Source organism: Nycticebus coucang, chromosome 1 (assembly GCF_027406575.1).
Source record: "Nycticebus coucang isolate mNycCou1 chromosome 1, mNycCou1.pri, whole genome shotgun sequence".
In the NCBI taxonomy this organism is placed as follows: Eukaryota; Metazoa; Chordata; class Mammalia; order Primates; family Lorisidae; genus Nycticebus; species Nycticebus coucang.
In genome coordinates this window covers 76,093,932-76,238,110 of record NC_069780.1, presented here as the reverse complement: position 1 = coordinate 76,238,110, position 144,179 = coordinate 76,093,932, and the positions used below count along the sequence as shown (strand labels likewise).

General features: G+C 38.9%; 1 long non-coding RNA gene across 1 annotated transcript; it reads left to right on the top strand.

Annotated features, from left to right (window-relative positions):
- Window positions 1-48,867: 48,867 nt before the first annotated feature.
- LOC128589637 (uncharacterized) lies at window positions 48,868-126,191 on the top strand. The gene is made up of 3 exons (XR_008381114.1): window positions 48,868-48,919; window positions 57,907-58,046; window positions 125,696-126,191. It is a non-coding gene; the product is annotated as an uncharacterized LOC128589637 (long non-coding RNA).
- Window positions 126,192-144,179: the final 17,988 nt, after the last annotated feature.

Sequence of the window (144,179 nt, the reverse complement as noted above, 5' to 3'; positions counted from 1 at the left end):
AGCTAAGAGATTCTGCATTTCTAATGAGCACCCAGGTGATGCCCATGCTGCTGTTGTTACAACTCTTTGAGAAACAAAAGACTAAATGGCAAATTTTTTGAGATAAGGCTCCATCTAAGTTCCAGTAACTTTAAAGCCTGTTAACTTTTTAAGTGGTTTAAGATGGATATGTTTATTTGAATTGTTATTAGTATTTCTTGGGGAGGGCAGATTTTGTCACCTACTGCTGTAGTAACAAATTATCCCACGGGCCTGCGTGTGTTAGTAATTTACAACAACAAACATGTATTATCTCAACAGTTTTGGCAGATTAGGAATCTAGAAAGAGTTTGCATCAAAGTCTCATAAGATTGCAGTCTAGTTGTTAATGGAAGGTCACCTTCACCTGAAGCAGTGATCCTCAACCTTGCTAATGCTGCGACCCTTTAATATAGTTCCTGTGGGTCTCAACACACAGGTTGAGAACCACTGACCTAAAGGTTTGACTAGAGCTAGTAAATCCACTTCCAAGATGGCTCCCTCACACGGATGTTCCTGGAGTCCTCAATTCCTTGTCATGAGCAACTTTCCATAGGGTTGCTTCAGTTTCACTATGACCTGTCAGCTGGCTTCCTCCAGTGCGAGCAACCAAGAGAGAATAAAGTGGAAACCACAGTGTCTTTTATGATATAGCCTTGGAAGTCACATATGGTCATCCCACAATATCATATAGGTTGCATGAGTCAGCCCTGTTCAGTGTGGGAGGAGACTACACAAGGGTGTGACTACCAGGAGGCAGGAATCACTGGGGTCATCTCGAAGACTGGTACCACAGGCTTCAGCCTTTCAATCTCAGGATGCTAGCATACACATTTTCTTATTCAAAGGTCCTTGATAGGGCTGGATGCAGTGGCTCACACCTATAATCCTAGCACTCTGGGAGGTCAAGGCAGATGGATTGCTTGAGCCCAGGAGTTCGAAACCAGCCTTAGTGAGAGCAAAACCTGTCTCTAAAAAATAGCTGGTGTGATGGTGGGTGCCTGTTGTCTCAGCTACTGGGGCCAGAGGATCATGTGAGTCTAAGAGTTTGAGGTTGCTCTGAGGTGTGATGCCAAGGCACTCTACTAAGAGTGACAAGGTGAGACACTGTCTCAAAACGAAAAAAAAAAAGGTTCTTGATAAATGATTTGTCCTTTCTTAAGTAATAAATACAATTATATAATATTTCGCTATCTTACCATTATCCCCTGACATTATATCCCTAAGTTACACAAAGGTTACTGCTTTTCAGCAGAGTTGGGGAAGAAAACAAAAGCACTGAGAAGCACATCTGATCGCTGATCATTCATCTTCCCAGAGTTGGTCTAACTCTTGGAGGCAATTGCAAGGTCCACCAACTCTCTCTGCCAGGTTCTCATTTAGAGGAGCTTCATTAGGAGGGGCTGGCCACAGAATGCTCCTAACTACCTGGAAGCTTGCTTTGACCTTGGCTGGCTCTTGGTTTTGAATTCTCTACACCTTTTCTTAACCTCCCTTAAATTATTAGTAACACTCGTTTGAATAAATTTTTATGCAGAATACTTTATTTTATTTATTTATTTATTAAATCATAGCTGTGTACATTAGTGCAATCAAGGTGTATAATGTGCTGGTTTCATATACAATCTGAAATATCTTCATCAAACTGTTTAATATAGCCTTCATGGCATTTTCTTAGTTGTTGTATGAAGACATTTATATTCTGCATTTAGTAAGTTTCACCTGTACCCATTCTAAGATGCACCGTAGGTGTGGCCACACCAATTACACTCCCTCCACCCCACTCTCCCCTTCCCTGCCCTCCCTTGGCCTTTTCCCCATATTCTTGTGCTATAGTTGGGTTATAGCCTTCATATGAAAGCTATAAATTAGCTTCATAGTAGGGCTGAGTACATTGGATACTTTTTCTTCCATTCTTGAGATACTTTACTAAGACGAATATGTTCCAGTTCCGTCCATGTAAACATGAAAGAGGTAAAGTCTCCACCTTTCTTTAAGGCTGCATAATATTCCATGGTATACATGTACCAAAATTTATTAATCCATTCATGGGTCGATGGGCACTTGGGCTTCTTCCATGACTTAGCAATTATGAATTGGGCTGCAATAAACATTGTGGTACAGATGTCTTTGTTATATTGTGATTTTTGGTCTTCTGGGTATATACCTAATAAAGGAATTATAGGATCAAATGGCAGGTCTATTTTTAGATCTCTAAGTGTTCTCCAAACATCCTTCCAAAAGGAACGTATTAGTGTGCGTTCCGACCAGCAGTGTAGAAGTGTTCCCTTTTCTCCACATCCACGCCAACATCTCTGGTTTTGGGATTTTGTTATGTGGGCTAATCTTACTGGAGTTAGGATGTCTCAAAGTAGTTTTGATTTGCATTTCTCTGATGATTAAGGATAATGAGCATTTTTTCATGTGTCTGTAGGCTGTGTGTCTGTCTTCTTTGTCCACCCTGAGATGGCATCACCTGTTCTTTTCTTGCTTATACGTTTGAGTTCTCTGTGGATTCTGGTTATTAAACCTTTGTCGGAGGTATAACCTGCAAATACCTTCTCCCATTCTGAGGGCTGTCTGCTTGCTATACGTACTGTTCTTGGCTGTGCAAAAGCTTTTTAGTTTGATCAGGTCCCAGTAGTGTATTTTTGAAGCTGCTTCAATTGCCTGGGGGGTCCTCCTCATAAAATATTCACCCAGGCCGATACCTTCAAGAGTTTTCCCTGCAGTTTCTTCTAGTATTTTTATAGTTTCATGTCTTAAGTTTAAATCTTTAATCCAGTGAGAGTCTATCTTAGTTAATGGTGAAAGGTGTGGGTCCAATTTCAGTCTTCTGCAGGTTGCCAGCCAGTTCACCCAGCACCATTTGTTAAATAGGGAATCATTTCCCCACTGAATGTTTTTAATTGGCTTCTCAAAGAACAAGTAAAGGTAAGTAGCTGGATTCATCTCTTGGTTCTCTATTCTATTCCAGACATCTATCTCTCTGTTTTTGTGCCAGTACCATGCTGTTTTGATCACTATTGATTTATAGTACAGTCTCACGTCTGGTAGTCTGATTCCTCCTGCTTTGTTTTTGTTTCTGAGTAATGTCTTGGTTATTCAAGGTTTTTTTCTGATTCCATATAAAATGAAGTATTATTTTTTTGAGATCTTTAAAATATGACAGGGGAGCTTTAATAGGAATTGCATTAAAATTATATATTGCTTTGAGTAGAATAGACATATAAACAATGTTGATTCTTCCCAGCTATGAGCATGGTATGTTTTTCCATTTGTTAACATCTTCAGCTATTTCTTTTCTTAAAGTTTCACAGTTCTCTTTATAGAGATCTTTCACGTCCTTTGTTAAATAAACCCCCAAATATTTCATCTTCTTTGGCACTACTGTGAAAGGAATAGAATCCTTGACTGTTTTTTTGGCTTGGCTATTGTTGGTATATATAAAGGCTACAAATTTATGGGTGTTGATTTTGTAGCCTGAGACATTGCTGTATTCCTTGATCACTTCTAAAAGTTTTGTAGTAGAATCCCTTGTGTTTTCCAGATATACAATCATATCATCTGCGAAGAGTGAAAGTTTGATCTCTTCTGACCTTATGTGATATCCTTGATCACCTTTTCTTCCCTAATTGCAATGGCTAAAGCTGCCATTACAATGTTAAAGAGCAATGGAGACAATGGGCAACCTTGCCTAGTTCCTGGTCTAAGTGGAAATGATTTCACTTTATATGCAGAATACTTTAAATGGCTTTTTTTTTTTTGCTACAGAAAATTCAAAAATTTCAATCCACCAGGACTTAGATATCATTCAGCCTTAGCAAAAGTGTATCGCTATCTCTAAAATAGAAAAATTAGCTTGGCGCAGTGGCACACATCTGTAGTCCCAACTACTCAGGAGCCTGAGGCAGGAGAATCCCTTGAGCGCACAAGTTGGGAGGTTGCTGTGAGCTACGCTGACTAAGGTGATACCACTGCGCTCTGTACTCTCTGTAAGCAACAGAGTGAGACTCTGTCTCTGACCCAAAGGAAAAAAAAGAAAGAAAGAATTTCAATACAAAAACTCTTCTCTTCTCCCTTTTGCATGATTATTAACAATCCCTTTATGCTCTTCATATACAATAATTTAAAATCATGGAATATCTACTGGATATGACTCTTTTTGTTTGGTAATATGTAAGAAGGGTCTTCTAAAAACCACTTGGGGCAGAAAAGGAAAAACGATAGTTCTGTAAGCTTCTGTTAGGATTGCACAGGTTAGCAGTAGTTTTAGAGCTGACTTTAGTGAAGTAGTAACTCCTCCTTCTGCTCCATCACAGCCCCCATTTCACCTTGACTAACAAATACAATGCAAATGTTTCTTTAGCATAATTTGTTTAAACGAGACGGCATCAAATATATCAGTAAGGGTCTTTATGTAAGAAAATTGCTTTAATACTTTCTGGTTTTGCTTCATCCTACTTTATCTCTGAGATTCCCAGCTCTTTATTTCTTCATCCTACTTTTGGCCAGAAACTTCTGCTGGTAATGGCAATTTTCCAGCTACTCCATTACCTATTATATAAAGGATGCCTACGAACCTTTTAGTTTGTACTGTGTGGAGACTTTCTGCTGCCTCATGTTTTCATTCCTGTTCACTGTGTGCCAGGAATTTCTCCCGGATGTAAAAACGATGAAACAACTATTTTCATTGAAAGCACCTGGTGACTAAAGACTTGAATTTTTGAAACTAAGCATGATTTTTATTTCATAATCTTTAGCGATTATACATTTTAATGCTTTCTGTTAATTTTTAACGCTTAAGGGTATAAAGTAAGATAGTTCAGAAAGAAATTCTCCATCTGCACCACGTTCTCTGTACCCAGACTGGAAAAAAAAATCTCAAACTGTTTCCTTTCACCTTGGAAGCTTTGCTATCTTTTTCACCCCGATTCTTACAACATTTTCATATATACAAATGACTTCTTCACAAATATATCAGGGAATAATTAAAACTACTTTCTCAGGTACAAGAAAATTAAACTTTAGTTCATTGGTTGAGTCTTTCAAAAATTCTAAGTTTAATTTTTTGGTGGGAATATCAGGTAAATGGAAGAAAAATGCAAACATCTAGGCTTTAAATATAGTATATAGCACACAAATAAATATTTTTTTCCATGAGAAAATTGTAATTCTTTCTATGGTATATTTAACTTCTACTGAGTGTCTGGGACAAAGACTCACACGGGTCATGTAAATATCACATTTTCACAATTATGTTGTTATTTCGTCATTGGCTAGTTTAGCTGCAAAAACTGTTAAAATAAAAATAAAAATATTTATATAGCAATATTTTTCTCAGGAATTTGAATTTATTCCTCTTAAATCTTCCTGAGAAGAAAGTCTGATAGCTCACAGTAAATCTACTTTCTGGATGAGGCATCAGCCATAGCCAAGATTTTCCACAATTATTTTAATAATACCAAAATGAAAGATCATGGAAAAGTACGATAGTATTATCATTTTTCTGTAGAACCAAATTCCCCAAACCCAACATAAAATTTTCTCTTAAACCTAAGGTTTTTGCTTCATTTAAAATTCAAAAAAATATTTATGTTAAAATTGATTATGGTTTTTGTGATTTCCTTATCTTGGTAGCACAATGTTTGTACAAATACTGAATGTCGCAAAGTATGTTTATAGTACTCTATTTGTTAGACTAAAATAATGATGGTCAGGAGCACTTCAAGGATAATAAATATTTTATGATGATTAATAAGTAGTTATGACCTAGTTAAAGAAACAGATTATAGACAAGGAAGTAAAAAAGGAAAGATTAAGCATCAGAGATAGAAATTGCCTCCAGGGTATGCTAACTCCAGAAAATGTTCATTTCAAGCTTTCAAAGTTCATTAATCACAAAGAGATCTGTCTCTTCAGGAATTTATAGCTTAAAATTAATGATTTTTATATTTGCAATAGACTTATCATGCAAATTAACCAGTTATTTTAGGATAAATGTTCTGTGCCCCACATACATATTCAAAATACCTAAATGTTAAAATAATATACATATCTTATTTATGGGACTAATGATACTACTCAGACTTTGGTCAGTCCCATTTAGCAAATCTATACTCATTTGGCTATGTATTTATATATTTTTTTAAAAATTGTTTATTAGTACTTCCAGAGTCCTATTATCCTACCTGAATGACCAATACTGTTTGTATGCAGTATTTGACACAAAGGTCTTACTTGGTTCAAAAACATAGTTCAATATCCTTATGAAGAGAATCCTGTAAAACAAATTAGCCTCTTGAGCCAGCCCTTTAGGGGCCTCTGTCTCGGCCGCCATTGCTATGTCAGTGCCCTGCCCTGTCTGACACCCTCTGATAACCAACACAAAGGCTAGAAATCTGAGCAGAAGGTATAGAGAAGAAGGGTTTCTCCCCATCCCTGCCAAAACAAAGAACTTGGTGCCAACTTACCATACAACTACTAACTGGCAACAAAGATCTGTTCCAAGGTGACCTATCTTCTTTACCGGTTAGACATAGAATGTTGAAATTCTGGCATTTAGGTTATTATATAACCATCTTAGGTAATTACAAATAGGTAGAAAATGTGATATGTTGAAGTAATTACAGAAAACTCTCCTTTAAATTCTTACCTGTCAAAAAGGACTATCTTAATCACTTCAGCCATCTCAGATGCCTTTAATTGCTCTGGCATAGCCAGAATATATAAACAATAGGTCTTGTAGCAGTACGGAAACACTACAAACCACTATTATTAGCCCGGCTGTTTTTCTTGGGCTGGTTCTCAAATTGCTTGCCCCATTTCATGTAATTTACCAGCTTGGTCATGTCAATTCAGTAGGAAATTCTTAAAGTAACTTAGAATGATAAGGGAAAGCTAGGAGAGAAATGCAATATGGTGGCCCCGGTGTGTCTTTACACACAACTGCTTTATATTTTAATTAATCTTAATTCAAATGCTGTCTAAGCTTTTAATGTTAGGCCTATTGTTAAAGTGGGCAGATAAAATCAGTCATCTTTTCTTAATTACTGATATAGTCAAAGACTTTCCCTGATGCAAAAGTTTTAGCCCAATATAGGTTTTGTTAAGAGTGAAATAAAGTTACTGAAATCCTGCAATAAGAAACTGTGATCAATCCCCAGATGTCTTTTGGTCTGTGATCCAATGTCAGGATTTTCAGAGATGATGTATAAAGAAATTTGTCAACATGCCCTATCAGATAAATCTATTGTAATAGCTGAAGAAAGGCTTACCATTAAGGTTTCTGATGATAAATATATAAAACAATCTCACATTGACAGGAAAGAAACAAGTTCTGTACAAGGATTTTTTTTTTTTTTTTTTTTTGCTGAATCATTTGAGAATAAGCTGCCAACAACAAGATGTCTCATCATCTCTAAATAATTTATTGTATATTTTCTGCAAATAAGAACATTCTCCTACACCATGATACAACTATCAAAGTCAGGAAATTAATACTGACAAACTACTGCCAGCTTCAGTACCCATTCCAATTAGCCACATGTCCCAACAACATCCTTTTCAGCAAAAGAATCTAGTCCAGAACCACACTTTGTACTCACTTGTCATATCTCTTTAGTCTCCTTTATCCTTGATTCCAGAACATTTCTTCAGTCTTTCCCTGGCTTTCCTGACCTTGACACTTTTGAACATTATAGACCAGTTATTTTGTAGAATCCTTCAATTTTGGGATTTGTCTGATTTTTCCTCAGATTTAGATTTACATTAAGCATCTTTAGTAGCAAAGTCATAGAAGTGATGCTGCTGCTGCCCAGCCGCCTTTATCTACCTGCTGCCCAAGAAAAAGCCAATAACCAGAGACACCAGGTTTTATGGCAGAGAGTTTATTTTGCAGAGTGCTATGAAAAGTCACAGAATTCTCTCAAATCCACCTCTCTGAGAATTGGGAGGATGGATTTTTGAAGGCAGTTTTGTAGGAAAAGGATTAGACATTCAGGGTCTGCTAATTGGCTGGTTTCAGGGGAGAACCACCAGTCCTTTGGTATGAGCCGCAGTCTGGTGAGTCAGTTACTAGATGAAGGACCTCACTGTGGAGTGTCCAAAACCAGCTTAGTCAGTTCCTAGGTCTGGGCGAGCCCTGTCCTGGAATACAGGACCTGAAAGATATCTTAAGAACTACCTCTGGGTTCCAAACAGGTTGTCTTCTGTGGACAACTATGCATGACTCCAGGGTAAGGGAGCCAACAGAGAAAACAGTGATCCACATCAGTCAAATGAGGAGACAATGGCGAATTATCATCATTATTTTATCAAAGCCTGCTCTTTCACAAAGTTCTGGGAGGCCTTACTCCAGTGTTCGCCTTGCACTCGTTCATCAGTTTGTAAGAGTGGTTTTTTTTTTTTTTAATTTCAGATTAATCTGTGGGTACAAGTGATTAGGATATATTATTTGGATTTCTAAGGTAAAGTTCAAGTTGCAGTTGAGCTCCTCATCCAGGGGATATGCTGCATACCCTTACATTGAGCACACTGTGGGGCTCAATTTCATTTTGTCTCAACACTGATGTTCCCTTTGATCACTTGGGTTAAGTGGCATCTATCACACTTCTTCACTAAGAAGTTATTCTTTTTCTCTTTGTAATTAAAACCTATTTTGTAGGAAGGCACTTTGAAACTTACGTAAATATCTTATCCTTCCTCAAATTCTCAATGTATTCATTTTGTCAGTTTGGACTCACAGTACCCTATGTTATGCAATTACTATCATTATTTATTTTGATTCTCAGGTTATCCCCAATTTGCACAGTACAGTCAAGATGACTTCTGTATGCTATTTTGTTGTCCCCATCATTTTTGCATGCTTCCTTATTTTTAGTTATATGTTCTGAATTCATGTTGTATTTCTTCTGCCCAAGCCTTGAAATCTGTTATTTCTCGGCTTTGGAGTAAGAATGATTTTTTTTTTTTTTTTTAGTTAGATCTTAAATCAGTGATTCTTTTTGTTTAATTTCAGGTTAATGTGAGGGTACAAACAACTAGGTTACAATGTTTGCTTTTGTAAGGTAGAGTCCCTCTTGTTTTGTCCACTCTCAAAGGTGCGCCATGCACCTCTACACTGTGCCCATTAAGTGGGACCACACAAATCCCCTCCCCACATCCCCTCTCCCTGAGCCCTTATTCCCCCTCCTGCCAACTTGAATTGAATAGAGTTTTTCTCTTGTGTGGGTGTGTATAAGATCATCTACTGGCATCATATTAGTATTGAGTACATTGGACATTTGGTTTTCCATGGTCATGATATCTTACTAAAGAGAATGTGTTTCAGCTCCATCCAGGTTAATACAGAAGATGTAAAGTCAACATCTTTTCTATGGCTGAATAGTATTCCATGGTATACATATACTACATCTTGTTAATCCATTCCTAGGTTGGTGGGCATTTGGGTTGTTTCTACATAGTGGTGATTGTAAATTGAGCTGTGATGAACAATCTTGTGCAAAAGTCTTTATGACGGAATGATTTTTTTACTTCTGGGTAGATGCCTAGTAATGGGATTGCAAGATCAAATAGGAGGTCTAATTTGAGTCTTTTGAGGATTTTTCATACTTATTTCCATAGAGGCTGTATTAGTTTGCAGTCCCACCACCAGTGTAAAAGTGTTCCCCTCTCTCCACATCTACATCAGCATCTGAAGCTTTGGGACTTTGTGATGTGGGCTATTCTCACTGGGTTTAGGTGATCTGTCAGGGCGGTTTTGATTTGACTTTCTCTGATAATTAAAAATGATGAGCATTTTTTTTCATGTTTATAAGCTATTTATTTGTTTGTCTTCCTCAGAGGAGATTTTGCTCATATCTCTTGCCCAGTGATAGATGGGACTGTTTGCTCACTTTTTGTTGATTAGTTTGAGTTCTTTATAGATACTAGTTATCAAGCCTTTGTCATATTTATAACATACAAGTATCTTTTCCCATACTGAAAGTTGTCTATTTGCTCTAGCTTTTGTGTCCTTAGCTGGGCATAAGCTTTTCAGTTTAATTAAGTCCTGTTTGTTTATTTTTGTTGTTATTGCAATTGCTGCTGAAGTCTTCTTCATAAAATCTTTCCCCAGGCTGACATCCTTAAGAGTTTTTCCCCACACTTTCTTCTATGAAACTTTTATTGTTTCATGCCTTAGGTTTAAATCTTTTATCCATCTTGAATCAATTTTGTAAGTGGTAAAATGTGCAGGTCCAAGTCTTTTACATATGGTTATCCAGTTCTGCCAGCACTATTTATTCAATAGAGATTCTTTTCCCCAGTATATGCTTTTGTTTGTTTTATCAAAGATCAGATAGCTATAAGAGGCTGGCTTTGTCTCTTGGTTTTCTATTTGGCTCAATATGTCTATTTCTCTATTTTTGTACCAATACCATGCTGTTTTGATCACTGTGGACTTGTAATATAACCGTAAGTCTGGTAGGGTGATGCTTCCAGCTTTGTTTTTATTACTAAAATTTGCCTTGGCTACACAGGGTTTTTTTCTGGTTTCATAGAAAAGAAAGAACTATTTTTTTCCAGTTCTTCAAAGTATGATGTTAGTACTTTGATGGGGATTGCATTGAATCTGCAGATTCTTTTGGTAAGTTTAGATATTTTAACAATGTTGATTCTTCCCAGCCAAGAGCATGATGTGTTCTTCCATTTGTTAATGTCTTCTGCTATTTATTTTCTTAGGGATTCATAACTCTCTTTGTAGAGGTCTTTCACCTCTTTTGTTAGGTATATTCCTAGGTATTTCATTTTCTTTGAAGCTACTGTGAATGGATTATGTCTTTGATTAGTTTCTTGACTTGTCTGTTATTGGCTTATACAAAGGGTACTGATCTGTGGACATTGAATTTATACCCTGAGGCATTACTGCATTTTTTGATCACTTCCAGGAGTGTGTGGTTGAATCTCTGGGGTTCTTTAAGTATAAGATCATATTGTTGGTAAAGAGGGAGAGTTTGACCTCCTCTGCCCCTATTCGGATGCCCTTTATATCCTTCTCTTGCCTCGTTGCATTGGCTAGAACTTCCAAAACTATGTTGAATAGTAGTTGTGATAGAGGATATTCTTGTCTGCTTCCAGTTCTAAGTGGAAAAGCTTTCAGTTTACTCCATTCAGTATGATATTAACTGTGGGTTTGTCATGGATAACTTCGATCAGTTAAAGAAATGTGCCACCTATGCCCATTTTCTTAAGTGTGGCATTTTCTTAGTTATTGTGTTAAGACCAAACTCTTCTTTGAAGGTTTGATAGAATTCTAGTGTGAGGCCATCAGGTCTAGGGCTTTTTTTTTTTTGTTGGAAGCATTTTTATGGTTTCTTCAATCTCAGTGCTTGATATTGGTCTGTTCAAGACATCTATTTCTTCCTGGTTAACTCTAAGGAGATGGTATGATTCCAGGTATTGGTCCATTTCCTCTACATTGTCAAATTTCTTGGCATAGAGTTTCTTATAGTAGTCAGAGATAATCTCTTGTATCTCAGTGGTATCAGTTGTTATTTCCACTTTTTCATTTCCAATTGAGGTCATTACAGATTTTACTTTTCTGTTTCTATTTAATCTGGCCAATGGTTTATCAATTTTATTTATTTTTTTGAAGAACCAACTTTTTGTTTCATCAATTTTCTGAATGATTCTTTTGTTTTCAATTTCATTTATTTCTGATTTAATTTTTTTTCTTTTTTTGAGACAGAGTCTCACTATGTCACCCTGGCATACCAGCCATGGTAGAGTACCGTGGCATCACAACTCACAGCAACCTCAAGCTCTTGGGCTTAAGCAATTCTCTTGCCTCAGCCTCCCAAGTAGCTGGGACTACAGGCGCCCATCACAAAGCCCAGCTATTTTTTGGTTTGAGTTGTCATTGTTGTTTGGCAGGCCTAGGCTAGATTTGAACCCCCCAGCTCCGTTGTATGTGGCTGGCACCCTAGACACTGAGCTACAGGCACCGAGCATATTTCTGATTTAATTTTTATTATTTCTTTTTTTCTGCTGGGTTTGTGATTTGGATTGCTCTTCCTTCTCCATTTCCTTGAGATAATTCATTAGATTGTTGATGTTTTCTCTTTCTGTGTTTTGGATGTGGATGTCTAATGCAATTATTTCCTTCTCGGGACTGCTTTTGCAGTATCCCACAGGTTTTGGTAACTTGTAGCTTCACTGTTGTTATGTTCAAGGAATTTAATAAATTCCTTCTTTATCTTGTCCTTGACCCAACTGTCATTCACTATAAGGTTGTTGAGTTTCCACTCCTTTGTGTGGGGATGAAAACTTTTGTTGGAGTTAATTCCACCTTTATTGCCTTGTGGTCTGAGAAGATGCAAGATATAATTGCAATTCTTTTAATTTTGTTGAAGTTCGATTTGTGTTCTGGAATATGATCTATTTTGGAGTATGTTCCATGGGTTAGTGAGAAGAATGTATATTACTTAGCTTTGGGATGATGTGTTCTGTATATGTCTATTAAGCACATTTGTTCTAGGGTCGTAAATTTAAGTCCCTTATATCTTTGTTTAGTTCCATTTAATGTACTTGTCCAGTTCTGCCAGAGGGGTGGTAAAGTCCTTAGGTATTATGGTAATATAGGATATCATATTGCTCAAACCAATTAAGGTCTGTTTCATAAATCTGGAAGCATTTAAGTCGGGCACATAAATATTTAGAATTGAAATGTCCTCTTGTTATATTGGTTCCTTGACCAATATGAAGTGACCATTTTTGTCTTCCTTTAGTAGCTTTAAATCCATTTGTATCTGAAAATAAGATTGTAACCCCTCCTTTTTTGTGGTTTCCATTTGCCTGTAATATTGTTTTCCAATCCTCACCCGGAGTCTTTTTTATCATTTAAAAAGATAGGGGTGTCTCCCAGAGATAGCATATAGATGGCTTGTGCTTTTTTATACAATCAGTCAGCCTGTGCCTCTTCAGTGGGGAATTAAAGCCATTTACATTTATTAAGAGAATTGATCAGTGTGGTGGAGCTCTATTCATCTTATTTCGTGAAAATCCATTGATTAGTTTATCCTTTGCACCATTGTGGAAGCTAGATTTTGTCCTTTGGTTTCTGGGTGTTTACTTTGCTGGTGGTTGCCCCAGCCCGCAGGAAATTCAATGGGGACCTGGGAAACAAAGGGGGTCAGTCGAATGAGAGGACAAGAGACACAAAAGAATGAGAGCAAGTCAAGAGTCTGATCAAGCTCCGAAGAGTTTATTTTTTCAGCTGGGCTTATAAGCATTCAAACAAGGAAGTAACTAAGGGCTATTCCTAACAGGGCGGGGAGGGGGCTAGTTTCTGGAAAATTACTAGGAGAAGATCCCTAAGGCGGGGGGTGCATTTTTGAAGAGATACGCAAGCGGAAAGTACCATTGCTGTTATGGTTGAATTCCTGAGAGTAGTTTGCTCATAAAACCGCAAATCAAGCAGGCTAGTAAGGGGCATTTTTGTGAGATGTTTTGGCTCCCGGCAGGTGGTCCATTGTGATGTTCAGAGGAAAGAATACATCTAAGTATTTCCTGTAGAGTTGGTCTAGTTTTGGCAAATTTCCTCAGTGTATGCATATTAGTAGAAGATTTGATTTCTCTGTTGATGTTTGAAGCTTAGTTTAACAGGACATAGAGTTCTGGAGTCAAGAATGATGTTTAGCAGCCAAGATTTGGACACTAGCCATTCTCGTTGGTGTTAGGTTATAGCTGCTCCTTGGCCTAACAATTGACAGAGTTAGGGAATATCTGTATGTGTACACACACACACACACACACACACACACACACTCACACACATTGGAAGCCATCATTTCACACTTCAGTCCCCGCCCTTATATTGATGTCCTCCTTAGAACTACTCAGCCCTGTGTTAGGCTGCCTCCTGGCATGGATGCTCTCCTATCCTCCTTGGACTTGGTTGTTCCCCACTGGATACCCCATTTGTGCATTGCTCCCCACCCTGTTTAGGCTGCAAGACCCCTCACAGGGCAGCCCTCCTATGTGTGGCCCTTCTCAGCCCATACAACTCCAACATATGGTGCCAGGCTGCCGCTGCTTCCTCCTTACCTGAATGCCTTCCTTGCCCAGCTCATGGACTGATACCTTATTGTAGTCCACCAGGGCTCCTGTCCCCCACTGGAGCAAATGCTTATGTCAACATGAAAGGGAGAGATTGAGACACAAAATATAATTTAAAGTGTTTACTTGAGCCAAAGTGAGGACAGCCACCCAAAAGACTCAGATCCAAGTAACTTTGGAGATGAGCTCTTTTAGACATATGTTATAAATAGGTTTATCAAAGAAAAAAAAAAGCTGAGAGGAGTAGACTGACACAAAGTTGTTTTTCTGGAATAGGTTTATAGAAATAACATTGGTTTGTGATTGGCTATTCATTGTTGAGCTATAGGGTATGGGTTATAGAGTCCTTGTAGCATTATTAGGTTAATTTACAACCATTTGTGACAATGGCTAGCATTTTTAAGAGATGAATACATACCTTAAAGGAATGAATAGGAAGTGAGCTATCTTATTTTAATGTCTCTCTGGACCTTATAATTCCTGAGATAAAAGTTCTTTTCATTTTTCTATGCTTTACTGGGCCAAATATAATGTCTTTAGGACTCAATTGTTTAGAAAAAGGAAGAGGAAGACCTAAATTTTTGTTTCATTCTCAATGTGTCATCTAGTATAGTGGTCCCCAACCTTTTTGGCACCAGTTTCACAGAAGGCAGTTTTTTCATGGAGGGTGTCAGGGGGAGGGCATTAGATCGTCATAAAGAGTGCACAACTGAGATCCCTCACATACCCAGTTCACACTTCTATGAGAATCTAATTCCACTGCTGATGTGACAGAAGGCAGAGCTCAGTGGTGCCAACATTGGGAGCAGCTGTAAATACAGATGAAGCTGTGCTCCCTCACTCACCACCCACCTGGACTGGGCAGCAGTCCTAACAGGGCACAGACCAATATTGGTCTTGTTATGGCCCAGTATTTGGGAACCACAGCTGCAGAACATAACCAACAAACCTCCAGTGAGCTATTGTTCTTGATTGCTCCAGCACCATTTCCTCTGTCCTCTGCCACTCTTGGTGCACATGTTTTTGATGAGACTGACTTCACCCTTTGCTCCAGGTGTGGGCATGTGACTCAGTCCTGCTGGTTGAACACATTCGCCTGGAAACAGTGAGTTTTGTTGTTGTTTTTGTTTTTTTTTAACTTCTGGCTAAGATAAAAATCATGTTTTCATTTATGACTTTTTCTCTCATATCCTACATCCGATTCATCTGAAAATTCTCTCCCTTCAAGACATACTCCAGATATAATCATTTCTCTCTTCTGCCACTTTTGTTGTGAAACCCCAAATTCCATCTTGTTTAGCTGAAGCCAAATGTTCTGATACCAGTGCTTGGAGATAGAGATAGGTTTAGTTGATTTGGCCAAAGTGAGAAGACAGAAGATCAAATCTCTTGGATCTGTTTTGTCACAGACGTGAAGTAGGGAGGTTTTATGCAGTGGATAAGTAACAGGGTTCCAGTGATATCAGACCTCATGTTCTTGTTCCCAAGCCAATAGCAATTGGCAGGAGACCAGAAAGACTTATACAGGCAAGGCTTTTACTGGGGGTTGTTATTTGAACAAAAAAGGAGATAGGATTGGTTAAGGGGGCAACCAGACTGGCTTTCTGAGCAAAGGGTTGGGGAACTTTTATGGAATTGTAAAGAGCGAGGTAGATGTCAGGCTTGAGGTCATCATATGTAGAGCCAGGATTATGTTGGTAGCTACATACTTGGTGGTCATGTTTCTTCATGCATTGCATACATTGTTAGCATATTAAATCTCCACCCCCAGACATGACTTTCAGCATTAAAATGAGGTTATATAGGCTCAGCACCTATAGCTTAGCAGCTAGGGTGCCAAGCCACATACACCAGAGCTGGGGGATGTGGATCTAGCCTGGGTCTGCCAAACAACAATGACAACTGCAACCAAAAAATAGCCGGGTGCTATGGTGGGTGCCTGTAATCCCAGCTACTTGGGAGGCTGAGGCAAGAGGATTGTTTAAGCCCAAGAGTTTGAGGTTGCTGTGAGCTGTGACACCATGGCACTTTACTGAGGGTGACTAAGTCAGATTCTGTCTCAAAAATAAATAAATAATAAATAAATAAAATGAGGTTATAATGGGGAAAAAGTCAGAATAAGAACAGTATGGGGGCCTTTTCTGGCCTGAGGAGGTTAGATCTGGATAGGTCTGATTTCTCTGTAGTCAAGTTCCTTATCAGTTGTCAGCATCTTGCTTCAGCAGTCCTGGAAGACATTATTCAAGAGAAATCTAGTTGGCCTCCCCCTTACACACGTATGGGCTCAATTCCAGCAGCTGGGAGGTCTTTTCTTTTTTTCTCTTTCTACGGTTAATTAGTCTGGGTCATGCTGCCCCTTGTTGCCTCCCCTAATCAGAAGTGGGGCCCAAGTTCTGTCCCTATGCTGTCTCAGCAGGGGACCGAGGGTGAAGTCTGTGTTTCTTCAATCTCATAGAGTATCTTCAGCAACTAGACTTCTGAGCCTAAGCAGCTCATTTCCTCAAAGGCATTCATTCCTTTTGCAAAACAAACTCATAAAATTTTCTTGTGACCTGGGAGTTCTCACCTACTGCTTGACAGAAAAACAGTATTCCTGCAGTTAATGATTATAGTGATAAGAAAGGGCATTGGGCAGGAAGCAAGTAGTTAACATGTTTAAACAACCAAGAGCCTAGTCCAATTTTAAATTATTTCAGTCACTAGAAATGCTAGGGTGCTAAAATCTCAAGGGTCCTGGCTACAGCCCCTCTGTACTTACGTAAAACTGTCCTCTATTCCAAGCTACCTTCATTGCTATCTCATCTCCTCCTCTTCACACAGCAGCCACAGTGAGCCTTTTAAAACTTTAAGATAGGCTCGGTGCCTGTAGCTCAAGCGGCTAGGGCGCCAGCCACATACACCAGAACTGGCGGATTCGAATCCAGCCCGTGCCTGCCAAAAGAACAATGACAACTACAACCAAAAACTAGCTGGGCATTGTGGCAGGCGCCTGTAGTCCTAGCTACTTGGGAGGCTGAGGCAAGAGAATTGCTTAAGCCAAGAAGTTGGAGGTTGCTGTGAGCTGTAATGCCACGGCACTCTAACCAGGGCGACAGCTTGAGGCTCTGTCTCAAAAAAAACCCAAAAAACTTTAAGACAGATTTTGTCATTCCTCTGCTCAACATGCTTCATCAACTTCTTCTTATGCTCAGAACAAAATCTAATGTCTTCACTTTATGGCCAACTGGTGCCTATATCATGACCTACATTACCTGAAGAGCTTATAAAACTACAGATGCCTCTGCCCTCTTCAAGAGATTCTGATTTTATTGACCTAGGCTGTGGCCTAGACATTGGGTTCTTTTAAAAGCTCCCCAGTGATTCTAAAATACAGAGAACTAGTGCCTGCATGATTTTGCCCTGGCTCCCTGTCATACCTCATGTGTTCTTACCACCACTCACGCTGCCATGCAGGCCTTCATACGGTTCCTTGAGCATGCAACGCATGCTCTCAGCATCTCGTATCGCTGAACGATGACTTCTGATGCTAACTACCCAGAGTTAGGCCAGATTTCACAGGTGAACAGCACAATCCTCCATTAGACTGCCTTCACTTCAAACAAGAGCAGCAAGCTCAGGCGTTCTCAGGCCACCCATGTTTCTGAACAAATGGGTACAAATTCAGGAGTTCACACTACCCCTTCAGGTTTGGTAACTTATTAGAACCCACAGAACTCAGGAAGGTGCCATGCCTATGGTTATAGTTTTATTATAGCAAAACAGATGCAAATGAGGACCAGCCCAAAGAAGAGACACATGGGGTGAAGTCTGGGAGGGGCTCTGGATTTTACATCTGGAGCCAGGACAGATCACCCTCCAGCACATTCATGTCTAGCACATGTACAGATATTGTTAACTGGGGATGCACAATTGATCTTCATTGTCCTGAGTTTTTATTTGGTTTCATTATACAGGGTGGCCATAGATTGCACACGAACTTTATAGCCACCCTATATATTCATGACTGATTGAATCATTAGCCATTTGATTGAATTCAACCTTCGGCCCAACTTCCTTCCCTGGATGTTAAAATGATATTGTGTGACCCAAATCCCCAGCCCTCTAATCACAGGATGGCCCTTCTGGCATGGTCAACCCCCATCGTGAGTTATCTCCTAAGCATAAACTATCAGGGCCCACCATAAATAACAAAAACACTCTTATTACCAGGAAATTCCAAAGATTTAGAGGTTATATCCCAAGAGCCATGGATAAAGGTCAGCCAAATTATTTTTTATACAACCCTGGATAAAGGCATATCTGACTAGCTCTATCCTGAACATTTTGATTACGATCTAATAAAATTCTTATTTGCTCAAGCCAGGCTGAGTTACATTTTCTGTCACCATGAGGAATTCTCTGTGATACACAAATCAATTGATTTTCCTGACTCCTGTGTCTGTCTTTCACTCTAGTTCATTTTGTATGTAATTGTAGGTTGGATCAATCTTCCTAAATGACAGTTCTAATCTTGTCACCCCATTGTTAAAAACTCTCCAGCACTTGAGATGTTGTACTTTATCTAATAGTCAAGAATATTTAGTGTGACATTCAAGGCCTGCATGATCAGGTTCTAATTTTCTCAATCAATTAATCCTTGTATACATGTGAACCAAATGGACTATTTGCTTTTCCTCAAATATCTCCTGTATTTTCTCTGTGCCTTTGTTAGATTATCCTGTTTATGAGGAATTGTACTCATTTATCAAAATGTACTCATTTATTTCTTCCATGAATTCTTCTCTAATAATCCAAGTTGGCAGTAATTTCTCACTATAAATTCTTGAGTAGTGAGCACTTTCTTTTTTTTTTTTTTTTATGAGACAGGGTGCCAAGCTGTTGCCCTGAGTAGAGTGCTATGACATCATAGCTCACAGCAGCCTCCAACTCCTGGACTCAAGTGATCCTCTTGCCTCAGTTTTTCTATTTTTAATAGAGACAGGGTATTGCTCTGGCTCAGGCTGGTCTTGAATTTGTGAGCTCAAGCTATTCATCCTCCTCAGCCTCCCAGAATGCTAGGATTACAGGTGTGAGCCACCACACCTGGCCTTTCTTTCTACTGCTTTAATGACAGTAGTTACATCTTGCTTATTATGAAGATTTGTCCCTTATTGATCCTTGTATACTTATATTGATTAAATTAATATTTAAAAAGATCTTATAATGTTCTGAGAATATCTGAATAAATAGTTTGTGCCCCCCCCAAATCAGCCAATTATTTAGTAAAACAGGAAAATACATCTTTTACCAATTCATTCAGTCTATCTGCCTTTCTCTCCAAATATTTTTGTCTCCCATATTCTGTCTATCCTCTCTTTCTGAAATTCCCATTAGAGGTAATTTGGAACTTTGAGTCTATTTTCTATTCATATGTTCTATTTATTTATCTCTGTCCTACATTGAGGAATAATCCATCTTCAAGTTTGCTAGTTTCTTCTTTAGCTGAGCCTAGTTTGTGGCTAGACTCAGTTGCTAACCCAGTTATCCAGTGGTAAATTTAAATAACTATTCATTTCTACAAGTTCTAATTAGTTATTTTAAATTTTTTGTCTTTTTTCATAGTGGGCTTCCATTTATTTTTTTCAATGCCTTTTATATTTTCAAAATTTAAAATGTATAGATTATGGTCTTTCAGGTAATTTTTTTCTTCATATCAAGTTTTGAGATGGGAAGACCTCCTGTTTATATTCCTGACTCTTTCTTATGCATCGTTTGTGAATTTTTATTATGATTTCCCTTTAGTGAGGCTTGTTTTCGTCTGTGGTCATCCCATGCTGTGGGAATGATGAAGTGTGTGCTAGCATCTTCCAGGTGCCTAGAGGCACCTGTGGTTCAGGACCACAATAATCTCTAGGCTTGAGGTTTCCTGTAGGAACAGGTTGAGTAAATTCAGACTATACATCAAGGAAGGCATTAAGCTTGGAATTTTTATTTCTTCACAGACTACTTATTTTTCCTCAAAGTTAATTGCCATCTTTTAATCTTACTGGTTGAGATTTTTAGTATTCTGGCTGGGATTAAAGCTTTTAGGGGCCTGGCTTTATGCAAGCATCTCAGTTCCTGCTGTCCTCCTCAGGTGGGTGCACAAAGGCTTCTGTTTCGGATGGACATTAAAACCCTGGTCCTTACCAAATCAATATGACTGTTTCTATCCACAACCCAAGGTCATTGCAGCCCCAATTCTCATATTTATCAGTCTGGTTTTCAGTTACCTGTGTATTTCTACCACTTGTGGACTCCCTGTCTGTCTGGAAAGATCAGCTAAAAATTAACTTTTTTGTTGTTATTGTTTTAGCCAGTGTTCCTAAGGACTTATAGTTTCCACATGTTGCTTAGTCTACCATGTTGTTGAAACTAGAAGAAAAAATGGATATGTATTCAATTACAAAATATCTACCCCACCCAGAAGACGTTTGCTACACGCCATAATAGAGAACTGAAAGAAATCCCACGGAAATGCAGAAAAGGTAGTAATTAATTGTGATTGCAGGGTTTGAGAAAATTTTGACTGAGTAACTAACAACTGAGTTGGGCTTTGAAGAATGGATAAGATTTAGACATAAAGAGGTAGAGGGGTTGAGTCTGGTGGAGGAAATCCCAAACAAGGAATGAGCAATCATGAAAATGCCTGTCATTTTGTGAAATGGGTTATAGCCCTGTGTGGCTGGACTTGGGTGTGGCTGGCAAGTCTTGGGACATGCAGCTTGAAAACACTCCAGTGTTTGCATACAAGATCTCTCACCGTGCCTTGTGTGCCAGACACGGTAGATACTGACGGGGTGAACAAATATGTGTGCAAGATTGTCACCAAAGTAAGGAGTAGAGGCTAAATGTACAGAATCATACTCCATCTCACTCTATGTCAGGGTAAAAAGAGTCCTAAACTTCCTTTTGGTTTTAATATTTGAAGATAATGATGTGTGTAACTTAATGCCAATCTTAGTTAATACCCAGATGAATAAGAAAAACATATGGATAACTTTTATTAAAGATAAAGGAATCTGGTTGTCTGCCATAGAGAAAGAGAGTTAAATGTACTCTTGAAAAATGCTGTTTCATGTATTGGTCAGAGCAAAGAGGATCAGAGGTTGAACCATTACAGAGCTGGATGTTTTTATAACATACTCAACGTTGCTGCTATTCTGGCCTAAAAAAAAGTGGCCTTGCTTAGAATTTCCTTTTTAAGATTCCAGTTTTCAAGAGCTTTCTCTGTATGCAGCCTTTAATTTCTAAAAATAAAGAAAATAGGAAGACTTCTTCCTGGAGGAAACATTTAGTAACAGCAACCACAAAAGTTTGAAAGGGAAATTCAATGTCCAACAAAAGGAAGGAGAAAAATGTAGCTTCCTTCTCTTTCTTAAAAATGTATTATACTTGCTGAGTTTTTAAAAAAGTTTCTTAGATAAAAGGGAACAGGAAAGTCAAGAAATTTTTAGTTTTAGTTTGTCTTTGAAATAATTGAATACTCAGTCATCACTGCATCTTTTAAAAATATATATTTTTTAAGAATAAAAGAAAAAGGGGGCAGTGCCTGTGGCTCAAAGGAGTAGGGCGCTGGCCCCATATGCTAGAGGTGGCAGGTTCAAACCCAGCCCTGGTCAAAAACTGCAAAATAAAAATAAATAAATAAAAAAAAAAAGAAAAGAAAAATGGCCAGATGCAGTGGTTCGCACATATAATCCCAGCACTTTGGGAGACCAAAGCCAGAGGATTATTTGAGGCCAGGAGTTTGAAACCAGCCTGAGAAAGAGTGAAACCCTCATCTCTACCAAATTAGCTATGCATGGTGCCACATGCCTGTAATCCCAGCTGCTTAGGAGGCTGAGGCAAAAAGATTGCTTAAGCCCAAGAGTTTGAGGTTGTTCTGAGCTATGATCATGTCATTACACTCCACCCTGGGCTGGGGAGAGTGAGATCTACCTCAAAAATAAATAAATAAATAAATAAGGGAACGAATGAATGAATAAATAAAACAAAAAGGAAAAAGAAAACAAGAAAAAAATTACTGTCATTAATTTTTATGATCTCTGCAATGCATTTGTTCACTGGTTCATTCTTTTATGTATTAAAATTTGTTCCACAGCTAATACATGTCCAACGTTGTACCAAACACTAGGCTGGAGATGTGACTGGCCTCGTAGCTCCATGGTGACCAAGCAACACGAGGACCTCCTTCTTTCCTTCTGTCTAGTGGACATTATGGACCGGCTAGTTCAATTTTTGTTTTATCATTCTTCTAGTAGGTTTTTCTCTACTGCAGAGTTTGAAAAGCTAAATATTTCATTTCCCAAAATAGGTTTCTCCAGTTTGGTATCCTTGCATGAAACTTTTGAGGTGAAGTGAAGGCCATTTTCCTGACTTTTGCCTTGTTTCATTAGCAAACAAAGTCATGAAATGTGATTCTTTCTGGTAGAGATGTTATCCTCTCAGCTTTCTTTGTATTGAAGGGAGTTGTATTGAAGGGAGCAAAGCACATGGATTGCCATGTTCACTTCCCAGTTTCTTGACCACAGCTGTGAATACACTCTTGAACTCAATTGCTCGAGTGATACCCTCAGAGGAATAGCTTCCAGGGAGTTGGTTCTAAGGAGTGGTTCTAGCATTCATTTCTAGCTCTGTCGGGATTTTATTAGCAACTAATTCTATGTATTAAATCCTATTCTGTTTAAAATATAAAGAGTACTTTTTGCTTCCTGCACTAAATCATGCCCCATACATTGTCCAGTGTTATTTAGGGATAGTGCACGTATTAGAGTCATAGAGATGCAGTGTTCTCCTCCCTTTCTCTCTGGGGAGCTCTAATCATTCGCCAAAGTTCACCTCATTGCTTTGTGCTGAATGTCATTCAGATGGGATTCTCCTGCCTCTTTCATCCAGCACCTACTATTGCAAAATATTGTGACAGAAGCTATGGAGGACACAAGATGTACAATAGATAATTATGTATGATACAGTAATAGATAAATACAGTAATAGTTGAATTATATAAAATTACTGTTTTGTAGGTTAAAAGTGGCCTAATTGTTCCTATATCACATAGTCCAACTTAGCTACACTTGGTGTGCTCCCAATCCAGCGATACAGATGTAACTATCATAAGCAGTGCTACAACAGGATTGTACGTGGCTATGGTTTGCATGTCTCCTACAAAACTCACGTTGAAATTTAATTGAAATTGTGATAGTATTAATGAGGTGGGACCTTTAAGAGATGATTAGGCCATAAGGGGTCGCAGGAGTGGTTTGATTATTTAGGGAGTGGGCTCCTGATAAAAGGATGAGTTCAGATGGATTTCCTCTGTCTCCCTGGCTTGGCTCCCTTGTCCTTCCATGCCTGACTTCTGCCGTGGGGTGATACAGCAGGGAAGTCCTTGTCAGATGCCAGTGCTGTGCTCTTGGACTTCCCAGAACCCAGAAGTGAAAGCCAAGTAAATTTCTATTATTTATAAATCACCCAGCCTCTGGTTTTTCATTATAGCAGCAAAAAAATGAACACACACCAAAAAATTTATGGGCAGAAGAGAAGGAAAAACCACTTTTGACTGGGAAGATATGGGAAGAATTTATGGAATAGGTGGGGTTTACTTGGGCCTAAAACTTACAGAAAAGGGGTCTGTTCATTTTACAAGGTAGAAGCCTGAAGAGGACATCACATTGTGCTCTAGCTTACTGAACTAGTGCGCAACTCACTTAGAAAAACAGCTGCCTTTGACAAGCCAATTAAAAACATTCAGTGAGGGAAAAGATTCCCTATTTAACAAATGGTGCTGGGTGAACTGGCTGGCAACCTGTAGAAGACTGAAACTGGACCAACATCTTTCACCATTAACTAAGATAGACTCTCACTGGATTAAAGATTTAAACTTAAGACATGAAACTATAAAAATAGAAGAAGAGAGTGCAGGGAAAACCCTTGAAGAAATCGGTCTGGGCGAATATTTTATGAGGAGGACCCCCCGGGGAATTGAAGCAGCCTCAAAAATACACTACTGGGACCTGATCAAACTAAAAAGCTTCTGCACAGCCAAGAACACAGTAAGTAAAGCAAGCAGACAGCCCACCGAATGGGAGAAGATATTTGCAGGTTATGTCTCCGACCAAGGTTTAACAACAAGAATCCACAGAGAACTCAAACTTATAAGCAAGAAAGAACAAGTGATCCCATCGCAGGCTGGGCAAGGGACTTGAAGAGAAACTTCTCTGAAGAAGACAGGCACATGGCCTACAGACATATGAAAAAATGCTCATCATCCTTAATCATCAGAGAAATGCAAATCAAAACTACTTTGAGATATCATCTAACTCCAGTAAGATTAGTCCATATCACAAAATTCCAAGACCAGAGATGTTGGCATGGATGTGGAGAAAAGGGAACACTTCTACACTGCTGGTGGGGATGCAAATTAATATGTTCCTTTTGGAAAGATGTTTGGAGAACACTTAGAGATCTAAAAATAGACCTGCCGTTCGATCCTACAATTCCTCTACTAGGTATATACCCAGAAGACCAAAAATCACACTATAACAAAGATATTTGTACCAGAATGTTTATTGCAGCCCAATTCATAATTGCTAAGTCATGGAAAAAGCCTAAATGCCCATCGATCCACGAATGGATTAATAAATTGTGGTATATGTACACCATGGAATATTATGCAGTCTTCAAGAAAGATGGAGACTTTACCTCTTTCATGTTTACATGGATGGAGCTGGAACATACTCTCCTTAGTAAAGGAGAGGACTAAGAACATACTCTTCTTCCATCTCAAGAATGGAAGAAAAAGTATCCAATGTACTCAGCCTTACTATGAAACTAATTTATGGCTTTCATATGAAAGCTATAACCCAGTTATATCCTAAGAATATGGGGAAGGGGGAGAGAGGGAGGGGAGGAAGCGAGGAGGATAGGCAGAGGGAGGCTGATTGGTGGAATCACACCTACGGTGCATCTTACAAGGGTACATGTGAAACTTACTAAATGTAGAATATAAATGTCTTAACAAAATAACTAAGAAAATGCCAGGAAGGCTATGTTAACCAGTGTGATCAAAATATGTCAAATGGTATGTAAAACCAGTATATGGTGCCCCATGATCGCATTAATGTACACAGCTATGATTTAATAAAAAAAAAAAAAAGAAAGAAAGAACAATAAAAAGAAAAAAAAAAACAGCTGCCACAAGAGAACTTGGTGGGTTTATTTTAGGAAGGATAAAGGCTTTTCAATTGTGTTAAGGAGACAAAGGGACCATTTTTATATAAGGGGGCTTAAGAATGTGTCTCTTTGGTGAAAATGGCAAGTTCTCTCAAAAAATTCTTAAATCTCATGATTTCATGATTCATTAGTATTTTGCTTTGAATAAAAAGTTTCTTGGAGACAGGATCTCAAGCTGTCACCCTGGGTAGAGTGACATGGGGTCATCATAGCTCCCAACCTCCAACTCTTGGGTTCAAGTGATCCTCTTGCCTCGGTTTTTCTATTTGTAGTAGAGATGGAGTCTCACTCTTGCTCAGGCTGGTCTTGAACTCCTGAGCTCAAGCAGTCTGCCTGCCTCAGCCTCCCAGAGTGCTGGGATTACAGGCATGAGCCACTGTGCCAGGGCAAAAGTTTGACATGTTGACGAGAAAATGTGGAGATGGATCTCACTTCAAACTTAGCAAGTACAGCCTATAAATAATAAACACCACTTTAAAAAACTGCAGTAAATTATAGACAACATAAAATTAATCATTTTAACCATTTTAGAGTGTTCAGTTCAGTGGCATCAAATACATTCACGTTGTTGTGCAACCATCTCCACCATCCATCTCCAGAACCTTTGTCATCATTTCCCACTGAACTCCATACCCATTAACAATAATTCCCCATTTTTCCCTCTGCTCAGTCCTTGGCAACCAACCTTCTACTATTTGTCTCTATAAATGTGACTTCTGTAGGCATCCCATGTAAGTGGAGTCATATCGCATTTCCTTTCATGACCAGCTAATTTCACCTCGCATGTCTTCAAGATACATTCATGTCGTTGGAGCATGTGTCAGAATTTCACTTCTTCTTAAGATTGAATAATATTCCATTGTATGTATATGCCACATTTTGTTTATCCATTCATCTGGTGATGGCTATTTGGGTTAATCCCACCTTTTAGCAGGAGCTACTTTTAAACCAGTTTAGGGCAGCAAAAGCTAGGCCAGCTTCAGAGAGCCGGACACCTGCCAGCCCTTGCTAAGAGGATAAGATATTAAGTGCCTATCATCTTCTAGCTGCCCTGGGAAACTGGGGTAGAGCTTACCATGTATGTGTTTTCCCAGGCTGGGATAGAGTCAGTGAGGGCCTGAGCCTCTTGGCCCCAAGCCATGTCCTTAAGTCCTTGGAGGATAAGGTGGGGAGACAGACTGACAATAGTCCACCAACTGCATCACATCCTTCCGCCCACAGCAGACCTGAAAATTCCAGCTTTTCTATAGGTTCTTTGGGCAAAGGCTTCACTCCCTGAGAGTCCACTCAAAAATTCTTTTAAAATAGGGCCTCACAGGGCAGCGCCTGTGGCTCAAAGGAGTAGGGCGCCAGCCCCATATGCCGGAGGTGGCGGGTTCAAACCCAGCCCCAGCCAAAAACTGCAAAAAAAAAAAAAAAAATAGGGCCTCATGAACAATACCTCTTTCCAGCAGTAGTAACGGCAGCTCACTGACTTCTGTTGATCTCAAACCTGTTGCATCTTTTTGCTGGTGGTGTCAGGCAGTCCCAGGGAGGGATAGACCACAGACGCACACTCCAGGAGCACATGAAGTGAACCACAGAGTTGCTTTTTCTATTCCAACACTTCATTTTGTAAATTATAGGTAAAATCCTCTCACTTTTTTTTTCTCTAGAGAAAGGAGAAGGATACAATATTTCTTCTTTGTTTTGCAAAAATGTGTTGGTATGACAAATCCTCTAATTACAGTTTCACCATCGTGGTGTCATAATGGTTGCTTCAAAGACCAACCAATAATAGATTTTCAAGAGTATAGTACCCATGTTCTGTTAATACAGGTACATCTGTAATTAGTGTACATGCTCTAATTGAAATGTCTCTTAACTAGGTAATCTTGCTCAAAGAAAAAACAACGTGCTTCTGTTTTTCATGTATTTATACTCTTAGGCCTAACCCGGCCTAGTTATACCAGGGCTCATGGAAGTCACTTCTAGCAGCCACTCAGAGGTGAGAAGGCTAAGGAAACTGGCAACCCAGCGCAACTGCAATAAATTATTTAGGATTTTTCATGCAAAATCTCAGGATCTTAAACCCTATTCTCTAGCAAAGCTCCCCCTCTTCGTCTGGGGAAGCATGATCATTTTTACCCTCAGTGGCGAGCTTGCTTCTGTGGAGTGTGAGTGGGTGGAGAGTAAGGAAAAGGCTCCCAGGCATCAGAATAAAGTCACCACAATTGGAACCTATTTAATTAGAATTAATTTATTAACATCTGTAGGTAGTTTTTCAAAGATTTGGGAGTAAAATCATGTGCTATTTTAAAAATAAATCTCTTCTGTATTTTAATGTCTGCCTCATGAAAAGTATATAATTTACCCAAAAAAGCCTCGTCAAAACTGGCAACAGCCACATTCCCCAATGTTTCTGACACTTTCAGTACTGTTTCAGAGTGTGGGATCGATTAACTATAAGAAGTGATAAAACATTTACAGTCGGGCGGCGCCTGTGGCTCAGTGAGTAGGGCGCCGGCCCCATATGCCGAGGGTGGGGGGTTCAAACCCAGCCCCGGCCAAACTGCAACCAAAAAATAGCCGGGCGTTGTGGCGGGCGCCTGTAGTCCCGGCTGCTGGGGAGGCTGAGGCAAGAGAATTGCGTAAGCCCAGGAGTTAGAGGTTGCTGTGAGCTGTGTGACGCCATGGCACTCTACCGAGGGCGGTACAGTGAGACTCTGTCTCTACAAAAAAAAAAAAAAAATATATATATATATATATATATATATATATATTTACAGTCATTATTTTGTTCCACACCTTGATGAAACAGAAGGAGGAGTCAGAAGAGACTTGTCATTACAAGTCTCTAAAGCAAATAATTTAAGCCACTTCTAACTGGAGTTTTTTCATTTAAAAAGATATAGATGATTGTTTTCTCAGTGGTATGGTTCTGCAGTTCTCAAACAATTTTCTATGCCTTCTAGGCATGAACAAATAGTAAAATAAATTGAGGATAATGGGGGCCAATTTTTTCATTGTAAGAAAAGGGATTTGTAAATATGGAAAGGGAGAAATAAGAATGAACCCCACAATAATAGACTTTATGTTGGAGAAACCAGAATAAACTCATCGATTTAAGGAGAGAGAGGGAGAGGAGCATTGAGTAGAAGGTGGGGCGGGAAAGAGGAAGAGAAGAAGGAAGAAAGCAAGCTAGGTAAGCCTGATCCTAGGGTTGGCTTAGGAAAAGTAGAAGACGTACCTGGAATAATTTCATGTGCCAGGGTGACCAAACAAACTGAAGTCCCTGGGAATCTGCAGAAATCCTAGGAGGAGCTTGACTTACATGGGACAGTGGCTGGAGTTAATTGTATCTGAATTTCAAAGGACTGTGTACAAATTTGGCTCAAACCCAAGTTTAAGCCAAACCAAAGGCCAAACCAAAACACGCTGATGGATGTTATTTTCCTTAGATTATAGTCTGATGGGAATAGGACCTTTTGATCCCCCTCTGTTTTATACCTAATGTCAATGAATGTAATATAAAGCAAAGAAAAAAGGATTAGATATGTTGTGAATAACTAACTTGGTACCCAGTGGTGCTAACTTGACCCAGTTTCCATTGCAATTCTTAGCAATTCTAACATTTAGTGGTGAAGGCTCATTATTCTTAGCGTAACGTCCAAGCCCTACCATTGTCTATAAGGTCCTGTACAATTTTGTTCCAGTCTGCTCCTGCTCACACCCAGCCCTAATCTTCCACCCACCTGTAACACTGACTTACAGGTTAAGGTTTGCTCTGCCCAGGCCTTTGCAGAAGCTGCTCCCTCTGCTTGGAATGCTCTTTTGTAATCTCAGTTTGCAAGTCTCTTCCTACAATATGCCCATCTTACTGTGCTCCTGGTCCAGGTTCTCTGTTCTTTTATAAAATTTAACAAAATTGACATTTAAATATTTGGTTACATAGTTGTTTCATTTCTTTTTTTAATTTCAAAGTATTAAGGGGGTGTAAACGTTTTTGTTACATGGATACTTTGTATAAAGCTTAAGTTGGGGCTTTTCATGTGCCTATCACCAGAACAGTGTTCATTGCACCCCACAGTTAAGTATTTGCCCTCATTCCATCCCTTCTTGGATACCAAAGACTGTCACATCTCTTTCTGCCTGTGGGTGCCCATCATTTAGTTCCTGACTATTAGAGAGTAGAGGTGGTGTTTATTTTTCCATTCTTCAGAGACTTTGCTTGGGATAATGGTCTCCAGTTTGATCCAAGTTGATGCAAAAAACATTATTTCATTCCTTTTTGTGGCTGAGCAGTGCTGCATGTATGTGTACCACATGCCATGGTACCACATTTTCTTAGTCCACTTACAAGTTGATGAGCAGTTTTACTGATTGCTTATCTTTGCAATTGTGGCCTGTGCTGCAATGAACATTCAAGTTCAGGCACTTTTGGTAAAAGGACTTCTTTTCCTTTGGGTATATACCCAGTAGTGGGATTGCTGGGTTGAATGATATATTTATTCCTTTGAGAAAATAATTTTGATTTAATTAAGTGCCATTCATTTATTTTTGTTATTGCTGTATTTACCAGTAGGGCCTTAGTTATAAATTCTTTGCTTAGGCTGATGTCTAGAAGAATTTTTCCTGTATTTTCTTCTAGAATTTTTGTAGTTCCATGCCTTACATTTAAGTCTTTTATCCACTTTGAATTAGTTTTTATATCTGGTGAGAGACACAAGGGCTCCTGTTTCACTCTTCTGCATATGGCACTTCAGTTTTCCCAGCACTATTGATTGAAAAGGGTTTCCTTTCCCTTTCCATGCCTTCTAGGCATGAACAAATAGGAAAATAAATTGAGGATAATGGGGGCCAATTTTTTCATCGTAAGAAAAGGGATTTGTAAATATGGAAAGGGAGAAATAAGAACAAACCCTGCAATAATAGTTGTCTGTTGTCTGCTATGTCAAAGATAAGTTGGTCATAGCTATGTGGTTTTATTTCTGAATTTTCTATTCTGGTCTCTCTCTACTTTTATATCAGTACCATATTGTTTTGTTTAGTATACCCTTATAATATAATCTGAAGTCTGACAATGTGATGCCTCTAGATTTTTTCTTTCTTTCTTTTTTTTTTTCTTCTCGAGACAGAGTCTCACTCTGTACCCCTCAGTAGAGTGCTGTGGCATCATAGCTAACAGCAACCACAGACACTTGGGCTCAAGCAATCCTCTTGCCTCAGTCTCCCAGGTAGCTGGAACTATAGGTGCCCCCATAATACCCGGATATTTTTTAGAGATGGGGTCTTGCTCTTGCTCAGGCTGGTCTTGAACTCATGAGTTCAAGCAATCCACCCTCCTAGGCCTCCTGGAGTGTTAGGGTTACAGAGATGAGCCACCATGCCTGGCCAGATATTTTTCTTTTACTTAAGATTGCTTTGGCTATTCAGTTTAGTTTATAAAGTCTGTATTAAACATATTTGTACATTTTTATTTTTTTCTCTGTGGAAATATTTACCAAATATACATTTCCATGAGTGGGATTATAGATAAAAATATTTTTATGCTCTGCTACATGATTCTTTTGCTCATTTAATGACTTGGAAAGATTCACATTTTATTTAGTTCATATATGAAAATAAATATATATAGAAATGTTTCCTAGTGCCCCTGTAGTCAGGGAGAATTAGTAAATTTGCAGTCCAGTGGCCATGTAGCACTACACTGATCATTGATATCCAACTTGCACTGGTGACAAGTTCTGCTGTGTTCTTGCTTGTTTTGGGGAAAGAGACAGAGCGTTACTATCTTCGGGGTGTGGGGCAGGCCTCTCACACACTGGCAGCAATAGGGAGGGATCACTCATCAGTTTTGTTGCATCCATTGTCACAGGGCATAGTGGCTAAATGGTATCATCTGCCCAATGTACAAACATTTCCTCTGTCTTGGAATTGTTTCTCCCTCATTCCTGTAGGGTGTTAGCCCTGATCCTGCCCCATGGCCCAGATTTCACAGTACAGCTGACTTTAGTGCACTCGGGCTGTACATGGCTCTATTCTTTGCCCCACGGCTTGATTTTTAACCACTTGCCACAATCTATCTTTCCTCCAGAACCTACTCTTTGTGGTTCTACACCTGCTTGGCTTTGGAGTTAACTGCTCATGTTTCCATTTTCAGCCTTTCTTGATGCCTAGAACTGTATTGTGGATCCCCCTGGATGTGATTTGGTTTCCCCTTTACCTGTATCCCTGTGGAGTAGCTTGGGTAAAAGTCACTTCAATACGACCAATGTGAGGACTCTATGATTCAGTCTCTGTCTCTGTCTCCTGCTCTTTCACAGTGTTCGTGCCCAGGTCTTTACGCAAATATGCCTGTGTTCAGCTAATAATTATATACCCTAGACACAGCTGGGGTGATAGTGAAAACAAGACAGGTAATCTCCATGCTATAATGGAGCGTATTCTAACATGTAGAAAAATAGTAAACAAGCAAATGCACAAACACCTAAGACTTTCAGGTAGGGTAAGGGCTGTTTACAACAACAGCCATGATGGCAGTGGTGTGAGGGAGCGGAACACCACATCAGATGAGGTGTGAGGTGGTAAGGAAGGCTCTTAGGCCAGTAACATCTGACAGACAAAACTGGCAAAAATGGGCCGCCCAGGTGACGCTCTGGAGAGAACAGTGTTACAGATGGACAGAACAGAAAACAAACAAACAAAAACAACAACAGCAACGAAACAGGCCTCATGCCTGTAATCCCAGCACTCTGGGAGGCCACAGCAGGCGGATTGAGCTCAGGAGTTCCAGATCAGTCTGAGCAAGAGTGAGACCCCACCTCTACTAAAAATAGAAAAATTGGCTGGATGTTATGGCAGGCTCCTGTAGTCCTAGCTACCCAGGAGGCTGAGCCAAGAGAATTGCTCGGACTCAGGAGTTTGAGGTTGCTGTGAGCTGTGATGTCATGACCCTCTACCCAGGGCCCAGAATGAGACTCTGTCTCAAATAAGCAAGCAAGCAAACAAACAAACACCAAGTCTGATGTGTTAAAGGAAGAGAAAGAAGCCCTGTGGAGCTGAGCTGAAATGCAGGCAGAGCTGGGGCAAGAGGTATGAGCTGAGCACACGGAGGTAATGGAGTCCACATTACAAAGGGTACAGCCTTTTCATTTGATTCTTATTAACAGTGGAAGCCACTGAAGGGTTTTCTGTTGCTTAAATTTTAAAAAGTGGGCTAGGGAAGTGTGGAAGCAGGCAAATCAGTTAGGTGGTGTTGTGATTTCCTTGAGCTGCTATAATGAAGTATCACAGACTAAGAGGCTTATAAACAACAGAAACTCATTTTTCATAGTGCTGGAGGCTGGGAAGTCCAAGATCAAGGTGCCAGAAAGCTTGGTGCCTGGTGAGGGCTCCCGCTGGCACTTCTTGCTGTGTCCTCACATGGCAGAAGGGGCAATGTACTCTCTGAGGCCTCTCTGATAAGGGCGCTAATCTCATCCATGAGGGCTCTGCTCCTATAACCTGACCACCTCCCAGGGCCCACCCCCTAATGCCATTATCTTGTGCTTCAGGAAAACCACACAATGGTGTTGAAAAACCATCCTCTAAACTGAGGTGGTGCCGAGAGACCAACAAAATGGCCCAGATCAATCCAGCTGGGAAACCAGGAAGATGTGGGGAGTGGAGGTCTGGCCAGACTGGTCTTCAGGAAAAGACCCAAACAAAAAGGAGAATTTCAGACCAATCTCACTAATGAATATAGATGGAAAAATTCTCAACAAAATCCTAGCCAATAGATTACAGCTTATCATCAAAAAAGTCATTCATCATGATCAAGTAGGCTTCATCCCAGGGATGCAAGGCTGGTTTAACATACGCAAGTCCATAAACGTTATCCACCATATTAACGGAAGCAAATATAAAGATCATATGATCCTCTCAATAGATGCAGAAAAAGCATTTGATAAAATCCAGCATCCTTTTCTAATTAGAACACTGAAGAGTATAGGCATAGGTGGCACATTTCTAAAATTGATTGAAGCTATCTATGACAAATCCACAGCTAATATTTTACTGAATGGAGTAAAACTGAAAGCTTTTCCTCTTAGAACTGGAACCAGACAAGGTTGTCCTCTGTCACCTTTACTATTCAACATAGTGCTGGAAGTTCTAGCCAATACAATTAGGCAAGACAAGGAAATAAAGGGAATCCAAATGGGAGCAGAGGAGGTCAAACTCTCCCTCTTTGCTGAAGACATGATCTTATACTTAGAGAACCCCCAAAGACTCAACCACAAGACTCCTAGAAGTCATCAAAAAATACAGTAATGTTTCAGGATATAAAATCAATGTCCACGAGTCAGTAGCCTTTGTATACGCTAATAACAGTCAAGATGAGAAGCTAATTAAGGACACAACTCCCTTCACCATAGTTTCAAAGAAAATGAAATACCTAGGAATATACCTAATGAAGGAGGTGAAGGACCTCTATAAAGAAAATTATGAAATCCTCAGAAAGGAAATAGCAGAGGATATTAACAAATGGAAGAACATACCATGCTCATGGATGGGAAGAATCAACATTGTTAAAATCTCTATACTTCCCAAAGCAATCTACCTATTCAATGCCATTCCTATCAAAATACCAACATCGTACTTTCAAGATTTGGAGAAAATGATTCTGCATTTTGTATGGAACCGGAAAAAACCCCGTATAGCTAAGGCAGTTCTTAGTAATAAAAATAAAGCTGGGGGCATCAGCATACCAGATTTTAGTCTGTACTACAAGTCTGTCAAGACAGCATGATACTGGCACAAAAATAGAGACATAGACACTTGGAATCGAATTGAAAACCAAGAAATGAAACTAACATCTTATAACCACCTAATCTTTGATAAACCAAACAAGAACATACCTTGGGGGAAAGACTCCCTATTCAATAAATGGTGTTGGGAGAACTGGATGTCTACATGTAAAAGACTGAAACTGGACCCACACCTTTCCCCACTCACAAAAATTGATTCAAGATGGATAAAGGACTTAATTTTAAGGCATGAAACAATAAAAATCCTCAAAGAAAGCATAGGAAAAACACTAGATTATATTGGCCTGGGGAAAGACTTCATGAAGAAGACTGCCATGGCAATTGCAACAACAACAAAAATAAACAAATGGGACTTCATTAAACTGAAAAGTTTCTGTACAGCTAAGGAGACAATAACCAAAGCAAAGAGACAACCTACACAATGGGAAAGGATATTTGCATATTTTCAATCAGACAAAAGCTTGATAACTAGGATCTATAGAGAACTCAAATTAATCCACATGAAAAAAGCCAACAATCCCATAAATCAATGGGCAAGAGACATGAATAGAACCTTCTCTAAAGATGACAGACAAATGGCTAACAAACACATGAAAAAATGTTCATCTCTATATATTAGAGAAATGCAAATCAAAACAACCCTGAGATATCATCTAACCCCAGTGAGAATGGCCCACAGGCGTGGATGTGGAGAGAAGGGAACACTTTTACACTGCTGGTGGGACTGCAAACTAGTACAACTTTTCTGGAAGGAAGTATGGAGAAACCTCAAAGCACTCAAGCTAGACCTCCCGTTTGATCCTGCAATCCCATTACTGGGCATCTACCCAGAAGGAAAAAAATCGTTTTATCATAAGGACACTTGCACTAGACTGTTTATTGCAGCTCAATTTACAATCGCCAAAATGTGGAAACAGGCTAAATGCCCACCAACCCAGGAATGGATTAACAAGCTGTGGTATATGTATACCATGGAATACTATTCAGCTATTAAAAAAAATGGAGACTTTACATTCTTCGTATTAACCTGGATAGAAGTGGAAGACATTATTCTTAGCAAAGCATCACAAGAATGGAGAAGCATGAATCCTATGTACTCGATTTTGATATGAGGACAATTAATGACAATTAAGGTTATGGGGGGGGAGGAAAAGCAGAAAGAGGAGGGGATGGGGCCTTGGTGTGTGTCACACTTTAGGGGTCAAGACATGATTGCAAGAGGGACTTTACCTAACAATTGCAATCAGTGTAACCTGGCTTATTGTACCCGCAATGAATCCCCAATAATAAAAAACAAAAAAAAGAGTTATGAGCATCTCTTTGCTAAAGGAGCTATTTCAGAACACCCTTTGCGCTTCTTGCAGCTTTTTTTTTGTTTTCATCTACACCTCTAAATTCAAAAGAAACCTGTATGGGTTCTGTTAAACACTAAAAGCCAGTAAGCCAGTGGTGGGGAACCTGTATTGTTCCTCACCTTGGGGGTAGGATTTCAATGTACTAACTCTGGGAGAACATAAACATTCCACCCGTGGCAAGTGGATCCTTCTGCGGTCCAGGAGAGAAGGGATGTTGGTTTGGAACTTTGCACGGTGGCAGTGGCAGTGGAGGCGGGGAAGTGTAGGCAGACTGGGAGTATGTTCTGGATGTGGAACAAACAGCACTGCACTTGTGAATCTCACGTGTGGGGATGAAAGGAGAACCAGAGCTATAGGTACGTGGGCTTGAGCAATTCTGTGTGGATGGCTGTTCATTTACACAGTTAGAGAAATATGAATAGCAGTTACTTATTGTTATTATTTTATGTAGAAATCAAAGTGTCATTTTGGACAGCTTTCACTTGAGATGCAAAGCATAGATGCTGAGTAGATATTTGTTTGTTTATTTATTTATTTGAGACAGAGTCTCACTCTGTCACCCTGGGTAGAGTGCTGCGGCATCATAGCTCACAACAACTTCAAACTCTTGGGCTCAAGCAATTTTCTTACCTCAGCCTCCCCACTTGCTGGAAGTACAGGCATCCACCACACTACCTGGCTATTTTTAGAGATGAGGTCTCGCTCTTGCTCAGGCTGGTCTTGAACTCCTGAGCTTAAGCAATCCACCTGCCTCAACCTCCCAGTGTGCTAGGATTACAGGCGTGAGCCACCGTGTCTGGCCTGAGTACGTATTTATAAACCCAGCTGTAAAACTTACAGAAGCAGTCAGGGATGCTGATATAATTTAGGAGTCACTGGAATACATATGATATTTAATGCTGTGGATTGTATATATTTACATGAGGGAGGTGTAATCAAAGAAGAGAGCAGAGGAGGGGCAGCCAGCAAGATTGTGGGGAAACCAGGGGGTGTGGGGAATGGGGACCAAGAGAAGGAAGTGTCTCCAGAGGGGAGGGCTGGTAAAAGGTGCCACATGCTGTTCAGAAGTTAAGAAATACGAAGATGGAAATATTTCATTAGCAATTTGGAAGTTGGTGACTTTGACAAGAATAGTTTCAGGGGAGTGGAGGTGGTGGAATGCTGAGTGAGGAACAAGACTATAAACTCCTCTCCCTTTTGACAAGTTCTGCTGTGTGTGGAGGTGTGGCACAGGCACAAGCTGCCTCCCTAACATCCATCTTCCCCTTGTACTTTAGAAACAGAGCCTCACATTTCACCTAGACTTTGCCGCCTGCAATACAGACTTCATTTTCCAGCTTCCTTTGTGGCCATATAACGAGATGCTTTGCATAATGTTTCTGGGGGCAGGCTTCTTAAAAGGAAGCAGTTCAGCTGGGAGGAGCACTATGTTTAACCTTCTCACCTTTCTTTTGCCTGTTGCTTGGAATGTGGGATGTGATGACTGGCACCCCAAGAGCAGCCATCCTGGGCCATGAGGTAACTTAGATCACGACACCCAAATGCAATGCAGTGGGAAAATGATAGAACGAGGCTGGTCTCTGATGACTCCATGGGGTGCCTACCTTTGGATCTCTTTAAAGTGAGAGAAGAAACACCTTCACATTTAAATCATTATTTCCTCCCAACCCCTGTTATGTTAACCATGTCTATTCCTAATTAAAGCAGAATTAAAGCAGGAAAATGGACAGTGGGTTGGAGATAAATATGAGGTCAAAAACAGACCTCCAGTCTATTTTTAAGTTGGATGAGTCACTGAGTAGGAATTCAATACTGTGATCTTTTCTTTGGAAAAAAAATTCCATAGTTCTTCAACATACTTGTTATAAAATGCCATTCAGGTTTTTGCTTCCAAATTTAGTATATCTGTCAGGGCCCTCATTTGCAAGAAATAGAAACTGACTCTGGCTGATTTCAGCAGAGAAGAAATTGATTAAAGGCAATTAATGCCTAATGGAACTGTGATGGCTGGAAAGTCAGGCTGGAGCAGTAGGCAGCACTCAGCGCTACAGACAAAATTCTGCCACAGAATCAGTCTGGTAGGGACACCACTGTTGTCAGATGAACTCTGGATGACTCTTCTGCCTGTTCCATGCCTGGAGGCTGCACGCTGCTGACAGGCAGATTCTCCCTCTACCTCTTTGTGCCACAAATTCCTGATTCAAAATCTGCAGTAGGGTATCGGATTGACTGGATCGTCTCCCTGTGCTCATCTCCTAGCTGCAAGGAAGTTTGGCCTAGTCTTCTAGAATGAGAAGTGCCTCCACCAACCTATTTGAAGGTCCACTTGACAGCTGGATAATGACAGTAATTTAAAATGCTAGCAAGTTTCCATTATGTTTAGTTTCTTGACTATAATTTCTAGTGTTCATTAAAAAACCAGACAGGCAGGTGGCCCAGACCATGGTAATTTCAAGGTGGATTTTTAAGTATAATTTGGCTTACATACAAAAAGATAAAAAGTATTTGAAACTGTAATACATTGCTAAAATGTATAGAAAAAAATTGAAGAAGATATATTTCGGGTAATAAAATCGAATTCTGAGTCATAAAAGCTACTGGTAAGTTGAGCTAGGAAAGTGTAAAGTCTAATATCTTTTTTTCAACATCGTATTTAACTACTTTTAAATTTTAAAATTAATTTTTTAATTTTACAAAGCTGAATATCCTGTGTAGTTGTCTTTTGAGTGCAGGAGAACATCCACAGCATGGGAGAACAATTGGCAAATTTATCTGTTATCCTTTGTAAACATCTTTAGCATCAATACTTTAACATTTATTGAGTACTGAGGTGGAGCAAGATGGCAGCCGAGTAACAGCTTCCTTGCATCTGGGCACCGTGAATCTGGGGAGATAGGACTCCAGGCATCTCTGGCTGGTGGGAACTGCCTAGCATCACTCCTATGAGGATACAGGGAGTCAGCGAGAGACTTCTGGACCCCAAGAGGAAGACTAAAACAGTGGAAAACTGGCAAGTGGTCGCATGTGTTCAATCCGTCTAAATCTGCCCACAACTGTAAGTTCAGTAGCAGCGAGACTGCAAACCAGAAAGGCCTTATCTGTGAACTGTTTTGATGTCCTTGGACTTGGCACTGAGTTGCACTGCCATGGGGAAGACCTGAGCGGGAGTGCGGAGAACTTTGGCCGTTGTCTAGGGCCCCAGTCTGAGCCGCTGAGCCAGACGGAGCTAATAGTGTTTGGCGGTGGGTCACACGGAACCATTGCCAGTGATCTGCCCCGGTAAGCTCCGCCCTCAGGGTCGCAGAGCTAGAAACGGGTGGGAGCTTGTAACCCAGCAACCAAGTAGCCTAAGGGTGGGGTCTGAGCCGCCTTGCAGCCCTAACCCTCAGGGGCAGAGTGAGACTGGTTTTGGCACACTGGGTAAGTGGATAGCCACTTCAGCAGTGATTCCAGCGAGAAAGCTGGGAAAGCTTCTGCTCAGCAAGTTTACAAGTTCAAAGTGCCTTTTAAGTGGGCTGAAGAGAGATTTAGGGTGTCTACCTGCTGGGGTTTGAGAAATCAGCAGCCTCCAGTCGTATCAGAACTGTGACTAACATCTCATACCCCAGAAGACCACGTGTTGCCCAGACAATATTCAATAACATATACAAACTGCTTTGTTTTTGGTTGTGTATTTTTTTCTTTTTTTTTGTTTGGTTGTTGTTTTTTGTTTGTTTGTTTATTCTGACGTTGTTGATGTTCTTTTGTTTTTTAATTTCAATCTTTTCCAGATCCCTTTTTCTTTCTCAACTTTTCTAGTTTAATTATAATTTCCCATTGCTGCCTTTTTTAATAACTACAACTTCATTTTTGCTAGTGTTTCTACCGCTATCATTTGGTTTTTCACCCAATTGTATCCCCGTAAAGTTTTCTGTTTGCTTGTTTTGGTTTGATTTATAGCATTTTTGTCTTTCCTCTCTACTTGGTAGAGGTGGGGTACTGTGTCTGATCAGGTTAGCAAAGAGCTGCTGACCTCAAGGGAACCACCCAACTGGGCACCCCCAGAAGGTGAGGTTTTTTAAGGTTGTGTCAAAGTACCCTACTGTACACCTATATTGCCCTGTCTCCCAATTTCTGTACCTCTCTTCTTTTTGTCAATATTCCTTATACCCACCCCCTCTCCTTTCTCTATCTTTCTTTTTTTTCTTATCACTTGGTCCTCCTTTCTTTCATCCCTTTTTTGCTCCTCAACCTTCTCACCCTTCTGGTCCTGTAACCCTTAGTCCACAGGCACAAGAACTTAAAGAGCAAGAGGAAGTGAAAGGAAAATTAGGGCAAGGAAACAGATAAAAGAAATCACTCATGAGGAAGAATCAGCAGAAAACTCCAGGCAACATGAAGAACCAGTCCAGAATAACCCCGCCAAGGGACCATGAGGTAGCTACTGCAGAGGATTGCACCTATGCAGAAATGTTAGGAATGACAGAAAGGGAATTTAGAATACACATGTTGAAAACAATGAAAGAAATGATGGAAACAATGAAGGAAACTGCTAATAAAGTGGAAAATAAGCAAAAGGAAATCCAAAAACAGAATCAAATCAGAGATGAATGATATGAAGAATATAAAAAGGATATAGCAGAGCTGAAGGAAATGAAACAGTCAATCAGGGAACTTAAAGATGCAATGGAAAGTATCAGCAACGGGTTAGACCATGCAGAAGAAAGAATTTCAGAGGTAGAAGACAAAGTTTTTGAGATAACTCAGATAGTAAAAGAGGCAGAAAAGAAGAGAGAGAAAGCAGAACGTTCACTGTCAGAATTATGGGATTTTATGAAGCGTTCCAACATACGAGTTATAGGAATTCCAGAAGGGGAAGAAGAATGCCCCAGAGGAATGGAAGCCATACTAGAGAATACTATAAAAGAAAATTTCCCAAACATCACCAAAGATTCTGACACACTCCTTTCAGAAGGATATCGGACCCCAGGTCGCCTCAACTCTAACCGAGCTTCTCCAAGACACATTGTGATGAACCTGTCCAAAGTCAAGACAAAAGAAAAGATTCTGCAAGCTGCCAGGAGTAAGCGCCAGTTGACCTACAGGGGCAAATCCATCAGAGTGACCACAGACTTCTCTAAAGAAACTTTCCAAGCAAGAAGACAATGGTCATCTACCTTTAATCTACTTAAACAGAACAATTTTCAGCCCAGAATTCTGTACCCTGCTAAGCTAAGCTTCAAAATTGATGGAGAAATCAAATCATTTACGGATATACAAACATTGAGGAAATTCGCCACAACAAGACCGACTCTACAGGAAATACTTCAACCTGTTCTGCACACTGACCACCACAATGGATCAGCAGCAAAGTATGAACTCAGAAATCAAAGGACAGAATCTAACCTCCACACTGATGCAAAAGATAAAACTAAGCAATGGACTCTCACCAAATAAGACGAATAGAATACTACCACACTTATCAATTATCTCCATAAATGTTAATGGCTTGAATTCCCCACTGAAGAGACATAGATTGGCTGACTGGATTAAAAAACACAAGCCATCCATTTGCTGTCTGCAAGAAACACACCTGGCTTCAAAAGACAAATTAGAGCTCCGAGTCAAAGGTTGGAAGACAAATTTTCAGGCAAATGGAATTCAGAAGAAAAGAGGAGTTGCAATCTTATTTTCAGATACATGTGGATTTAAAGCAACTAAAGTCAAAAGAGACAAAGATGGTCATTTTATATTGGTCGAGGGAAAACTACAACAAGAAGACATTTCAATTCTAAATATTTATGCACCCAATTTAAATGCTCCCAGATTCTTGAAGCAGACCTTACTCAGTCTGAGCAATATGATATCTGATAATACCATCATAACAGGGGACTTTAACACACCTCTTACAGAGCTGGACAGATCCTCTAAACAGAAATTAAACAAAGATATAAGAGATTTAAATGAGACCCTAGAACAACTATGCTTGATAGATGCATATAGAACACTCCACCCCAAAGACAAAGAATATACATTCTTCTCATCACCCCATGGAACAGTCTCCAAAATTGATCATATCCTGGGACACAAAACAAATATCAACAGAATCAAAAGAATTGAAATTTTACCTTGTATCTTTTCAGACCATAAGGCACTAAAGGTGGAACTCAACTCTAACAAAAATGCTCGACCCCACCCAAAGGCATGGAAACTAAACAATCTTCTGTTGAATAACAGATGGGTGCAGGAAGAAATAAAACAGGAAATAATTAACTTCCTTGAGCATAACAACAATGAAGACACAAGCTACTAAAACCTGTGGGATACTGCAAAAGCAGTTTTGAGAGGAAAATTCATCGCTTTAGATGCCTACATTCGAAAAACAGAAAGAGAGCACATCAACAATCTCACAAGAGATCTTATGGAATTGGAAAAAGAAGAACAATCTAAGCCTAAACTCAGTAGAAGAAAAGAAATATCCAAAATCAAATCAGAGATCAATGAAATTGAAAACAAAAGAATCATTCAGAAAATTAATGAAACAAGGAGTTGGTTTTTTGAAAAAATAAATAAAATAGATAAACCATTGGCCAGACTAACTAGAAATAGAAAAGTAAAATCTCTAGTAACCTCAATTAGAAACGATAAAGGGGAAATAACAACTGATCCCACAGAGATACAAGAGATCATCTCTGAATACCACCAGAAACTGTATGCCCAGAAATTTGACAATGTGAAGGAAATGGATCAATATTTGGAATCACACCCTCTCCCTAGACTTAGCCAGGAAGAAATAGACCTCCTACACAGACCAATTTCAAGCACTGAGATCAAAGAAACAATAAAAAAGCTTCCAACTAAAAAATGCCCTGGTCCAGATGGCTTCACTCCAGATTTCTATCAAACCTTCAAGGAAGAGCTTATTCCTGTACTGCAGAAATTATTCCAAAAAACTGAGGAAGAAGGAATCTTCCCCAACACATTCTATGAAGCAAACATCACCCTGATACCAAAACCAGGAAAAGACCCAAACAAAAAGGAGAATTTCAGACCAATCTCACTAATGAATATAGATGGAAAAATTCTCAACAAAATCCTAGCCAATAGATTTCAGCTTATCATCAAAAAAGTCATTCATCATGATCAAGTAGGCTTCATCCCAGGGATGCAAGGCTGGTTTAACATACGCAAGTCCATAAACGTTATCCACCATATTAACAGAGGCAAAAATAAAGATCACATGATCCTCTCAATAGATGCAGAAAAAGCATTTGATAAAATCCAGCATCCTTTTCTAATTAGAACACTGAAGAGTATAGGCATAGGTGGCACATTTCTAAAACTGATTGAAGCTATCTATGACAAACCCACAGCCAATATTTTACTGAATGGAGTAAAACTGAAAGCTTTTCCTCTTAGAACTGGAACCAGACAAGGTTGTCCTCTGTCACCTTTACTATTCAACATAGTGCTGGAAGTTCTAGCCAATACAATTAGGCAAGACAAGGAAATAAAGGGAATCCAAATGGGAGCAGAGGAGGTCAAACTCTCCCTCTTTGCTGACGACATGATCTTATACTTAGAGAACCCCAAAGACTCAACCACAAGACTCCTAGAAGTCATCAAAAAATACAGTAATGTTTCAGGATATAAAATCAATGTCCACAAGTCAGTAGCCTTTGTATACACCAATAACAGTCAAGATGAGAAGCTGATTAAGGACACAACTCCCTTCACCATAGTCTCAAAGAAAATGAAATACCTAGGAATATACCTAACGAAGGAGGTGAAGGACCTCTATAAAGAAAACTATGAAATCCTCAGAAAGGAAATAGCAGAGGATATTAACAAATGGAAGAACATACCATGCTCATGGATGGGAAGAATCAACATTGTTAAAATGTCTCTACTTCCCAAAGCAATCTACCTATTCAATGCCATTCCTATCAAAGTACCTACATCGTACTTTCAAGATTTGGAAAAAATGATTCTGTGTTTTGTATGGAACCGGAAAAAACCCGTATAGCTAAGGCAGTTCTTAGTAACAAAAATAAAGCTGGGGGCATCAGCATACCAGATTTTAGTCTGTACTACAAAGCCATAGTGCTCAGGACAGCATGGTACTGGCACAAAAATAGAGACATAGACACTTGGAATCGAATTGAACACCAAGAAATGAAACTAACATCTTACAACCACCTAATCTTCGATAAACCAAACAAGAACTTACCTTGGGGGAAAGACTCCCTATTCAATAAATGGTGTTGGGAGAACTGGATGTCTACATGTAAAAGACTGAAACTGGACCCACACCTTTCCCCACTCACAAAAATTGACTCAAGATGGATAAAGGACTTAAATTTAAGGCATGAAACAATAAAAATCCTCAAAGAAAGCATAGGAAAAACACTGGAAGATATTGGCCTGGGGGAAGACTTCATGAAGAAGACTGACATGGCAATTGCAACAACAACAAAAATAAACAAATGGGACTTCATTAAACTGAAAAGCTTCTGTACAGCTAAGGAGACAATAACCAAAGCAAAGAGACAACCCACACAATGGGAAAGTATATTTGCATATTTTCAATCAGACAAAAGCTTGATAACCAGCATCTATAGAGAACTCAAATTAATCCACATGAAAAAAGCCAACAATCCCTTATATCAATGGGCAAGAGACATGAATAGAACTTTCTCTAAAGACGACAGATGAATGGCTAACAAACACATGAAAAAATGTTCATCATCTCTATATATTAGAGAAATGCAAATCAAAACATCCCTGAGATATCATCTAACCCCAGTGAGAATGGCCCACATCACAAAATCTCAAAACTGCAGATGCTGGCGTGGATGTGGAGAGAAGGGAACACTTTTACACTGCTGGTGGGACTGCAAACTAGTACAACCCTTCTGGAAGGAAGTATGGAGAAACCTCAAAGCACTCAAGCTAGAGCTCCCATTCGATCCTGCAATCCCATTACTGGGCATCTACCCAGAAGGAAAAAAATCCTTTTATCATAAGGACACTTGTACTAGACTGTTTATTGCAGCTCAATTTACAATCGCCAAAATGTGGAAACAGCCTAAATGCCCACCAACCCAGGAATGGATTAACAAGCTGTGGTATATGTATACCATGGAATACTATTCAGCCATTTAAAAAAATGGAGACTTTACATCCTTCGTATTAACCTGGATGGAAGTGGAAGACATTATTCTTAGTAAAGCATCACAAGAATGGAGAAGCATGAATCCTATGTACTCAATCTTGATATGAGGACAATTAATGACAATTAAGGTTATGGGGGGGGAAGCAGAAAGAGGGATGGAGGGAGGGGGGTGGGGCCTTAGTGTGTGTCACACTTTATGGGGGCAAGACATGATTGCAAGAGGGACTTTACCTAACAATTGTAATCAGTGTAACTGGCTTATTGTACCCTCAATGAATCCCCAACAATAAAAAAAAAAAAAAAACATTTATCGAGTACTTAGTATGTGGTTGGTATTGCTTAGGAGTACACACATTTTCTTATCTTGTCTTCACAATGACCCATCAAAGTCATCCTTACGTTGAAGAAAATCAAAGCCCAGAGAAACCAAAGTAATTTTTTTTTTTCTTTGAGACAGAGTCTTACTTTGTCACCCTTGGTAGAGTGCCATGGCATCATAGCTCACAGCAACCTCAAACTCCTGGGCTAAAGCTAGCTTCTTGCCTCAGCCTCCCATGTAACTGGGACTATTCACACCTGCCACAATGCCTGGCTATTTTTAGAGATGGGGTCTTGCTCTTGCTTAGACTGGTCTCAAACTTGTGAGCTCAAGCAATCCACCCACTTTGGCCTCCCAGAGTGCTAGGATTACAGGTGTGTGCCACCATGCCCGGTCCCCAGGTAACTTTCTAAAGTTCATGCAATTAGAAAAAGCCATAATTAGGATTTTAATGAGAGTAAATAGGTATAATTTAGCAAATAGCTGCCTTAGGGCACTCAAGAAACTCCAAAGCCTTATGCAAGTTAATTCACTTTAATAATAATACCAATTTATACATTATATAGGGAGACTAGAGTACACTCATCATAGCTCACAGCAACTTCAAACTCCTGGGCTGTCAAGTGATCCTCCAGCCTCAGCCTCCCAAGTAGCTGAGACCTCTGAGACATATATTGGTGATGCCAGCCAATTTCTCTATTTTTAGTAGAAATGGGGTCTCACTGTTGTTCAGGCTGGTCTTGATCCCGTAAGCTCAAGCAATCCTCCCACCTTGGCCTCCCAGAGCACTAGGATTATGGGCATGAGTTACCACGCCCACCAAGATTTCAACACGATTTAGGTAAATGTCCATGTTGACCTAATGATCAACAACAAATATAATTTGACAATTCATGTTTACCTATTGAAATATTTGCAGTTCTGTTTGGTAAATGTGACAATTTCCATGTAATTCAAGCTGAATATCTATTTATAAAAATTGATTTGGCCCAAATTTTCTAGATTGCATGTTTTGTCAATCAGTTTTATCCATTTACTTTGTTAATGGGTCAAACAATTCGTAGAATAATCAGCTTTCTAGTTTAATACTATCTAAACGGACTAAAAATTACTCATATTTAAATACAAATGATATCTCTGATTATAAATATTATATAACTTTTATATTCAGATTTTTTTTTTCCAATGCAAAAGCAAAAGAAGCCGTTTTATTGCAAGTTTGAACTTGGACTCCCAGGGTCTCTGTTACAACGGATCCAAGCCAGGAGCCTTATATTCAGATTTTTGTTGTCTCACAGTAGAAACCGATAATGAGCGAATCATCATATTGGATAGTATTGCCATCATGAATTAAAAAAAAAGTACTAAAGGAAAAAACAAGAAAGAAGTAAATTAATTCTTATTTCATATGCTACAAGGAAGAATGCTTACTGTTTCATAAACTGAAAAGGAAATGGTCTTTGGAGAGATAAATATGAAGTGTGTAACCTTCTAAAAAGATGTAGTCCTTTTCCTTTTTCTTTCCTTCTTTACTTGTGCCTCTGACTTTCTGATCTTATTCATTTGCAGCAGGGAACTCTATTAAACATTACTTTTCTATTTTCTCTCTAATGGAGAAAAGAGTTGGAGGTCACTAGGCCTTCTGTGTCTTGAGCTAGAGAAGAGATTCCTTACTTATCACTTGTGGGGATGTCAGTGGGTCTATGGGGCCAGAATGTTGCAGGAATGTATGAGTGCTTTTGTGAGAAGAGCTTCATGTGGCTCCAAAAAAAATAACAAACACCGCTCTGAGAAAGAGAACATAACCTTTTTGAGTCCTGATCCAATCACTTGAGGACCAAAAAGCACTCACATTGGTTATAAATCAAAAGGGTTGTTTGAAAGAAGGTGAAGATGGAGTCAGTGTCACGTTACTAATTCTGATAAATAACAAATGTGTTGCTTTTGTTCTCTGCACTTAAAGAGAACTTTACTACTTCCAATTTACTTTTATCTGTATTTACTCATTTAAATATTTCGATCAGCTTATGCTAAGGCTGATTAATTACTGTCATCATCATTTTATAGCTAGCCAAATAAAAACACAGAGAATAAAAGCAACAAGTTGCTAGATGATTGAAAGATTCAAAGGGATAAACTCCTTTCCTATAAATAATTGCAGTAGGAGTGAATATTTTACCCAACCTGGGTCAGCCAGGGGTCCTTCCATGAGAATGGGGGTGGGGGAGGGGAGAGAGAGAAGCCAGAGAGGGAAGAGAACTCTTGAGGAGTCCTAAGTTCAGGACTCTGACTTTGGGTCCCTAAGATGGACTAACGTCTGTGATAGAGCTTGGGGCACATGTTGGATTTTTTTTTATTGAAATGCAGTGCTTGAAAACGAATAAAGAATTTATTCAATATAACTCTGATGAAAATAGGGCTCCCGCTTGATCCAGAGTTTGTAAGAACCATAAAGAAACATATAAAAGGCAATCTAAAAGGAATTCTAATCTTATCCTTGGTTTCTTAAGTATCAATTCATAGCCCGTAGGAACTATTTTTAAAAACCCACTTTCATCTGCTTCCTAATTCCCCATTCCTATTTTGGAAGAACTCACATGACGAATTAAAAAATTCTCTCTTACACTCTAACATGCATGGATTTATGTCTCATTGTTCTCCCTGTTTTATTCCTTCTTATCATTACCTTCATTGCCCATCACAAACATCTGGGAACTTGGGAAAGCAGTGTAGAGGAAATACAAGTTTTAAGAGAACCTAGGAATATTTACATCTTAAATATGACACCAAACATATATGTTAATAAACTTTTCTTTTTTGCCTAAACTTGTTTGAGTTGGTTTCTATCATTTCTAACAAAGGGCTCTAAGTGAGATGTTAATGGAGATAAATGGTGGAAGTGAGGTGAGAACTCTGGCCTTTTAACTTAAAATCCATTGTTTGTTTTTTACACGCTGTGGCTATGTCTATGTTGACTTCTACTGATAAGAGAGTTGAAGATCAAACTCTGGGTACTTCAAGAACATTTTTGTATTTCTTATTAGTTTGTGAGCTCCATGATGGAGGGCATGTGTCTTACTCATGTCTATATTTTTTGTGCCTAGAACATTACTGACATTTAGAAAACTATTAATGCTAAAAAAATTGGTTAATCAAGGGAAGAATGAATGAAGCCTCCATCTTCAGTTATTTAAGAAAATAAGGAAATGTAATCTTATTTACATTTGTGAAGTATCTTTACAGAAAAATAATAGATAAATATAAACCGCATAATTACCATTGTCACACATTAAATCTATGGTGCCTTTTAGGATAAAATATTAAATTTCTGATAATTTTTTCATTGTAGCACATGTTCCCCTTCCCCTTTTGGTTGGCTTATATCTCAAGGGAAACTTTTCCAATTAACCATGATTTCTGTCGAAAGCTCTTTACTCAAAAAGGGCAATAAGTCTTATCTTCTAGTTAAGGCTTTTGTGTTACATGTTAATCCAAAGGGAGGGGAGCTAATTTTGCTAATCAGAAACAGCTCTCGTTACAGAAATGTGGGATGGAATATGGACATGGGGAAGAACTGATGAAACAATATTTTAAGCATATGTTTTCTACACATGTTGCAATGAATCTACAATTTGTGTTATGATGAGTACAAATCATCTCGTGATACTCATGTAGGGTGAAAACCTGACGAGTGTGTTGCATCATAGTGAGAATAGCATTGGGCTGTGGAAAAGCCTCGACCCTTAGCTCTTATAACCCAGTAACATTTGTAACAGAGTCTATTTAACCTTAATGCCCCTGTCTTAGATTCCCAAAGGACTTGAGTATTTTTTTCCCCAAGGACTCAAGCCTCCTTACTTCTCTTCCTTACTGTCTTTAGATCTTGGATTCAGAAGGAGGTGTACGTGTTATTCCCAGGGAAGAGTGGGTCATGGTAAGTGTCCCTTCCTCCTTGATTTCTCAAACTGGGCGGAGCTGTCAGTCTGCAGCAGAGAGTGCACTGCAATGAAACTCAGCTCTGCTGCTTCCTGGTTTTGTGACCTTCTGCAAGTTAATCAATTCTTCTGATCCTAAACTTCAACTGTAAAGGAAGAATAACAGCCGCTTTACAGTTTTATTATTAAATCCTGTCATATGTTAACATTGGTACACAGTAGACTTACAAAAACAGTGCTTTCCTCTTTTCCTCCTTGGTATCTCTCCTTTGCTCAAGTTTTCCTCTCCATGACTATGACTTTATGATGCCTTCTGAGATTCCTTTGGCTCTCGTGAAGAATTGCAGAGGCTGCAGAGGCTTATCTCTGGCCTGCACCTGTGCCTCTAGGAGGACCAGGACCCTACATTTTGGTGAGCTTGCAGGGGAAATTGTCAAACTCAGAAAATCTCTAGCTACATGGCTAACTGAAGCTCTTTAACACCGAGTTATAAGCAAATGGCTGCCATTTTCATGCCTATCCTACTTTTCTTGTATACGGAACTCATACAGCACTCATCATAAAATCATGAATTACAATAGGAGATGATACAGTAATTGAGTAAAAAAAATCATTTTTAAAATACTTTAAAAATTTAGACTTGCATGCTAAGATAATTTGCTCAAACCCAGATAAATTTGCAATAGCAAGTGCATTTTGAACAAATGCAAATTTTGCATTCTGTCAAAAAACTTTAGATCATTTACATGTAGGAGAAAATTGTTTTATTTTTGGCTATGGCTTGTTACATCTGCTAAAATATAAGTAGAAAGTTCTAAACCAGGCACAATGGCTCATGCTTGTAATCCTAGCACTCTGGGAGGCCAATTGGTGGACTGCTTGAGCTCAGGAGTTTGAGACCAGCCTGAGTGTGGGTTAAACTGTCCCACATAAGCCACGCAAGGCAAGTTTGTAGAGGGTTAAAAATGGCTTTTGCTAACACAGAGGCAAAAGGAGAGCTGGGCTCCCCCTGAGGCATATGCAGAGCCTGTTTGTTCGGAGGTAAAAATCTGGACAGTTTCTCTGATGTCGTGCTCCCGTTAAGCCCAGGTGGTCAGGGACTAACAATCTCTCCGGTCATGCAACACCTGAGCAAGCTCAATGCTCTAAGAACAGCTGGGCATTGTGGTAGCAGCCTATAGTCCCAGTACTCGGGAGGCTAAGGCAAGAGGATCACTTAAGCCCAAGAATTTGAGGTTGCTGTAAGCTTTGATGCCACGGCATAGCACTCTACCCTGGGCAACCAAAAACTACGTTAACTAGTGTGATGAAAATGTGTCAAACGATCTATGAACCAAGTGTATGGTGCCCCATGATCATACTAATGTACACAGCTATGATTTAATAAAAAAAAAAAAGAAAAGTTCTAAACATTAATTTGAATTTGAATTACTATCCATTCTGTGATTCTTTGTAAAAGAGGATGGTTGTCAAAATAAAGCCACTCTTGACTGCTGTGGTATATATTTTTTCCTTTGTTATCTTCTTTCAGCCTTGGACAACAAAGTCAAATGTCTCAGTTTTCCCAGAATGATCCCATTCAGAGCACATTTTTCTGTGTAATTATTAATTCAGCTCCTTTCATTCCTAAAGGTAGTTTAGATAATGAAATTGTTTGGATACATTAACCTTGGGAGCATTACATTTGATATTTTACCTTTGGAATTTCAAAAGTTAACTTGTCTCAGTTTTACCCTTAGCATATGGCTTCTGTGGATAGAAGTCAGAAATCAGAGGGTTCATGACTGGGTGCGGCAGCTCACACCTACAATCTGAGTACTATGGGAGGCTGAGGCAGGTGAATCCCTTGAGCTCAGGAGTTCAGAGACCACTCTGAGCAAGAGACTATCTCTACTAAAAATAGAAAAACTATCTGGGTGTTGTGATGGGTGCCTATAGTCCCAGCTACTTGGGAGGCTGAGGCAGGAGGATTGCTCAAGCTCAAGAGTTTGAGGCTGCTGTAAGCTATGATGACACCATGGCCATGGCAGTCTACCCAGGATGACTGAGTGAGACTGTTTCAAACAAAAAAAAAAAAAAAGAAAGAAAAAGGAAGGAAGAAAAGAAGGAAGGAAGAAAATTTGGAGGGTTCATGAACTTAGAAAAAAATTATGCTTTTATGATATCTAGCTCTAACTATCCTTCAATTATGAATGTAGGTAACAAGCAACAGTATGCCTGTGACTTTGATATAAAAAAAAAGACATAGATATTTTCATATTACATTACAGATGTTCTGTATAATGCAAAAATATCATTCCTATTTATTGTTACTCCTAAAGCAGAAACATCACTTGAAATCACAAACTTTATGACTAGATATGGTAGTGTTGCTGGGCAGCTATTCATCAACTCTGCTTTTACCAGATACGAAGTCACATATTCTCACAGTGGCATCCCAGCCACTTATGCTGCTTTACAATATTTCCTACCTACAATTATTTATTGATCAATATGAGTCATTTTTATTGTGTCTTAAAATTTTGCAGAACTAGATAGTTTAAATAAGAGTTCTTAACTGCTGTCTGTAAGGCAAGGAGGGCCTTTTGAACACAGCACACAGGTTTTAATGTCACCAGATAGATTCTCTTGGAAATATACAATCTTTCTTGCCTACGCTGCTAATATGGAACATCCTTGTTAACTATCAACGCTGGAGGGATGCTTTACTCCATGACCATGAGATACAAAATTCTCTGTCAATTTCTAGAAGAAATTTGCAAACATCTGGAAACATTCCAAAAGGCTTTACAAGTTATTTTACTCAATGGCATCAAAGTTGAACCATGAACCATTGTTTCTTTTTCTTTTTGATATAAAGTGCATTAAGATAATGATCGTCCTAAAGAGGCACTTATTAGTCTAAGGCAGAAAAACTACATAATTGGAGTTTAACTTAAAAAAAAGGAGAATTCAGACATTTCTTGACAAAAGCTGTTCCTGTGTTTTAAAGTAGGTATGAAAGCTTTAATCCATTTGCATAAATTTATCTTTGCAAATCAAGATTTTCAACATCTGTAACAAATACTACATAATAACAAAAAACTGAAATCAGTTTTTATCCAACATAGTATACATTTAGCTTTTTCAAAGATCTTAAACAACATCCTCCCCACTGAAAAGTCTTTAAAAAATAAAAGTATCTTAAATTTGCCTATTTTTTAAATGTACTTTCTTATTTAACACACTAATAAGAAATCACATTGTATTATTGTACACATTTGTTTTCAAAACTATTATGATAACTATATTTTGTTCTAAGTAGTTTCTTCTGTAAAACTATATATTTTTATTTTATATATATTTAAGAACATTGTTCTGAAAGGGATCTGTAAACTTTACCATATTGCCAACAGGGCCTATGACACACACACAAGTTAAAGACACTGGCTTTGAACCTACATCTCAGAGTAGAAACTTCCAAGAGGCATAATGGGTATAAGTTTTCATTTATTTACCAAACAGAATTTTATGTCTTAGATGTGGAAAAGATTTTGATGGAGCACTTACCATACAGCTTCATATATGCATCATTTCAGCAAATGGTTAGAAACAGTAAGTACTACAGAGAAATGTCGGTAAAGATCTCTGGATAGTGAGAAGAAAGAGATCTTCGGAACAGCTTTGGATCTATTTGGAACAGCCAGAAATGTGGAAGAAGTGTGTTTCTACTGGTTTTGATAGAATGGGGTATTATTGTTTTCCAGAGAAACAGAACCAATAGGATACAAACATACATACACACACACACACACACACACATTGTGAGGAGTTGGCTCATATGATTGTGGAGACTGAGAAATCTCATGATCTACCATATTTAAGCTGGAAACCTAAGAAAGCCAGTGATATAAATTCTAGTCCAAAGGAAGGAGAAAATAGATGTCCCAGCTCAAACACATGGTAGGAAGTAAAAAGGGCAAATATCTCCTTTTTCCACTTTTTCTTCCATATGCAGAACCTCAAGGAATTGGATGATGGCCCCCAACACACACACACACACACACACACACACACAAACGAAGATAATCTGTTTTACTGAGTACATGGATTCAAATGATAGTCTCATCTGGAAACACCCTGCTTGTGTCTGCCTTTCCCCCTCAATTCCTATGTTGAAATCTAACCCTTAGGTGATGATATTAAGAGCTGGGGGACTTTTGGGAGGTGATTGGGTCACAAGGGCAGAGTCCTCATGAATGAGCTTTGTGCCCTTATAAAGGAGGTCCTAGCAGCTCATTAATTTCTCCTGTCACATGAGGACATGGCAAGAAGGTGATGTTGATGGTGAAGTGTGCACTTACCAGATGCTGAATCTGCCAGTGCTTTGATGTTGGACTTCCCAGCCTCCAGAGTGGTGAGGAATAAATTTCTGTTGGTTATACATTACCCACTCTGTGGTATTTTGTTATAGCACCCCACATGGACTAATACGCACCCTCACAGACATACAGAAATATAATGTTTAATCTGGGCACTCCTTGGCCCTAGTTAATTTGACACATAAAATTAACCATGACAAATGCATAAGATCTGAATATTTTTTTTTATTTTTATTTTTTTCCTTCTTTAGTCTTTTTATTTTTTATTTTTTCTTTCTTTTTTTTTATTGTTGGGGATTCATCGAGGGTACAATAAGCTAGGTTACACTGATTGCAATTGTTAGGTAAAGTTCCTCTTGCAATCATGTCTTGCCCCCATAAAGTGTGACACACGCCAAGGCCCCACCCCCCTCCCTCCATCCCTCTTTCTGCTCCCCCCCATAACCTTAATTGTCATTAATTGTCCTCATATCAAAATTGAGTACATGGGATTCATGCTTCTCCATTCTTGTGATGCTTTACTAAGAATAATGTCATGGATGTGGTGAGAAGGGAACACTTTTACACTGCTGGTGGGACTGAAAACTAGTACAACCTTTCTGGAAGGAAGTATGGAGAAACCTCAAAGAACTCAAGCTAGACCTCCCATAAGATCTGAATATTTTTAGGGAGGAAAATTTACACTCAGTTTGTCATTCGAACCACCTCTGAGCTACCCTTAATTTCCCCTTCTTCTTGCATCTGTGATCAATCTTGTCACGTATGCCTTCCTTCCATTGTCTTACGACCATCTCCTCACATTCATGCCCCACGAGGCTGCCTAGCTTTAGATTTATAACCAGGACTACTGGAGCAGTGCTGTACCTGACCCTCCATCTCCTTTCTCACAGCCACATCTCTTCCACACAGGCTATGCCAATTACAATGACAATAATTGTTTGCATGAGTGCAGTGGTAATGATAAGAAATTTTGCTTGAGTTATAATATTATATACATAACCCCCCACATCAAAATGTTGACTATTCATATGTTAATATAATATGCATGTTAAATCAAAAAGGATGCTGTGGAGCAATAGTTATCAATCTTGGCAACACATACCATTGAGCTATTATGATCTACAGATCTATTTTGAAGTCCTCAATACATACTATTGAGCTATTATGACTTACAGAGCTATTTGAAGTCCTCAACACATACTATTGAGCTATTACGACCTACAGAGCTATTTGAAGCCTTGCCCACAGTGATTCTCATTTCATTTCCAATCAGACCCAGCTCCTGAACTACCATCCTCTATTCCTGTCCACCTTGCTAATGTTGACATTTATCACATTGATCTTGTAACCTTTCAAACTACTGTTAGCTCCTCTAATAACCATGATAGTCCCTTTGCATTGGATGCACTTTTCCACAACTCCTATCTATATTTTTAAGATTCAGTTCACTGCTTCTAGGAAGAATTTTTGGTCAACTCCAGGTAACCCTGTCTACTCTCCCCTTTCAAGCTATATGTTCTTGTATCCTAGCAATGATTGTGCATCTTTCTTTTCATGTGGTTTTCTCTTTCCCACGTTAGTGATGATGTTGGAAAGGAAGACATTTTCCTCATGTCATTTTCATAAAGATATTTTCAACAGCCTTAATAGCTTGCAGGCACAGCTACTATTTTGTGGAAATATAACACTTAAACTGGAGTAAACATTAGCCTTTTTTTTTTCTGAGTTTGCTTATATAGTACCTTATTTATCGATCCCATTTTATATTAGTATAAGTCTTTAAAAATAAGGTCTTGTTTCTCTGTTACAGATATATTTGTAATAAAATGTCTAAGAACTCAAATGGGAATTTTGAAAAATGCATTCTTCTCATTAATTATTTTAACCCCTCCCCCACCTTGGAATCATTACAAATATGGCATGAGAAAGTTTTTATCAAAGTAGAATGAAGCCCAGAATGAAGCCCAATCTTTTATTTCGCTTGAGAGTTTCACATCAACATAAACTGGAGAAGTGGCAGCTGTTATTTTTACAGAAGTGGTAGAATTCCCTGGCAGATGGGACTGGCTCAGCCACAGACCCCTTGGAGGCTGAGGGAGTAGTACATTCTGAGCTCACATTTGCAATTCTGGGCAAAATTTGCAAAATGGCTTCTCAGCAAGGAGTCTATATTTGCATACTCAAATTAGATCAGTACAAATATGAATGCCACCAACCTGGTTTCCATGTCAAATCATTACCCTCCGGCAACACCGATCTATCCATCTTGATTATTTATTATAACCTCTAGCTTTGAAAATTTAACCTTAAATTTTATACTATGCTATTCTTCCTATTTCTTCATGACTTTCAAATCATCAATCATAGTCTAGAGAAAATTAAGTTCCCACTGCATTCTTTTATATACCCTGAAGGATATAGATCCCCTCAAATAATTAGGCTCTAAAGAAAGACTAAACTCAAAAATAAAGAAAACATTTTAAAATGGATTTATTTCCCAAATAAAATATCTTGCTGAACCTTTCTTTATCTCGGTCTTATCACTATAAGGTTTTGTAGTAAAGTAATAACAACAAATCACGATTATGTAAGAATTCCTCCCTTTCTATGTGCTACTTTAAAAATATAGTCAAAAGGCGACTTGCATTAGAATCAAATGCATATTCTTGTTTCATCCTTAATGAGAAAACTTACACTTCTAATAAGCACCCCAGGTGATTTCTGGGAAACATAAAGTTTGAGGACTACCAAACCACTCTATATTGTTTTGAAATTACACACTCCAGATAAAATGGCTCTGTGAATTCTCCTTTCCATAGTCTGCTGGGTGCAACTGTAGCACTGCTGGCATTTGTACTTTTCATGCTGGGCTGGCCATATTTGTCCCTCAGGGTCTAATACTGATAGACAAGAAATTTAGCTTCCTGTGCCCATAGAACAGAATCCAATTATTGTAAACCCCATAACTGACTGTTTTTCTTTGTGTTATTTCTTTTGCATTTTATGTTTTAAACTTCAAATCTTAGGCTCTTAAAATGGAGTTATGCTCTTGCTTACTTGGCAATAAGGATTTTTTTAGAAACAGCATGAACTTAAAAAAAAAAAAGCCCATATAAGCCTCTGCTTAGCATTTTTTTTTTTTGTTTGGTTGGTTTTTTTTATGAGACAGGGTCTCCTTCTGTTGTCCTGGCTACAGTGCAGTGGCATCATCATGACTCATCATTGTAACCTCCAACTCCTGGGCTCAAACAATACTCTTGTCTCAGCCTCCTGAGTGACTGGGACTACAGGTGCCCACGACCATGCCCAGCTAATTTTTCTACTTTTTTGTAGAGATGGTGTCTTGCTCTTGCTCAGGCTGTTTTTGAACTCCTGAGCTTAAACAATCCACCCATCTCCGTGTCCCACAGTGCTAGGATTATAGCATGAGCCACCTCCCCGGCCAGCTTAGTGTTTCAGTATCTGTTCAGTCCCTACCCTAGATTCAGTTAGATGACTTTCAGATAATAATGGCAAATGCTTATAAAAATTATGATGATTGTCTTGTATATAAATCATTATTCTCATTTTGATCATTTTAATTAACTCCTCTCTTTAATCCCAAATATATGCTCATTATATATTTATCAAAAGTTTAATTTATCATCATTGCCAAGTAGTTTGTAAGAACTGCCAAAAGCCTATGGAGTGTTTAGATAACCACAACTTTATAAATATTTCTCTCTTCCTTTTACATATTCTCATAAGAAAAGACTCTTTATAGTTTTAGGATTACATACATTCTCTGAAGAGAAACCAGAGCACAGTTACCCTGCAAAAAGACCACTCAATAACAATTTTAACATTTCCTGCCACAACCCTGAGCCTGTGGTAATTTTTAAACATTGTATAAAATGACACACATTCCATATATGAGGTGTGATTAAAACATAAGACAAGTCGCACATGAAAATGGTTCTCATTACTTTATAATCACACCTCATACATAATCTCAGGCAATCAGTCATGGAATATAATTTTTAAAACCCTCACCCTCTTGCCCACCTACCTCTAATCCACTTCCCCTCTGGCCACCCCAAGGTGAGAGAAAGTAGATTGCCATCTAAAGACATCTGGTTTGGAATACAGGGGAGCAATCCAACATCCTCAGGCGGGGTGTCAGCAGGGATCTGCCACCACTGAAAACTCAGCACTTATGTGATCTTGAAATTACTTCTGGCTGCTCCACATAGGGCTGCTCTAGGCAAAATCGTGCAGGGAGCAAGGTCTGGTTTCTGCACTTCATCTGCCCATGGTTTCCAGAGCTGTTCTGCGTTTCCTATGCCTGAGAGTCTTCTTCTGTGGCTTGTGTTCACAGGCAGTTCTGAATTAGTCTTTCTTTTCTCAGTTCCTACTGATCAGCTGTATCTATCACATGTCCTCTCCCACCGTTTGATTCGTTTCAACTCATAAGCACTTATGCTGAGGATGTTTGTGCTCCCGGCTTCTGTCTGAGACTGTTGCTTCAGAAGCAACAGACCACCCTACAGACCACCCTTCCCAGCAACAGACCACCCTACAGGGTGTAGTTCTCTATGAGAAAGAACGCCCTCCTTTCCAAATTTATGAACTTTGTCATTCTTCAGGTGACATGATCAGTGACAAGGCTGGGATCCATGGAGAATGCCAGTTTCTCCCAGTGTGACTGGAAGTCGATCTGATCACTGATGGCTGCACCAGCCCATTGACAACTCAGCTGATTCTCTGCTTGCTGGGAGGAATTCTGGTAAGTTCCCTTGGAGGTAAGAACTCCTGCTTTAAGGATGAAAATCTTGGGAGACCATTTCTTTTTACCCCTCCCCTTCATTTCTTCCTGGTTTCTTCCCAGTCTCTGTCCCAGTTCCCTCCATCTGAACCCCAGAAGGAATGTCTTTGCCAATCCTGAATTTAGGGTGAGGGCTTCCCAGTCTTCTCAGTTCCCTCCATCCAGACCCCAGAAAGGACCATCCCTTTTGACCCCAGGTTTAGGAGGAGCCTTCCTAGTCCAGCTGGACTCATCTGATCCATAGAGCTTTGCGAGGACCCTCATGCTAATGGCACTCAACACAACACTTTCATAAGGGGCATGCAGTTATAGGAAAGCTTACTTCTAAGAGGTCTGATAGACCTCTGTCTTAGGTCTATTAGACAATCTCTGATGCTGCCTTAGTGACTCCCGCAGCTCACATGTTTAAGAACTATGGAAAAATTGTAAATGTTTGAGATCCTAGATAAAGCTAACCTGGGATGATTCAAAACTTTGCTAGTCACAGTGAGGTTTTTTTTGTTTTTTTTTTTTTTTTTTTTACCTATTTAGATTGATTTATCTGTAAGCTCAATAAAAAAAATGTTATTAAACTCCCCCAAAGCAATGTAGATCATTCTATAATTAGTATTTCAAGTCCTCTAAAAGAAGAGTCTCTTCTAGCCTCCCTTAAGGGGAATAATTTCAAATTAAACAAAGAAATTTCATAAACTAGAAAAACCTGGAGAAAAACAGCACATGTGAAAAATTTAGAGTTGACTCTTCTTCCTTGTTCCCCTCTTACTCTTCCTGCTATCTCAAGCCCTCCTCTTCCCACAGCCCCTAGGACCCCCTCCCCAGACCCTCTCAGCAGGTGTGTCCCTGCCAGCCCCTTTCAGGATTATGGGAGATGATGATGAAGCCACCAGCTCAGAGTTTGTTTCCTGGGAAAAATGTGAATTTCTGACTCTCACAAAGGACTTTCTCAGTCCCAGATAAACTCCTTAGATTTCGGTCAATTTAACTTGCTAGTTACCACCTACGAGCCTGGATATCCAGATCTCTACCATTCGGGATTCCACGGAGCTGCTGGGCCCCATGGCCTTGAGTGGCCCTCATCAGCTTGCTGGTTTGGCCAGCCTCTTGGAAGGAGGGCTGGGGGTGAAGCAGGCCTGTATGCGTGGTGGCGCCCCGAGTGCAGCAGCTTCAGGCAGGCATCTAGACCCCTTGATGCCCAGGTCAGACCAGTGTGTCTGCTTCTTTAGTGAGCACCTTAGGCATACTGAAAGGGGTGCCAGGAATAGGATTAAACTCTGGCAAGGCCTGTCCACGGGCACCTTTGGAGAAGCTGTTGGGGGGCTGCTCCAGGGAAATTTGAGGGACATTTCTTGTACTGGGGCTGGGCCTCTGGGAGAGCTGGAAGTTGCTGTCCCTGACGAGACTGTGAAGTATGGGGAATGCTTGCTTCTTTGCACATTTGCATAGAGAAGAAGCATGTTGAACATCAGAGAGGTGTCTTTGTAACAGGGTGCTTTACAGAGGCTTTGCACGGTGGTCCCATGGTGTTTCTCTCTTTTTGGGAGTCTGAGATTCAAACCTACCTGTCTAAGTTGGCCTCCTTGTAAAATTCTATGGTGAATTCCAGTGACTCTTGTATGTTGCCCCCACGTCTGTTTTTGGTCATCCTCTAGCACCCTCAAACTCCTTTTTTAAAGGGGTGTGAATTTTCTTTCTTAGTCTTTCTGTTTTTGGTCTTCCTCTAGCACATTCAAACTCCCTTGTTTCTTTTTTAAATTTTTAAATTTTATTTATTTATTTTTGAGACAGATTCTCACTTTGTTGCCTCTGGTAGAGTGCTGTGGCATCGTAGCTCACGGCAACCTCAGACTGTTGGGCTCCAGTGATTCTCTTGTCCCAGCCTCCTGAGTAGCTGGGACTGCAGAAGCCCACCACACACTCAGCTATTTTTAGAGACAGGGTCTCGCTCGGGCTCAGGCTGGTCTCGAACCTGTGAGCGCAGGCAATCCACCTGTCTCGGCCTCCCAGAGTGCTAGGATTACAGGTGTGAGCCACTGCGCCTGGCCTCAAATCCCGCTTTTTAAGGGGGCTTGAATTTTCTTTCTCTCTCTGTGCTTTGAGACATGGATTGCTACCCTGCACAGGTTGGGGGTCTTGGATGGTGCTTGGGCAGGTTGCAGGACTGCAGCCAACAGCAGGCTGACTCCTTGGGCTGAGCCACCTGTGGGTAGTGGGCCCTGAGTGATGATGCACGGTGTTCCCTCAGCTCCAGTCAGGGCATGGCAGCTGTAGAGTGCCACTCAGGGGGCGGCAGCAACACCGTTGAGATGGCAAGATGGTAGTGGGAGGTGCTGAGGGATAGTGAGAGCCTGCAAAGCTTGGGTAATCCCAGGAGGTGTGTGAGGGGGAGGCTGGCGGGTACATGACACCCAGTCACATTGTGAACAACAGCAGCTGTCCTCCTTGCTTTCCCCCTGGTCTGGCACAGGTAATAGGGAGCTGGTGGCAGTGGAGGCGACCCCTTTGTAGCCTGGGTACTCTGGGGCTGAGAACACAGATTGGTGTCTGTTACTGTGACCTGGGACAGCAAAGTTGTTGGAACCCTACTGTGCCCACTCTGTAGTGCGATGCTGCTGCCCAGTCTCCAAGTAGCTCCCCAATCAGCTCCGAGGCCTGTTGTGGTGGAGAGCCTCTGGCAGCTCAGATTTACGTGTTTGCTGGGGTTGTGGATCCCCAGGATCTCTTCCATAACCCTTCCTCTGCGGTGGATACCCTCCTCAGGTACCTTGCAGTCTTGTGCTATAGATCATCCTGCCTCTTTCTCTCTTGGTTTTGGAGTCTCCATCACATCTGATGATTCACAGTGCTCCCTTGGAGGCAGTTCTTCTACAGGTGAACCTCTCCCCACAGCCGTTGATCCTTTCCTGGAGCTCAGGCTGCACCTAGTCTGCCGTCTTGGCCCCTCCCCACCACCCCTCAATTGTGTCTTTAACATGACAATTCTAAGACTTGTCATCTGCTGACAATTATTGGTTTACTTTGATTCCTCTCAAAAAGTGATTTATAATTGGCTTTTTCTTCTTCAAGAAAATTCATGGAAAAGACTTTGATAAGTACTCTTGGATACAAATTTCTGATTGGACTAGGTAAAAACTTCCAGGGAGCTAATTAAAAAGCTGATATACTCATGAAGATTACTAACCCAATATCAAACAAAACAAGAATTAATTACGTGACACTGCATCAACAAAGGACTAAAATAATGTTTTTTCTTTCTTAAAGCTTTTATTTCCAAATAATTGTAGATTTACAGAAAAGTTAGGAAGTAGTATAGAGAGTTCCCATGTGCTTCCATCCAGCTTTACCTAGCATCGTACACAGTCTTGTACATCTGTGAAAACTAAGAAATTGACAGTGGTGCAATACTCTTAACTACAGACTTTGAGAGAAGAGAAAGAAAAATTATGTTTAAAAAAAAATACCTATAACACATCTACTATCAATTTCTAGCCCTGACCTTTGTTTTTGAGGTTTTTTTTTTTATTGTTGGGGATTCATTGAGGGTACAATAAGCCAGGTTACACTGATTGCAATTGTTAGGTAAAGTCCCTCTTGCAATCATGTCTTGCCCCCATAAAGTGTGACACACACCAAGGCTTTGGCTACAACAAATCTTTAAAGAAAAATCAGGTTATGATTTTCTTCACGATGTTTTTAGTTGACTCCCTAATGAATATGCTTCCTTTTTTCTGTTCAGACACAAATTCTCTGGAATTGTCATATTATTGTTATTTATTTCTCTCTGTTTTACTTCTTCTGAGAAAATCATGGTATTCTGATGACTAGAGATGATTCAACAAAACCTGTGACTCTTCCTAATCTGGAATCCCACCAGGTCTGATCTGTTTCCATTCTCAGTGCCCTGCTGCTGAAACTATACAGACACCCTCCCGAGGGCCAGGGGTGATTGCAGAAGTGGGCATTGAGATTGTAGGGCTAATTTTCAGGAATAGAATTAGTTCAGATCCTCCAAACCAAGGACAGGCCAAAATCTCTGGCATAATAGAGGATTTTGCCTCCTGGGCCATTATGTGATCCCTTTCCATCTATCCCAATCATGGAAAAATTACTGTTTCCCATAGACTTAAAAATAATTACTGAGAGGTTATCAAGATATCAAGTGATATATGCCTCCTGGTATAATTGTTCCCAGTTACAGAGTTTGTGCAAGTAGAGATAATAAGAAATTCAGGCTGGGTGCGATGGCTCACACCTGTAATCCTAGCACTGTGGGAGGCTGAGGTGGGTGGACTGCTTGAGCTCAGGAATTTGAGACCAGCCTGAGCAAGAGCAAAACCCCCATCTCTAAAAAATAGCTGGGTGCTGTGGAAGGCGCCTGTAGTCCCACCTACAATAGAGGCTGAGGTAAGAGAATTGCTTTGAGTCCAAGAGTTTGAGGTTGCTGTAAGCTGTGATGCCACGGCACTCTATGGAGGGTGACAAAGTAAGACTCTGTCTCAAAAAAAAAAAGAAAAAGAAAAAGAAAAAGAAATTCATTGGCCACCGTAGGACAGATTACTAAAGATACTGCAAAAAGCATTGTGGCATACCCAGTCTCTAAATTTCTTAGGTCATGTGGTTTTAACAAAATGATTATGTCTTATATAGCTAATTGCTACAAACCTGCATCTAAAATTGAGATTACAATAGGTTAGTGCTTACGAATATTTTATAACTTTGCTTTTGGCTTCTGGTTTGGGGCTTTGTTGCTTAACAGGTTTTAAAGGGTAAATGAGTGCCTGCCCACCTCCTTCCCCATCTGGCCTAGAATACTTAGTTGGCTCTAAGTCCCTTGGCCATAAGGGTCCCACTGAAGCCCTGGATGGACCCAAGGCAGGTAATCACACCACCCTGGCCATGATAGGATAAAATGAAAGCTTAGCCATTGATGTTGCCTCTGGCATAGATCTGCCAAGAGGGGGAAATGGGAAATAAAAACAAAATCTTAAACCCCCACAACTGAATGAACAGACCTACTCCTGGCCAAGGGGACCACAGAGAAACTTTAAAACTGAGTTCGCAGCCATGGCAGGATGGGAGGTCAGACATACTTTGTCACACTTTAACCCCATTAGGCTTTCTTCCCTAAGACTAACTAGAACCAGCCTTTGGAATGACTTTCGCCACCCCTGATTTCAGTGAAAGCTGCTCCTCCCTTGCAGGGTTTCAGCACTACAACAGACCAGCATTCTTTCCTGATAAGAGACCACCAAACATGGCATGGTTCTGGTCAATCGACAGAGAATGTTCAGTGAGTTTCCATGTTCTCTCCTTCATCTTTTGATGTCAGAGGGCCAAAAACTCCACCGTAGATCATTCTAATGCTGCCATTTTTCTGACCATGAATCCCATGAAGTAGTACAAAGCTCATTTGTGCACTTTTATGTGTTTTCTTTCATAAATATTCATGAATCCTCCTATACGCTGTTAAATATGTATATTCGGCCCACCTGCTCAGCATAATTCTTTCTCCCCTAGCCTTTGCGTGTGTGTATGAAGTGTACGCTCAAACCTATTGCTTCCCAGCCTGTCAAAATCGCCACCCTGCAGGCTGAACCCCATGAGAAATAAAGATTGCTTTTCCAAAGAAATAAAGAATGCTGAGCAGCTATTATACGCCAGGTGCTGTGCTTCATGCTATGGGTACAAAGATTAAATCCATGACTTATTTTCATGGAGTTTGTGGTTTAGCTGGATGAGACAAACTAATAAATTTAATTACATAAAGTTAAGACATATGTTTGTTTTGGCTAATTGATGTATTCTAAGAACTAAAACAGAGTGAATAGCAGAGGCTCCATTAAATATGTGCTAATGAAATAAAAATATGCTAAGTTCTAAGCCAGGTGTCTACACTGGCTGCTGTGGGGATGAGATGATTCAAGAAACATATCTGAAAAAGAGGATGCCTGAGCTCAGTCTGAAAAGGATGAATAAGTTATTCAGAATATGAAAGGCAGAGAAGGTATTTTGGACAAAGGCAAGCATAGGAACATGGCACGGGAATTTTACGTAACACATCATATACAAGGACAGTTTAACGATTGGATTTTATAAGACTTTGAGCAAGGAGTGGTAGGAGGCTCCTTGAGATGGAGATATATAGGGGCAAGGTTATGTAGTATCTTATTTACCATGCTATGAAGTCTGTATTTTGTTCATTGTCATAGTTGCATTTTTTGTAAATCTCTTGATTATAAGTTAAGAAATAGATTGGAGGAGGGATAAGTGTAGAGGCAGAGTGCACATATAGGAGGCTATTGCAAGTGATGAAGCTTTTGGTGATAAAGATAGTGACCTTGAGCTAGCTTTAAAGAGACAGGTAGCTAATCTGAGATATTACCCTTATTCATGTATTATCAAGACTTTATGTGTCAAAACCTTTTCTTTCAGGAAAAATAATGAACATTCCCTTAACTTTAGTTGCCAGAAAGCTCAGTATTGATTGTCTACTAAATCCTGTACAGGTTGGTTAGAATTGGCTATTCTAGTAGTAAAACTATTCAATTACCCTCTGTAGTTTCGATATGCATTTTATTTTATTTTATTTTTTTGAGACAGAGCCTCAAGCTGTCGCCCTGGTAGAGTACCGTGGCATCACAGCTCATAGCAACCTCCAACTCCTGGGCTCAAGCGATTCATCTTTAATACTTCTTTCTTAGACTTGTCTAGTCTGCTATTAACCTTGTGGAATAAATTCTTTATTTCTGGCATTATAAGTTTCAGTTTTACCTTTTCCACTTTGTTCTATTTTGTAATTATCACTTGTTTGCAGAAATGTCAGGTTCTGTGTTCATTCATGTTTTAATTTTCTCCACATATTCTTAATATATTCTGGTTTGGGTGCTAATTCCAAAATGATTTTCTGTGGGTCAGCTTCTAATTTTTTTTAAATCTTGAGTTGAAGTCACATTTTCCTGCTTCTTCACATAGCTTTTATTTTTCCCCCTCTATGACCAACATAATGTGGAAAAATAACAGTAGAGGTAGAAGTAAATACTATTTATTTTTAGCAAAGGGTGTGTTTTTTCCTCTGAAGGACCCTTACTCTGGCTTTCCTGGGTTCAACTGCCAGGTTTGGAAAGTAGGTAGAGCAGAAAGTCTAATCTGTAATTGACTTATTTCTAGGTTTATGGTAGCTTTCATTAGTTCAGCTTAATTCTGTCTTCAAATGTTTTGAGGGAAGGATTAGTATTTTCCTGTTGGCACGGCTTGAGATATGAGAATCTAGTGATCTTTACCTGCCATACAGAACAGCCACCAGCTTTTTCAGTCTCTGGGGGAGTTCTCTTAATCCTGTATCCCTGTTCTTGGCTTTTTATGGCTCAAGAAATATCTTTTCACCTTGCTATTCTGTCCTTATTCTTTGATGGACTTTGGATTCAGCCAAGAGGATTTTATGTACTGAAGGGGGATTTTACTCAGCTCTCCTGTCTGCCCATGGTGAGCCACTGCCTTGTACTCAGTGAAGGTTCAGTACTACCCTGAGCTTTCTGACCTTGCACTCCACACTCACCGGTGGTTCCCTTGCTCTTGCATAATCCTCAGTATACCATACAAGTATCTCTCCCAATCCTCCTCTTCTACCCCAGCCTTCCATATCACACCCAAAGCAAGTGAATATACAGTTATCTCCTGGCTAGGGTTTCTCAGGCATCTTGTCTGTACCGTCAGCCCACGTATAACCATCCACAACTTGCTGAAGGTTGGGTTAGCTTTTCTACACTCCTGTCAGTGGCAGCTTCACTCTGCCTAATGTCGTTCTACCAGGGATAAAAGCAGTCGTGGGTCTTCCTTCTCTTACAAGAATTGTTCCTTTGGGGAATTTAGTTCACTTGAGTTTCTTTAAGTTCATTTGTGTTCATTCCTCAGCTTTTTGATAATTTCTAAAACAACTTAAGTTTTTAGCTTATCCAACTTGTTCTTGTTCTTGCTGTTACTGTGAGAATAGTAATTATTTGAGGCTTTCTATACCCTAACAAGACACAGAAGTACCTTAATTTTTGCATTCTTCTTATTAAAAACATTTCTTTTATCATTAAGCACGAGAAATCTTTTTGAAAGTGGCTTCGTTCCATTAGCAGGAGAGTTAAATGTGTACACTGTTAGGTTGGTGGGTTCAGATCTATTATTTAGGTGTGGGGAATTGGGAAGACTGCCTTGGGCCCAGGATTTTGTAGTCATCTGAGTAATAAAGCAGGGAGGTGGGAGATGGAGAAGAAAGCTTAAGGACATGGTTCTGCTAGCTCATACCCGTGGTTGTGCTTACACATACATGTAAGGAAATACTTCCTTCCAAGTTACAAGTAAATGAGTTTGCACTCTGAGTTCAATTTCCTACAGAGGAGGAACAGCTATACCATGCTGCCCCAGCTCTTGTACTATCCTCTTGGAGTCACCCCCTTGTAACTGCTGCCACTGTGATGGTCTTAGAGCACTGCTCCCTCACTTAATAATCTAGAACTACTGCTGAAAAATGAATTGTGGCAGATTTGTATTGCATAAACCTAGCTAAGTTGGAATTGCATTTCCCAGAAGCCCCTTCCTTGCATACGTCTGAGTTAGGGGGCCATAAAAGACCACTCACACAAGATTGGAAAGGTGAAGAGGTAGTCATATTCTTTTTATGTCTGGAAGGTCAATCCAGAGGCACCAGGTGCTTCTGCTGCTCAAGCCCATTATCATTTATCTTCTGGCTCATTTTTCTGGCCGGCACACGAAAAGCCTGCAGCTCTTTTTGTTCCTGCTGGATCCTTTTTGGTTTCTCTGACTGCACCACATGCATGGTTAACTCTGTGAGGACATTGTGACAACAAAATTGAAGCTTAGAGGCAGTGAGAAGCCAGCAGGGTCTGGTTGGTCTCCGTGGGCTCCACTGGGTCTTTGTTCTCTTTCACTTCATATCCATCTTCCCTACCCAACTTCCTGTCCTGCTTACTTCAGCGTTCACAACACCAGATGCAGAGCCAACAGCTTCACGTAGATGGTTTAACGAGATCCCACAATTACCTGTGATCAAATCCCTGTAATAAGTCTCTTATGATATATACGTATATATCTTAGTCGTTTTGTTCTCTGATACATGAGTCTTCCCTTCACACCTGTAGTCCAGCTGAAATGAGGCTCAACAGTTAAGCAAAATTTTACCCATATTGGGGAATAATAAAAGAGATTGAAAACTAGAGAAATATTAATCCAGACAATGTGATCAATTTTTCTATCCTTTTTTTCCCAGCTTCAATTTTCCCTGCACAACCACCTCCCCCAAAACTCATTTCATAGACTTTCTTTATTCCCTTCTACCTCGATTATTATTAACTACCTTGGTTATTAACTACTTGGATTTATCAGGTTTAGGCCAAGATAAGGAAGGCAAGAAAGCAGGCTTGAATCTTTCTTTCTGCCTGCGTAAGACCTGTTCCCATGGTCCTCAACTCCTCCTAAAGGTCTATTTTCTTCCCCATGTGACATCAGGCGTTCCAGTACTCTTCCAAAGAAGAATGGACATGAACTAAAACTTAGAGAATTTGACAGGATAACAAAAGCAATGCAAAACATCCACATTCAAAGAGAACAATCTACACATTGAGTAACAAATTTTCTTTGCCACAGACATGCTGTCAGTATTATGTACAGTCCATTACCAAGGCAAATTATATGAACCTGATCTTCTTGCTTTCTCGGGAGGGATGACATCCTCACTCATGTGTGATTTCTTTCTGCCCTTGATGTTTGTTTTAACCTAGCTTTGCTGGTGTAAAATTGTTGTTAATCGGGAAGAACAAGATGGGATTTCCCAGGCTTTGCACCCCCTCCATTGATAGAAGCTTTTGTAGGGGAGATGTTTGGGGTTGAAACAACCTGTGGTTCTCCCATTGTCATACTATGTACACAATGGCCTATTCCCGTCATGGCTTTGGGAGGCCTCGCATACTTTGATGTTTTATATTTTCTCCCAAGCTCAGTTACATTTAGTTCTTGCAGAAGGTAAGATATTAACAACATCCACAATTCAGGTAGATGTCAAAGAAGTTAAGATGTGTTGGGCTGGAATAGTAGCAGTGAAAGGGGTTGACAATGAGCATTGGTTGGCTGATCTATGGTGTCTGCCTCAAAGACTATATATAAAAAAGACTTTTAATATATATAGTCTCTATATATACATATATGGGGATGTTAGCCCTTTTATGATATATGGTACAAATATTTTCTTTGCTTTTTTTAAGATTTCAGATTAATCTGGGGGCACATATGACTAGGTTACATAGTGTGCTTTTGTAAAGTTATAGTCTAAGTTGTAGCTGTATCCTTCATCCAGGAAGTGTGCCATGTGCAATGTACTCTTTGGGTGGGAAGTTACCCAAACCCTTTCCCCCCTCCTGCTACCTGAATTTAATGGAGTCTTTCTCTCACGTGAGCATGTAGTTGTTAATTTACTATTTCCAATTTAGTACTGAGTACTTGTCCATTCTTATAATACTTTGCTTAGGAGAATGTTCTCCAAATCCATTTGTACAAAAGATACAAATTCTCTATCTTTTTATGGCTGAATAGTATTCCATGGTATACATATACCACAATTTATTAATCCATTCATGTATTGAAGGGCACTTGGGTTGTTTCCACATCTTTGTGATTGTGAACCAGGCTGCTATAAACATTCTAGTACAAATGTCCTTATGGAAAAATGTCTTTTTTTCCTTTTGAGTATATATCTAGTAATGGGATTAGAGGATCAAATGATAGGTCTACTTTTAGTTCTCTGAGAAATCTTCATACTTCTTTCCATAAAGGCTGGACTAGGTTGCAGTCCCACTAATAGTGCATGAGTGTTCCCTTCTCTCCACACCCAGGCCAGCATCTGTTGCTGTGGAAACTTGTGATATGTCACATTCTCACTGGGGTTGGGTGATATGTCACAATGGTTTTTATTTGAATTTTTCTGATGATTAGGGATGCTAAGAATTTTTCACGTGTTCATTGGCCATTTGTCTGTCTTCCTGAGAAAGGTTTCTGTTCATGTCCCTTGCCCAGTTTTTCATGGGATTGTTTACCCTTTTCTTGTTGATTTGCTCGAGTTCTTTGTAGATTCTAGATTAGCCCTTCGTTGGATTCGTAGCATGCAAATATCCTCTCCCAATCTGTAGGTTGTGTCTTTGCTTTGTTGATTGCGTTCAGCTGTGCAGAAAATTTTTAACTTGATCAGGTTCCATTTATCAATTTTTGTTGTTGCTCCTATTGCCAGCAGAATCTTTTTCATAAATTCTTTCCCAAGGCTGATAAGATTAAGAGTTTCTCCCCCACACTTTCTTTCTTTTTTTTTTTTAAATAACAATAATGTTTAAGATAGAGACTAGAAACAAAAACCTCATAAAGAACGAATGAAGATAAATACATTCGGAAAAGAAATTAGATGATTGCTGCAATGAAATATTGAGCAATAATAATGCAAAAAAGTAACATTCACATTGTCAGATAACAGTATGTCTATCATAGAATGCTTTGACTCTGAGGTTCAGTTAAATTTTTTTTTCAAAGTCTCAAAAAATAGAGAATATTTATTTTTATAACTAAAAATAGAAGATAATTTCAAAAAACAGATCATGCCAAATCTTATACACAATAGAAAAAGAAGAAATACTTCAAAATCATTCTACTTCATCTGGATATACCTGATACTAAAATTGGAAAAAATATATTATTATAAAGGGAAATTACAAACATATTTCACTTATAAATGAGGATGCAATATCCTAAACAACATATTAATAAGTTGAATTAAAAATTATTGTTCAAATAATGTACTTTGGTCAAAATTAAATCCAATTTATGTGAGAATTAGTCACTATTTTCTTTTCTTTTCTTTTTTCTCTCCTCCCCCCCCACCCCCACGCTTTCTTCTAGGGTTTTATAGCTTTGTGTTTTAGATTTATTTATTTTTTGAGACAAGGCCTCAGTCAGTCACCCTGGGTAGAGTGCCATAGCATCGTAGCTCACAGCAACCTGAAACTCTTCGGCTCAAATGATCCTTTTACCTCAGCCCTCTGGGTAGGTGGGACTACAGATGCCCACCACCATGGCTGATTAGAGTCTCTATTTTTATTAGAGTTGGGTTCTTGCTCTTGCATAGGCTGGTCTCCAACTCCTGAGCTCAGGTGATCGATCCACCTGCCTCAGCCTCCCAGGGTGCTAGGATTACAGGTATGAGTCAATGTACCCACCTTGTGTCTTAAAGTTAAATCTTTTATCCATCATGAGTTAATTTTTGTAAGTGGTGAGAGGTGCAGGTCCAGTTTCCAATATTTACATGTGACTAACGAGTGCTCCTAGCACCTTTACTGAATAGGGATTCTTTTCTCCAGTGTACACGTTTGTTTGCTTTGTCAATGATCAGATAGAAATGTGAGGCTGGGTTCACCTCTAGAGTCTCTGTTCTGTTCCATAAATCTATGTCTTTATTTTTGCCAATACCATGCTGTTTTGATCACTGTAGATTTGTAGTAAAATCTGAAGTCTGGTCAAGCGATGCCTCCAGATTTGTTTTTATTTTATGGAATTGTGTTGGCTATTTGGGTTTCTTTCCAATTCTACGCAAAACATAGAACTACTTTTCCAAGATCTCAAAGACTGTATTTGTTTTTCTACACCATTAATTATATCCTCAATGTGCAACATGGTGCCTGACACAGGTGCTTGAAAACTATTTTTATTTTTTGAGGGGACGAGTATCACTCTGTTACTCAAGCTGGAGTGATGTGGTGTCAGCCTAGCTCATGGCAACCTCAAACTCCTGGGTTCAAGTGATTCTCCTGCCTCAAACTCCTGAGAAACTGAGACTAAAGTTGCCCACCACAACGCCCAGGTAATTTTTTTATATTTAGTGGAGACAGGGTCTTGCTCTTGCTTACGCTGGTCTCAAAACTCTTGAGCTCAAGTGATCTCTTGTGTTGGTCTTCAAAAACTTTTATTAAATGAATGAATTAATGAAGATGTGAAATGCACTGAAATGTATCTTGCTTAAAGTCACATGTCTAGTAGAAACTGAGCCTGGGTGCAAACTGCTGCCCAACATCTTAATCATGACTATTGGCAAGGAAATGATTGGTTTGTTTGATTTTGTAGACCTGCCACCCTTCCCTACAGAGGCAGAACTGCACGGGGGCTGTCAGCAGGAAGCTGTGGTGTAAGGGAGAAGGCCTAAACTTTACTGTGGTACTTCTGTTTCTCCGCTTCAGTTCCATGAACTCCTGAATAGAGTTTCACATGTTTGTGGCCGTTCAACAGCAAAATTTTCCCTCAAAATGTGTTACTCTAGATCTGTGGTTCTAAGTGGTGTTAACAGGATGCAAAACCTTTAAAAACGTTTGTCACCCATCACACACTGTAAGCAAACAGCTGTGTTATTAAAGCAAATATTTTTTCAATGTCATGAATTTTGGATAAATATTATTATGGATTTAAATGTATTTTATTCAAACAAGGAAACATCAATGGTTGATTTTTGTTCGCTATACACTTCCAAAACAAATTTTAAAATCCTGACTCACTTCCAAATAACAATTACAGTGTTTTCAGAATCACTGAGCACAAAGGAAATCATTATCTTGAAAATCCTTCTGCCTTAAGTTTTGTTTTGTTTTTCCTCTTACACATGTCCTTAAGCTAGGGCCAAACAGTTTTGCATTTTTTTCTTTAGCTGACTCTGATTTTCATATTCTCTTTTTGGAAATTTCCAATGGGGATTCTACATTACTCTGTCATGATTTTTAAAAATTCACATCAAAAAAGGAAAAAGCAACTTTTGAAAAATTTAATGCAATTTAAATCAAAGTAAATTATTTTAAAGATTTTGCTAACATTTTTGCTAGTTTCTGTAGTGGATAAAAAAGAAAAGAAGACACAGTCCCAGTCCTTTAAGGAATACTTTTGGCCAGTCTGTATGCATACTCTTATGGATAGCTGTTCAGTTGGGTGATTTTGGAAAATCTACAAGGGAAAAAAATAACTGAGAATATAATTATGGTCTTTGAGTAAAAGCATAAATATCAGGGATAAGACTGAATTTGTTAAAAAGAATGATCACACTTGGATGGAATTGGAGACCATTCTCCTAAGTAACTAGTTGATCAACACCTAAATGCTCTTATGAAAGAAAATATCAGTGAGCTCCAAGTCAGGAGGAAGAGGAGAAAGGGATGGGTAATTTCCCACTCAGTGGATACCTTGCACACTTTCTGGGGAAAGGACACACTATAACTCTCATTTTAAATATACAAAACCAATGATGTAATCAAAATGTATGTGCCCCATAATATTCTGAAATAAAAAAATAATTTACAAATATAAAAAAAGAATGGTAACAGAAGGTATGATAGCTAATAATAATGATTAAGCTCTCTCTTATGTGCTAGGCCCTGGGCTAAGGAGTCACTATTAGTATCTCCACTTTACAGATGAGGAAAGTAAGATCTGATACTAAACAATTGACTACCTGACCACTTTCTGTCTCAGAATTAGTTCTGGATGCAGAATGGCAGACAGACAAATTGGTAAATCTAGACACAACTGGCAGTGGGTCCCAGAACCAAAAAAGGAGAGAGGAACCAAGACTGAAGAGCGAGAGTCTTGATATGCTTGAATCTTTGTGGTCGGCCAATATGAGAATACAACAATGCTGAAATCAGTGCTGGAAAAGTTAACGGAGTAGTACTTGGCATAAGCCACGACAGTACTTACGTGTGAATGTTATTTTTCACTGTAGAACCTGATTTGGATGTAGATTTCTGCCTATAGAAAGGGCAAAACAAATCATTCTAATTGTTTTGAAAATAAATGTCATAAAGCGGCGGAAAATTGAAAGAAAAAAAGAGAAACAAATGTTAAGTTCACTTCCTTCTAAAATTAGGTCATTCTAAACCCTGGGCATAAGCAAAAAAGATGACAAAAATCAACATTCAAAATTACTTTTAAAATGTAGGCCATTTCCTTCTCCCCTATGCCATAAACTTCCTTTTTTTTTTTTTTGAAGCCAATATCAGTTTATTGGAAAAGACTAATAGGATAGAGAGGAACAGGAAGAAAGTGCCAATGACGAATTAAAAAGGGAAAATAACTAAAGAGATAATATTTTGCAATATTTTGCAAAATAATTAATATTTTAAATTAATGCAAATAGTGAGAGAAATACAGTTACTGATTAAATGAATAAATTCTTAAGAACACATAAAATCCAAAAATTGGTGCAAGAAAAAGTAAATTTTTAAGAAATTCAAATGTTAGAATGGTAGTCAAAGACTTTCCGTCCCTAAAATCATTACTTCAGTGGGTTTACAAGTGAGTTGTATTAAACTTTTAAAGAACAATTGATTAACACGACATAGCATACGTGGTCTTTTAAAAAGTAGGAAAGAGATGTAAAATCTGCCCAGCTCATTTCATCAGACTGATGCTGTCTTGATCTAAGATCAGGTTAGAGTATTTACAAGAAAAGATAATTCTAGGTCCATTTCAACTATCCCTGAATATTAAAAAGTCATTTTGTGTTTTTTATTTTTATATTTTAAATTAATATTTTAATTGACAGATTATAATTGTATACATTAGTGAGATACAATGAAATGTTTTGAGATATATAATATACATGAACTGTAGAATGATTAAATCAGGTTGACTAACTTATCCATTGCCTCTAAGACATACTTTTAAAAAGTGCTTCATTGCTTTAAGAAACTGGATGGTACCAAACTACTAAGAACGTTTGGGAAAGGGATTACTACTAACAATTATTACTATAATAAAGGATAACCTTAATAAAGCACTTAAGGAGTGTTAAGGATGATGCTAATTACTTTACATGGATTATCTCAATTATTCTTCACAACATCTTATAAATATGAAATTAAGACTTAGGGAAGTTAACAAAGTAATGCCCAAGAATAATAAAAACAGTAACTAGGGGGGCTGGAATTAGATTCAGCAGCCTGAGGTAGAGATATAATCAAATTCATATCATTCAACAAATATTTAATTGATGCCTATTGTTTACAATGCAGGGAGTTCAGTTTTTCTTCTTTTTTACTTTTAGTTTAGTTTCTATCCAGGGATATTTAATGACAGAATTTTATCTTATTTTGTTTTGGTCATTTAGGCTAATTTTCCAGTTACACCAAAAGGTGGCAGTTTGAGTCTCTCATATCGATTCTCTGAAGGTACAACCTAGCTAGGCCTCTGTACATGGTCAAACTTTATGAAAAATGAAATGCTTGAGATAGCCCAATATCTAGGTGCTTTCCTACTTGAATCTCTAGGTTATATAAACTGAGGAAAAACGAATTTACCAGGTGTACCACCAGGTACAAAACATTGCATGTTTTTGTTAATAGAATTCTAAAAATGTAGCACCGAGTAAGTGACAGATCCTCCTGTTACCGGAATTTCTTTCTTCAATAGGTCCTTGGTCTCAGGGATTCAAAAATGAACCCACAGACCACAGATCAGTGGTAAGACAGGATTTATTAGCTAGAAAGGAATACAGAAGGAGTAAAAAGTACCAGAGCTTGTGGCAAAGGGAAAGACCCAACAGGAAGTCTCCGCTTGGGTCCTTTGTCTAAGGGTCTGCATGGTCTGGAGAATTACATTTATCCAGGACTTGATAGGTGAAAAGACACCTTTTCAAAGTTAATGAGTGTATTAAATGAATGAAGGTAATCCCTGGGGTAAGGTTATTACGTCTTTGCAGTTATTGTCTCAGGGAAAGATTTAGGGTGTGTGCTCCCTACTCAAGGTGGAACCACCCAAAGCCTTTCAGGCTGCTTTGTTCAGGACTTTGCTAGAGCCCACAAGGTGTTGCCTGGAAAGGGCTGCCTGTTTGTGCCTAGAGATGGGGGTCTGATTTCTGAGCTCACATGGGCCTAGAGTGTGGGAGTCCCTTGTCCAGCCCAGTGTGGGGGAACCCTGTATTGCTCTTCTTAACTAAACTCTAGTCAGGCTCCTCTGAACCCTTTTTTCAACTAGCTTCCATCTTTGGGTGTGTGCTCCAGAGCTCAATGTTTGCAAGGATCCCACTAAGTCAGTTTAGCCAGAATCCTCACCCTCCAGATCTGGGTCATCTTTGATATCTGATAAAATCCCTCATTATCCTCTATTCCCCAGGTGATGACTGATCACCTTGCCCTGCCTTCAGCAAGAATCCAGTTAAATAGGCTTATCCAGCATTTCCCTGAGCCCCAGTGTATCCTCTTAGTGATTTCCATCCCCTGACCCCTTCCCTGCTCTTTGGCTATAAATTCCCATTTGCCCAAGCTGTATTTGCAATTGAGGCCAATATCTCTCTCCAGGTTACCAACACGTCTTTCTGTCATGGCTACAAAGATGAGGTTCCCCTGAAATCCTCCTTTCAGGTTCAGTAATTTGCTGGAATGTCTAACAAAAGTCAGGGGAACACTTTGCATGAGCTTACAAGTATATTATAAAGGATACGAAGAATAGCCAGGTGAAAGAGAGCATAGGGCAAGGTGTGGAAGGCTCCAAAGCACAAGAGTTTCTGTCCCCATGGGTTAGGTGTATGTCATCCTCCCAGCACATGGAAATGTTCCTTAACTTGAAAGCTCTCTGAATCCCACTGTGTAGGGATTTCTATGGAAATTTCTTTACATAGGCATGATTGACTAAATTACTCACCATTGGTGATTGCCTTAATCTTGAGCCACCCTTCCCCTCTAAACCCCACTAAGTCAGGGAGTGAGGCTGGGAGTTCCAACCCTCCTATCATGTGTTGATCTTTCTGGCTACCTGCCCCTTTCCTGAAGCCTTCTAGGGTTCCCAGCCTGTGATTCATCTCATTAGAATAGTCAAGGCACTTGTCACTCTGGGGTTTCCAAAAGTTTAAAGGCTATGTGCCAGGAATGGGGGACAAAAAAATGAAACATTTATTTATTTTTTATAACAGCTCTCAGTATATATTTGCTAAGTTGGGCACAATTCTATAACATGGAAACAATTTCTGAAATGCTCTGTCATAATTATAGTTTTTAACCTCAAAGAGATAAGTCTCTTTCTGTTTCAGCATCTAATTGAGCAGTTTATGTAACTGAATTAGTTAGGAATTGGGAGTACTTATTAGTAGAAGGAGAGGTACTTGGAACTGTTATAGTTGAGATGTCTAATAAAAAAATCCAGAGAATTTACAAACTTGGGTGGGATATAACTTAACTTATAGAAATAGTATATTTCATCTTCAAGAAAATTTAGCTGACTGGATACAAAAACTCAGGCCAGATATTTGCTGCATACAAGAGTCACATCTTACCTTAAAAGATAAATATAGACTCAGGGTGAAAGGATGGTCATCCATATTTCAGGCAAATGTTAATTAGAAAAAAGCAGGTGTTGCAATTCTATTTGCAGACACAATAGGCTTTAAACCAACAAAAGTAAGGAAGGATAAGAAAGGTCACTTCATATTTGTTAAGGGTAATACTCAACATGATGAGATTTCAATTCTTAATATGTATGCACCCAACCAGAATGCACCTCAATTTATAAGAGAAACTGTAACAGACATGAGAAACTTGATTTCCTCCAGCTCCATAATAGTCGGAGATTTCAACACTCCTTTGGCAGTGTTGGATAGATCCTCCAATAAGAAGCTGAGCAAAGAAATTTTAGATCTAAACCTAACCATCCAACATTTGGATTTAGCAGACATCTACAGAACATTTCATCCCAACAGAACTGAATACACATACACATACAGCCCATGGAACATACTCCAAAATTGATCACATCTTAGTTCACAAATGTAACCTCAGTAAATTTAAAGGAATAGAAATTATTCCTTGCATCTTCTCGGACCATGGAATAAAAGTTGAACTCAGTAACAACAGGAATCTGCATACTCATACAAAAACATGGAACTTAAATAACCTTATGCTGAATGATAGCTGGGTCAGAGATGAGATTAAGAAGGAAATTGCCAAATTTTTGGAAAAAAATGACAATAAAGACACTAATTATCAGAACCTCTGGGATACCACAAAGGCAGTCCTAATAGGGAAATTTATAGCACTGCAAGCCTTCCTCAGGAGAATGGAAAGAGAGGAAACTAACAACTTAATGGGACATCTCAAGCAACTGGAAAAGGAAAAACATTCCAACCCCAAACCCAGTAGAAGAAAATAAATAACCAAAATTAGAGCAGAATTAAATGAAATTGAAAACAAAAGAATTATACAACAGATCAATAGATCAAAAAGTTGGTTTTTTGAAAAGGTCAATAAAATAGATAAACCTCTGGCTAACCTAACCAGGAAAAAAAGAGTAAAATCTCTAATTTCATCAATCAGAAATGACAAAGACGAAATAACAACAGACTCCTCAGAAATTCAAAAAATCCTTAATGAATATTACAAGAAACATTATTCTCAGAAATATGAAAATCTGAAGGAAATTACCAATATTTGGAAGCACATCACCTTCCAAGACTTAGCCAGGATCAAGTGGAAATGTTGAACAGGCCAATATCAAGTTCTGAAATAGCGTCAACCATACAAAATCTCCCAAAAAAGCAAAGCCCAGGACCAGATGGTTTCACGTCAGAATTCTACCAAACCTTTAAAGAGGAACTAGTACCTATATTACTCAACCTGTTCCAAAATGTAGAAAAAGTAGGAAGACTACCTAACATGTTCTATGAAGCAAACATCACCCTGATCCCCAAACCAGGAAAAGACCCAACAAGAAAAGAAAATTATAGACCGATATCACTAATGAATATAGATGCAAAAATATTCAACAAGATCCTAACAAACAGAATCCAGCAAAACATCAAACAAATTATACATCATGACCAAGTTGGTTTTATCCCAGGGTTTCAAGGCTGGTTCAATATACGTAAATCTATGAGTATAATTCAGCACACAAATCAAAACACAAAGACCATATGATTCTCTCAATTGATGCAGAAAAAGCTTTTGATAATATCCAGCATCCCTTCATGATCAGAACACTTAAGAGAATTGGTATAGAAGGCACATTTCTTCAACTGATAGTGGCCATCTACAGCAAACCCACAGCCAGTATCGTATTGAATGGAGTTAAATTGAAATTATTTCCACTCAGATCGGGAACCAGAAAAGGCTGCCCATTGTATCCATTGCTTTTTAACATTGTAATGGAAGTTTTAGCCATTGCAATTAGGGAAGAAGAGGCGATCAAGGCTATCCATATAGGGTCAGAAGAGATCAAACGTTCGCTCTTCGCAGATGATATGATTGTACATCTGGAAAACACCAGGGATTCTACTACAAAACTCTTAGAAGTGATCAAGGAATACAGCAGCATCTCAGGTTACAAAATCAACATTAATAAATCGATAGCCTTTATATATACCAACAATAGTCAAGTTGAAAAAACAGTTAAGGACACTATTTCATTCACAGTGCCAAAGAAGATGAAATATTTGGGAGTTTATCTAACAAAGGACGTGAAAGATCTCTATAAAGAGAACTATGAAACTCTAAGGAAAGAAATAGCTGAAAATATTAACAAATGGAAAAACAGACCATGCTCATGGTTGGGAAGAATCAACATTTTTAAAATGTCCATACTACCCAAAGCAATATACAATTTTAATGCAATCCCTATTAAAGCTCCACTGTCATACTTTAAAGATCTTTTTTTTTGACCAATGAACAGTGTAGAAGATTTAATCAATTCTTTTTTTTTTTTTTTGCAAAAACTTTAAAGATCTTGAGAAAATAATACTTCGTTTTATATGGAATCAGAAAAAAACCTCGAATAGCCAAGACATTACTCAGAAATAAAAGCAAAGCAGGAGGAATCCCGCTACCAGATCTCAGACTATACTATAAATCGATAGTGATCAAAACAGCATGGTACTGAGAAAAACAGAGAAGTAGATGTCTGGAACAGAATAGAGAACCAAGAGATGAATCCAGCTACTTACTGTTATTTGATCTTTAACAAGCCAATTAAAAACATTCAGTGGGGAAGAGATTCCTTATTTAACAAATGGTGCTTGGTGAACTGGCTGGCAACCTGTAGAAGACTGAAACTGGACCCACACCTTTCACCATTAACTAAGATAGACTCTCACTGGATTAAAGATTTAAACTTAAGACATGAAACTATAAAAATACTAGAAGAAACTGCAGGGAAAACTCTTGAAGGTATCGGCCTGGGTGAATATTTTATGAGGAGGACCCCCGGGGCAATTGAAGCAGCCTCAAAAATACACTACTGGGACCTGATCAAACTATAAAGCTTCTGCACAGCCAAGAACACAGTGAGTAAAGCAAGCAGACAGCCCTCAGAATGGGAGAAAATATTTGCAGGTTATGTCTGACAAAGGTTTAATAACCAGAATCTACAGAGAACTCAAACGTGTAAGCAAGAAAAGAACACGTGATCCCATCGCAGGCTGGGCATGGTACTTGAAGAGAAACTTCTCTGAAGAAGACAGGCACATGGCCTACAGACATATGAAAAAATGCTCATCATCTTTAATCATGAGAGAAATGCAAATCAAAACTACTTTGAGATATCATCTAACTCCAGTAAGATTAGTCCATATCACAAAATTCCGAGACCAGAGGTGTTGGCATGGATGTGGAGAAAAGGGAACACTTCTACACTGCTGGTGGGGATGCAAATTAATACGTTCCTTTTGGAAATATGTTTGGAGAACACTTAGAGAACTAAAAATAGATCTGCCATTCAATCCTATAATTCCTCTACTAGGTATATACCCAGAAGACCAAAAATCACATTATAACAAAGATATTTGTACCAGAATGTTTATTGCAGCCCAATTCATAATTGCTAAGTCATGGAAAAAGTCCAAATGCCCATCGATCCACGAATGGATTAATAAATTGTGGTATATGTACACCATGGAATATTATGCAGCCTTCAAGAAAGATGGAGACTTTACCTCTTTCATGTTTACATGGATGGAGCTGGAACATATTCTTCTTAGTAAAGTATCTCAAGAATGGAAGAAAAAGTATCCAATGTACTCAGCCCTACTATGAAACTAATTTATGGCTTTCATATGAAAGCTATAACCCAGTTATAACCTAAGAATATGGGGGAAGGGGAGAGGAAGGGAAGGAAGGGGGAGGATGGGCAGACGGAGGGTGATTGGTGGGACTACACCTGCTGTGCATCTTACAAGGGTACATGTGAAATTTAGTAAATGTAGAATATAAACATCTTAGCACAATAACTAAGAAAATGCCAGGAAGGCTATGTTAACCAGTGTGATGAAAATGTGTCAAACGGTCTATAAAACCAGTGTATGGTGCCCCATGATCACATTAATGTACACAGCTATGATTTAATAATAATAAAAAAAATAAAAAATAAAATAAAAATGTTGATTCTACTGGGGGAAAAAAAGGAAAATTTCCAATGCAATACATGACTTTATTTGTATTTTATATGTTCTCTTATATGTTCTTTATGTTTTATATGTTCTCTCTGTGAGCCAGTACTTTTAAGTGAGAGGAAAAATCTGCCTTTTCTAGGATTCTTCTGTGTAATTCGCAGCATGACAGATTTCCTGCCATATTTATCTGTCCATAGTTTACCATCTCCTTTCTTAGCTGTACCAGTTTGCAGAAGCTTTCCAAACCAGAATTTCACAAAACACCCCAGTTCATTCTGTTCTAGTTGTTTAAAATAATGCTGGCCATGACCCACTTGATTAAGTTTTTACACCCCCCACTTATGGTTCTCAGCCTGTTTTAAAAATGTTGTAGAACCCCAAATTCGGACTCATGTACCCAATGGACAGCTAAAGCCATACACTCTGATACCAGTGCTTGGAGATAGAGAAAGGTTTATTCTATTTGACCAAAGCAAGAAGACAGGAGAGAAAATCTCAGATCTTCCTTTTCACAGAGTTGAGGCATTGAGCTACCCCGTTTCCCTGAAAATAAGACAGTGTCTTATTTTAAGGTGTGCTCCCAAAGATGCGCTAGGTCTTATTTTCAGGGGACGTCTTATCTTTCCTGTAAGTAGGTCTTATTTTCGGAGGATGTCTTATTTTCGGGGAAACAGGGTATCATGCGAGGTTGGGGGTGAAAGGAGGGGAGAAGTCTGTGCTGTTCTTAGTCTCAGATAACACCCGGAGGAAACAGACTGGGCGTCAGCAGCTAGTCCCAACTTTTCAGGGGCTTTCATTCCTTCCACAGAACAAACTCACAAAATTTTCTTGTGATCCTGGAGCTGTCTCATACTGTGTGACAAAAAACAAAACAAAACAATCCAAAACCATACACCAGCACTTAATGATTACTGTGAAAATAAAGGGTATTGGGCAGGAAGCAAGTTAACATGTGTAAACAACCAAGGGCCCAGTCCAGTTGTGTATTATTTTAGTCATTAAATATACTTGGGCACTCGAATCTGAAGGGCCCTGGCTACAAAATCACTGGGCTACAATTATACACTGGGTTAGGAGAATGTTGACATCAGATGGAGGTAGAATTTGAAAATTTGCCCTTATTTATTACCGTACCGTGGGATTAGCACTTCTTTAATTTCAGTAATTTGTTTTGTGTGAAGATCTCCAGGATAATTTTCCTGTTGTTCCCAAATTGTTATTAAGATCAAGAGCTGAGGAGGTATCAAACATCCTGATTTTATATACACAATTAGAGCAGCCTTCTCTCTACAAGCTTTCCTAGAGGGCCCAGCACTGGCCTCCTGCTCCCACACCCTCATCATAGAACAGGTGGGGGAGGTAGAAGGACACACCGCCTCTTCAGAGAAGTGGGGCCATGGCTGGTTCACCAAAGACACACCTCGATGGGGACCTAAGAAGGGCTGGAGGAAGAATGATGTCAAAGCCCTGCTGTTCCTCTTCTTTCCCCAGGGAAATTACTTAACAGTTCTAGGGGAGGTGAGAAGGGGTCCTAAATACTTTTCCCATTTTTAGGGCACTGGTTTTCCAAATGCCAGAAAGGGTCAGGGCAGGGCCCAGAGGACCTAGAACTGGTTGTCACTGGGCTTTGAGGGCTGGAGGAGGTGGGGGTGACTTTCTACTGCGGAGTCCTACTTGCCTGCCTAAAAAAGCTGGCTAAAACCCAGGGCAGAGGCTTCTCAGTGTCAGAGGTAGGCGACAGCCCGCAGTAGTAGGGAATACCTGCACTTGTCTGTGAGGGGATCAAAAATCTCCACTTGTTTAGGGTTTTCTTTCTTTCTTTCTTTCTTTTTTTTTTAATCCAAGAATTCTGTTGTTGTTGTTGTTTTCCACCTGGGTCCAGGGATATTTTGTAATGCAGAATTGGGAGAAGTAGATTGGCGGGGGGATGTGCTGAGCTAGGCTGAAGGAAAACAGGAAGGACTGGACACAGGTTAGTTCAACCATCATAATACATTTAAGATGGGGAGAGAATCGGGGCGGTGCCTGTGGCTCAAAGGAGTGGGGCACCAGCCCCATATGCCGGAGGTGGCTGCTTCAAAACCGGCCCCATCCCTACCCAAAAACTGCAAAAGAAAGAGGAGAGAGAGAGAGATTGGGAGAGAATAAAGAGAGAGAGAAAACTGAAACTTGGTAGCCTGGAAGGCATGCACTGAAGGTTGTGGTGGATGAGAAGCTTAGGAAGAGCAGGAGCAAGTGAGAAATAGGAGAGAAGAGAAGAAAGGATGTGGGAAATGTTGCTTCCCACCCCTCTTACTGCTTTTCGGGGACAGAAGAATAAAATCCTTTTACATTTCTCTTGGTAATTGGAGTGTGTATCTGTATATGCAGAGAGGAGCCGTATCTATGTACCAATAGCGTACAATACCAGTTCTGAATATCCTAATCACAGGCATGAAATTGTCCTTTGGGTTGACAAAATTGCCTATGTTTTAAATACTATAGTATACATGTGGGAAAATATAACCATAACTGTATAACTCCTATGAGTTGACAATATAAGACTAGCAAAAAATGTTGAAAAACTGTAATAAAAAGATAGTAAAAAGTCCAAGACTGTCAAGACCCTAGGAGTAGAGTTAAAAGAATTTTTCACATTGCAAGTTAGAAAGAACAGAAGCCATGTGGTATATAGGATTGGGCCATATGGTGCAGGAAGTTGGCAAAGAAGTCACAAGTGCCCTGGAGAGCTAATTGGAAAAGCATGTCCCTGAGAAGCACGGAGGTTAATAAAATGCTCTGTCTGGCTTCCTGCCGGATACCTGTTCTCTATCACATGTGGGGCCATGTCGCACCTCGCAGGGTTTGGCTCAGGCCAGTAGTAGTAATTTGCCATCAGAAAAATGAAAGAATTCCTGGACTGCTGCCTCATCCTTTCTAATAACAAGGATTGTACTTAACACATACTGAGCAAAGACATACAGTCACGTGCTGCATAACAACATTTGGGTCAGCGGTGGATTGTGTATATGACGGTGGTCCCATAAGATTATAATGGAGCTGAAAATTCCTGTCCCCTAGTGACACCATAGCCATCCTAAGGTTGCAGCACAACACGTTACTCACATTTGTGGTGACGCTGGTGTAAACAAACCAGTTGTATAAAAGTATACCCACTGCACTGCCAGTTGTATAAAAGTACAGCACATTAAATTATGTCCAGATGCAATACTTGTTAGTGATCAGATAAATGACTGTTATACTGATGTATGTATTTACTACCCCATACATTGTTATCATTATTTTAGAGTATACCCCTCTTCTACTTATAAAAAATGGTTAACTGTACAACAGCCTCAGGCAGGTCCTTCAGGAGGTAGTCTGGAAAAAAATCCATTGTTATCACAGAAGGTGACAGCTCCATGCCTGTTATTGCCCCTGAAGAGCTTCCAGTGGGACAAGATGGATGGAGCTGGAACATATTCTTCTTAGTAAAGTATCCCAAGAATGGAAGAAATAGTATCCAATGTACTCAGCCCTGCTATGAAACTAATTTATGGCTTTCACATGAAAGCTATAACCCAGTTGTAACCTAAGAATAGGGGGAAGGGGAAAGGGAGGGAAGGGAGGAGGGAGGTGGACGGAGGGAGGGTGATTGGTGGGATTACACCTGCGGAGCATCTTACAAGGGTATATGTGAAACTTAGTGAATGTAGAATGTAAATGCCTTTGTCATATTAATAATGCCTTTGTCATATTAATAATGGTTCTTTTAAATTTCAGTGTGATAATTCCAAAATCTCTACCATGTCTGAGTCTGGGTCTGATGATGTTTAGTCTCTGTATTTTTTGCCTTTTAGGATGCCTTGTAACTTTTTTTTGAGAGTCAAACATGATATATCAGGCAAAAGGAACTAAAACAAGTAAGCCTTTCGTGTGAAGTTGTATGTTAATTTGCCCAGGAGTTAGGGTGGGTTTACTGTTTAGGGGCTATGGCTATGTTAGGGGCTAATATTTCATTCAGTGTTCTTGCTTGTGTCTCCATTCTTGTATTTATATTTTCCTGGAGACCTAAATAGGATATGAGGCTTACAGTTCTGTGAACTGCAAGCCTCTGTTTTTATATAGAAGACCTATAATATTGGTGAGATGTAGGGGGAGGGAAAACATTATACAGGCCTACGACGAGGTCTGCTTTGCAGTGAGTTGTATCGCTGGGCTGTGACTTTCTCAGTCACATGCTTCTCAGTTTCTGCTCCCTTGCCTTACATGATACAGGAAGGGTACAGGAGGCTGGAGTTGGCCATTTCCCTTCCTCTAGGTCAGTTAAACTTAGGTAAAATTCTATTAGATTCTTGTAAAATATAGATACTCCTTGACTTATTATGGGGTTACATCCCAATAAATCCATTGTAAGTTGAAAATATTGTAAGTTGAAAATGCATTAATATTCCTTAACTCACCAAACAGCATAGCTTAGCCTAGTCTACCTTAAATGTGCTCAGAACACTTGCATTAGACTACGTTTGTGCAAAAACATCTAACACAATGTGTACTTTACAGTAAAGTGTTGAATAGCTCATGTAATTTATAGAATATTGCACACTGTGTTGAAGTTGAAACAGTTTTGTACCATCATAAAATCAAAAATTGTTAAGTCAATAGGGTATGTTTCAAAATGGTTAGCTTTTCCTCCAGCAGGATGTACAAGGAAATTGTTCTCCGAGCTTCACAATGTGAACGTGGTGGGGCTCCTAGAGTGTGGGATCCTGCCTCAGGTTGCACATGTGAGAGTTAAAAACCCTTGAAGAGTAGTTAGTTTATGTTGAGCCTCCCGAAATTCCTCAGTCACAGTCTAACTCTTCCTACAGCATTGGCTTCTGTTCCTAGTAAGCTGTGGCTTTCTGATTCTACCTGTTTGTCTCCGCAATTTTGGGAGAAGCAGTTTGCTGTGTGCCTTCAATTCTCTGATAGAGCTAAGGTTTGTTGAATTTAAGTTTGTGTGGCTTTTCTCTTGTTGTTAGGATAGGACTTTCCTATCCTGTGCATTAACCTTTGTAATTGTGTCATATTTTTGTTATTAGGACTTTCAAACTCTTTACATGTCAGAATGGAAACCAAAAGTCTCCCAGAAAGAAATTTAATAAGCTTATAGATTCAAATACACTACTGGGACCTAATCAAACTAAAAAGCTTCTGCACAGCCAAGAACACAGTCAGTAAAGCAAGCAGACAGCCCTCAGAATGGGAGAAGATATTTGCAGGTTATGTCTCCAACAAAGGTTTAATAACAAGAATCCACAGAGAACTCAAATATATAAGCAAGAAAAAAACAAGTGATCCCATCGCAGGCTGGGCAAGGGACTTGAAGAGAAACTTCTCTGAAGAAGACAGGCACACGGCCTACAGACATATGAAACAATGCTCATCATCCTTAATCATTAGAGAAATGCAAATGAAAACTACTTTGAGATATCATCTAACTCTAGTAAGATTAGTCCATATCACAAAATCCCAAGACCAGAGATGTTGGTGTGGATGTGGAGAAAAGGGAACACTTTTACACTGCTGGTGGGAATGCAAATTAATACATTCCTTTTGGAAAGATGTTTGGAGAACACTTAGAGATCTAAAAATAGATCTGCCTTTCAATCCTATAATTCCTCTACTAGGTGTATACCCAGAAGACCAAAAATCACATCGTAACAAAGACATCTGTACCAGAATGTTTATTGCAGCCCAATTCATAATTGCTAAGTCATGGAAAAAGCCCAAATGCCCATCGATCCACGAATGGATTAATAAATTGTGGTATATATACACCATGGAATATTATGCAGCCTTCAAGAAAGATGGAGACTTTACCTCTTTCATGTTTACATGGATGGAGCTGGAACATATTCTTCTTAGTAAAGTATCTCAAGAATGGAAGAAAAAGTATCCAATGTACTCAGCCCTACTATGAAACTAATTTATGGCTTTCACATGAAAGCTATAACGCAGTTATAACCTAAGAATATGGGGAAGGGGGAGAGGGAGAGGAGGGGCCGAGGATGGCCGGAGTGAGGATGATTGGTGGGATTACACCTATGGTGCATGTTACAAGGGTACATGTGAAACTTACTGGATGTAGAGTATAAATGTCTAAACACAATAACTAAGAAAATGCCAGGAAGGACATATTAACCAGTATGATGAAAATATGTTAAATGGTATATAAAACCAGTGCATGGTGCCCCATGATTGCATTAATGTACACAGCTATGATTTAATAATAAAAAAACAAAAAACTAGAAGAGTGGACGTTGTGGGCTTCCACTGAACTCTTGGTTTGAAGTTCTCATCATCATAACTATAACCTACAGGTCAAGAGATCACTGCTGCTGTTGCCATAACTATGTCCACCACAAAGCTGATCCAACACTGAAGTCTAGGATCTGACCCCAAACTGTCGTATGTGTCAGCCTGACCTTGCTTGTTCACCATCACAGTAGCATCTGCTACTCCAAACATTAGGACAGTCTTGTCCCTAGTCCCACATCTAATTAATAACTGTATTCTTTTTTGTTTGTGAGTTTGTTCTTTGTTCTGATTCTCCAAGTCCCTACTTTGTATTCCATTTTTGGTTATTGGGTCCTTGTCTTCTTTCCCAATGTCTGATTCTCATGCTATCTTGCAACCCTGGCTGTATCTCTGCTCGTCCTGCACAAAGTCCTTTCTCCTTCTTCTCCTTCTCCTTCTCTTTCCCTTTCCCCTTCCCCTTCCTCGTCTCCTCCTCCTCCCCCTTCTTCTTTTTGTTGAGACAGAGTCTCACTCTGTCACCCTGAGTACAGTGCCATGGGGTCATATCTCACAGCAACCTTAAACTCTTGAGCTCAAGAGATCCTCCTGCCTCAGCCTCCCGAGTAGCTGGGGCTATCGGCACCTGCCACAACACCCGGCTAGTTTTTCTATTTTTAGTAGAGATGGGTTTCACTCTTGCTCAGGCTGATCTCAAACTCCTGAACTCAGGTGATCCATCCCCTTGGCCTCCCAGAGTGCTAGGATTACAGGTGTGAGCCACTACACCAGGCCTCAAGGTCCTGCCTTCTGCAGACCAGGCCCTTGAGAGGATTGCCCCAACCTGTGACTTGTTCGCCAGGTTCTCCAGCTATTGCTTTCCCTGATGATTTGTCTGTTTATAACACCCCTGTTGAGTGGGAAAAGATTCATGATATATAATTGAAAATGGCATATCAAAAGTGTGGCAGGTATCATATAAATTTTATTTCTGTGTGTGTGCATGCACATGCACGTATGTACAGACACATGGAGGGTACAAAGGCTGGAATTATAAACACGAAAATATTAACAGTGAACATCTCTGTGTTGTTGAATTAAGACAATTTTATTTTCCTTTTGATGTGGAAAAAGTATATATTCTTAAATTTTCATACCGAGTATGCATTACTTATGTGAAAAATATATTTATAACTGTCTTGGGAGCATATTACAGGTTTGCTTATCTTCTCTGGTTGATAGCCTAGACAGGGGTCCTCAAACTGTGGCCTGTGGGCCACATGAAGCAGTGTGATTGTATTTGTTCCTGTTTTTTTTTTTTTTTTTTACCTCAAAATAAGATATGTGCAGTGTGCATAGGAATTTGTTCATAGTTTTTTTTTTTGTTTTTTTTTAAACTATAGTCCAGCCCTCCAATGGCCTGAGGGACAGTGAACTGGCCCCCTGTTTAAAAAGTCTGAGGATGCCTGGCCTAGAAGCTTATGATTTTTTCCTGAAATAAACCAAATAGAGAACCAAGATCAAAAATATACTGTGTCATTGGCACTTTGCGTGTGCAAATTTCAAGGCTAATAAGGTCCATCACTACTCTTGTTTCACTTAAAATATGTGTAATAGAACTATAGAAATTACCTTGTGAGATAACTGAGGCCACAGTTCTTATAACACTATTATCCTTCAAAGATTTAAATATCACACACAATAGAGTCATCAAACTTGTAAGAGAATCACTTTTGTTTTGTAAAACTGCATTACTTTCTGTGCTTTTCAGTCTTGAGAATATCATAAATGACACGAAGCTGTTAGCAGATTTCCCAAGAATGAGAAGCTTAAAGGCAATTTCTCCCAAGAACTAGAAGGAGTTAAATTGTAAGTCAGAAAAAAAATAAGGCAAAAAATAAAGCAAATTTGCTATGTGTCAGGAACTCCTCCGGACGTTTTGCAAAGATAAATTCATGTACTTTTTACAATGGCTCTAAGTTGTTAGGACTAATACTGTTCCTGTTTTTACAGATAACAAAATCCTGGGGGGCGGCATCAACTATGTTAGTACTAAAGTCCCATAAGATGAGACTATAACTGAATAAGTCACTTCAGTAGTATCCCTACTTGGAGGCCCCTCTCAGAGAAATTTTGACTTTGTTCCCCTAAGGTGGAGGCCTTTACAAAACTTAACATTTGTAGCTTATCAACAGTTGCCCTTCAACATTGCCCCTGAAGCTAATAAATTGTTCATAAAGGATCTTTTTTAGTCAAATTCTAGACATTTCCATAGTACCTGGAATATTCTATTTTTAAAAAGTCAGATTATAGTTTCTAGAATATAGAATTCTCAAGATAGAATCCAAGAATTATATCTAATATTGTTTGTGATATGAACCTGAGTATCAGCAGAAGGTGAACTCATAGGAAGTTTTCATTTCAATAGAGTGATGAAAGAAAATGTGCCTTTTAGGGAATTATAAAACTGATGCTGGTCTTCATCTTACTCAAGATACAACATGTAAAACCCAGGATGTTTTTTCACAAAAACAAAAAGTTTCTAAGTTTCAGGGATTATTTGGTTTCTAATATTTTTTTCTTTCCCTTCAAAAAGTGTCATTTTGTCACATGCTCTGCAAAGACCCCCTGTGGTGTTGGGCTTTCAGTGCAGGGGCACTGTCCACAATCTGAAGTTGTTACTGGTTTCTGAGTCAGTGTTAGTACATTATGATGAACACAAATCTGTTTCTTATTACTGCAGCTCACCCAACAGATAGAGCAGTGCTAAGTCAAAGTATAAGAGACATGGAATTCTCAATTTCTTCCTAATCAAAACCAGAAACATCTATAGAACATAAGGCCAACAAAGAAATCCTTGCTGTTATCAGCAGGGTCAAGAATTCTATAATCACTTCTTGATTCATGCTTTTTATTTTGTATTAGTCATATGCCGAAGGTGATCCTTTTATAAGGATAAGCTCACGTCCTAAATTAGGTCGCTCTGTAAAGAGCTTTGGAGTGTTTTGTTGAGGGCATATGTCCTTGGGCTTGTGTGTGATCTGGAGAATGCTGATGCCCTGGTCTTTTTGCCATATGGGAACTTGGATTGCACTTTGCTATCCTGGCGGGAAATTCTGACATTTTACAACTGCTTTGACTTACCTTGTCCAGATGACTAAATAGACGATTGTAGGTTTTTAAGACCATCCTTGTCTACATTGGTTGTGAATGCAGTGCCTGAAGAGCCTAAGGAATCTAAGCAAACATATGTATGAATTATGTAATCCTGAAAGGTTCCTTGTGTGGGAAAACTACTTCATTCCTCAGTGTCAATGAAGCTTCAATAACTGTTGACTAAGTGAATTCTAAAAGGGGATCATCACATTACCTTAGCCACATGATCAGGTATATATGAAGAAATTGTTTCCCTGAGAGCATTGGCTGGAACCTACATCTGGTTGCTTGGAATCACGTCAAGCTTTGACATGAATGGTAAGCCAATATAGCTTATTTATTCAATAAGTATTTATTATATGCCAGGCTATTTGACATAAGTCATCAATATATTTATTTTAGGTGCAATAATCATTGCAGGGATAGGACCTTATTGGGTTTTGGTATAGACCCAATTAAAAAACATAAAATACTGCTAGTAGCAACTCAAACCTATGCAATAAAACTGAATAATTTTGAGCCCAGCATAACAGATACTTTTGTTTATGGTAATTAAATATATTTTATCCCCTTTCAGTCATCATTAAGAAAATAGTCAGATAAAGGACAGCACAGATTCCTCAGGTAGGTCTTACATTGAATTGATCAGGTTGTTTTTGTTGTTGTTGTTCAGCATGCCCCCACAAGTTTACTAATAGGATACAACATGACCGCCCTCAAAATACTTATTGAATAAATAACCTACATTGGCTTACCATGGGTTCAAATTCTGACTCTGTCACTGAAGCTGGGCTAACCACTTAAACTTTGTGAGACTCAGTTTCCTTATCTGTGAAATGAATACACTAATCCCAGTACAAAAAGGAATGCCTGTGGGAATTCATTAAAAATATGTAACTTTTTAACTGGGTCTTAAAAAATAAATAGACTTTCTCTAGGCAAAGAAGAAAGAAAAGAATATCTCAGGTGGGTGAAATGTCACATGTATGTAGAGGCTATAATGTTTATTAGTTAAAACTATACTTTAGGGGTTCTCGAATGGCCTAATTTGGATTATACACACCTAAGGGCCAGGTACACTACCATTTAGTCACCAGGCTATACCCTGCCGGTGTAGAGCAAGAGCTTTAGTTATTTGTATCCCTGATCATCATTACATGCTCTCTCTATATATACACTATATATATGTAAACACATAATACACTATTTATGTAAACACATAATAAATAGTAGAAATATGGACTAATTAATTAGCATAAAGGGTATTAGAAAGGGGCTTTCTTTTTTTTTTTATTGTTGGGGATTCATTGAGGGTATAATAAGCTAGAAAGGGGCTTTCTATGGTCACATTAGTGGTATTCAAGATATGTGGATTGGAAATATATTTTGGAGACACTCCTATCTTGCCACTCCTATGATGGGCATAGGAAATTAGCGAGGTCTCTATCTTTTAAGAATAGCTCCCAAGATATGATCCCCAATCAGCTCTGGGTCTAGGCAGCTTATTCTCTGATTCTTTGTTGCCAGAATCAGAATATATGGTTAGCTAAATCCTGCCACTAAAATGTTATCTCATTTGCCTCCAGTGAGGAATTGTGGACAAAAAGCTCAAACTTCATTTAACCTCAGGTTAGATATGTTGTTTCACAGTTTTATGTCTACTTGCTAATTAATGGCTGTGTGGAATGATTTGGTATTAGATTTTAATTATAACCAAGGGAGTGGTTAACTCTCACCCACTTTAAATGTTTTCTGGAACTGTTATTAGTTACCAAAAAGCACCTGAGAGCTGGGCACAGTGGTTCATGCTTATAATCCCGGTGATGTGGGAAGATCGCTTGAGGCCAGGAGCTCAAGACCAGCCTAGAAAACATAGTGAGAAAAAATCAGCTGAGTGTGATGGCGTGCATCTGTAGCCCCAGCTACTTGGGAGGCTGAGGCAGGAGCATCATGTGAGCCCAAGAATTCAAGGATACAGTGGGTGACAGAGAGAAAGACCTTGTCTCTAAAAAAAAGGAAAAGAAAAAGAAAAGAAAAAATAAGTAAAGAAAAAAAGAACCTGAATTGAGCATGACCAAATTACCAAAACAGCTTGGATCTATGTAAACTAGCTTGGAACTGAAAAAGACGTAAAGCATGACAGCTCCCCTGAATATTGTATTCAGTGAGACCAATAAGTTTAGAAAGTTAAGTTTGGGGCCATCTGGTGGAAGAGAATTGTGGTTCAGTTTAACAAGTAGGTTCGCAAAGGAGGTGTCAGAGGTTTTTATGATAGGAAGGGGAATTACGAACATTCAGATCTGCTGTCTGGCAGCCACGTGGAGGGAGAGAAACCAGTTAGATCAGGGGTTAGTAAGCTACTTACAACCTGTGGGCCAAATCTGGCCGCCTGTTTTGGTACAGGCCGTTAGCTTACCATGGCTTTTACATATTTTTAAGTTGGGGATGAAAAAGAAGAAAAATAGCTCATGACATGCAAAAACTACATGAATTCAAGTTCCAGTGTGCTTATATTGTCTTTCTGCCTCACAGCTTTGCCTATTCATTGTCCATTGCTGCTTTTGCACTGCAAAGATGGAGCTGAAGAGTTGTCACAGGAAGGGTAGAACTCGCAAAGTCTCAGATGTTTGTTATTTGGCCCTTTACAGAAAAAGTTTGCCAGCCCTCACATTAGACAAGGATTGCCATAGTCTGTGTTCAGAGATCCTAGATCTAGTGGTGAGGGATGGGAAGGGGGCTTCCTGGGTGGAATTTTAAGGACTTAGAAACAGATTGAATTTTGATGAAGGGGAAGGCCTGACATAGGCAGGTGGATGGGGCTTATTGAATCTGAGTAACCTGTGGAAAATTTAGGTAGAGGAACCTCTTATGTCTTGAGAAATGTTGGGGCTGGAGATTTGGAATCTATTCACATCTTTGAAGGTGAGGCAGAGGAGACAACCCAAAGAAGGAAGATAACCAGAGGAGGACCACGCTGTTGAAGTCAAAGATGAAAAGCTCTTGCTTTGGGTGGTGTCTATGGCTCAAAGGAGTATGCCGGAGGTAGTGGGTTCAAATCCAGCCCTGGCCAAAAACAAAACAAAACAAAAACAAAAACTTCAAAAAAAAAAAAAAAAAAAAAAAAAAAAAAAGAAAAGCTCTTGCTTCAAGGAAGGAGCGACTTGCATCGTCAAATCTACAGGGTTCAAATGAGCCAAATACTGAAATGGAATTTTTACAGTCAGCACCTGGCTGCTATTGGCAGCAGTAAGCAGTTTTACCAGAGGTGAGGATTGCCCTCTTAGCATTTCCACTTGATCTTGTGGGTACCTTAAGTCAGCGTATTCTAATTTGAACTCATCTTCCTGATTCTGGCACCCACCATTGAAGTCAGCGTTTCCTCTCTCAGGGACAGCACCATCATTGATCCAGCCATCAAGCCAGAAATCTGGGACTCAGGCTGGACATGTCCTTATTCTCACCCTAGAGAGCCAATCAACCACTAAGTCACATTGATGCTATCTTAATATTTGTTCAACATGCCCAGGACTCTATTTGCACTGTCATCTCTGTGATGTGATTGTAAAGTCTCTCTGCTGGACTCCTATAACTGTTCTCTCCTTATTTATTCTCTACCTACAGCCAGAGCAATCCTTTTAAAAGTAGGTCACATCTCTGTTTAAAGACCTTTTCCTAGTGCCTTGAAAGTAAAGTATTAATATGAATCTTAAATAGGGCCCATAAAACCCTTATGGTTTGTCTACTGTGCGTCTCACCAACACCATTTTTTTGTACCAGCCCTCCCACTTTCTTGAAAACACATTTCTTTCTACTTCACGTTCTCTCCACCCATGAATCCCTTAGCCTGGAATTTCTTCCCCCATTCCTCTTTATATAATAAATTCCTCTGAATTCTTTCTATATTGGTTTATGCTACTTCTTCTGGAAATCGCCAGTTTCCTAGTCGGTCTCCTTGCCTCACGCTCTCACAGCTCTGGGGCCGCTCCTCTACACGTAAGAGCAGGTATACAGTATTGCTTTGCAATTGCTTCGCATCTGTGTTCTCTTCTTGAAATCAGGAGCTCCATCAGACTCATGTCTGTGGCCCCAGTGCCAGGATCAGGCAGTGCCCTTTTACTCAAAGATTCCTTGTGGAATTCCATGTGGAAGGGATGCAGAGATGGTGACTTCCCTAAGTTTTGGTTCCTTGAGTTTTTTGTAAATTCAAGTCCTGAGAGGGAAGAGGACAACTTAGTATTGGAAATGTAGATTCAACATAGCAAATAGATTCCAAATAGTAGGTTTTAAAAAAATACATGGAAAAGGCTTAAACATATTTGCAAAGCAAAGGAATTCATAAGGAGGAGAAGTGAGATTGTGAGACAGGAGATAATTAGAGATGTAGGAAGAGGAAGACCTCTAGGGGTCAAGTGGAAGGTCCAGCCATAGAGAGGAGGAGAAAACTGACTTCTGATACTGCAGGCACGTGCGTAAGAATTAGGGCCACAGAGGGCCATTGTGGATATATTAGGAAGACATTTGGAAGCAATTAATGTTTGGGCTCAGTTTTCTCTTAGAAGCAGAAAAATGTTATGGGTTGAATCGTGTTTCCCGAAAAGATTTGTTAAAGTCCAACCCCCTGGTAACTATGCATGTGACCTTATGGGGAAATAGGTTCTTAGTAGAAGTAACCAAATTAAGATTAGGTTATTAAGGTGGAGTCTAATCTCATACAACTAGAATTGGATTACCTCCTTACAAAAAGAGGAAAATACGACTGTGATGACCTAGGTGAGACTGGTGATGCCTATGCAAGCCAGGGAATGCCAAGGACTAGCAGCTACCACCAGAGGCTTGGAAGACGTAAGGATTCTGCCCAGAGTCTCAGTCTCAAGGTCTGGCCCTGCTGGCACCTTCATCGTAGGCCTCTAACCTCCACCAATGTGAGAGAGTAAATGTCTGTTGTTTCAACCCACCCAGTTCGTGCTTCTCTGTTACATGGGCCCCAACAATCCAATATAGATTTATGATTATTTTTTGAGAGTAGAGTGGAACATAGTGCTTGAGGGCAGTGATGAAGGTATGGAAGAGTCATTGTGGGGAAAGACAATGAGAGCTGATTAAAGTCTAGAAAAAAGCTAGCTGAATAGTCCTTGAACGTTCACAGCCACGATAGGGTGATTAAAGGCCACGTGGAACGACAGAAAACATCTAGATAAATATTACTCTTAAAGCATTTAAGCCAAGTCTAAAAAGATACACGTTGGAGACTTCTCTTTATCTTTTAAAAAAGAAGTGGGACGGTATTTTAAAAGAACAAATATTTTCTTGGTGTTGGTTTCTTTTCTGAAGGGCTGCGAGCAACACAATAGCAATTTCATACAAAATGCAGATCTGACTCGAGCATCTGTTTTGTCTCAGACCTCTAGTTGTCTCGTTTACTTTTCTTATTATTTAATGTAAATATTTTCCCCTTATCTGTGTGAGAGCGCTGACTTTTAGAGACTATCACCTAGCTAGCATAAGGGTATCACCGAGCCTGAAATAAACATCTCTGAACTCTTTTAAACTGGTAATATTTTCAATTCCTCTTTCCATGACATAAAGTGGCAGGAATGTTTGTCAGGTAACTATTTCTTAATACAGCCTTTAATAATTGCTGAGTGCGTAACAATAAAATATGAATTCAGTAAAGATAGTTCTTTAGGGTTCTATGCAGTCCAAGTAAATAGCTTTCTGGAGATCTATTTTGATAAAGAGGACAGTTTAGAATAACTAAAGAGATGAATAATAAACTATCTTGCTGAAATATTGCTTCTCACTGCTATCTTTTGACAGAATCTGTGGAGCAGTCTGTTCAAATTAATTTCTGGCAAAAATCCTAGAGTGCAAATATCTGGCATTATTGTTTGAAAGAAGACTCACATGGTTTGGCTATCAGACTGCATCAGGCAAGCTTAATATTCTGTTGAAAGTTGAAAAGCCTGTTCTTGCTCAGATGGAGGGTCATTTTCACCTCTATGTCGTAATTAAAAATTTATTGAGTGAATAAGTTAATTTAACAATTCCATATTAGCAACATTAGCTCAGAAATCATACAATGAATGCTGTGTTGTGGTTGTTTAGAGCAGCAGAAATGTTCCTAGCTTTGCTGCTATTGAACATTCTAATTTCATTGCCTGATCTTGAAGGTCAAGGGCATGAACTTGATGGAAAAAAACCCTCGTTTGGGGAATCATTAGAGGAAGTGTGCCCGAGTTCACCACCCGTGATCACAGAGGGGGTACAAATGGTGCAAAAAGCATACTTGCCCTTCACTGACCCTCAAAGCACCCTGTGGCTCCATGCCTCTTTGACCAAGTTTATAGCCTTCCCTTGCCCTCTGTGGCTATTGTGAAACACCCAGGGGAGAAAGATGATCTCAGGTAGCCAAGACCCAAACTGTGCAAAACTGTCAAGATCACAATCAACAGTGCCGATTATTTACATGCAGTATGAATCGCATGATCTTTATCTGGTATCAGAAACCACATTGTCATATATCATCTGGGGCTGCTTTTTGTGTCCCAGCTTCTGGGCACTAACGTGGGAAATAATAGGAAATCCATAAGGCTGTAGATTATATAGCAACATATCTTCTTTCTAGAAGGATCTGGAAAGTACTGTTGGGTAAGCTTAACATCTGATTAAATCAGAATATCTAATGAATTATTTAAAAAAAACAAAACACCACATGCAGGCTTCTCTATGACTCTGAAAACTTCTCAGTTAGAATATAAATATCTCTGCCATACTTACCATGCTTTAATAAGCCAAACTTGTGCTATCAACTATGCTTTCACTGTAACTTTTTTATAATAGCAATAAATTATACCTGAATTTTAAAAGAAAGAGCCTTGACATTTATTTTACAAGTTCACATAACTTTTTTGGTTTCTGTCTTCTCTTGGTACTGGTGGGGGTGCACAGATCAATGGGAAGGAGGTACAGAGTCTGGGATATTCCCTCGATACATTAGTCTAAAATGCTAAGCATATTTATTTACTCATAAATGAAATTCTTGAGATGGTATAAAGAGTAAGCTTGGGAAAGTTAAGAAAAAAAGCACGAGAAAATGTGACAAGTTTCAATCTGAATCAAATAAAAGGATATGTCCATTTTAGGATGGGAATTATGTAAATGGAGCAACACCAACTGTCAACTGTTTACTTTATAAACAGTATTGCAAACAGCCATCAAGAGATGGAGTTATTCAAGCAAGATTGTTGTTATTGAAATTAGTAGAAATTTTCATAAGAAAATTTGAATAACAAATTAGTAGAAACAAATAGCTTTTCTGTTCACAACATGAAAAACTGGTGAATAAGATGCAGTTCAGTAGCCATTAGATGTGAATTTGTTACATTTTCCACTATGAGAAATCAGGAAAACCATTAAAGAAAAATATCAAACGTCAACAAATTTCTTAGTGTAACCTATTGTGAAAAAAATTTAATTCGGAGTACATAGCCTTTTGACCTTTATTCCCCTAACTGGGTTAAAAAAATATGAGCAGCCTAGACTGTCCAGCTGATGACTTGGGGGAAGGAATGCTGTTATTTTTAACTAGGCAAATACTTACAGAGTCATCTGTTTTGAACAAAGAAGACTGATAGTCCTGTTCTGCATTTTCCCCGAGTCTGGAGTCTGAACTCAGCTGACTCCAAATTAGGAAGAAACACCCCTCACTTCAGCACAATTTTAGAATCAGTTAAGAGTCCCTAGTAGCTACAACATTTAAGTTTTCACTTAAATTTCATTATTAAGGTCCTGACATATTTTCTAAGAACAAATAAAGGAATAAGACCCCAATGTGTTATCTAATAAAACTCATGCTCTGAATAAATATTGTCAGTAAATCATTAAATGATGTCCTAAATGACACTTCCAGAAATTTCTGAATGAGCAAACACTTAGCTCTGCAGAAAGCACAAACTCTCACGCATTAAGTGTTGGTGTTTAAAAGAATGCTATATAATATAATCAGCTGGTAGGAAAGTTTCTTGCTGATCTCTGCTTATATTTTATTTTCAAGCTCTATAGCTTGAGGTAATAGGTTCAACAAAGAGGAAAAAAATACTATTTTTTGTAGATAGTTTACACTTGGAGTCTAAATTTATACAAATATAGGCTACAACTCTTAGCTTAAAATTGTTTGGCAATCCTGTTTATTTTGCTTCTCCACTTTTAGGTATATTTGGCTGAGTTACACTTTGGTAAGACTCAGTCTATCTCTGTTGTTTTTCCTAGAGCTTGGTCCTCAGGGCTTTAATTTAGAGGCTGGCAAGTTTGAGAATGTCAGCTCTGCTTACCGGAGACTTTGGACTTAGACTTTTTTTTTTCTTTTGAGACAGAGTCTCACTATGTCGCCCTGGGTAGACTGCTATGGTGTCACAGTTCATAGCGAAAGCGATTCTCTTGCCTCAGCCTCCCAAGTAGCTGGGCCTACAGGCACCTGCCACATTCCCTGGCTATTTTTTCTTTCTTTTTTTTTTTTTTGTAGTTGTCACTGTTGTTTAGCAGGCTGGTTCCAGCTTCCAACCCTCCAGCCCCAGTGTATGTGGCCGGCACCCTAACCACTGAGCTAAAGGCACTGAGCCTAGACTTAGATTTTTAAGTTCTTGCCTCATGCAACTTCAGAATTAGGGAAGTCTTGCATGATAAACTGGTCATGTGTTTCAGGCTCTCACTTTTCAGTTTTGTCATTGAAACCCTAGAGGAGATTTTAGCAGTTTGTTATTTTCTGCCAGGTGTGGTGGCTCACACCTGTAATCCTCGAACTCTGGGAAGCTGAGATGGGAGGATCACTTGAGCAGGGAGTTTGAGACCAACCTGAGCAAGAGTGAAACCCTGTCTGTACTAAAAACAGAAAAATTAGCTGGACATTGTGGTAGGCACCTGCAGTTCCAGCAGAGGGGAAGCCGAGACAGGAGGATTGCTTGAACACAGGAGTTTGAGGTTGCTGTGAGCTTGGCTGATACCATCGTATTCCAGCCTAGGGCAGCAGACTGAGACTCTATTTCAAAGCAAAAAAAAACCAAACAAAACCCCCAAAACCAATTTGCCATTTTCTCTGTCCTATAGCATAGTCAAACCACACATCTCAGTCTTGAGCCACATCTGTGGTTGGTTTAAGTCTTGAAAAAGAGGCTTAGCCCCTCAGCTCACCTCTGAAAGACTCTCTCTGGAATTTTAGTCTTTGAATTTTCTTTACTTCTGCAACTCTTAGATGCTTTTAGAAAAGTGGGTTTTGTGTTTTATCTACATTTCCCAGAGTATTGGCCTGCGTCATGACCAAAAACTGAATATAATATCTGCCTTGTAGGTATAAGGATTAAATGAAAAGGAGTATTACTATATATAACTATAGTGCTCTATTGGGTACTCAATAGTCAGTTTATATCACATCTGTTTATGTCATTCTTTTTCAATCTCATTTCATTAAGGGTTCCAAAAGTCTATACCTCATCCATGGTCTCTATACATAGAGCAGAGAAAGAGAAGGCTGAATCCAGAAGGAAGAGCATGAAGTTTGAAGCCAGGTTAGGCTTCTCGTGCTGGTTCAGCTCAGTCTGTGAGGACTAGAGAGAGCTGTCAGGCAGTGGACAGGAGTCCCAGCTCCTGGAGCAGATGGCTGGGCTCTGTGCTGGTGGGCCTGTTGTGTGAAATTGCAACATTTACTAAACCACCTTCACACTCCATCTCCACATTACAGAATAGGAACCATAATAGTACCTACCATCTAGAATTTTTATGAAGATTAAATGAAATTTAACTTGTGTCAATAAAAACTAGTCGTTGTTATTACTAGTTTGGAAAAGTTAGATATTTAAGTCGATTTTCTCATAAAAAACCCTGAATATAATACCTGCCTTGTAGGGTAGGCATAAGGATTAAAGGCAAATGAATATTAGTACTCTGTTAGTATATTAGAATATATGACTATAGTACTCTGTTGGTCATGTTGGGTACTCAATAATTAGTTTATATAACATCTTACAAGCTTTCCCTGAGATGGGAGTGTTTACGTTTCAAATTCTGCTGGTTTATTTAATATGGATTCAGATTTTTGAGTCATTTACCACATCGTATTCATCTTTAGAATGAACATGTCCCAAAGCCCATCATGACAAGACATATTTATTAAAAGAATGAGTCAGTGAATACTCAATTATAATTCTATAGTTTATTATTCATTCCAGTTCCCAGAACATCTCCTTGTTCAAAATAAGAGTTAAATAAAATATTCGTTGAACAGATAAATTATTCAGAACCAATAGAAAGCTTGATAGTTTATTCAGGGATATTACTCTTTTTCTCAGCCTGATTTGGGAGATGATTTTTGTTAGGGTAATAACCTCCCTGTTTTGATAAATGTAGTCTGGGGGTCATGCAGGAAGTGGGGCCAAGATTATTTCCCCATTCAATACAAGGTCTTGACTCCTATGTATCAGTTCAGGTCACTGAATGTATTTTCTTATTCTCCTAATTAGAAGATGATGCAGCAAAAATGGAAGTTAAGATGATGGAGCAGGGTGTAGCTGGTTTCAGGGAGTATAAGCCAGATGGCTTTAACCCTGAAGGATAATACCATAAAACAACAACAATTAAAAACTCCTTTTAAAAGTGCACACACACCCTCCCACCTCCAGAAGAGCTGCCCCACAACGTGCAATCGGCACCATACTGGACCTCCTGAAGAGCTGCACCGCAACCTGTGATCGGCACCCTCCCAGACCTCTGGAGGAGCTGCACCCGCCCGGACCCCGGTAAGAGCTGCGCTGGGACCCGCTGCCCTGCCCGCTGAGCCTCCCCACGCCCTGATCAGGAACTCCAGGAGCCGAGCAATCCCGTCCTCCCTCTTCTACCCTCCTTGCCTCCACACTGCCTACTGGTCTGGCCAGGGAGTCTGGTAGCCACGGGCCCTCCGGAACCCTCCCTGCCTCAGTGCAGAGCCCTTCTCCTGGCCAGAGACTGCTGGAGACTTCAGCTCTCTGTGCCAAAGTCACTGGGTGCCAGGCACTCCCAGAACCGTGTGCACCACGCCCTGCCCTGTTGCTGGATCCAGGGGTGTCACACTGTGGAGCTGCTCCCACAACCAGAACTCCCTGGCTGGGGCAGCCCCAGAGGAGCTACACAGGGTCACTCCCTACAAAGATCTAGCAAAAATAGAGTGATCCCCCTGGGGTCTAATCTCGGAGAGACACCACCCCAACTCTGAGGACGGCCAGAGGCAATGGTGAAAAACAATCATGAGACAAAATCAAAGAAAAAACTCTGGCAATATGAATAATCAGAGTAGATAAACTCCCCCAAGGATCAATGGTCAGACACAGCACAAGATCCCATGCACAAATAGCTGAGATGTCAGAAATTGAATTCAAAATCTGGATAGCAAATAAGATCAAATTAGAATTCTAAGCAGTAACCCAAAATATGTCTCAAGAATTCAACGAATTCAAAGACCAAATGACCAAAGATTTTGACACATTGAGACAAGAAGTTGCAGCCGTCAAAGATCTGACAAACACAGTAGAATACCTCAGTAACAGAATGGTGCAAGCAGAAGAAAGGATTTCTGACATTGAAGACAAAGCTTTTGAATGCTCCCAAACTCTCAGAGAGGAAGAGAAATGGAGGGCAAAAACAGATCACTCTCAGAGAGCTCTGGGATAATTCGAAGAAAACTAATATTCATCTTACAGGGACCCCCGAAAGTGATGAAGTGGCTTCAAAAGGCACAGAGTCTCTTCTCCAAGAGATTATGAAGGAGAACTTTCCAGACATGCCAAGAGATTCTGAATTTCAGATAGCTGACAGTTTCAGAACTCTAGCACCACTCAACCCAAATAAGACATGCCCCAGATACATCATAATCAATTTCACTAAAGTTAATATGAAGGAGAAAATTCTGAAAGCAGCCAGATGAAAGAAAACCATTATCTACAAGGGGAAGAATATTAGAATAAGATTCTAGAAGAGGATGGTCATCAACTTTTAATCTCCTAAAACAAAATAACTGTGAACCCAGGATCCTGTACCCAGCTAAACTGAGTTTCATTTATGATGGAAAAATTAAATACTTTAATGACATTCACATGCTGAAAAAATTTGCCACAACTAAACCAGCTCTCCAGGATATTCTCAGACCTATCCTCCATAAAGACCAGCGTAATCCTCCACCACAAAAATAAACCCACCCAGAAAATTTTGATCAAATTCCCACTTCCACAGTCTCAAAAGGATTAAAAATGTCCACTGGACCCTTGAAAGGCTTATCAATATTCTCAATCAATGTGAATGGTTTAAATTGTCCTTTAAAGAGGCACAATTTGGCTGACTGGATACAAAAACTCAAGCCAGATATCTGCTGCATACAAGAATCTCATCTTGTGTTAAAAGACAAATATAGACTGAAGGTGAAGGGATGGTCATCTATACTCCATGCAAATGGAAAGCAGAAAAAAGCAGTCATTGCAATCCTATTCACAGATGCAATAGGCTTTAAACCAACCAAAATAAGGAAGGATAAGTATGAACACTTCATATTTGTTAAAGGTAATACTCAATATGATGAGACTTCAATTATTAATATTTATGCACCCAACCAGAACGCACCTCAATTTATAAGAGAAACTTTAACAGACAGTAGCAACTCGATTTCCTCTAGTTGCATTGTAGTTGGAGATTTTAACACCCCTTTAGCAGTGCTGGATAGATCCTCCAAAAAGAAGCTAAGCAAAGAAATCTTAGATTTAAACTTAACCATTCAACATCAGGACGTAACAGACATCTACAGAACATTTCATCCCCCAAAAACTGAATACACATTCTTTTCATCAGCTCATGGAACATACTCCAAAATCGACCACATCCTGGGCCACGAATCTAACCTCAGCAAATTTAAAAAAATAGAAATTATTCCTTGCATCTTTTCAGACCATCATAGAATAAAAGTTGAACTCAATAACAATAGGAATCTGCATACCCATACAAGAACATGGAAGCTAAATAACCTTATCCTGAAGGATAGATGAGTTATAGACAAGATTAAGAAGGAAATCACCAAATTTTTGGAACAAAATGACAATGAAGACATGAATGATCAGAACCTCTGGGATACTGCAAAGGCAGTCCTAACAGGGAAATTTATAGCTCTGCAAGCCTTCCTCAAGAAAAGGGAAAGAGAGGAAGTTAATAACTTAATGGGACATCTCAAGCAATTGGAGAAGGAAGAACATTCCAACCCCAAACCCAGCAGAAGAAAAGAAATAACCAAAATCAGAGCAGAATTAAATGAAATTGAAAACAAAAGAAAATTATACAACAGATCAATAAATCAAAAAGTTGGTTTTTTGAAAATGTCAATAAAATAGATAAACCTTTGGCCAATCTAACCAGGAAAAAAAGAGTAAAATCTCTAATTTCATGAATTGGAAATGGTAAAGATGAAATAACAACAGACCCCTCAGAAATTCAAAAAATCCTTAATGAATATTACAAGAAACTTTACTCTCAGAAATATGAAAATCTGAAAGAAATCGACCAATACCTGGAAGTATGCCACCTACCAAGACTTAGCCAGGATGAAGTGGAAATGTTGAACAGGCCTATATCAAGTTCTGAAATAGCATTAACTATACAAAACCTCCCTAAAAAGAAAAGCCCAGGACCATCAGAATTTCTACCAAACCTTTAAAGAAAAACTAGTACCTATATTACTAAACCTCTTCCAAAATATAGAAAAAGAAGGAATACAACCCAACACATTCTATGAAGCCAACATCACCTTGATCCCTAAACCAGGGAAAGATCCAACAAGAAAAGAAAATTATAGACCAATATCACTAATGAATATTGATGCAAAAATACTCAATAAGATCCTAACAAACAGAATCCAGCAACACATCAAACAAATTATACATCATGACCAAGTCGGTTTTATCCCAGGGTCTCAAGGCTGGTTCAATATACGTAAATCTATAAATGTAATTCAGCACATAAACAAACTCAAAATTAAAGACCATATGATTATCTCAATTGATGCAGAAAAAGCTTTTGATAATATCCAGCATCCCTTCATGATCAGAACACTTAAGAAAACTGGTATAGAAGGGACATTTCTTAAACTAATAGAGGCCATCTACAGCAAACCCACAGCCAATAGTGTATGGAATGGAGTTAAATTGAAATCATTTCCACTCAGATCAGGAACCAGACAAGGCTGCCCATTGTCTCCATTGCTCTTTAACATTGTAATGGAAGTTTTAGCCATTGCAATTAGGGAAAAAAAGGCGATCAGGGGTATCCATATAGGGTCAGAAGAGATCAAACTTTCACTCTTTGCAGATGACCTGATCGTTATATCTGGAAAACACTAGGGATTCTACTACAAAACTTTTAGATGTGATTGAGGAATACAGCAATGTCTCAGGCTACAAAACCAACACCCATAAATCTGTAGCCTTTATATATACCAACGATAACCAAGCCAAAAAAATAGTCAAGGACTCTATTTCTTTCACAGTAGTGCCAAAGAAGATGAAATATTTGGGAGTTTATCTAACAAAGGATGGAAAGATCTCTATAAAGAGACTATGAAACTTTAAGAAAAGAAATAGCTGAAGATGTTAACAAATGGAAAAACATACCATGCTCATGGCTGGGAAGAATCAACATAGTTAAAATGTCTATGCTACCCAAAGCAATGTATAATTTTAATGCAATTCCTATAAAACCTCCATTGTCGTATTTTAAAGATCTTGAAAAAAATAATACTTCGTTTTATATGTAATCAAAAAAAACCACTCGAATTGTCAAAACATTACTCAGAAATAAAAACAAAGCAGGAGGAATCATGCTACCAGACCTGAGACTGTACATAAATCAATAGTGATCAAAACAGCATGGTACTGGCACAAAAACAGAGAAGTAGATGTCTGGAACAGAATAGAGAACCAAGAGATGAATCCAGCTACTTACTGTTATTTGATCTTTGACAAGCCAATTAAAAACACTCAGTGGGGAAAAGATTCGCTATTTAACAAATGGTGCTGGGTGAACTTGCTGGCGATCTGTAAAAGACTGAAACTGGACCCACACCTTTCACCATTAACTAAGATAGAATCCCACTGGATAAAAGATTTAAACTTAAGACATGAAACTATAAAAATACTTGATGAAAGTGCAGGTAAAACTCTTGAAGGAATTGGCCTGGGTGAATATTTTATGAGGAGGAGTCCCCAGGCAATTGAAGCAGTGTCAAAAATACACTACTGGGACCTTATCAAACTAAAAAGCTTCTGCACAGCCAAGAACATAGTAGGTAAAGCAGACAGCCCTCAGAATGGGAGAAAATATTTGCAGGTTATACCTCTGGTAAAGGTTTAATAACCAGAATCCACAGAGAATTCAAATGTATTAGCAAGAAAAGAACAGGTGGTCCCATCTCAGGGTGGGCAAAGGACTTGAAGAGAAACTTCTCTAAAGAAGACAGGTGCATGATCTACAGACACATGAAAAAAAGCTCATCATCCTTAATCATCAGAGAAATGCAAATCAAAACTACTTTGAGATATCACCTAACCCCCGTAAGAGTAGCCCACTTAACAAAATCCCAAAACCAGAGATGTTGGTGTGGATGTGGAGAAAAGGGCACACTTCTACACTGCTGGTGGGAATGCACACTAATACGTTCCTTTTGGAAGGATGTTTGGAGAATACGTAGAGACCTAAAAATAGACCTGCCATTCGATCCTATAATTCCTTTACTAGGTTTATACCCAGAAGACCAAAAATCACAACATAACAAAGATTATCTGTACCAGAATGTTTATTGCAGCCCAATTCATAATTGCTAAGTCATAGAAGAAGCCCTAGTGCCCATCGACCCACGCATGGACTAGCAAATTGTGGTACATGTATACCATGGAATATTATGCAGCCTTAAAGAAAGATGGAGACTTTACCTCTTTCATGTTTACATGGATGGAACTGGAACATATTCTTCTTAGCAAAGTATCTCAAGAATGGAAGAAAAAGTATCTAATGTACTCAACCCTACTATGAACCTAATTTATAGCTTTCATATGAAGGCTATAACCCAACTATAGCACAACAATATGGGGAAAGGGCCAAGGGAGGGGAAGGGAGGAGGGAAGTCCGGATGGAGGGAGGGTAATGGGTGAGGCCACACCTACGGTGCATCTTAGAATGGGTACAGCAAAACTTACTAAATGCAGAATACAAATGTCTACATACAATAACTAAGAAAATGTCATAAAGGCTATGTTGAACAGTTTGATGTGAATATTTCAGATTGTATATGAAACCAGCACATTGTACCCCTTGATTGCACTAATGTACACAGCTATGATTTAATAATAATAAAAAAAATAAAGTCAAAAGTGCACACAACATACAGCCTCTAAATCATAGAGTGAGAGTTTAACATCCAAGAGATGGATACCATAAGTATGCTTCACTTAACCAGGAAAATAATCTCTAAACCATTGTCAGTTGTTTCTTTAACTGGGAAAATAAAATAGCACTTAAAAAATTTTTACAATCTTCTTGGTATTGTGCTGCACATTTTCGTAACATTTTGTCAGTTAATCCTCATAGAAACAACAGTACTTTCATGAGATAGGTCCTGTTGGTGTCTTATTATCCTGAGGAAGACACCAGAATGATGGGAGCTTGAGAACTCGCCCAAGGCCATGCAGCGAGCACAAGAGAGCGAGTAGTTGTTGATGCCTGCTCCGAACTCTCCTTATGTACTGTTAAGCGCAGCTGTGATGATTCTCCTCAATGCTCTTTGTTAAAAACAAGAATCATGTATTACTTTCTTTACTGTTCTGAAAGGAAATTCACAGATAACACAATGTCCCATATGCATAACTTAAAAAAATAAAATTCTCTGACTTTAATATAAAGGAGAAATTCAGGTTGGTGCCCATAGCTCAAGTAATTAGGGTGCTGGCCACATACACTGAGGCTAGCAGGTTCCAACCCAGGCTGGGCCAACTAAACAACAATGACAACTACAACAAAAAAATGTCTGGGCATGTGGTGGGTGCCTGTAGTCCCAGCTACTTGGGAGGCTGAGGCAAGAGAATCGCTTGAGCCCAGGAGTTGGAGGTTGCTGTGAGCTACAACCACAGCACTCTTCCAAGGGTGACATAGTGCAACTCTGTCACACACACACACACACACACACAGGAAAAATTCACAGAAAGTAAGTTTTTATAAAGTAAGGTAATAATGTATTTTAATATGTAAATACTTCAACTTGATTACACAGGGAAACATCATTTTGTGGTCAGATATTTGTTTACACCTGCTGGCAGAAATTCTATATTAATAAATGTGCCCAATTTGCACTAGATTGTTTATTATAACTCAATTACAATCATTAAGATGTAGAAACAACCTAAATGCCCATCAACTCAGGAATGGATTAACAAACTGTGGTAAATATATGCCAGGGAATACTATTCAGCCATGAAAAGATGGTGACTTTGTATCCTTTGTATTAATCTGGATGGAGTTGAAACACATTCTTAGTAAAGTATCATAAGAATAGAAAAGTAAGAATCCAATGTACTCAATACTAATATGAAGCTAGTAGATTATCTAATACATGCCCACATAGAAGAAAAACTCATTTCAATTAAAGTGGGGGAAGTGGGAATGGGGGAGGGGGAAGAGGAAAGAAGGGAGGAGATTGGTGGACTCCCACTTAATGGGTACAATGGAAGGGTACATGGCTCACCTTCTGGACGCAGTACAACAGGCACTGTACCTACCAAACGCAAACATTGTAACTGAATTGTTTGTACCCTCACATTAATCTGAAATAAAAAATAAATAATATGTCCGCTGGAAAAGCAGGATGGTACCAGTGTGTTGTATCAGTGACTCAAAAGTGTAGTACCAAGTGAAAGAATTTTTAAAAAGTGGTTAAAGTTTCAAACACAATTGAATATAGTTCATTGTTCTGTTTACACTACTTTTGAATTTCTGTAAAATTCATTTTACCTGTAAACCATGCAAAGACTTGGTGTTTACATGTAAAACATAAAATAATTATAAGAAGTGACCAGTCGGACACTGGAAATGTGTGAGGGGATGAAGTGTCAATTTTCCCAGTGCAGGATAGAGCCACACCTGGAAGGATGCCCAGGGTTCCTGGCCCTCACCCATTAATGCCAGGGACACCCTCCAAATCATTGTGAAATCCACAAAAACACTGCCACAAATTTCCAAGTTGCCCACTAGGGTGGTCCCGCTGTAGGTGAGAACTATTGCTCTATTGAATACTCACAAGAAACTAGCATTGCAAAACCAAGGGAAATTACATAGTGTTAGATGAGCTAATGGAATATGGGACAGAAATTTAATAATGTGATTAATTATGGAGTGGTACTCGAGAGTAGAAATAGAAACAGGGTCAAAAAAGAATGACATTAGGAATAAATAAGCACTTTCAGGAAGACTCAAGGAAATCTCTTACTTTGCTTCCTAACCAGGTTGCATTCTCCTTTAATACCCTACAATTACATCTTATGCCTCTCTGTCTCAGGACAATTGTCAATAAATAGGGAATTGTCGATGGCTTGTTTAATATTGGTCTCTCCCACTAGGAGATAAGTTTCAATATTTGTTTTAATTACTGAGTATCATTAATACATAAAGTGCTTTATAAGATCTCTAGAGAGAGTATTTTGAGGCATTTGTTTAAAGGTTTTGGAAGAATCTGGGAAGTTGGATTGTGAGAGCCTTGATTCAAAGTCTACGAACGGTATATATATCATGATTCCCATTTTAGCATGCTTTTTGAAGGACATTTAGCAGTGGTTTTGTAAGCATAACTCTAGTGCCACCTTCTGTCAGGCAGAGAAATATGCTTATATAAATCGCCTTGTAAGAATCTGGATTTGCTGCTCAAATAGTTCTCTATGCTACAGAACTTATTAGATAACTTCAAAAATGCTAAAATAATGGGGGTCTATAAATTCCCACCCCTAAATTCAAATTTTATGGAATCTACAAATAATGCTAACCGGAGTAAACAATTTTTTTATTTTCAGCAGTTTAACTATAGGGAAGTTTTTTTAGAGAAGAAAGATGTGGGGCTTTTGTCTTACTGACTAATATCATTGAGTATAAGTTCAAAAATTATTACAAAAATATCCCAATTATTGTGAAAAAAATATGCATAGGTATTATTTTTGCTACAGGCAAGCAGCTTTGCATACAAGATTCTCACTGAAATTATCAAGAATATTTACGTGGAGAGAACAGTTTGAACTTAGGTTCTGAATACTTAACCTGAATACTTACCTATTCCAAGACACTAATGAAGTTGGATAGTAACGAAGTTGGTTTCTTTGTACTGCCACCATGAAGAAATGTCAATCTTCAACTTTGACTCCAAACAGGAAGAGTCTCTTCCCATAGAACAGGGGTAAAAATCTACTTCTTATAGCATAGAATTGCGGAGCAAAAGCCAGCAAATTTCTTCTTTAATATTTCACATACTTCGAGAAACTACTTTAGATTTTGCAGGCCATAAGATCTCTATTGCAATTGCTCAACTCTGAAATCAGAGCTTGAAAGCAAACAAATTAGCAAAGGTGTCTCCCAAAAAACTTTGCTTACAAAAAAGAGAGTAGGCTGGATTTGGCCTGTGGGCTGTAGTTGTTAACTCCTGGCACAGCACTGAGGAGGCAGCTTCAGAGTGAAAAACTGCTCTCTCATAGGGAGAACCAGAGTGCTTGCTCTGGAAGGAATGGCAGAACTATAGAACCTGGTGTGGTGAAGAGGAAGCAGGAATTTCAGAGACTAAGTCCCACCCAGTAGCTGTAACACCACGCGTCCATAGGTAAGTGAGGACCAAGATACCACTGGCTTCAAAACTGTGAATGACAGGGAGGAACACATGTGGAAGACAGTACCTACAGAGTCAGGAACAGAGCGCTAACCGGGAGTTAGTGTTAAAAAAATAAGACCCACAAACCTCTGTGGGAGTAAGGAGTGTGGGCCTTCCAGGTACTGGTCTCTAGGGTCAGCCTCTCAATGGTGAAGGCACTGCCACTGTCAGGCCTCATTTCAGACATTTGTCAGAATAGGTTTCTAATTTTTGGTTTGGAAAACACAGTTACCATCCATTCATTCATTCATTTACTACGTGTTCAACACATTTGCACATTCTGTGAGTTCACTGTGTCAGACCATTGGACAGTGTTCAAGGCACTGTAGATATGGCAGTGAGCAAATGCTCTGTCTCCAGCCAGGAAGACGGAGGTAGACAGTGAACAAATAAGCAAGTGTAGCTATTCTGAGTCTTTTTATCTGGATGAACACTTGAGATAATTTTCAGGTCTCAGAGAACTTTGCATAAAAATTAGTTATATCCATAGCTCATGGTGCTTTAGCAGGGTTGATAATTTGTAGGATTGTCTTCTCTTTCCTTTGACTACAGAATGGGGACCCATTTAGTTTTGTCTATTGACCTACCCTTCTTGTTTGTTTCCCCCTCTACCAAGAATGTAACTCCCCACAAAGCAGATCAGTAATTATAGGTGAATAACACTTCGTTTTTCTTTTTTATTAAAAAAATTACCTATTTTGTTGTGTGTGTGTGTGTATGTATGTGTTAACCTTCTCAGGCCTATGTATTAGTTTCCTATCTCTGCTATAACAAATTACAACAAACATGAAACAACACAAATTCATTACCACACTGTTCTGGAGATCGAAAGAGCTAAATGACTTCAGCAAGGCTGAAATCTCAGAGAAATCACCTTTCCTTGACTAACTCATGACTCCTTCCTCCATTTTCAAAGCCAGCAGGTTAACATTTTCAAATCCAATCTCTCACTCTGCCCCCACCTCCATCCACAACTCTCCTGTTCCTGTGATTACCTGGGTAATCTAGGACAATCTATTTTAAGACCTTAAATTTTGTTAAATCTCTCTGGCTACATAAAGTAACACATTAACAGATTCTGGAGATTAGGATGTGAACAACCTTGGGGTCATTATTCAGCCTGCCTAAAAAGTTTTATCACAAATTTTTATGGGTCAAAATACTAATATAGTATGTTTTAGCATAGTATCTCCTTCTTTAAAAAAAAAAAGTGACTTTTTAGCCAAACTTCCTTGAAAAATGCAGTTAAGCTTACTCCAAATTAATTTCTTTCCTTCCTTTTCACAACTCTATAAAGCTCATGGGACAAACACAATACATTTTTGTTGAACAACTTGTCTTAAGTCAAAATGGGATTTCTTTTCCTAAAAGTAGGCTCTATATAAATTTAATTTAAATAAAAGTTGCAAATTAATTTTAATTAATGTTTTCAACATGAAAATTTATTGATGTTGAGTAGTAAAACTAGTAATACCATAACACCATAACACAAAACAATATGAATATAAATACAGTCTAAGACAGTTTTAGTCAAGATTTTAAAAAAACAATTAGTTACTATTTAACATGATAGGGTTTAATAATAATTACAAAATTATTATTCACATGTTTATTTCCTGGTTTCTTTTATATGCCATAAACACACACACAAAAGGTGCCAAAAAATGTGTATACTTTTTTTTTAATTTTGAGAAAGAGTCTCACTCTGTTACCCTGAATAGAGTGTGTGTCATCATAGCTCACAGCAACCTCAAATTCCAGGGTTTGAGTGATCCTCTAGTCTCAATCTCCTGCATAGCTGGAACTACAGGCACCCACTACAATGCCCGGCTGTTTTTTCTATTTTTGTAGATGGGGGGGGGTGTCTTGCTCTTGCTCAGGCTGGTGTCGAACTCCTGAGCTCAGGTGATCCACCCTCCTTGGCCCTCCCAGAGTGCTAGGATTACAGGCATAAGCCACAACACCCAGCCACCAAAAAATGTATATACATTTCAAGAAAGGAAAAAAAACTGTATTAAAATTGTAGTTCTCAATATATACTAAAACAAAAGATAAATACAAGTCACAATGAGCACCTCTTATAATTGCAGAAGTCAAACATGACGAGTATTACAGATTTAATGTAGTTTTTTCTTTCTTAAAATGTGTATATATTTTTGTCACCCTCTGTGTATATGTGTACAAGACATTTTGAAAGCAAAACTAAAGAATAATATGTACCCCTTTAATATGATACTTGTCAAAAAATGGGTTATTTATGCTTATTTTTTGCTGCATAAATAATTTGGTGTTGAGATAAACACACAAATTTCATTTTCAATTGAAATGAAATGATTCTGTTCTTGATGTTCATTTTCCTTTCTTTTTTTCTCTTTCTTTTTCTCCCTTCTTGCTTCTCTTTCTTTTATTTATTCATTTATTTTTTTGAATCTCTCAAAGTTCTGTTGCTCTGGCTGGAATGCAGTGGCGTCATCATAGCTCACTCCAGCCTCAAACTCCTGGAGTCAAATGATCCTCCCACCCCAGCCTCCTAGGTAGCTGGGACTATAGGTACATACCACAATGTCTAGCTAATTTTTCTTATTTTTAGCAAAGACATGATTTTTCTATGTTGCCCAGGCTGGTCTTGAACTCCCATTTCAAGTGATCCTCTTGCTTTGGCTTCCCAAAGTGCTGGGATTACAGGTATAAGCCCAATCTCTCTCTCTCACCCTCCCTCACCACCCCCACTCAGTTTTCTTTCTTTTTGTGTCACTTATTACAATAGGAAAGTGAAATAACTCAGGTTATAATTCTTCATGTTCACTTTATGAGAACTCTCCCTGTGTCTAGGAGTAGAATCTCTCTCTTCCAGGCCTGTGCTAGCTCGCGCCTGTAATCCTAGCACTCTGTGAGGAGGAGGCAGTGGATGGCTTGAGCTCAGGAGTTGGAGACCAGCCTGAGCAAGAGCGAGACCTTATCTCTACAAAAAATAGAAAAACTAGCCATGTGTTGTTGCGGATGCCTATAGTCCCAGCTACCTAGGAGGCTAGGGCAAGAGGATTGCTTGAGCCCAAGAGTTTGAGGTTGAGCTTTGAGGCCACAGTACTCAATGCCAGGGTGACAGAGTGAGATTCTCTCTGTATATATATATATAAAAAAATCCTTCTCCTTCATCTCTCACCACTCATTTTCAGACATCACCACATTGGACATCAGTCATGTCTACAAACAAAGTCATGAGCCACCACGCCAGGCTAAAGTATTTTTTTTCTTTTCTTTCTTTCTTTTTTTTTGACAGAGTGTTACTCTGTTGCCCTTGGTAGAGTGATATGGCATCTTCGCTCACAGCAATTTCAAATTCTTGGGCTCCAGTGATCCTCTTGCCTCAGCCTTCCAAGTAATTGGGACTATAGGTGCTCACCACAATGCCTGACTAATCTAATTTTTCAATTTCTTAGTAGAAATGGGGTCTCTCTCTTGCTCAGGCTGGTTTCATTAGGATTACAGGTGTGAGCCACCAGCCTTCCAGAATGTTAGGATTACAGGCGTGAGCTACCATGCCCCAGCAGTGTTAAAAGTCTTGTAATGCTACTTGCCTTTTATAAATTTATTATTATTACTAAGAAATAATTCATGTAGTATATAATTCACCAATTTAAATTGTACAATTCAATAGCTTTTAGTGTAATCACAGAGATGTACAAATATCACCTCAATCTAATTTTAGAACATTTTCATTGCCCTACAAAGAAATGTTTGTAGTCATTACCAGTCACTATTTGACTTTTTAAAAGTTTTATTTTTAAATTAAAAAAATTTTAGTTACAGCTGAAATACATAGATTTGCCATCTGCTATGGTTTAAAAGTTTGTGTCCTCTCTAAAATAATGTGAAAATTTAATCCCTAATGTAACAGTGTTAAGATGTGGGGGCCTTTAGCAGGTGATTAAGTCATGAGGATGGAGATTCCATAGACGAGGACACCAAACATGTTGGTGCCTTGATCTTGAATTTCTCTAGTTCCAGCACTGTAAGGAATACATTTTTGTTCTTATAAATTACCTAGTTATAGTTACTTTGTTATGGCAGCGCAAGCCAAATAACATGCCGTCTCTTATCATTTTTAGTGTATAGATCAGTAGTGTTAAGTATATTCACATCGTTGTACAATCAATCTCCAGAACATACCGATCTTGAAAAACTGAAAGTCTAAATCCATTAAATAATTCTCTATTTACCCTGCCCCCAGCCCCTGACAGTCACCATTCTAATTTCTGTGTCTGTGAATTTAACTACTCTAGATACCTCATACAAGTAGAACATTACCATGTGTTTGTGGCTGGTTTATTACTAGTATAATGTTCCAAGATTCATTTATGTTGTAGCATGTGTCATGATTTCCTTCTTTTTTAAAGGCTGAGCAATACTGCACTGTGTATACACATGTATATTACATTGTGTTCATGCATTCATCTACTTATGGGCATTCGAGTTCCTTCCACCCATTGGCTATTGTGAATAATGCTATGAACATAGGTGTGAAGATATCTCTTTGAGTCCTTGCTTTCAATTCTTTTGGATATATACCCATAAGTGGAATGGCTGTATCATACAGTAATTTTGTGTTTAACTTTTTGAGGCATTCCCATACTGTTTTCCAAAGTGCTACAGTGTTTTATATCTTCAATAGTACACAAGGGTCCCAATGTCTCCACATTCTTGCTAACACTTGCTATTTTCTATTTTTTTTAATAGTGACCATCCTAATGGATATGAGGTGATATCTCATGGTTTTTATTTGCATTTTCCTAATGATTAGTGATGTTGAACATCTTTTCATATACTTGTCGATCATTTGTATATCTTCTTTGGAGAAATGTCTAAGTTCTTTGCCCATTTTTAATTTGAGTTTTTGTTGTCATTGAGTTGCAGAAATTCTTTATACTGTATATTCTTTGGATATATTATTTGCAAATATTTTTCTCTCATACTGTAGGTTGCCTTTTTACTTTGTTGATTGTGTTCTTTAATGCATGGAAATTCTTTCATGTTGATGTTGTACAACTTATGTATATTTTTTGTTATCTGTGCTTTTGGTGTCATATCAAAGAAATCATTTCCAAATTCAATGTCATAAAACTTTTCCCTATATTTTCCTCTAAGAGTTTTATAGCTTTTGGTTTTACACAGGGGTCCTCAAACTACGGCCCACGGGCCACATGAGGCAGTGTGATTGTATTTGTTCCTGTTTTGTTTTTTTACTTCAAAATAAGATATGTGCAGTGTGCATAGGAATTTGTTCATAGTTTATTTTTTTTTTTTTAAACTATAGTCTGGCCCTCCAATGGTCTGAGGGACAGTGAACTGGCCCCCTGTTTAAAAAGTTTGAGGACCCCTGTTTTGAGTTAATTTTTGTATATGATGTAAGGTAAGGGTCCAACTTCATTTTTTGCATCTACCATTTTATCTCTAGAAGTATATATATGGAGAGATAGATGGATAGATAGAAATTTTAAAATTGTAAATTGTAAAACGGAAAAAATATAAGCAATGTATTCTTTTTAGTGTACCCAGAGGTACTATGTTTGAAACTCTAGGTTATTTTATATGATTCCAGTTGCATAGTCCTTAGATTATTGTGGAGCTGGTGGTAGTAAAGATTTAAGTAAGATGATAAATATCTGATGAGCTTATCTTAAATATTTTATTTATCATTAAAAATACTGAGAAATTGCCAGGCACAATTCATGTCTATAAACCTAGCACTTTGGGAAGATCAGTTGAGGCCACAAGTTTGAGACCAATCTGGGCAACATAAAGACTCCTATCTCTATAAAAAGTAAAAAAACAAGCTAAGGTGGTGGCATGTGCCTGTAGTCCTACCTACTGAGAACCCTGAGGTGGGAGGATCATTTGAGTCTAGGAGTTTGAAGTTCCAGTAAGCTATGAGGGTATAACTTGGCATTCTAGCCTGGGCGACAGAGCAATATCTCTCCTAAAAAAAAAAAAAAAAAAAATTGAGAGCCTAAAACTTTTCCCTTTTGGAGATAAAAGCTCTTGAAAAAAGAACAACAAAACTATTTCCTGTACCTTACTCTCAAATATTTCTAGATTTTTCTTAGGCCTTTGACATTATAATTTTATCACTGTAAAAATAAATGGGTGAAAGTAGATTATAACATTTAAATGATACAGAAAGGGAATCCAGTGTTATTTTCTAACTAACAAAGCATAAGTTACTTTGCAAATTATTAATGGTTTCCCACTGTATAATTTTCATTCTCAAATGGGTGGAGAGTGGAGTGAAGACTTGGGAAAGAGAAGAAACAAGAAAGTAGAAGAGAATCAAATGTCCTGCCCATGAACATCATTATTCCCTCCGCTTTCAACACGATGCAGGTCTTTTTCCTAAATGACTTTCCAGAAAGCATACCTTGAATATTATTTAAAATTTGTTTGCAAAGGGAACTCTGATTTTTCCTAATGTTCTCTTTAAAAAGCCTATGAAATGTATGTTTGAGGCCAAAGGAAAAGAGTATTGGTGTTGTTTCTACTATGTTGGTGGCAGAACTCAAGAGACGGCAAATAAATCTTTTTTTTTTAATGCAAAATTTTATTGCAAAGCTTTATGACTAAAATCTAGACAATTACACTCCAGGATTTCTACTAATGAATACCACATGTTAGACTCAATAACTTCAGCTGCAGGGTAGAGAATACTGTGTTATAGCTATTCAGATAATAAATAGCTATCTAGGTCCATTTCAGCTGGAGCAAGTCAACTGTATTGAATGTGAGTGAAACATTAATTCTTTATAAGAATATACCCAATTGGCAGACACTTTGACATGTAATATACATTAGTTCACCATGCTGCCCCTACGGAATCATTTTATCCCTTGCTCGAGTTTGCACTTACGTGCATGCCTATCTCCAATCTCCTGAATCTGTCTTTGGGGTATCACTTACATGTACTTATGAGACATACATTTTTAAGCAGACACATGAATGAAAATGGTTCCAATTTTTTGAAAGTGTTAGTTTGTCATTATTTCTGTTTGTTCTGCAAATATCACATGGCTTTCTTCCTTCCTCTGGGACTACGCCTGGGTTCTCTTTCCTTTTCTTGGGACTTTGAAAACTATCCCCTCTTTTATCTTTTCTGAAGTCTTATAAAAACAAAGGAAAAAGAATATTCTGTGTTAGGATTGGACACAAAGAACACCTGTGCCTTGTTCTGGGTTCCAAATTAAAAAAAAAAAAATCAAGAAATGAAAAGGGAGAGGCGTATCTTCCTGCAGAGGTTATTCTCATGGGACCAAGTCTTGCTTTTGAAAGCCAGCTTTGGGACTCAGCAACAGGAAATGCAGAAAGGAATCAATCTGTCAGACTCACTTTCCTTTCTGTGTTACAGTAGAGTTGTTTTTGTTTTCTTCCTCCTCTTCTTGGATGAAAGCCCAGGTTCCCTGTGACTGGTATGAATCCCTTAAGCAGAAACAGGGAGAGGGCTGGGGGTAGAAAGCAATGCTTTCCAAGTTCAGCCTGAGACACGTAACTTTCTCTAACCATAGCGATGACAGGAGTTTCAGACTTCTATCATTTAGTTACCTCCTTATACAGCATTTCTATCATATTTTAATCACGTGACTGTAAACGAATTTCACTTTGTTCAAATTTTGAAACACACACACACACATCTCACACCAGTTTTTGTGGCCTCAAAGGAGCTCTCGGGATGCCCTGCCCACCAGGAGAGGCCAAGTGAGGGTTCAGCCCATCTCATTCTTAATCCCTCCCCTCTAGAACAACACCAGAGTTTATTTGTTTATGCTTCTATGTGACATTTAGGAGGACAATTGATTAAAATCCTGTCTCTTTCCCTGTTGTAAAACTGCCCTGCTACACCAGGCTTAGCAATAATTCAGGTAGCAGATCCTTTCCCAGAATGAGTCTTTGCTTTGCCATTTCTCTCATTCATTAGGAACTCTGTGGTCATTGGAAATTCTGTAGAAGCACAAGTCTGAATTTCAAGTCAGCTTGGGTTCTGGTGAGAAAACCCACTATAGAATGTAGATTCTATAACTCCTCTTGGGCTTGTTTTTTTATAATAACCTGGGTAGATCTGGCGTTGGCAAATTCTTTTCTACAAAGGGGCAGATAGTAAATTCTTTAGGTTCCGGTTTTGTAGGCCACGTAGGAACTCTGTTGATTCTTCTTCTTTCTTCCTTCTCCTTCTTCTTTTTCAACTCTTAGAAAATGTAAAAATTGTTCTTATCTGGAGGGAGGGTCCGGGAGGCTGGATCTGTCACAGGATGATAGCCTGTCAACATGTTTTAGGTAATATTATCCTTCCTTTAAGATGAAGCACCATTGCTCAGAGAAGGGAAGTAATTAATCCCAGGTTGCACAGCTCACCATAAGGCAAACCTTGGCTTGGGCAGATCTGAGTTTATTTTCTACTATACCATATATTATAATTTATTTCTTACTCTATTTCATATTCTTCAGAGAAATAGAGATATGACTTTATTAAAATTTTGTCTTCATGACCATTTTCTTTGAATCTTACTACAAGGCACACATCCACGAGAATGTCCCAATTTCTCAGATACATGATGAAAAATTAATGTAAAACAGGATATAGAACCTAGGTTAGGTACCAAAATTCTTAAGCTGTCAGCCAATGAAGATGATTCTAACATCTCAGAGCTGGAAATGAAGTCACTTTTTTTTTTCTTGTTCACCAATTTTTAAAAACACATCCAACAATATTAAAAAAAACTTCCCATCAAAATAGCTGGGCATTGTGGTGGGTGCCTGCAGTCCCAGCTACTTGGGAGGCTAAAGCAAGAGAATTGCTTGAGACCAAGAGTTTGAGGTTGCTGTGAGCTGTGACTCCATGGCACTCTACCTAGGATGACAGTTTGAGACTTTGTCTTAATTAAAAAAAAAGAAAAACAACTTCCTAACAAGCAAGTTGAGGTAGAAGCATGAGCTGGTACCCAGGAATCTCCCTGAAATACTAGACTCTAGTCTAAGCCTACGAGTTTTTATAGGTCATTTTTTCCTCACCCGATAGTAGGGAATGAGGTAAGAGAATTGAGCCAACCTCTTTCCTGAACATACTTATTTGTTCTGCTCTCTGTAAGCAGGAGACAGTATTGCCCAGGGGTTCAAAGCCCACCTGAAGGAGCTTGCTTTCCTGCGTTAATGTTATGTAACAGATGTGTGTCATTGGGCAAATTACTTAAGCTAAATATTCATGTGTTTTTCTATGTAAACTGGGACAACAGTAGTACATACCTCACGTGTAGACTAAATGAAATAATACATGAATAATGATAAATTAAATGTAAAGCTTTTAGCACTTAGTAGTAAGTGTGTAAAAAGTTCAGCTATTGGTACATCTGTGGTTGTTGCTATCGCTTCTTCCTGGTGGATAGACAAGTAGGCCTTGCAGAGTAGCCTGCTTCAGGCTGACATTTTGCTTTCATTGTCTGCTCGACTTCTAAATAGAGCTTCATACCTTTATTGTTACTTTTTTATTGTTTTTGGATTTTCCTTACCTCCATATCCTGTGGTCCCAAGACCATAATGACCCTTTCTATAGTCAGGCCCAATTCTTTTTTTTTTTTTTCATTTTTTTTATTGTTGGGGATTCATTGAGGGTACAATAAGCCAGGTTACACTGATTGCAATTGTTAGGTAAAGTCCCTCTTGCAATCATGTCTTGCCCCCATAAAGTGTGACACACACTAAGGCCCCACCCCACTCCCTCCCTCTCTCTTTCTGCTTCCCCCCCCATAACCTTAATTGTCATTAATTGTCCTCATATCAAGATTGAGTACATAGGATTCATGCTTCTCCATTCTTGTGATGCTTTACTAAGAATAATGTCTTCCACGTCCATCCAGGTTAATACGAAGGATGTAAAGTCTCCATTTTTTTTAATGGCTGAATAGTATTCCATGGTATACATATACCACAGCTTGTTAATCCATTCCTGGGTTGGTGGGCATTTAGGCTGTTTCCACATTTTGGCGATTGTAAATTGAGCTGCAATAAACAGTCTAGTACAAGTGTCCTTATGATAAAAGGATTTTTTTCCTTCTGGGTAGATGCCCAGTAATGGGATTGCAGGATCAAATGGGAGGTCTAGCTTGAGTGCTTTGAGGTTTCTCCATACTTCCTTCCAGAAAGGTTGTACTAGTTTGCAGTCCCACCAGCAGTGTAAAAGTGTTCCCTTCTCTCCACATCCACGCCAGCATCTGCAGTTTTGAGATTTTGTGATGTGGGCCATTCTCTCTGAGGTTAGATGATATCTCAGGGATGTTTTGATTTGCATTTCTCTAATATATAGAGATGATGAACATTTTTTCATGTGTTTGTTAGCCATTCGTCTGTCGTCTTTAGAGAAAGTTCTATTCATGTCTCTTGCCCATTGATATAAGGGATTGTTGGCTTTTTTCATGTGGATTAATTTGAGTTCTCTATAGATCCTGGTTATCAAGCTTTTGTCTGATTGAAAATATGCAAATATCCTTTCCCATTGTGTGGGTTGTCTCTTTGCTTTGGTTATCGTCACCTTAGCTGTACAGAAGCTTTTCAGTTTAATGAAGTCCCATTTGTTTATTTTTGTTGTTGTTGCAATTGCCATGGCAGTCTTCTTCATTAAGTCTTCCCCCAGGCCAATATCTTCCAGTGTTTTTCCTATGCTTTCTTTGAGGATTTTTATTGTTTCGTGCCTTAAATTTAAGTCCTTTATCCATCTTGAATCAATTTTTGTGAGTGGGGAAAGGTGTGGGTCCAGTTTCAGTCTTTTACATGTAGACATCCAGTTCTCCCAACACCATTTATTGAATAGGGAGTCTTTCCCCCAAGGTAAGTTCTTGTTTGGTTTATCGAAGATTAGGTGGTTGTAAGATGTTAGTTTCATTTCTTGGTGTTCAATTCGATTCCAAGTGTCTATGTCTCTGTTTTTGTGCCAGTACCATGCTGTCTTGAGCACTATGGCTTTGTAGTACAGACTAAAATCTGGTATGCTGATGCCCCCAGCTTTATTTTTGTTACTAAGAACTGCCTTAGCTATACGGGGTTTTTTCCGGTTCCATACAAAACGCAGAATCATTTTTTCCAAATCTTGAAAGTACGATGTAGGTACTTTGATAGGAATGGCGTTGAATAGGTAGATTGCTTTGGGAAGTATAGACATTTTAACAATGTTGATTCTTCCCATCCATGAGCATGGTATGTTCTTCCATTTGTTAATATCCTCTGCTATTTCCTTTCTGAGGAGTTCATAGTTTTCTTTATAGAGGTCCTTCACCTCCTTCGTTAGGTATATTCCTAGGTATTTCATTTTCTTTGAAACTATGGTGAAGGGAGTTGTGTCCTTAATTAGCTTCTCCTCTTGACTGTTATTGGTGTATACAAAGGCTACTGACTTGTGGACATTGATTTTATATCCTGAAACATTACTGTATTTTTTGATGACTTCTAGTAGTCTTGTGGTTGAGTCTTTGGGGTTCTCTAAGTATGAGATCATGTCGTCAGCAAAGAGGGAGAGTTTGACCTCCTCTGCTCCCATTTGGATTCCCTTTATTTCCTTGTCTTGCCTAATTGTATTGGCTAGAACTTCCAGCACTATGTTGAATAGTAAAGGTGACAGAGGACAACCTTGTCTGGTTCCAGTTCTAAGAGGAAAAGCTTTCAGTTTTACTCCATTCAGTAAAATATTGGCTGTGGGTTTGTCATAGATAGCTTCAATCAGTTTTAGAAATGTGCCACCTATGCCTATACTCTTCAGTGTTCTAATTAGAAAAGGATGCTGGATTTTATCAAATGCTTTTTCTGCATCTATTGAGAGGATCATGTGATCTTTATTTTTGCCTCTGTTAATATGGTGGATAACGTTTATGGACTTGCGTATGTTGAACCAGCCTTGCATCCCTGGGATGAAGCCTGCTTGATCATGATGAATGACTTTTTTGATGATAAGCTGTAATCTATTGGCTAGGATTTTGTTGAGAATTTTTCCATCTATATTCATGAGTGAGATTGGTCTGAAATTCTCCTTTTTGTTTGGGTCTTTTCCTGGTTTTGGTATCAGGGTGATGTTTGCTTCATAGAATGTGTTGGGGAAGATTCCTTCTTCCTCAATTTTTTGGAATAATTTCTGCAGTACAGGAATAAGCTCTTCCTTGAAGGTTTGATAGAATTCTGGAGTGAAGCCATCTGGACCAGGGCATTTTTTAGTTGGAAGCTTTTTTATTGTTTCTTTGATCTCAGTGCTTGAAATTGGTCTGTTCAGGAGGTCTATTTCTTCCTGGCCAAGTCTAGGGAGAGGGTGTGATTCCAAATATTGATCCATTTCCTTCACATTGTCAAATTTCTGGGCATACAGTTTCTGGTAGTATTCAGGGATGATCTCTTGTATCTCTGTGGGATCAGTTGTTATTTCCCCTTTATCATTTCTGATTGAGGTTACTAGAGATTTTACTTTTCTATTTCTAGTTAGTCTGGCCAATGGTTTATCTATTTTATTTATTTTTTCAAAAAAACCAACTCCTTGTTTCATTAATTTTCTGAATGATTCTTTTGTTTTCAATTTCATTGATCTCTGATTTGATTTTGGAGATTTCTTTTCTTCTACTGAGTTTAGGCTTAGATTGTTCTTCTTTTTCCAATTCCATAAGGTCTCTTGTGAGATTGTTGATGTGCTCTGTGTCTGTTTTTCGAATGTAGGCATCTAAAGCGATGAATTTTCCTCTCAAAACTGCTTTTGCAGTATCCCACAGGTTTTGGTAGCTTGTGTCTTCATTGTTGTTATGCTTAAGGAAGTTAGTGATTTCCTGTTTGATTTCTTCCTGCACCCATCTGTTATTCAACAGAAGATTGTTTAATTTCCATGCCTTTGGATGGGGTTGAGCATTTTTGTTAGAGTTGAGTTCCACCTTTAGTGCCTTATGGTCTGAAAAGATACAAGGTAAAATTTCAATTCTTTTGATTCTGTTGATATTTGTTTTGTGTCCCAGGATATGATCAATTTTGGAGAATGTTCCATGGGGTGATGAGAAGAATGTATATTCTTTATCTTTGGGGTGGAGTGTTCTATATGCGTCTATCAAGCATAATTGTTCTAGGGTCTCATTTAAATCTCTTATATCTTTGTTTAATTTCTGTTTAGAGGATCTGTCCAGCTCTGTAAGAGGTGTGTTAAAGTCCCCTGTTATGATGGTATTATCAGATATCATATTGCTCAGACTGAGTAAGGTCTGTTTCAAGAATCTGGGAGCATTTAAATTTGGTGCATAGATATTTAGAATTGAAATGTCTTCTTGTATTTTTCCCTTGACCAATATAAAGTGACCATCTTTGTCTTTTTTGACTTTAGTTGCTTTAAATCCACATGTATCTGAAAATAAGATTGCAACTCCTCTTTTCTTCTGAATTCCATTTGCCTGAAAAATTGTCTTCCAACCCTTGACTCGGAGCTTTAATTTGTCTTTTGAAGCCAGGTGTGTTTCTTGCAGACAGCAAATGGATGGCTTGTGTTTTTTAATCCAGTCAGCCAATCTATGTCTCTTCAGTGGGGAATTCAAGCCATTAACATTTATGGAGATAATTGATAAGTGTGGTAGTATTCTATTCGTCTTATTTGGTGAGAGTCCATTGCTTAGTTTTATCTTTTGCATCAGTGTGGAGGTTAGGTTCTGTCCTTTGATTTCTGAGTTCTTACTTTGCTGCTGATCCATTGTGGTGGTCAGTGTGCAGAACAGGTTGAAGTATTCCCTGTAGAGCTGGTCTTGTTGTGGTGAATTTCCTCAATGTTTGTATATCCGTAAATGATTTGATTTCTCCATCAATTTTGAAGCTTAGCTTAGCAGGGTACAGAATTCTGGGCTGAAAATTGTTCTGTTTAAGTAGATTAAAGGTAGATGACCATTGTCTTCTTGCTTGGAAAGTTTCATTAGAGAAGTCTGAGGTCACTCTGATGGATTTGCCCCTGTAGGTCAACTGGCGCTTACTCCTGGCAGCTTGCAGAATCTTTTCTTTGGTCTTGACTTTGGACAGGTTCATCACAATGTGTCTTGGAGAAGCTCGGTTAGAGTTGAGGCGACCTGGGGTCCGATAGCCCTCTGAAAGCAGTGTGTCAGAATCTTTGGTGATGTTTGGGAAATTTTCTTTTATAATATTCTCTAGTATGGCTTCCATTCCTCTGGGGCATTCTTCTTCCCCTTCTGGAATTCCTATAACTCGTATGTTGGAACGTTTCATAAAGTCCCATAATTCTGACAGTGAACGTTCTGCTTTCTCTCTCTTCTTTTCTGCCTCTTTTACTATCTGAGTTATCTCAAAAACTTTGTCTTCTACCTCTGAAATTCTTTCTTCTGCATGGTCTAACCTGTTGCTGATACTTTCCATTGCATCTTTAAGTTCCCTGATTGACTGTTTCATTTCCTTCAGCTCTGCTATATCCTTTTTATATTCTTCATATCGTTCATCTCTGATTTGATTCTGTTTTTGGATTTCCTTTTGGTTATTTTCCACTTTATTAGCAGTTTCCTTCATTGTTTCCATCATTTCTTTCATTGTTTTCAACATGTGTATTCTAAATTCCCTTTCTGTCATTCCTAACATTTCTGTATAGGTGGAATCCTCTGCAGTAGCTACCTCATGGTCCCTTGGCGGGGTTGTTCTGGACTGGTTCTTCATGTTGCCTGGAGTTTTCTGCTGATTCTTCCTCATGAGTAATTTCTTTTATCTGTTTCCTTGCCCTAATTTTCCTTTCACTTCCTCTTGCTCTTTAAGTTCTTGTGCCTGTGGAAGTTGTGGGCGGGTTTAGACGGGTTGAACACACGCGACCACTTGCCGGTTTTCCACTGTTTTAGTCCTCCTCTTGGGGTCCAGAAGTCTCTCGCTGACTCCCTGTATCCTCATAGGAGTGATGATAGGCAGTTCCCACCAGCCAGAGATGCCTGGAGTCCTATCTCCCCAGACTCACGGTGCCCAGATGCAAGGAAGCTGTTACTCGGCTGCCATCTTGCTCCGCCCCGACCTAGTCAGGCCCAATTCTTATATTTCCAGAGGGGAAGAGAATTCAACCAAGAATATCCTAATTAATTAAACAGCCTGAGGGCATGTTGCCAGGCTATGCTAGCCTCTTGGGAGAATGTCATAATGGACATTGGAAATATGACGAGTGAGACATCCCTGAGACACCAGAATGAAAACTTCTCCCATTAGATTTTAGTTGTAACAGGTGCCACTTCAGTGCCTTCAGGTGGAGGGGATGCTAGGCAGCCATTTAGGGTCTGACAGCTCCAGGATCTTGTAAGGCTGCAGTCCCATCCCCCGGGCTATGGACTGGAACTGGTTGGTGGCCTGTTAGGAACTGGACTGCACAGCAGGAGGTGAATGGCAGGTGAGTGAAGCTTCCTCTGTATTTACAGCCTCTCTGCATCACTCACACAACTGCCTGAGCTCCACCTCCTCTCAGATCAGCGGTGGCATTAGATTATCAGAGGAGCTTGAACCCTACTGTAGGCTGCGTACATGAGGGGTCTAGGTTGTGAGCTCCTTATGAGAATCTAATGGCTTATGATCTCAGATGGGGCCGAGGACATAAGCAACACATTTTGGGTGTTACTGCCTCCCATCATCCCCAGATGGGACTGTCTAGTTGCAGGAAAACAAGCTCAGGGCTCCTACTGATTCTGTGATATGGTGAGTTGTATAATTATTTCATTATGTATTACAATTAAATAGTAATAGAAATAAAGTGCACAATAAATGTTAATTTCTTTTTTTTTTTTGTAGAGACAGAGTTTCACTTTATGGCCCTTGGTGAGTGCCAGGGCCTCACACAGCTCACAGCAACCTCCAACTCCTGGGCTCAAGCGATTCTTCTGCTCAGCCTCCCGAGTAGCTGGGACTACAGGCGCCCGCCACAACGCCCGGCCAAGTGCACAATAAATGTAATGCACATGAATCATTCTGAAACCATCCTCCTCTTCGTGAAAAATTTGTCCTCTGTGAAACAGGTGTCTGGTGCCAAAAATGCTGGGGACCACTGTTGTAAGCAGCATCTCTGCACCTCTCTTCTTTCGTGGACATAATCTCCCTTTCTCTGAGTATTTGTAATTACTGTGGTTATCACTCTGTACAGCACATTAAACTGCACTGGGAAACTTAAAAAATATTGATTCCTCAACTCTATTCCACATCAATTAAATAAGAACTCTTTCAGTTAGAGCCCTGATTTCTCTTTCTTTTTTTAAGTTCCCTAGTCAATCAAGTGTGTGACCAGGACTGAGAACAGCACCAAGCACCCTGGGTGTACCTCTTGTGTCCCAGTTATTCTTATTTTTAAAATAAACCCTATTAACATATGTTACATACAACCTCTATTGCAGTTGTTTTCATACCCCAGTGATCATTTAGGAGTTTGAAACATGTGCCCCTGGTTCACATTAGCTTGGAGGGTGGGTACACCTGTGAGAATACTCAGTGCTTGTTCTTCCGTCCTTCTATCCCATTTAGACTTTAAGGCTTAAGACGGGGGCTCTGGAACAGTGTTTTAAAATAGAAAAGCCCTCTCTCCAAAATCACAAACCTCCACCCCTCTGGGTCTTCACAAGTCCTCTGAGGCATCGTGGGAGTGTCAGAGCTGACCTGAATCCTTCCCTGTGCAGAGTCGAAGGCTGTCAGGAACAGCACCCCCTATATAGCCTTTGAAGGAGATTTGGCCAGGCATCTGCAACAGTCTTCAGATAATGAATTACTAACCACCGACGCTGTTCTCTGTTTGCTTGTCCACTTTGTGGTTCTAAGGGGCCCTGTGAACCATTCAAGTTTGTTGCATGATGACTAAAGATGTCATAAGAATTAAACCATGAGGGCTTTTATGAAATCCAAACCTTGAAAAAGTAGGCCCCCAAACGGTCATGTCATTTTAAAATGATACAACACTTGAACCATATAGATAGCTGGAGACTATACCTTTTCCTCCTGATACATTGATTTTTTTTTAACTTTAGTTTTTTTTTAAAGCACATCCTTCCAGATCCTAATTCTTTACTTTAATCTTATATGTTTGAACTGATTTATTGATTTTTTTTTTTTTAGGATACTGGGCACTTTGTAGCAAAGAGTCTAATTGTTCTTTTTTTTTTTTGGTAGAGTCTAATTGTTCTTGAATGTTAAGTGGCACCTATAATTATGTCCTTCGGAAGGCTGGAAATATTAACACCAAGTCCACATTAACTGAAGAAACAAGAGCTGCTGGGTTAGTAAAAGCAATGTCAAAGAGGTTAATGCCGTCTTGCCCAGCAGATTCACACGCAGGCCTGTCTGCTTAATGGGACAAGGTTGTCAACTGTGACACTGAGAGAAAACAAACAACGTGCATGTTTCAACTGGAATGTTTTGATCTTAAAACTTATAACTGAGGTAACTTTCTATTAACTGTCATTAATAGTGGTGTAGCTTCTCTTGGTCTCTTTTCCACCAACATGGTCTTCCTACTGTGAGGAATGGATGATTTTCTGTCAATAATTTTCTTTTACAGTGATCTTGTTGTGATCTCCATTTGTAGCTACTTCAACTTCCTTTATGCCCCACTGTTGTTGCTTATTTGCTGGGGTGATGAGGCAACAGATTTTATGTTGATTTGGGAAAAGCTACAACATGTTAAAATTGAAAGATGAAGAACAGGTCACAGGGTTCAGATGCTGGATCAGGAATTCTACCTTCCCTCACAAAATCAATGAAAATGATATTCTGATTTTTAACTATCACTTTCTATATCCTCAGCACTTCTACACATGGAAATTCAAAAGGTATTTTATTTCAGTTATTCATAATAACCAGTTAGGATGTAGCAACCAACGTACTGTTTGTTTCCTTACCTCTGGTGGGCAAGCCTGACTTTGCGTTAGATTTGCTAAAAAATATTGATCGTAACAGCTATGCTCATGTGCCACGTCCTATTTTAAACACTTTATATATTCTTAGCCCCTGTAAGAGTGATAATATTTTCAATATTTGAAAATGACTTGTGCTCATTTGCCCCATTTTAAACTAACTGCTTTAGGTTAAACTATGAGGCTGACTTTCAGAGGGAAGAAAAAGGGGGATACTCTACAGAACAAAGAGGTAAGAGTTTCCACTGTTTCAGATGGGGAAGGTCTTGGCAGAGACGTGGACAGAGAGATGGGAATTTCTAAATTCCATAGTCCCAGCTATAGCCTATAAAGAGTCAGGTCCAGTAGAAGAAAATAGTCCTAAAGCCATTTTTAGCCCTAATGGCTAAGCAATGAGGCTTGGTGCCCCCATAAGAATTGGAGATGATACCAGGAAGAACAATGTAGGGAGGAAGAAGAAATGTAAAGCCTGTCCCATTATACATCGTGGCTGGACAGCAAAGAGAGGTAAAGAGCCAGGGAGGCAGGGAAGGGAGCAGATCCAAATTGTTGTGGCTTCCCTGCTAGAATCCCAGGGTGTGTGTGAGCAGGGCAGTTTTTGTCTCTTTTCCCATCTGGCACCCCAGTAGGACAGAAGCTGCCCTGGTGAAATTCAGGGCATAATCTGGTTAAGAAGCAGATGGACCTGAGTTTGCCTCCTCCTTGGAGACTCCTCGATCTCTAGTGTGGGGTGGAAGGCCTCCAGAGGGCCTTGCTTGTCCTGCAGAGAGTGAGGAAGGCTGGTAATCTTACCAAGATAGCTGTGATGGGGGTAAGGTGATTTTTGAAACCCAGGGTCATAGGCTAGACCAGTTGGACTGGGACTCAGAAGGGGGAATATGCAGCTGAGAAAAATTGGGGGCTAGTGTTGCTAAACTAGTAGGAAGGTCTGCAGGACCCTGAGGGAATGAAGAGAGAATGGATGTCGTCTGTGAAGGTCAGCAGGGTGAGGCCCACCACGTGCATAAGGTACAGCCTTACCTGCAAGGCCAGCGAGAACCTGGGAACACCCGAAGGTTTCCAGGAAGGGCCACATTTTCTGTCCCCATCTTGAGATGCTACCTAAGGGAGAAGAAGCGTCAGGGGAGGAAATTCTGAAAGACCAAGGGCTGTTACCTAAAAACAACTGTCACAAACTGGAAGTAGGTTGCTTAATGAAATGTGACTGGGGATTAATTCTTAGCAAGTTAAAGTTTTCCTTTATCCAGAAGGAGGATGGGAGGTTGGTAAGCAAGATTACCTGATAATAGAAAAATAAATAATACCTAGATAATAGAAAAACAATCTATTTTCTTCGCCTATTTCAGTATAGTGTGACTAAATTGTGGCCCATGACAACTCTATAATACAATTGAACAAATGGAAAGAAACAACTTTAGAAATTTGTTCCAAGGACAGATAAAGATCAATATTACTCTACGTTGATGACTTAGAAAGTCAAGAGAGGGTGGAACTCCTTAAGATGCTGTATTTCTAACAATCTCATTTTAAAGATTGTTATAGATGTTAAAACATGGAATATATTACCCAGCTCCTTACTTTTGTGTCTCCCCCAGTGTTCTTCATCTTTGTTCCTTGCCCAGGGAGTGGGATGTCATCAAGCCTGGGAAACAGGTTTTCCACTGCAGTGACCACATTGTGGGGCCTCAAAGGAAAGAGTTCCTTTTGAACACACTTAATAAATGACTCTCTGAGGCAGGACATCAGGAAAGAGCCCACATATGTAACAGCAGATGATAAATTCTGGTAATTTACATCCATAGGTCACTCTAAGGACATTTCTGATTTATGACTTTGAGCTGAGAAAAATCTAACTCAATTCAGAATCTTAGTAAGGCAAAAGCAAAAGCAGTGGCGCTCACGCCTGCCATCTGGTGTAAATGAGAGGAAAATGCAACCATATCTCATGACGGAGTGCAATTACCTTGTCACCTTGTAAATACCATCTTCCTGAGAATGTCTTCTGTCAATGTTCTTCAATTCACAGAAAAAGAATTCTTTGCATTATAAGCCATGTAATGTAATTTACCATATATATTTTTGTCTTAAGTCAGACTTTGGTTTTAAAATTCATGTTTAGTAACAGGCATTTGAAAATACGAGGGGCTGGAGTTCATAAAATAAGAAACAAGAAATGATAAGAATGATTTCCTTGTGCAGGTGTTTATTCTTTACAATTAAATTCGCTTTTGATCGGAACATTGTGGGAGTAGAAGGAAGAAGCAAAATGAAAGAAGCAGGAATTCCTTTGGGAGGTTAGAGTAAGGATTGGATTTATAGTGCAATGAAATTCAGGCTCAGATAGGGTGACCTCTGTTCTGGTCGTCCAGGGACTGAGAGGGTGTCGCAGGACTTGAAATTTTTCCTTCCTTCCTTCCTTCCTTCCTTCCTTCCTCCCTCCCTCCCTCCCTCCCTCCCTCCCTCCTTTTTTTTTTTTTTTTTTTTTTTAGACAAAGTCTCACCTCTATAGCCCCGGGTAGAGTGCCATGGCATCATGACTCACAGCAAGTTCAAACTCTTGGGCTCAAGCAATCCTCTTGTCTCAGCCTCCTGAATAGTTGGGACTAGAAGCACCTGCCACCACACCTGGCTAGTTTGTCTATTTTTAGTAGAGATGAGGTCTCACTCTTGCTCAGACTGGTCTGGAACTCCTGAGCTCAGGTGATCCACCCACCCAGGACTCCCAGAGTGCTAGGATTACAGGCGTGAGCCACCACAGTTGGGCCAGGAGGTAGATTTTCAGTGATAAAATGGGGAAAAGTAAACACATAGAGGATATATACAAATATTTTCAAAAATATATATTTTCAAATTTATTCTTTGTGCTCACTCTCAGATCTGTCTTGCTTTAAGAATATGATGGAGCCCCTTTCTTTTTTTTTTAATTTCACATTAATATAAGGGTATAAATGATTAGGACACATGTTTGTGTTTGTATTTATTAGGTAAACACCAAGTTATAGTTGAACTTTTCCACACAGGAGGTGTGGCATATACCTCTACATTGTGCTCATTAGATGAGAGGACACCAATCCCCCTCCCGCCTCCCCTGTCCCTCCTCTTTACCCCCGCCACTTGAATTTAATTGTGTTTTTTCTCTCATATGGGTGTGTCATTGTTCATCTACTGGTTTCATATTAGTACTGAGTACACGGGACACTTGATTTTCCATTCTTGTGATACTTTACTTAGGAGGATACTCTCCAAATCCACCCAGATAAGTAGAAAAGATGTAAAATATTCATATTTTTATGGCTGAATAGTATTCCTTGGTGTGTGTGTGTGTGTATATGTGTGTGTATTTATAAATAAAAGAATGTTTATCGCAGCTCATTTCACAATTGCCAAAATGTGGAACCACTTTCTGAAACACTAGAAAGTTGGAGGCTGACTGACTTTTATGGACAGCTGGTGAGCTGACTCTACCTTCTTCTGCTGGTTAAAGACAGGACATTGCTGATTTTTGTTCAAGAACTAGTAGATTCTGGTATTTGCTTTCTTCAATGGAAATACACGATTATTTGTATAAGTTTTTCAAGAATGGTGATGTAAGTTTGAGTATAACACAATCCATGTTTTGAGAGAATACAGCCATTTCTCTGAATTATTAGCATATGATTGCTGTTTGGGAAGGAAGGGGCCAGGAAAAGATTAAAGATATGCTGCATCTGCCCTGTTCTTACTATTCATTTTTGCTGCTGCTTTTAAGTTCAGTGTCTTCAGTTAGCAAAGCAAAAAGATACAGTTCCCCTGTTTAGGATTGTGAAGGTTTGTATGTCTCCCTGTGCATTGTATCTGTTTTCTCAACTTACAACTCACTTGAATAAGCAATGTGATAGAAATTATAATCATAAATTTGTTTTTGCTACTTAGTTCTTTTTGTTTCCATCTGTTAACATAAATATTTTTTCCAAGTAGAATGATATTAAATGGAATGTGAGAGCCCCTCAGTTGAGATAACAATTTCTTGTATAACCTCAAAATTTTGATAAGAGCAGATCTATTTAGAAACACACACAGTGTTGAGACTATTCTACAAACTTTATTTTTTAAAGATGTATCTCCTGGCTCGGCACCTGTAGCTCAGTGAGTAGGGTGCCGGCCACATATACCGAAAGTGGTGGGTTCCAGCCAGGCTTGGGCCTGCTAAATAATAATGACAACTGCAACCAAAAATAGCTGGGCATTGTGGCGGGCGCCTGTAGCCCCAGCTACTTCGGAGGCTGAGGCAAGAGAATCATTTAAACCCAAGAGATTGAGGTTGTTGTAAGCTGTGACGCCACGGCACTCTACCAAGGGCAACATGGTGATGCTCTGTCTCTCACACACACACAAAAAAATAATAAAGATGTATCTTGAACATCTTTCTAAATATATTTTCACTCTTTTTTAAAGGCTACATTGTACTACACTGTGAGTACTCTAATTTTTTTCATTAGTTTCTTACAGATAGATTTTAAGATTATTTCTAATTTTTTATACTGAGGAAAAAAACTACAATGTATACTAGGATTGTACACAGGTCATTTAACATATGTGTAAGAATCTTTGCGAGACAAATACCTGGAAATTAAATTGCTAGGTCAAAACATATGTACATTTGAAATTTTGCATCTATGTTCATGAGGGGTATCGGCCTGTAGTCTCCTCTGTTTTGTTGTGTCCTTATCTGATTTTGACATTAGAGTGATGATTCTGAGAATACCCTCCTCCTTGAATTTTTTAGAAAGTTTCAGGAGGATTGATATTAGTTTTTCTTTGTACAATTTGGTAGAATTTTGCTGTGAATTTGTTTTGTGCTAGGCTTTTCCTTGTTGGGAGATTTTTTTTTGTTACTGACTCAATCTTACTACTTGTTATTGGTGTTCTTCAAGTTATTTCTTCCTGGTCAATTTCAAGAGATTGTATGCTTCCAGGAATTTATGTGTTTCCTCTACATTTTCTAGTTTGTGAGCATATAGTTATTTATGATAGGCTATGATGATCTTTTGTATTTCTGTGTTATCAATTGTGATGTTTCCTCTTTCATTTCTGATTTTTTTTATTTGAATTGTCTTTCTTTTCTTCAACTGGTCTATCTAGTTGTTTATCAATTTTATTTATCTTTTCTAAGAACCAAGTTTTTGTTTCGTCGATCCTTTTTTTGGTCTTTATTCTATTTAGCTCTACTCTCAACTGTATTATTTCTTATATTCTGCTAACTGTGGGTTTGGTTTGTTCTTGCTTGTCTAATTCCTTGAGATGCAAAATTATGTTGTTAATTTGTGATCTTTCTACTCTTTTGATGTAGGCATCTAATACTACAAACTTCCCTGTCAGTAATGCTTTTGTTGTATCCCACAGATTTTGGTATGTTGTGTTTCTATTTTCATTTTTTTCAAAAATTTAAAAGATCTTCATTTTAATTTCTTTGTTGACCAAATGATCATTCAGGAGCATGTGTTTAATTTCCATGTATTTGTAGAGTTTTTGAAGTTCACCTTGATATTGATCTCTAGTTTTATTCCACTGAGAGAACGCTTGACATAATTTTGAATTTTAAAAATGTATTGAAACTTGTTTCAATATGGCCTAATATGTGGTCTGCCATGGAGAATGTTCCATGTGCCGATGAAAAAAATCTGCAGCTGTTGGTTAGAATGTTCTGTAGATGTCTGTTAGGTCCATTCGGGCTAAAGTCCAATTTAAGTTCAATTTTTCTTTGTTGATTTTCCATCTTGAGGTTATGTCTAATGTGGGATGTTTAAGTCCTCCACTATTATTGTATTTCTGTTTGTTTCTCTTTTTAGGTTTAGTAATATTTGTTTTATGAACTTGGGTGCTCTGATATTGGATTCATGTATATTCAGGACCATTATGTCCTCTTGCTGAATTGATCCTTTTATTTTTATATAATGAACTTTTCTTTTTTACTGTTTTCGATTTAAAGTCTGTTTTATCTGATATAAGCATAGCTACTCCTGTTCACTTTGGGTTTTTGTTTGCATGGAATATCTTTTTCCACCTCTTTACTTTCAGTCTATATGTGTTTGTATAGGTAAGATGAGTTTCTTGTAACAGCATATAGTTGGAAAACATTTTTTTATTCTATCTATCTATCTATCTATCTATCTATCTTTTTTGAGACAGAGTCTCACTCTGTCACTCTGGGTAGAGTACTGTGGCATCATAACTCACAGCAACCTCAAACTCTCGGACTTGAGCAATCCTCATGACTCAGCCTCCTGAGTAGCTGGGACTACAGGTGTGAGTCACTATGCCTGGTGAGTTTTTCTATTTTTGGTAGAGACAGAGTTTCAGTCTTGCTCAGGCTGGTCTCAAACTTCTCAGCTCAAGCAATTCACCTGCCTTGGCCTCCCAGAGTGGTAGGATTACAGGCATATGCCTGGCATCAATCTGTATCTTTTAAGTGGAGTATTTAATTCATTTATTTTCAAGTTTAATATTGATATGTGAGGTTTTGTTCTTGTCATATTGTTAATTGTTTTCTACTTGTTTTATAAGTGATTTGTTTCTTTTTCTCTTTTTGTCTTTGAGGTTTGGTAGAATTTGTCACATTGCCATTTGATTCCTTCTTTTCCTTCCTTTGTGTGATTGCTTTGTAAGACCTGTAAATTTTATACTTTTGAGTGTTTTCACAATGGTGAATATCAATGTTTGATTTTCATGTTTGAGACTCTTATGAGCATTTCTTATAGGATCAGTCTAGTGGTGATGAATTCCTCGTTGTTTGCTTATCTGGGAAAGATTATTTCTCTTTTATTTATGTCAGTTATTCTTTCTAATTATAAAATTATTGGCTAACAGATTTTTTCTTTCAGCACCTTGTAATGTCATCTCATTTTCTTTTCTTTCTTTTTTTTTACACATACATGTGTTTATTAGGTTTCCAATTTTTGCCTTCACAAAATTAAAGAGGCTTAAAATTTAATAACAATAACAATGTTTAAGATAAGGACTAGAAACAAAACCTCATAAAGAATGAACAAACATAAATACATTCAGAAATCAGAGAATTGCTGCATTGAAATATTAAGCAATAATAATAATAATCATGCAAAGAAAGTAACATTCACATTGTCAAATAAGATTATGTCTATTATAGAATGATTTGACTCTAAGATTCAGTATGGAGTCATCAGTTAACTTCATCTTTTAATTTTTTTTTTAAGTCTCAAAAAATAGACAACTAATGTTTATAAATAAAAGTAAAAGACAATTTCAAAAAACAGATCATGCCAAATCTTATAGATAATAGAAAAAGAAGAAATACTTCAAAATCATTCTACTTGATCTGGGTATACCTGATATTAAAGTCGGAGAGAATATATTATTCTAAAGGGGAAATTACAAACATATTTCACTTATAAATGAGGGTGCAATATCCCAAACAACATATTAACAAGTCAAATTAAAAATTAATGTTTAAGTAGTGTACTTTGGTCAAAATTAAATCCAATTTATTTTAGAATTAGTCACTATTTTCTTTTCTCGTCTTTTTCTTCTTTCTTCTTCTTTTCCTTTCCCTCACCCACTCCCTCCTTCTCTGTCTTGTCTCCCCTTCGCCCATGCCCCACTGTGTCATTAATTGTCCTCATATCAAAATTGAATACATAAGATTCATACTTCTCCATTCCTGTGATGCTTCACTAAGAATAATGTGTTTGCCCTCCATCCAAGTTAGTACAAATGCTGCAAAATCTCCATTTTTAAAAAATGGCTGAATAATATTCCATGGTATACATATACCATAGCTTACCAATCCATTCCTGGGTTGAAGGACATTTAGGTTGTTTCCACATTTTAGCAATTATAAATTGGGCTGCGATAAACTGCCTAGTACAAGTGTCTTTATAATAAAAGTTTGTTTTTTTTTTTTTCCTGGATAGATGCCCAGTAATGGGATTGCAGGATCAAATGGAATGTCTAGGTTGAGTTCTTTGAGGTTTCTCCATACTTCCTTCTAAAAAGGTTGTATTAGTTTGCAGTCTTACCGGCAGTGTAAAAGTGTTCCTTTTTCTCCACATCCATGCCAGAATCTGCAGTTCTGAGATTTTGTGACATAGGCTGTTCTCGCTGGAGTTAGATGATATCTGAGAGTGGTTTTAATTTGCATTTCTCTAATAATTAGGGATGATGAGCTTTTTTTCATATGTTTGCTGGCCATTCGTCTGTCATCTTTAGAGAAGATTCTATTCATCTGTCTTCCCCATTGATGTATGGGATTGTTGGTTTTTTTCTTGTGAATTAATTGAAGTTTTGCATAGATCCTGGTTATTAAGCGTTTGTCTGATTCAAAATATGTAAATATCCTTTCCCATTGGGTAGGTTGCCTATTTGCTTTGATTCTTGTCTCCTTGGCTGTACAGAAGCTTTTCAGTTTAATTAAATCCCATTTGTTTATTAGTGCTGTTGTCACTATTGCCACAGCAGTCTTCCTCATAGTCTTTCCCCAGGCTGATATCTTCCAGTGTTTTTCCTATTCTTTCTTTGAGGATTTTTATTGTTTCATGCCTTAAATTTAAGTCTTTTATCCATCTTGAATCAATTTTTGTGAGTGGAGAAAGGTGTGGGTCCAGTTTCAGTGTTTTACATGTGGATATCCAATTCTCCCAGAACCATTTATTGAATAGGGAGTCTTTCCCCAAGGTATGATTTTGTTTGGTTTATTGAAAATTAAGTAGCTGTAAGTTGTTGTTTTAATTTCCTGGTTTTCTATTTGATTCCAAATGTCATCTCATTTTCTTCTAGCCTGCAAGGTTTTTGCTTACAAGTCTGCTGTTACACTGAAGAGATTTCCATTATAGGTGACTAGACACTTTTCTCTTGCTAATTTTAGAACTCTTTCACTTTGACTTTAAACATACTGATTATAATATGCTATGGTAAAGTCCTTTTGGTGATGTAGCAAGCTATGGATCACTGGGCTTCCTGCATCTTGCTAGACTGGGGAAATTTGCATCAATTATTTCCTCAAATAGGTTTTTTAAACTCTTTGAGCTCTCTTCCCCCTTGAGAATACTGCTAATCTGATTATTTTATGTATTCTCAAATATCTTGGTATTTTTGTTTACTTTTTTTTATTCTTTTATTTATTTTTTTGACTGTATTGTTTCAAAAGATATGTCTTCCAGTTCTGAAATTCTTTTTCCTTCTTGGTCTAGTATATTATTAAACTTTCAAATATTTTTTTCTATTTTCTTCCATGAATTTCTCAGTGTTAAAACTTCCTCCTCCTCCTCCTCTTCTCTTTCTCCTCCTTCTTCTTTTAAAGATATCTATCTCCTTGGTAAATTTCTCCTTCACATATTGAATTTACTTCTGATTATTTGTATTGATTTTCAGATTTATCTTGCATCTCATTGAATTTCTTTAGAAATCAACATTTTGAATGTGGCATTGTGTTCTTTGGTTTCTTCAGCAGTATGCAGGGTTGGTGGTATTTGTGCTTTCCTCTCAGCTTAGGTTATGGTTATTAGTTGGGGCTATAGCAAAATTTTTCTGGGGAATAGGATCCAGGTGAGCCCATTTTTGGACTCTGGTAATGGCGATGATGGGATGAATGTGCCTGTTCTTAGGCTCTAGAGCTGCTTATACCAGCACCAATGTTAGTAAATCCTTGAGGTCTGGTTTTTGGGCTTCCACTCTGGGGCTTTCTCAGATAGTGGTAGTGGTAGTGGTGGGCCAAGCATGTATGTGGATTCTCAGGCCCCTGGGTAACTGGTGTAATGTGAGTGATAGCAGTAGTGGTGCTGAAGCAACCCAATGAAACACAAGTGGTTTATGTGGTGCTGCTAGTAGTAGTGATGGGTTGGATAAGCTAGTCTCCTGGCCCACTGGTAGTATGTGTGGGTGGGTGTTAGCTGTGGTGACATCAGTAGGTTAGGTTGGCCTGACTTCAGATCAGATCCTGGCAGGTATGATATTGTGCCAAAGGTGATGATTAGACTGAGAAATCTCTGGGCTTTTGGCTGGTGTACCAGAGAGATGAATCTGAGTCAGCAGACCTGTCCTTAGGCCGCTGATAGTGCCTTCAGGTGCTGGCTGTGACAGGCAGAGTCAGGAGGTCTTCAGGCCACTGGTGGAATGCTGAGGTGTGGGCTATGATGGCTGTACTGTGAGCCTGCCACCAGGGAAGATGAGACCCCCTTCAGGTGGAGCAGCATAAAGAGCTGTGGGAAATGCAGATTGCTCATGCTTCACTCTCATAGCATCCTATAGTAGGACAGTGGGAATTGTCCTAGGGGTACATGGGAGTGCCTAGTATTCTTTGTCCCTCCTCAGCTCAGGGGCACCTGAAGCAATGGAAGCCTGTGCCTGGCACAAGGGAAGGGTGTAGACAAGCCTTAATTTCTCAAAATGGCACTGTGGGCCTGCAGCCAGAGTGGGTGGCTGTTCTCTTATGTGAGCAGCACAGGCAAGAAACTGGGGAGTGCAGTCTGCACATGTCCTGGTCTCATAGCACCCACAGCAAGGCAGTGAGGACCAACCCAGGGGTGCATGGGAACTCCTAGTGTCTCCTATCTCTCCTCAGAGCAGTGGTGACATTAGCAGTGGCTTCATCAGTCTAGACGCAGAGCAGGATGTGGATCTCTGGTATTGGGCTCTCAGGATGGTACCACACTGACGTGCTCAGGAGCCTGTGGATTCCATGTGGATCCCCTTTCTGAAGCAATGTCTCTGTGCAATCTCTAGGTAGCCCCTATTTTTAGGACCAAGGTCTGCACGCATTGAGAGAGTCCTCTATAGCCAAGGCTCCAAAAACCTGTTGTAAGATTGTGGAATCCTGGGAGGTTTCTCTCTTACTGTTTCCTTGTGTCCAGGAGCTTCTCCTGGCTCCCAGTCAGTCTGTAGGTGGGCAAGCTGCCACCAATCCTCCTCCAACTTGCTTTCAGTGCTTCCTGTCACTTCTCTGAGAAGACTAGTATTCTCTCCTAGATGATCTGTTTAAAGTGTAAGTATCTACTTAACTATTCTTGTTCCTTTCTGTGGAAGAGACACAAATCACCTATGTCTAGTCAGGTATCTTTACCTGTCCCTGAGATGCTTCTTGTGTTTCCTTATTAAGCATGATGCTAGTTTTGGAACTAGAATAAATATATTTTATTATGTTAAGGAATGTGCATTCTATATATTCTTATTTTACTAAATGTTTAATTTTAATAAGAACAGATTTTAAATTCATAAAAACTGTTATACAACTTTTGAAGAATGATGCTTAGATCAAATAATAAAAACAAAATGTAAAATATTAATATGTTTGACTAGATCAATATTTAAAACTGCTTGTTCTTAAAAAGAAATGATAAAAAAAATTAAAAGACAAACTACAAATGGTGAGAAGACATTTGCCACAGAGGAATTACATATAGAATATATAAAGAACTCACACAAATTAGTATTTTTTTATAAGAACTTCATAAATTAATAAAAAATAGAAAAATATGCTGGACACAATGGCTCATGCCTGTAATCCTAGTACTTTGGGAGGTTGGGGGGGCGGGGAGGATTCTTGAGGTCAGGAGTGTGAGCTCAGCCTAAGAAGAATGAGATTCTATGTCCACAAAAAAAAAAAAAAAAGAAGAAGAAAAATAATAGCTAGTCATGGTGACATATACCTGTAGTCCCAGCTACTTGGAAGGCTGAAGCAGAAGGATCACTTGAGCCCAGGACTTTCAGGATATATTGAGCTATGATGATGACACTGCACTTTAGCCTGAGTGAAACAAAACAAAAACAAAGACACAAGACATGAACAGAAATGAATGTTGAATTTTATCAAATCCCTTTGTGGCATCTTTGGCGATGTTTGTCTTAGTTCATTTTGTGCTGACGTAAAAGAACACCATAGAAAAGTAATTTATTTGAATCACAGTTCTTCTAGTTGCAACAAAAAAAAATTTTATGGTTAGGGGTCACCACAACATGAAGGATTGTATTAAAGGGTCGCAGCATTAGGAAGGTTGAGAGCCACTGTTCTAGAAGCTGTGAAGTCCAAGATCTAGGGGCTACCTCTAGCAAGAGCTTTTTTGCTGTGTTATCCAGTGGCAGAAGTTGGCAGGGCAAGAGAGGGGGAGAGCAGGAGAGAGAGTGAAAACAAGATGGGGAGTTGGGAGGGCAGGAGGGGGCTGAATTCATACTTTTATCAGTAACCTACTCCTGTGATAACAGCATTAATTCAGTCATAAGGACTCATCACCTCTTAAAGGTAACATCTTTCAAATGCAAATCAAAATCACCCTGAGATATCACCTGACCCCAGTGAGAATAACCCATATCACCATATCCCAAAGCTACAAATGCTGGCATGGATGTGGAAAGAGGGGAACACTTTTACACTGCTGGGGAGACTGCAAACTAATATAACCTCTATGGAAAGTAGTATGTAGAATCCCTAAAGAATTAAAAGTAGACCTTTCATTTGATCCTGAAATCCTATTACTGGATATCTGTAAAGAAGAAAAAAATTATTTCACCACAAAGACATTTGCAGTATGTTTATTGCAGCTCAATTCATAATAGCTAACATGTGGAGGTAACCCACGTGCCCATCAACCTGTAAATGGATTAATAAACTGTGCTGTATGTATATCATGGGATACTATTTAGACATATAAAAAGATGGAGACTTTATATCATTTTCACATTAACCTGGATAGAGATGGAGAACATTCTCTTTAGGAAAGTATCACAAGAATGGAAAAGCAAGTATCTAAAGTATTCAATACTAATACGAAGCCAGTAGATGATCTAATGCACTCCCGCAAAAGAGAAAAACTCAATTTAATTCAAGTTGGGGGTGGTGGCGAGGAACAGTGGAGGGAGAAGGAGGGGGAATTGGTGTGCTCCCACTTAATGGGCACAATGTAAGGGTATATGGTACATCTCCTGGGTGGGGGGAACAACTACAACAGGGACCTTGTCTAACAAATGCAAACATCGCAACCTAATTGTTTGTAGACTCATGTTAATCTGAAATTAAAAATAACCTCATATCTCACCACTGTTGTATTGAAGATTGAATTTCTTTTTTCTTCTTTCTTTCTTTCTTTTTCTTTTTTTTTTTTTTTTTGTAGAGACAGAGTCTCACTTTATGGCCCTTGGTAGAGTGCCGTGGCCTCACACAGCTCACAGCAACCTCCAACTCCTGGGCTGAAGCGATTCTCTTGCCTCAGCCTCCCCAGTAGCTGGGACTACAGGTGCCCGCCACGACACCTGGCTATTTTTTTGTTGCAGTTCAGCTGGGCTGGGTTTGAACCCGCCACCCTCGGTATATGGGGCCGGCGCCTTACCAATTGAGCCACAGGTGCCACCCTCTTTTTTTTTTTGAGACAGAATCTCACTATGTTGCCCTCAGTAGAGTTCTATGGTGTCACAGCTCACAGCAACTTCAAATTCTTGGGCTTAAGTGATTTTCTTGTCTCAGCCTCATAGTAGCTGGGACTCCAGGCGCCCACCACAATGCCTAGCTATTTTTTGGTTATTATTGTCATTGTTTAGCGGGCCCCAGAGCATGTGGCTGGTGCCCTAACCACTGAGCTATGGGTGCTGAACCTGAAGATGAAATTTCCAACACATGACTTTGGGGGACACATTCAAATTATAGCATTGTTCATTACTAATTTATTTTTCTTTCCTTTCTTTTTCTTTCTTTCTTTCTTTCGTTTTTTTTTTTTGACTTTGCATAGGAAGCATTTTTTCCCCCCCAGGTAAATGCGAGGGTACAAAATTCTAGATTGCAATATTTGCATTTGTAAGGTAGAGTCTCTTTTGTAGTTGTGACCCACACCCAAGAGATATGCCATGTACCCTTACACTGTGCCCATTAAGTGGGAGCATGCCAATTCCTTTCCCACCTCACCTCTCCCCATCCCTTGTTTGCCCTCCCCCCAACTTGAATTGAATAGTTTTTCTCTTATGTAGGTGTGTATTAAATCATCTGCTGGCTTTATGTTGGTATTGCATACATTGGATATTTGCTTTTCAATTCTTGTGATACTTTACTAAGAAGAACGTACAATGGAATTGAAGGTTAATACAAACGATGTAAAGTCACCATCTTTTTATGGCTGAAAGTATTCCATGGTATACACATACCACAATTTATTAATCCATTCACAGGTTGATGGACATTTGGGTAGTTTCGGCAATTGTAAATTGACCTGTGTTAAAAATTCTAGTGTAAATTGTCCTTGTGTTAAAATAATTTTTTTTTTCTGGGTAGACATCTTGTAATGGGATGCAGGATCAAATGGGAAGTCTAATTTGAGTTCTTCAAGGATTTTCCATACTTCTTTCCATAGAGGCTATATTAGTTTGCTGTCCCACCAACAATGTAAAAGCATTCCCCTCTCTTCACATCTACACCAGCATCTGGAACTTTGGGACTTTGTGATGTAGACTATTCTCATTGGGGTTAAGTGATATCTCAGGGTGGTTTTGATTTGCATTTCTCCAATTTTTAGAGATGATGAGCATTTTTTCATATGTGTGTTAGCCATTCATCTGTCTTCCTCAGAGAAGGTTCTGTTCATGTCTCTTGCCCAGTGATAGATGGGATTATTTACTCTTTTTTTGTTGATTAATTTGAGTTGATCCTAGTTGTCAAGCCTTTGTCAGATTCGTGACATGCAAATATCTTTTCCCATTCTGAAGGATGTCCATTTGCTTTAATTGTTGTGCCCTCAGCTGTGCAGGAGCTTTTAAGTTTAATTTATTCCCTTTTTTTTTTTTTTTTTTTTTTTGCAGTGATTGCCACTGAAGTCTTCTTCATAAAATCTTTCACAAGGCCAACACCCTCAGGAATTTTTCCAACAGTTTCTTCTAGTTTTTTTTTTTTTTTTTTTTTTTATCATTTCCTATCTTAGATTTAAATCTTTTGTCCATCTTGAATCAATTTTTGTAAGGGGTGAAAGGCACAGGTCCAGTTCCAGTCTTTTACATGTGGTTATCCAGTTCTCTCAGCACCATTTATTGAATAGAGATTCTTTTCCCTAGTGTATGTTCTTGTTTGGTTTATCAAATATTAGGTGGCTGTAAGATGTTAGTTTCATCTCATGGTTTTCTATTCAGTTCTAAATGTCAATGTCTATTTTTGTGCCAATACCATGCTGTTTTGATTACTGTGGAGTAGTAATATAACCTGAGGTCTGGTAGAGTGATATCTCCAGCTTTGTTTTTATTAGTAAAAATTGCCTTGTCTATATGGTTTTTTTCTGGTTCACAAGAAACAAAGCACTATTTTTGCTTGTTCTTCAAAGTATGATGTTGGTATTTTAATGAAGATTGCATTGAATCTGTAGATTGCTTTGGGAATTATGGCATTTTAACAATGTTGATTCTTCACAACCAAGAGCATGGTGTTTTCTTCCATTTGTTAATGTCTTCTGCTATTTCTTTTCTTAGGGTTTCATAATTCTCTTTGTAGAGATGCTTCACTTTTTTTTTTTTTTTTTGAGACAGAGTCTCACTATGTCACCCTGGGTAGAGTGCCATGACATCACAGCTCACAGCAACCTCAAACTCTTGGGCCTAAGCAATTGTCTTGCCTCAACCTCCTAAGTAGTAGAGACTACAAGTGCCTGCCACAATGCCTGGCTATTTTTTGTGGTAGTTGTCATTGTTGTTTGGCAGTCCTGGGCTGGATTCCAACCTGCCAGGTCTAGTGTATATGGCTGGTGCCCTAGCCACTGAGCTATAGGTGCCAAGCCTCTTCACCTTTTTTGTTAGGCATATTCCTAGATATTTCATTTTCTTTGAAGCTACTATGAAGGGAATTATGTATTTGATTAGCTTCTTGACTTGGGGCTGTTATTGCCATATACAAAGGGTAGATATTGAATTTGTGGACATTGAATTTGTACCCTGAAACATACTATATTTTTTGATCACTTCCAGGAGTCTTATGGTTAAATCTCTGGGGTTCTTTAAGTATAAGATCATATCATTGGCAAAGAGTGAGAGTTTGACTTCCTTGGCTCTTGTTTGGATGCCCTTTATAACCTTCTCTTGCCTGATTGCATTGGCTTGAACTTCCAAAACTATGTTGAATAGTAGTAGTGATAGAGGAGATCCTTGTCTGGTTCCAATTCTGAGTGGAAAACCTTTCAGTTTACTCCATTCAGTATAATATTAGCTGTGGGTTTATCACAGATGGCTTCAATCAGTTAAAGAAATGTGCCACCTATGCCTATTTTCTTAAGTGTTCTTATTAGAAAAGGATGTTGTATTTTGTCACATGCATTTTCTGCATCTGTTGGGAGAATCACATGGTCTTTGTTTTTGTTTCTATTGATATGGTGAATTACTTTTATGGATTCGTGTATGTTAAAACAGTCTTA